This window comes from Saccopteryx leptura, chromosome 12 (genome assembly GCF_036850995.1).
Source record: "Saccopteryx leptura isolate mSacLep1 chromosome 12, mSacLep1_pri_phased_curated, whole genome shotgun sequence".
NCBI classification, from domain to species: domain Eukaryota; kingdom Metazoa; phylum Chordata; class Mammalia; order Chiroptera; family Emballonuridae; genus Saccopteryx; species Saccopteryx leptura.
Genome location: NC_089514.1, coordinates 635,639 through 747,971, shown reverse-complemented (window position 1 = coordinate 747,971; position 112,333 = coordinate 635,639). Strand labels below are relative to the sequence as shown.

General features: G+C 59.9%; 4 protein-coding genes and 1 non-coding gene across 5 annotated transcripts; 3 read left to right on the top strand and 2 right to left on the bottom strand.

Annotated features, from left to right (window-relative positions):
* The first annotated feature begins 12,094 nt into the window (after positions 1-12,094).
* TRNAV-GAC (transfer RNA valine (anticodon GAC)) lies at positions 12,095-12,170 on the top strand. Its single transcript has one exon. It is a non-coding gene; the product is annotated as a tRNA-Val (tRNA).
* Positions 12,171-15,055: 2,885 nt separating this feature from the next.
* Positions 15,056-22,804, top strand: IGFBP3 (insulin like growth factor binding protein 3). The gene is made up of 5 exons (XM_066354156.1): positions 15,056-15,592; positions 18,673-18,899; positions 19,358-19,477; positions 20,535-20,669; positions 21,924-22,804. Exons 1-4 carry the CDS (start codon positions 15,196-15,198, stop codon positions 20,658-20,660), a joined length of 870 nt encoding a protein of 289 aa, XP_066210253.1. The 5' UTR covers positions 15,056-15,195; the 3' UTR covers positions 20,661-20,669; positions 21,924-22,804.
* Positions 22,805-24,162: 1,358 nt separating this feature from the next.
* Positions 24,163-28,749, bottom strand: IGFBP1 (insulin like growth factor binding protein 1). The gene is made up of 4 exons (XM_066354113.1): positions 28,254-28,749; positions 26,852-27,006; positions 25,581-25,709; positions 24,163-24,829 (listed from the first exon to the last, which is right to left on the bottom strand). The coding sequence occupies exons 1-4, from the start codon at positions 28,609-28,611 to the stop codon at positions 24,707-24,709; spliced, it is 765 nt and encodes a 254-aa protein (XP_066210210.1). The 5' UTR covers positions 28,612-28,749; the 3' UTR covers positions 24,163-24,706.
* Positions 28,750-39,358: 10,609 nt separating this feature from the next.
* On the top strand, positions 39,359-43,029 carry CCDC201 (coiled-coil domain containing 201). Its single transcript, XM_066354257.1, has 4 exons — positions 39,359-39,691; positions 39,863-40,029; positions 41,268-41,754; positions 42,930-43,029. Exons 1-4 carry the CDS (start codon positions 39,359-39,361, stop codon positions 43,014-43,016), a joined length of 1,074 nt encoding a protein of 357 aa, XP_066210354.1. The 3' UTR covers positions 43,017-43,029.
* A 1,124-nt stretch (positions 43,030-44,153) lies between these two features.
* Positions 44,154-87,652, bottom strand: ADCY1 (adenylate cyclase 1). Its single transcript, XM_066353766.1, has 20 exons — positions 86,981-87,652; positions 82,175-82,324; positions 76,744-76,862; positions 74,991-75,102; positions 66,823-66,950; positions 65,165-65,323; positions 63,976-64,117; positions 62,622-62,774; positions 60,254-60,448; positions 60,073-60,170; positions 59,053-59,137; positions 58,101-58,190; positions 57,297-57,553; positions 56,889-57,015; positions 56,135-56,251; positions 55,426-55,572; positions 54,698-54,796; positions 51,134-51,248; positions 49,548-49,672; positions 44,154-48,760 (listed from the first exon to the last, which is right to left on the bottom strand). The coding sequence occupies exons 1-20, from the start codon at positions 87,650-87,652 to the stop codon at positions 48,422-48,424; spliced, it is 3,429 nt and encodes a 1,142-aa protein (XP_066209863.1). The 3' UTR covers positions 44,154-48,421.
* Between the last annotated feature and the right edge of the window lie 24,681 nt (positions 87,653-112,333).

Below are 112,333 nucleotides of genomic sequence, written 5' to 3'. Positions count from 1 at the left end.
AAAGGCCACACATTTAAGAAAAGCTGACCAATTACTGGTGGACCACTAAATCATATTGACCCTGCTGTGACTCTTAGGAATTTCATTGTAAAAAAAATTAAATAAAATAAAATCAGAAATTTCAAAAGAAAAATAATAGATAGCATAAAATTTAGTAGACCCACACTGCAGGGATTCACGCTATAGAATTGGTCCCAGAAAGTCTCTAAACAAACAAGCAGCAAAAGGAAATAAAACAACACAAAATATTGAAAGCCACAACATCAACAAATAACGAGGCAGAGAAATCTGATACCCCACTTGCTATAATATATTACCTAAATATTCAGTTTAGAAAAATGTATGAGATCTGCAAAGAGGCTGGAAGGGATTCCACATATGCAAGAGAAGTCAAAAGCGCATGCTCCCCCGATTTTAGATTTCGTACACAAAGGCTTGAGAGAAACGATGATAGATGTGTCCAAGGAGCTGAAGGAAGCTACTGTAAAGTACTGAAGGAAAGCATGACAACATCTCATCAAGAGACATCACACAGAGACGACGGAGACAGAAATTATTTTTAAAAGGAGCTGAAATTCACAACATCCGAAATGAGACGTTGGCTAGAAGGGCTCAACCGCAGAGCTGTGCAGACCAAAGACATGACCAGCAGACCTGAAGACAGGCCTGCACAGACTCTCCCGTCTGAGGAGCAGAAAGAGAAGAAGAGAAAGGAATAGCTCCTTGGAGACTCTGAAACTCCATCCGGAAAATCAATGTACCAATAATGGGAGCCCCAGAGGATCTAGGACACCAATATACCAATAATGGGAGTCCCAGAGGATCCAGGACACCAATATATCAATAATGGGAGCCCCAGAGGATCCAGGACACCAATATACCAATAATGGGAGCCCCAGAGGATCCAGGACACCAATGATATCAATAATGGGAGCCCCAGAGTATCCAGGACACCAATGATATCAATAATGGGAGCCCCAGAGGAGAGAGGACACCAATGATACCAATAATGGGAGCCCCAGAGGACCCAGGAAACCAATGATATCAATAATGGGAGCCCCAGAGGATCCCAGAAACCAATATACCAATAATGGGGGCCCCAGAGGATCCAGGACACCAATATATCAATAATGGGAGCCCCAGAGGACCCAGGACACCAATGATATCAATAATGGGATCCCCAGAGGATCCAGGAAACCAATGTACCAATAATGGGAATCCCAGAGGACCCAGGACACCAATGATACCAATAATGGGAATCCCAGAGGATCCAGGACACCAATATATCAATAATGGGAGCCCCAGAGGATCCAGGAAACCAATGATACCAATAATGGGAGCCCCAGAGGATCCAGGAAACCAATATACCAATAATGGGGACCCCAGAGGATCCAGGACACCAATGATACCAATAATGGGAGCCCCAGAGGATCCAGGACACCAATATACCAATAATGGGATCCCCAGAGGATCCAGGAAATCAATGTATCAATAATGGGAGCCTCAGAGGAGAGAGGACACCAATGTACCAATAATGGGAGCCCCAGAGGATCCAGGACACCAATATACCAATAATGGGAATCCCAGAGGATCCAGGACACCAATGTACCAATAATGGGAGCCCCAGAGGATCCAGGACACCAATGATATCAATAATGGGAGCCCCAGAGGATCCAGGAAACCAATGATATCAATAATGGGAGCCCCAGAGGATCCAGGACACCAATGATATCAATAATGGGAGCCCCAGAGGATCCAGGACACCAATATACCAATAATGGGAATCCCAGAGGATCCAGGACACCAATGTACCAATAATGGGAGCCCCAGAGGATCCAGGACACCAATGATACCAATAATGGGATCCCCAGAGGATCCAGGACACCAATGTATCAATAATGGGAGCCCCAGAGGACCCAGGACACCAATGATATCAATAATGGGAGCCCCAGAGGAAAGAGGGGACACAGCAGTGCTCACACTGATCCTCACCAAGCACTTCCCTTGCCCAGGTTTTGGTGTTGAGTTTGCAAAATCAGTGGGTTCATGGTGATGACCCCTATCACGTCACCCCTGGACACACCCTGTGGGGTAAGGTGTGTGGACGATGACGCTGGCTCATTTCTTGGTTCTTTCTGTCTGAACCAGTTCGATCCATGAGCCTAAAAGCTGCGCGCCTGCGATTTCCCTGGTGCTGGTGACCCCGTGCTTCTCCGCGGCGACCGTGGCCCCCAGGCCCTCTGGCCCTGCCTTTGTTCCTGGCTGTCACGTCAATCAAGCTCGTTCTAAAGTTGCCATGTGGGCCTCACGACACAGTTTCCGAAGTCTTTGAAGCCCTCAGCTCATTCATTTACAATTTCAGCTCCAATTAAACTTGTAAGGGGCTCTTCTGAGAAAGCATCCGTGCATAATTGGGACGGAGCGTTACTAGAAGGAGATTTCCAAGAAAGCCGGCTCAAGGCGTCCAGCGGAGCCAGTTCTCATGCTCCACACGCACACGGGCTCCCAGGAAAGGGCGGATCTCATTTCTGTTTTGTTTTTTTTGTTGTTTTTTTTCTCAAATCAATGGAAACCACATTGCGTCTTCAGGGATACATTCCGCATGCTTATTTGGTTAGATCACTCCCAACCGTCGCGAAGGGAGAAGGGAGTTTCTGTTATAGAGACTCCGGTGGTATCTGTACCCTGGGACATTAATTCAGAAGTAAAACGATTTCGATGTCAAATCGTATCTAAGGAGAACACCCCCGTTGTTTAAAATCCCGACGTGGTGGAAGGAACAGGCTCTGTGGTCCCAGGAGCCCCGGTGACATGTGGGGCTCGTAAGGGAAGGTTGGGGTATTACCCCTACGCTCCGCCAGGCCCGCTGCCCGCTGCCCGCAGGACGAGAACAGACGGGGGCTTTCCCGGATGTGTTGCAAGGACCACTTGTATCGTGACGAGGGACATGCCTCCTAGTTTTCCTGTAGAAGGAACGAGAAACCCAGGATTCATTCCTTGAACAGACCCCACCCTGACAGTCGGTCTAACGTTGAAAAGCCTGTGATGCCTCGCTCGGTACCAGTTTCCAAACCTGGGAAGGAGGACCCTGGACTCAACCATCCTCCCGGGCTCTTCCCACGGTGAGGCCTGGGATTATTAAGTGCCATCCAACACTAAATGTTGTGTGTCAACTTCCCTGGGCTGAGGGTGGCCAGACAGCTGCTGACACATGATTCTGGGGTGTCTGGGAAGGGGGGGACTCTCTGGAAGAGGTTAGTATTTGAACGGGTGTGCTGTGTGAAGCAGACAGCCCTCCCCAGAGTGGGCGTCAATCAACGCAGCGAGGGCCCCAAGAGCCGGAAAGGCCGGGGAAGGTTGAACTCACTTTCCAGCAAACTGTTTGCGCTGGGAAATCGATCTCTCACTCTCAGCGCCCGGGGATGGCAGCCTTCAGCCCTGGCAGGAGTCCGCACACTGGCCCTTGGGCTCTCAAGCTTCAAACTACACCAGCACCAGCAGCCCTCCCGGGTGTCCGGCGCACGGGGCAGGTCGCGAGGCTGCTCCTCTTGCTTCCTTCTGCTTCACACCGTGCGAGGGCCAATCGCGAGGCTACTCGGCTTGCTTCCTTCTGCCTCACACCGTGCGAGGGCCAATCGCGAGGCTGCTCCGCTTGTTTCCTTCTGCTTCACACCGTGCGAGGGCCGATCGCGAGGCTACTCGGCTTGCTTCCTTCTGCTTCACACCGTGCGAGGGCCGATCGTGAGGCTACTCCGCTTGCTTCCTTCTGCCTCACACCGTGCGAGGGCCGTTTCGCGAGGCGCCCACGTGGCTGGCCCCGACCTGGCGTGGAGACGCCCAGGGGGCTGCACAGATGCCTCGGAACCTTCTTAGGCTTCGCTCACGTCGTGATGTTGAACTTCAGCCCGTTTTTCCATTTTCTAATGTTCTTCTTCATCCCCCGCTTTTTGAACCACCACGTTTTTTTTTTCTCTCTGAACTTGAAGAGCGTTGACTCTTTTCAGAAAACGTGTCTCGGTTGAAGTCGACCTGAGAGAGACCCGCGGGGAGAAGGTGCCGTCACTCTGGGCACTGGGCACGCGGTGGTGCCAGCGTGACGTGTGTGCAGGGCGACGCGGGTCGCCCGCGCTCACCCTCGTTCCGCTGCGGTGGGTGGAAATCGGAGCCTGGACGATGGCCTTTCGTCCGTCCCACCCGCAAGCGTCCCAAATTCAGAACAGCAGGGTCTGCGGGGCCTGAGCGCTCTCTTCCGTGTGTGTGACAGTCTTTCTGGAACCAAACCACAGCGTGTCTTTTTTTCATCTTCTACAACAGAGGACAAATCCTCAGGAAATATATATATATATCATAAATAGCGCTGCCAGCAGGGACCGAAACGCCATGTGGCGTGTTTATCTGACTGCGGCTCGTCCTGTCTTACAAAAGGAAAGCCGTGCGTTCAAATCTTTGTTCATGGTATTAGGGTCTGATTGTCCTGAGCTGATTTAGAGACTCTGGGAAGTCATACAAAGTACACAGGGGAAATCTGAACACGTAATGAGCTGAGAAAATTAAGTTTGCCTACGTGTGTGGTCTGGCCAAGAAGAGAAGAGAGAAGACACAATTGACCGGGGTGGGGACTCTGCTCTGAGGCCCGCTGAGCCACAGGACGCCGCCCTAGACTCAGAGAAACCACGTGAGGAGGTCACCTCCTGAGGGCACCACCCACCACGGGGCAGCAGGTGGCCCTGCTCACCGCCCTGGCCTCAGACTCCAGCCACGCTCGGCCGCTCAGCGTCGAGTCAGGGGGTCAGACTGAGATCGGCCCCGCCCGCTTGGAACCTCTCGCCCCCGTGGCCTCCCTGCCTGTCATGACCGTGGTGGTGGCTGTCGAAGTGTCCCTGAGGGTGGGTGACACTTTGGAGAGCTCACGCTGTGGCCCAGGCAGACGCGGCGCGGTTCTGTTTACAGAGCTGAGAACTGAGAGGAGGCCTCCGGCCGCCCGCCGCACAGGGCTCCTCGCCTGCGTCCTCCCTCCGTCAGGTCTGCGGCTGCGCCCTGGCCCCACCCCCGGGCCCCACAGCCAGGCACGCACAGCCTGGTGACAGCAGGTGCTGTGGCATTTCCACTCCTCCCCCCTCCCCCGCCCCAGGTCAGCAGCGACCACCAGCACCACAGACCACTCTCCTGCGGGCAGGTCGTCTGTGTCCGAGAAGAACAGGAGACTCGTCCTCAGAGGTGGGACTGCATTTCAACCTGCTGTGACTCAGAGACCTCTGGGACATCATCGAGCACCCCAAAAATATATTTTGTGAGGATAATTACAAGAAAAACCCCGATAGAAAAGATTGAGAGCCTGACCTGTGGCGGCGCAGTGGATAAAGCGTCGACCTGGAAATGCTGAGGTCGCCGGTTCGAAACCCTGGGCTTGCCTGGTCAAGGCACAAATGGGAGTTGATGCTTCCAGCTCCTCCCCCCCCTTCTCTCTCTGTCTCTCTCTCCTCTCTCTCTCTCTCTTCATTTCTCTCTCTTCCTTTCTCTCTCCTCTCTAAAATGAATAAATAAAATTAAATTAAATTAAAAATTAAAAAAAGAAAAGATTGAGACACAGAATCCTTGGACATCTTTCTGCCCCGTTCCCAACCTGACCTTTTCCCGAGGTTCTTGCCTTTAGAAAAGCATACACTCTAGACCAGGGGTCCCCAAACCTTTTACACAGGGGGCCAGTTCACTGTCCCTCAGACTGTTGGAAGGCCGGACTATAAGAAAAAACTACGAACAAATCCCTATGCACACTGCACATATCTTATTTTAAAGTAAAAAAACAAAACAGGAACAAATACAATATTTAAAATGAAGAACAAGTAAACTTAAATCAACAAACTAACCAGTATTTCGATGGGAACTATGGGCCTGCTTTTGGCTAATGAGATGGTCAATGTGCTCCTCTCACTGACTACCAATGAAAGAGGTGCCCCTTCCGGGAGTGCGGCGGGGGCCGGATAAATGGCCTCAGGGGGCCGCATGTTGTCCGCGGGCCGTAGTTTGGGGACCCCTGCTCTAGACCAGGGTTTCTGGATTACAGCCACCTATTCAGCTGGTCAAAAATACAGATCTGTGGGCCACGCTCTTAACTGATCTATTGCTTATATCTACGAATACGTGTTTATATATGATCCGTGAATTAGACGTAGTGGAAGAAACTGGCTCTCGTGATTGTGGCCGTTATTTCTTTAAACCCTCCTCTGCCCCTTTGCTCCGTGCACCTGCCGAGACACTCGATGGTGACCTGCGGGTCTCTCCAGACCCGTTCACGGCCCTTTGTTCTCCTTCCTTCCTGCTCCGCAGACTGGACACTCGACAGTGAGCCGTTTCCCGGTTTGTTTGTTCTTTCTTCTTCCTGCTCAGGTCTGATGCTGGATTCCTCTTAACAAACGCCTCGTGTCCAATACGGTGCCTTCCGGCCCCAGAACGTCTGCCTGGTCCCGTCCGGTATTTTCTATCTGGTCATCTCTGTTTACGTGTCGCCTTCCTGGTGCAGTTTCCGCTCTTGGTTTATGGTTTCCCTGTGGCTCCTTGAGCCCATTCCAGATGGAGCGTTTCTCATTCTCTTCACTGCGAGTCCCAGCGTCAGAGCCTTCTCAGGAGCCGTTTCTGTCCGTTTCTTTCTTCCCCGCGAGTGGACCCTGCTTTCTGGTCTCTTGGCACGTGTTGTGATTTCCTGTTGGAAACAGACATTTTGAATGCTATAATGTGGTGACTCTGGAAATCACGATCCTCCCCTCCACCACCTCCACCACCACCGAGGACTGCACGTGTGTGTGTTCTAAACTCTTTCTCGCCGTGGCTGTTTTTTGCCATGTGGTCACCGAAGTCTCAGTTCTGTTAGCTTACTGGTCATCCAGTCGTTGAGCAGCTGTTTCCTCAGATGCCTGAAGCCGACAGAATAAAGCATTCTCCGGTCTGTGCTGACCGGCCGTGGCTGGACACGCTCTCGTGCTCAGTGAGACCCTTCCTAGCTCTGCCTTAGCGCTTGCTTCTCGCTCGGACAGAGCCCAGAGGTCAGCTGGAGGACGGAGCCCAGAGGTCAGAGCCCAGAGGTCAGCCGGAGGACAGAGCCCAGGGGTCAGCCGGAGGACAGAGCCCAGAGGTCAGAGCCCAGAGGTCAGCCGGAGGACAGAGTCCAGGGGTCAGCTGGAGGACAGAGCCCAGAGGTCAGCCGGAGGACAGAGCACAGAGGTCAGATGGAGGACAGAGCACAGAGGTCAGCCGGAGGCCAGAGCCCAGAGGTCAGCCGGAGGCCAGAGCCCAGGGGTCAGCCGGAGGCCAGAGCCCAGGGGTCAGCCGGAGGACAGAGCCCGGAGGTCAGCCAGAGGACAGAGCCCAGGGGTCAGCCGGAGGCCAGAGCCCAGGGGTCAGCTGGAGGCCAGAGCCCAGAGGTCAGCCGGAGGACAGAGCCCAGAGGCCAGCCGGAGGACAGAGCCCAGAGGTCAGCCGGAGGCGAGACTGCAGGGTCTCCCCCCGTCTCTGCTGAGCGGGCCCCTCCCCTGGGCATGCGTGTGGCACCCCTAGGTCCCTGGTACGTGGAGAAGCTTTCTGAGGTTCCATGCCCTCCTCCTACACCTGCTGGTCTGTCTGCGGCTGCCTGTCGTCCCCTCTGTCCCGCCTTCTCTCCGGCAGATGCCGCCGGGGCGTTTGCTTTTAAACGCTCGTGACAAGTACCCCTCAGGAGCCTGCTGCAGCCCTGAGAGGTTTCCAGAATGAGTGGAGGAAACCCCACCACCCTCACTCCCTGCAGGAGCCACCAAGCCGACATCGACCCTAATGATTGAAGAGCCCGGTTTGGTGTCTGTCCCCTTCAGCACCAACAGGTCACACTGGGAACGCTGGCCGCCATCCCGGCAGTGACCGCAGAGCTGGGAAGTGGAGGACCTCGGGCGGGTAAGTGAAAACACCACGTGCCCCCTCACACCAGAGTGTAGAGCAGGCGTCCCCAAACTACGGCCCGCGGGCTGCATGTGGCCCCCTGAGGCCATTTATCCGGCCCCTGCGGCACTTCCGGAAGGGGCACCTCTTTCACTGGTGGTCAGTGAGAGGAGCACTGTATGTGGTGGCCCTCCAACGGTCTGAGGGACAGTGAACTGGCCCCCTGTGTAAAAAGTTTGGGGACCTCTGGTGTAGGGGATCCTGCTTTCGTAAATCACGCTCCCCTCGCCCTCCTCGCTGTAGTGATTTGGAGAGGTTTCTTCTGACATTTTTTGCCAGCTTCCTTGTGGCTTTAGTGTGTGTGGGGGGGGGGGGGGGGACAGAGCCTGGGATTCCCAGCACTGCCATTTTCAATGACAGAAGGCCCCCCTCCCCCAACTCACCTTTCAAAATGCACAGCGGTGGCTGCACCCAGAGGCAGCCGTCAGCAGGACGGAGGACGCACGCCAGGTGCCGTGATGAGATCGGGCGCAAGCTGCCTTGGGCCAGGAGCGGGGAAAGGGGCGACAAGCAGTCTGACTCTGGGCTCAGTGAGAAGGCACAGACGAGAGGACCTGCAGGTGGGCTGCAGCGTGGCCGTGTGAGCCAGGGCTGACCAGGAGTGGATCTACACGCTGGTCGGGACTCCCGACTGGCCTCCCTGCTCCCACGCTTGAGACCTGATATCCGGACCCGGTCTCAGCGGAGCAGCCAGAGCGAGGCTCAAAGCCGGGTCAGGGGTCCCTGCTCGCATGCTGGCAGCGGCTGCAGCTGACCCAGGGCGGAAGGAAAGAGCGCCAAAGGCTTCTCCTCTCTGACGCGTGAGGCTCGCCAGGCCCAGGTGAAGGCAGCAGGGAGCTCAGGGAGCTCAGGGAGTCCGGAGCTTGGGGCGTGCTTTGGTCAGAGACCGGACTAGACTGAGCCGGCTTCTTCTCCTCTCTGACGCGTGAGGCTCACCCGGGCCCAGGTGAAGGCAGCAGGGAGCTCGGGGAGTCCGGAGCTTGGGGCGTGCTTTGGTCAGAGACCGGACTAGAATGAGCCAGCTTCTTCTCCTCTCTGACTGACGCGTGAGGCTCGCCGGGCCCAGGTGAAGGCAGCAGGGAGCTCGGGGAGTCCGGAGCTTGGGGCGTGCTTTGGTCAGAGACCGGACTAGAATGAGCCAGCTTCTTCTCCTCTCTGACTGACGCGTGAGGCTCGCCGGGCCCAGGTGAAGGCAGCAGGGAGCTCGGGGAGTCCGGAGCTTGGGGCGTGCTTTGGTCAGAGACCGGGCTAGACTGAGCCAACTCACGGAGCCCTTTCTGCCCGTGTCTCCTAACCCACTCCCTCCGTGCCAGCTGTTCCGCGTTGGCCGATTGCTGTTCCCCTCACTGCCCATGCAAGCATCAGCCGCAGGGCCTCGGCACCGGTGTTCCCTGATGTGCCCGGCTCCCGCCTCACTTCCTGTGGTCTGTGTGGACGCCCCTCACGAGAGATGTGCCCTGAGTCCTGTGGAGACAGCTGCCCCGGCCCGTCCTGTACTCTGCAGCCGCGCCTTCTCCGCAGCGGCTTCGTGACCTGGTGCTGCTCCTCTGCACACCCCTGCTCCACGGGACCTTAGCTCCACCAGCCCGAGGCGGCCGTTAGCCTCAGCCACTGTGTCCAGCACCTGCCCAGCACCGGGCAGGTAGGAGAGCGAGGCTCACCTCTCCAAGACGCAATCGTTCTGCTCAGAGATGCCAGGGCTGAGAAGGAAAGAGAAAGAAGCGGACCAGGGCTGGTACCCGGAGGGTAGGCCCCACCCGGACGGGTGCAGGGGAGGGACGTCGATGGGACGTCCCAAGGACTCGCTGAACTGATTGGGTGCTCCTGCACAGAGCAGCCAGACAGACCCCGCCCATCGGGGTGACTCCCACCTGCCCCACCCTACTGTCGGTCCACCTGAGACTCCATTCAATAACACCCCTGATAATGTGGGAAACAACCGGTCTACCCCACGGACTCAGTTAGTACATAAACCCCGCTGCTTTGCACAAACGCACCACGGCCCCTGGTCTGGGGGAGCCTTGCCTCTCACTGGCCGGAGGTCCCTGGGTGTCACCACCCACCTCTCCACGTGGCCGTGGGGTCCTCCAGCCCCACCGGACTGTCCCTGCGCTCGTGAGAACGTGGCCGGAGAGAGACAGAGAGCATCCTCACGACTGGAAACGGTTAAAACCAAGACTGTATCCACTGCTTGACTTCTCCGGAGAGACCTTCCAACATTTCTTTGCTGTTGTCTCGTTCCCTGAACTCGAGTCTACACGGAGTTGTTTGCTCCGGGGTGAGGAAGACTCTTATTTTTCTGTTTTGTTTACAACAGGTGCAGGAGAAGCAGAACCAGGGAGGGAAAGCCGTTATTATCCTTGATCTCCACGCCGCCCTCACCAGTTCCTCAAGGAGACGAGAGAACATGGGGAAGCCATGTGACCAGCACAGAGACGCAGAAGGGCCGCCCTCCCTTATCCGACACAAACACCCCAGTGCGTTTTGAGTAAATCCTGTCTGTGCAAAAGTGCGGTTCACTCCCAAAGAACCAAGGGACACGGGGTTCCCACTCACGAGAGGACACACCCACAGACGGGCGGCCGCAGTAGAAACAGGACGCAGAAGACCACAGGAGGGAACGGGGGTGTCTGCCCGTGGATCCAGGGTCCTGTTCCTTTTGTTTTTGTTTGTTTGTTTAGGGGGGAAGTGATGAAAATGTTCTCAAATTAGATGATGAGGATGATGAGGATGGTTGCCCAACTCTACGAATACACCAAAAACCCTTGAGCTGCCTTATTTGAACGGCAAACGACCTGGCACGTTGGTACATGAGCGACGCCTCGAGAGAAGTGCTGTGCTTGGGGTCTGCACGGAGCCTGGGGGAGGGGGCACTGAAGCTGCAAGGCAGAGGGCACAGGTAAGGGACCCCGACGTCAGATGCAACACCACGGCTCAATGCGGCAGAGCGGCCTTCAAGGGCCGGCTCGCTGGGACGTTCTGTCCATTCCTAAGGACGCACCTTGTCTCCTTGATCGGACTTGTTCTCCAGGGAAACACCAACCCCTCCGCCTCCCCTCGGACAGCCCCCAGCCCGGGCCCCACGGGTGGGCACCCGCGCCATCCTGTGATCTTTCCCCGGAGTGGCTGGACGTGCCAGAACTGTACCAGAGCGCAGATCCCACTCAAACTGGCAAAAAAAAAAAAAAAAAAAAAAGGCAAAATGACAAATTAAAGTTGTGCTTCATGCTCAGGCGTGGACTTCAGGAGCGAGCAGCTAGTTTTAACTGTTATCTGTTTATTTATTTATTTTTTTTTTCTGAAAGCAGAAAGCCCTCTGGGCCGTGGCCTGCTGGCTCAGTTGGTTAGGGCGTCGTCCCAACACGCGGAGGGAGGTTGCTTGCGGGTTCCATCCCCAGTCAGGGCACAGACAAGAACCGACCAATGACGGCATGAGTAAGTGGAACAACAAGTCAGTGTTTCTCTCTCTCTCTCTCCCTTCCTTTCGCTCTAAAAAATCCATAATTTTTTTAAAAAATATTTTTTTAAAAAAGGTCTTTGAAGAGAACGAATAATCAAATCATCACCTAATGGAGAAGGCAGATTTTTGTTTGTTCAATAACAACAGGTTTTCATTTGGGCTGTTTAATATCCCAACTAAAGTCCATTCCTTAAGAAGCTAAGAAAAAAAAATATATTTCTTACTGGATTAGGATGTTCTCGGCACATTGGATTTTCAAAGTTCCTTGTGTTTCACCCGGTTTTATTTTATGGGATGCAAAGCTTTTCGTCAAGTGTCCTGAAGAAGAGAAGGCTTCTTGCAGGGGGAAGGTTTGGGAAGTTATTCGCATCCGTTTTAGAAAAAGCTGGGGTTTTCCGCAGAAGAGACAGGGTCAGCTTTCTCCAATATCCATTTAGGATCACAGAGTCGGGTGAGAGACATCAGGAACCGGAGTTCCAGAAAGGATGCCAGCGTCAGCACCCACACTTGGTGAACAGCTGTCACTCTGATGTGTGTCACTTTATAATCACTAAGCTTTTAAGGCAAAGTACCTGCAATGGAGGGGGGGGTGGAGATCACCATTCCCACCACCCACTCTAGTTTACACTAATAACCACAAATGCCAGACTGATCAAAAGTCTGATACAGGCCCTGGCCGGTTGGCTCAGTGGTAGAGCGTCGGCCTGACGTGCAGAAGTCCCGGGTTCGATTCCCGGCCAGGGCACACAGGAGAAGCGCCCATCTGCTTCTCTACCCCTCCCCCTCTCCTTCCTCTCTGTCTCTCTCTTCCCCTCCCACAGCCAAGGCTCCATTGGAGCAAAGGTGGCCCAGGCGCTGAGGATGGCTCCATGGCCTCTGCCTCAGGCGCTAGAATGGCTCTGGTCACAACAGATGGGCATGCCCCCTGGTGGGCATGCCGGGTGGATCCCGGTGGGGCGCATGTGGAAGTCTGTCTGCCTCCCCGTTTCCAGCTTCAGAAAAATACAAAAAAAAAAAAAAGTCTGATACAGTTAACCAGCGTGTCACACAATTAAGTTTCGTTACATTGTGGGGTTATTTAGTCATTTACATTCTTTTAAAGGACTAAATATTGAAACACAAGTCTCCCCACATCACTGCCCCCAAGTCACTGCACTGTTGCAAGATTTCACCCACAAGGGCGCTGACAGTCGCTATAAAATGTGGCTATGGAACATGCGTGCTACAATGTAACCGTCAGTTTCCCAGGTCTCCCTTGGGCGAGGTCCCAGCGCGTGGCCGCCTCCTAGGGACTGGAGCGTAACACGAGCCTTTTCTCCCACCGCAGGCCAGGCAGGGCCAGGGGCTGCAAAGCAGGGCCAGGGAGTAGGACTTAGACATTGTCCGTGGTTCCCCGATCCACTACCCAGATGACCACTCTGGGAAAAGGGGCCACTCTGACCAGTGACCAGCCCAGCCTGTACATAACCCTGTGCTGAACAGAGGCAGACCTGCAACCTCTTTCGAGACCAACCTGGCTCTGATTTCAGGGTCAAGTCTCCACGGTTATGTCAAGAATAAATGTGACCCTGGGGGATTTCTTGTTTCCTTTAATTTCCCAGTGAAATCAGAGACGCTGTTCTTGGCTGTGAAAGCAGATAACACCAAGCTACAGGGAGGGCAAGGACAGAGGGGGGCAACCGGGACCGCTCTAGCACAGTCCCCGGTGACTGGGGCGTCTGGCCCAGCGTGCACAAAGGGGGGGGGGCGGCCCCCATTGTCTTGGCTCGCTGCTTCTTGTGGAACCTCGAGTATCACTATTGTTTATACATTGTTTATTTGTTTGCTATGAGAACCCTGGTGTTCCCATTCTCAAAGGGAGAGCAGGGCATGCGTACATACAATACACAGAGACAACAGTGACAAGGATGAATGTCGGCTCCACCCGTGTCTGTTAGTGGGGTGGGGGGGGGGCTAGGAAAATGGCTGAGAGATTAAACTGCAGCCTTGAGACAAGTCTTTGGTGTGGACTTCAGAACACCATGTCCTGCCCCCCAACAGGAAGTGATAAGATTGTTTATAGGAAGCAGCTGATCCCTGTAGCCACTTTCCTACCTGCCTGGGGGGCATCACTTGGCCATCTTTCTCTGCACCTGAATCCACTGTAGACTAATGTGACCCAGGCTCTGCTGATCTGCTTGATGAGCAAAGAGACCAATCAACACGGATGACGCTGCAGAGATCTGGGCTCTCAGTCCTGGAGGCTGGGAATCCCCTGGACCCATCTTTTCCTGTGTTGTGTCGTGTGTGTGTGTGTGTGTGTGTGTGTGTGTGTGTGTGTGTGTGTTTTTAAGTCCTGAGGTGCCTTCCTCTCGTGCACCCCCACAGCTGAGCTGGTCTCAGCAGAGGGGGGAGCACAAGGGGACCCCGATGTGCCGTTTCTACAGCAAATTGCGAAAGGCTCCCCAAGACACCTATGCACAGGCTAGGGCAAGGGTCCAAGTCCAAACAGCTTGCGAGGAAGTCCGTTCCCCTGCGGCCTTGCGGGTTCCCAGGGCTGAGCCACAAGGTCTTGGTTAATAGCCTTGGAAAGTGTACTTCCTGATTCGATGCTGGACCACTAGCGTCCTCTGTCGGTCACCTGGGGAAAGCGCGCTCAGACGACACGGAAAAGGCCGCGTGCAGCAAGCGAACACGATTCACCCCGACCTCAGGGGCGAGCGGCGCCTCCGGATTTGCACCCCAGCGCAGTGTTTAATTTGCACGGAACAGAAGAACCCTGAGGTCTCCGCTTTAATGCACCAGAGAGAACTGGGTGCAGGGATGCCAAGTGGCCGGGAAAATGAGAGTAAAAATCAGTCATTAATTACACTTCAGCGGGGCCCCTTCACTGTTTTTATTGTCCCTCTGTTGCGGATAGAAGTTGTTTGAAACCGTCACCGGGGAGAACACCCAAACATGTCAAATCTTTGAGCAGCCCTGCTCGGGACCATTCCACGCTGGCCCACTTTGCCCACTGGGGACTTGAGGGGACACAGGAAAAGGGAGCCTTCACCGCTTTGAGAAGAGACCCTGGAAGGGGCAAAGGCCACGCGCCCACCTGCAGACACGCATTCGTGGGGCCGGATGTGGGGGGTACGAGTGGCCCCGCCGGTGCAAATGAAACCCCGAGTCCTCGGCTTCCCAAGACCCGACACGAGTCGGCTGTTCTCGTTCAGAAATGTCCCACGAATTCCCCGAGCCCAGGTCTTGAATTTTAGAAAGCTTTGCAAGGCACACACGGGTCAGGAGCGGCACACGACAGTTTCCCCCTGCAGGTTCGCCGCGCGCGACCTCATCCGGGGACGCAGACCGGGAAGGGCGGCGGGGACTCCAGGTTGGCCGGGGCGGGGCACTGGGGTGGCCCGAGGCACCGGGGCCGGTGGGTGATGGGAGCGCCGGGTTCCTGGGGACCTCGTGGTGGCGAGGCGGCGGGCGTGAGCGCGAGGAACAGGTGCTCGGGAGGCCGCGCGCTGTGCACCCCCAGGCGAGACACCAGACCCTGGAGCTTCTCCTCCGCCTGCCCGCCCCCGTCTCCCCCCACCCCCGGCGCGCCGTTCCGGGGCGTGTCCTCGGCCACTTCAGCTTCTATATAGCGGCCGGCGCGCCCGTGCCGCCCAGATGCGAGCCTGGCGGCGTGGCGCTCCAGATTGACCGCTGCCTGCTCCGCTCCCGCAGCCTCGCGCCGCGCGCTGTCACCCGGTCCCCGTGCGTTCCGGTCTGCTGAGCAGCGGACTCTCACCGTGGACGACATGCAGCCGACGCACTCCACGCTCTTGGCCGCGGCGCTGATAGCGCTGGCGACGCTCGGAGGGCGGGCCAGTGCGAGCGCGGCGGGCTGGGGTCCCGTGGTGCGCTGCGAGCCGTGCGATGCGCAGGCGCTGGCCCAGTGCGCGCCGCCGCCCGCCGGGCCCGAGTGCGTGGAGCTGGTGCGCGAGCCCGGCTGCGGCTGCTGCCTGACGTGCGCGCTGCGCGAGGGCCAGGCGTGCGGCGTCTACACCGAGCGCTGCGGCGCGGGCCTGCGCTGCCAGCCGCAGCCGGGTGAGCCGCGCCCGCTGCGCGCGCTGCTGAAAGGCCTCGGGCTCTGCACCAACGGCACCGCCGCGGAGCTTCTGCGCGCCCCCCTGCGCCCCTCGCTGCCCGCACCAGGTGAGCTGCCCGCGCCAGGTGCGCCCCGGCTCCAGTTGAGTCGCGGGCACCAAGTGCGCCGCCGCAGCGCCTCCGGCCAACGACCGGGGGTGGGCGGCGCCCCTGCGGTGACTTCGCTGCTCTCCCCGCCCCCAAGGTTGTAGCTGGGGAGGCTGAGGCCCCTCGAGGCGAGGGCGCCGGCGGGAGGAACTCTCCACGGCCAGCCTCTCCGTTTTCTGAGTGCTGAGTGCTTGCAAACTGCAAAGCGCTTCCGACGAAAATGGGTCGCAGATTTCGTGGGGAGGGAGCGGATAATGAGGTTGGTAGTCAATGGGAAGACCCTGGACCTGGGAGACTCCCAGCCCCCTTGAACCCGCGCAGCGCAGGGGGACGTGGCGTGGCCTGTGCTGCCGGCTCTACAGTGTGGCCACGGTTCCCGCCAACTAGGAGCGAGCGTGTCCACGCGGAGAATGCGGGGGGGGGGGGGGGGGGCGGAATTAGACGTGAAAGGTGAGCAGGCAGGTGTTTTATCATGGTAACGTTTGCACATCAGTGACCCCTCTCGGGGTGACCCAAAACGAGCCTAGTGGGAATCAGGTATGTGACTTTTGCGGCCGGACAACCTGAACTTCTGATAGAAGCGCCTCTCTGAGGGCCCCCAGGGAGGCAGGGAGGAGGTCGGGGGCTGAAAGCCGGTAGCCACCATCTGCCCCTGCCACGGTGGGGCGCTCACACGAATGTCAGGAGCTGGGGCTGCGGGCAGGGTGGGTCCACGGACTTCCGCAACAGGAAGGGGGGCAGAGGAAGCCCCTGGGCTGTTTGCTGCGACCCTGTGAAGTGGAAGGAATGCGTCCAGGGACCCAGAGGAAGATCCCCGCCCGCTGGGTGAAGCACTCGGCATTGGCCCCTTAGATTAGAAGTTAAATGAAGTTGGCATCCGGTCCCCCTGACGTGGAGCAGGCTCAGCCAGCCTTCCTTGGCGCGAGGAGTGGAGTCCCCACACCCACGCGGAAGGCTAGGAGAACTCTGCCCACGCCTCCAGCCACCAGCTGGAGGTGGAGGGGAGAGTCCCTTTATCATCCATCCCGCGTCTGCAGATCCTCACAGAGGTGAGGCGTGTTCTTACTAGGCAGTGCAGGCCCTGTTGCTCCCAGAGAAAGTGCCAGTTGCCGGATTGGTGGAAAGACAAAATCCCAGTGGCCTGAGGCGTCTGGGTTTCATACCAGGAAGACTTCAAGTCGCGAGGAGTGTTTGTCATTTGCTGTGCCTGCACCTCCTTGCTCCTGTGCAGTTTGCGAAGTTCAGGAGGAGATCTGAGACGTCTTCGTAGATAACTGTCTTTCTTAGTTACTTTATGGGGCATATTAATGACCACTAGGAATGGGTGTGGTTTGTTACAAAGTTCCAAAGAGCTGTAAGTGACTTTGAAACTCCATATGGGGTAGGGGGTGGGAGTAAGTTTAAATGACAGTCAAAAGTTAAAATTCTCTGTTGCTTGCAAGGAACAGTTTCCTCTTCACACCTGAGTCATCAGGCATGTTACAGAGAAACCAAGGAAGTTTAAGCAATTACTCAGAGTTCTTGGAAAAGAACTGCAGAGATGCTTATTTGCATATTCTTAGCATCTCCTTTGCTCCAGCACTTGAAAGAAAAAAAGAAATAGAGAAAGAGAGAGAGAGAGAGAGAAAGAAAGATGAAAGGAAATTGAAACCAAGTCCTAACCTGGCCTGTGGTGACGCAGTGGAGAAAGGACTGACCTGGAACGCTGAGGTCGCTGGTTCAAAACCCTGGGCTCGCGCCCGGTCAAGGCACATACAACAGGCAATCAGCGAACAGCTAAAGTGAAGCAGCTATGAGTTGATACTTCTCTTTTCCCCATCCCTTCTTTCTCTCTCTCTCTCTCTCTCTCTCTCTCTCTCTCTGTAAAATCAATAAATAATATCTTATTTAAAAATTGTTCTAAAAGAAACCAAATCATACCTATTAAAAGCCTATACACCATGGGCACTGGACCGGACTACTGTGCCTCCAGCACCAAGTCTGCTGGGGTCTCTGCAACTCCTCCCCTCATGGGTCGCTTTGGGGGGGGGGGGAACGACATGGAGACCCAGAAAGAAGGGACTTCCTGCCCCCACCCCGTGTCCCCCTTGAGTGCAGCCTGTGCCCCGTGCGTCCAGAGGACAGCGGAGCACGTGCAGGTGGAGCCCGCTGTCTCCCTGCCCCGCTCAGCCCCAGAGGAGCGTTCCCCGCCTGCAGGGCTGCCCCCTTGTGGGATCCCAGCGCCCGAGGCCTTGGCAGGCTTCCCAGCACCAGCTGGCCACCACCGTGAAGGGAGGTTCAGCAGGAGCCAGGGCGTGGGGTTGCCCAGGCGGAACCGATTCAGGGCCAGAGGACCCGGGAGGCCTGGAAGCACTGCTTGTCGGACTGAAGTGACCGTATGGCCACTGCCTGGCTGTGCAGACCCGGAGAAAGAGGGGACCCCCGGCCACCGGTCCCTGCCCCATAGCTGCCCCCAGTTCATCCTGGGGGAGGAACAGCGAGGGTCCTGGCCCCACACCAGCTTCACATGTGCTCACATGCCCACAGGGAGGAAAGACTCACCTGGAAAAATGTCCCCCAAGATTCAGGGACAGTGGGGCGGGGGCGGGGGTGGGGGGCTTGAGCACCCACAGACACGCCTCCTGAGTTCACAGGTGCAGCGGAGCGCTTTGTGGGGAGGAGAGAATTCAAGTGCAGCCTTTGCTTGGTGGCAGTCCGGCCAGCAGCCACCCCTCCCCCAGTCAGAATTCCTGCTGGGCTGCCTCACCCAGCACTTCTGACTCAGGGGGGGGGGGGCGCTTGTCCAGCCTCAGCTCTGCCCCCTCCTAGGGGAGGAGGGGACACCTGCAAGCTGCCTGGGCACCTACTTTTTCATTCTAAAAGATGCTCCTCAAGGCAAAACCACTACCATTATTACCAGTGTGACGGGTGATGCTTGACCAAAGTGTTTTCTGGAGCATACTTGGGATTGTGGAATGATGTTTCCACGGAGCTGTGGCTTGGCTCAGTCGTTAGATTTTGAGGGTTTTGCTGCTAACCGTCTCATCCCTGTGTCTTTCCAGCAAACGGCAGTGAGTCAGAGGAAGACCCCGGTGCGGGGACTACGGACAGCCCAGCGCTCCCTGACACACACCGGGTCCCCGACTCTGTGCTCCACCCCGGCCCCATCAAGATGGACACCATCAAGAAAGGGCAGAACAGAGACAGCCAGCGCTACAAGGTCGACTACGAGGCCCAGACCACGGACACCCAGAACTTCTCCACCGAGTCCAAACTGGAGACGGAATATGTGAGACCCAGTTTCTACGTTCCTGGTGAAGGGCGGGCCCTGGGGACCCCATCCAGTGTGCAAGGGGCGGCTGCTAGCCCCTCCTAATGTACGGGACAGTGACCAGTCAGGGACCCTTCCCTAGGGGATCTCAGGAGGGTCCAGGTTTTAAATACTGGTGTGTTTACAAGCCTGTACACTAAAGAGAAACGTTCACATGAACTGGCTTTATCCCGTTCACCTGGTCTCTCTCTCTGAGTGTCCTGGCCTTGGGTGACTGTCCCCACTTCCAGGCCTTGTCTGGGGACGTGCAAGAGATGGGGCCCCGGTTGGCATCCTCGTGGGAGCCGTGACAACTGAGCCAGACAGCAGATAGTCAGGGGTGCCCTGCAGGTCCCGCTGGGCGGGCTCCGTGGCGGCCGGGGCTTGATCTGACGAGGCAGCTGAGCTCGGGAGTGACCACGCTGCCTCCCCCTCAGGGGCCCTGCCGTCGGGAGATGGAGGAGACTCTAAGCCTCCTCAAGTTCCAGAACTCGCTGAGCCCTGGGGGCGTCCACATCCCCAACTGCGACAAGAAGGGCTTCTACAAGAGGAAGCAGGTGAGCGTGTCCGCGCGAGTCCCGTCCCTCTCAGCCCTCAGGCCGAGGAGAAGCCGCCCCGCGTCCCGGCTGCAGCCCGGGCACCGCCCGCCTGTGTCCGAGCAACGCCCTGTCCCCCTGCGTTAGCTGTGAAGGGACACGGACAGGCTGGCGCCTTCCGGTGCACGGCGTCGCGGGGTGACGCTCACTGTGGCAGGGAAGTTCCGAGTGGCCTGAGGGCATGTGACAGCAAGCTGCCCTGAGACCTCCCACCCAAGCCCTCTGACCGTGACCAGCTGTGACAGGTCAACATGCGTAGGACACGGAGGTCTTTGAAGCCACAGGGACTGCACCTCCACAGGTCCCGGTGACAACCGTCTGGCTTTCTAATCAGACAGTTCCGTCACGGTATCCACAGAATTAGCCACGGAATATGTTGTCACAGTGGCCTCCCTCAGAGCCCCATTTTCTCCAGTGACCATCAGTCCCTGGGCCTCCTTATCGCACCTGTTTTCCACCCGTCACTGTTCAGCAAAGTCACACTGAGAACTCAGCATGTCTGCAGCACGAGGCGTGCTCTGAAAGGCAGACCTGACGAGCACGGGGCACAGGGGACATTGTCGTCCCCTCCCCAGCACACAGGCCTACAGGGCCGACAGGTCCAGTGTGTTTATCCCAGACCCTGAGGGACACAAAACCACCCTGCCCCCGCACCAGTGCCTGCCACCTGCCAGGCACACCTGGCTGCCTCTCCAGGCGCCTTCCTGGGGTGGCGCAGGGAGACACCTGGGCTTCTCACAGCCTGCTCTGCGTGTGGCTGGGGCCCCCGTCCCTGCCTCAGGACCCCCCACTCCCCAGTGGGAGCCCCCAGGGGCTCACGCCCACCCTCTCTTCTCCGCGCAGTGCCGCCCGTCCAAAGGCAGGAAACGGGGCACCTTCCTGGGGTGGCGCAGGGAGACACCTGGGCTCCTCACGGCCTGCTCTGCGTGCGGCTGGGGCCCCCGTCCCTGCCTCAGGACCCCCCACTCCCCAGTGGGAGCCCCCAGGGGCTCACGCCCACCCTCTCTTCTCTGCGCAGTGCCGCCCGTCCAAAGGCAGGAAACGGGGCACCTGCTGGTGCGTGGATCGCTACGGGCAGCCCCTCCCCGGCTACAACACCAGCAACAAAGGGGACCTGCAGTGCGACAACGCGGAGAGCCAGTGACGCGGCCACGTAAGCTCGGGGCCGGGAGGTTCGGGGTCAGCGGCTTCTGTCCTGGCTGTCCCTCTCGGAAGGGATGGGGCTGGAGGGTGGGTCAGCAGATGGAGGACGGACACAGGACAGACCTGACTTCCGAGGAAGGGGAGGGAGGCCCCAGCCCCAGAACCGGAGAGCAGGAACGGGGTGTTCTTGTCTCAGACGCTGCCCGTCATCACAAAGACCCGGCAGTGTGTGCGCCTTCGCGCACGCACAGCGCATGGTCCTCAGGGACGCGCTCCTCCCGGCGAGCCCGCCGGCGCCTCCACCTGCAGAGACGAACCCCTTCAGCCCAGAAGACCCTGTTACAGAACGCGGTTTCTGAATTAAAGATGTGTCTTTTTTTTTCTTTTTCTTTTTACACACACACACACACACACACACACCCTGCCCCCGTAAAATACATTACGGATCCTCTGATCATCTGTGATTCCTTGGATTTCAATCAAGTTGATTGAAATCTAAGACACACTTGAAACCGCCGTTTTTGAAGAGCGCTATCGTCTTCGGTATTGTCTTTGAATACGTGGGAGAGTTATCGATGTGAGGGGAAAGAAAAGAGTAAATATAGTTCCTTTCTTTCTCCTCGGGACACATGTAAAGCAAACAGAAGAAAATCTCCTGTTTTAGTTAGGTTTTTCTTTCCTTGCACGTTGGAAAAAGTAGTTCTCATTGTAGGGCGGCTGTGGTGAGAATGTCGCAGGCGCCTGACAAGCTTTTTTTTTTTTTTTTTTTTTGTATTTTTCTGAAGCTGGAAACGGGGAGAGACAGTCAGACAGACTCCGGCATGCGCCCAACCGGGATCCACCCGGCATGCCCACCAGGGGCGACGCTCTGCCCCTCCGGGGGCGTCGCTCTGCCGCAACCAGAGCCACTCTAGCGCCTGAGGCAGAGGCCAAGGAGCCATCCCCAGCGCCCGGGCCATCTTTGCTCCAATGGAGCCCTGGCTGCGGGAGGGGAAGAGAGAGACAGAGAGGAAGCAGAGGGGGAGGGGTGGAGAAGCAGATGGGCACTTCTCCTGTGTGCCCTGGCCGGGAATCGAACCCGGGTCCCCCGCACGCCAGGCCGACGCTCTACCGCTGAGCCAACCGGCCAGGGCCTGACAAGCTCTTTGCTTGGTGAACCGGGGGGCCCTGGGCGTCCCCGTGGGATGGTCCCAGGGCCGGACTGGGGCCTTCTGTTGCCAAGGAGGGGATTGTTTCAATCTCTCTCTTTTTCTGCTTGTTTTAGTCCGTGCGGAGCTGCAATGCACCTGTTTTGCACAAAAGACGGCCAAGGACCCGACCAGCGTCTGGCTACCGCCTCGATCCCTATTTCTTTCCTGTGGTGAATTGATTTTTTTTTTTTTTAATCGAAGTTTAAAACGTGATGTTGGCAATCCCTGGGGTTTTTCTAAGGGGTGACCCTGAGTGGCCTTCTGCTTCCCAGTAGCCAGTGAGACTGCGTGATTTTTCTTGTCGCTTCCTTTGAAACTGCTTATAAACTCGAGCCCAGTGCCGCTGAGCACCCCTCCCCCCACCGTCCTGGACCCCGCGCTGGCCGACACGGCCGCTACTCAGCTTCACGCCTTAGCACCCCTGCCGCTGAAGCAGACACACGCCGTCCCCCCCGTGACCCGAGCCTGAGCGAACGGCAGCCCCTGCACGCAGGTGTTCGCGCGTCCAGACGCCCCAGCCACCAGCAGAGAGCTGCATCCCCTCCACCCAGAAGAGAGTCCCTATCTTCGGGGGGGGGGGGGCCTGTCCTGCTTGGGGACACGTGAAGACAGTGAGGTGGAGGCTTTGCTGACTCAAACAAAGACCAAGGACGTTCTCTGGAAGCCTGGGCCCCTGTAGCGGAGGGTTCGTGAGGCAGCTTCCTGAGGACGCAGCTTGCTGCCGGCCCCTGCAGGGCAGGGGGACCGAGGGGCGGAGGAGCTGGGGGGGCGAGCACCAGGCCACCATTTCCAGAGGCGTGCCTCCTCCGGACGGAGGGATCTCCAGACATTATGCCTACCCTATTATTAGCTTTTCTTTATTTTTTTAATCAAGTTTTCAGGAAAAAAAAAAACAAACACATATTTTTGAAAAATTGGTCTCACTGTGTATTTATGATGGGTTAATAAAGTTTTTACCGTAAAAAAAAAAAAAAAAAAAAGCACTGCCCCCGTGTCAGTGACCGGCTCGGGGTCTGGAGGGCTGATGTCCTCCTACTCGGAGCTTCCCTGTAAACTGAGGCCCACGGCTCCGCCGGTGACGTCCCAGGAGGTCGGGTGTCGGCCGCGGTCCGTCACGGGGGGGGGGGGGGGGGCAGTCAGGCTGCCGCTGATCAGAAGGGGCGTCTCTGAGACTCTCGCTGCACTTGGGTTTTGTCCCCATTGTCCAGCACGGAGGGACACACCAGCGTGAGGCGGCCTTGCCCCTTGGTCTCTGCTTGGAGAAGGGACGCAGCAGGAGGAGACCCCCGGACACGTTGGGCGGGATTCTGACTCTGTCCCTTTAGGGCATCGAAGGACAGACTTCATTTCAAGAACTCGGGTGTGGAGTCACTCCCGAGCTCTCAACCAAGCCTCTGAGTCAGGTCCTTATCGCAGCAGTGTGTGCTGAGCAGTGAGCACCACGTGTCGTGTTCAGAAGCCTGGCACTGGGACTTCTGAAGGGCAGGGGGACCTGGGAGGTGACGTGGGAACCAGGAAGGACAGCCTGGGGCCTGGGGGGCAGGGTGGGGGGGCGCCTGCAACGTCACGAGGCCCACCCAGCAGGGAGGGCCGGAGCCAGGGGCCTTCTCGCTCAGGGAGGGGAGCTATTACTTTCACGTGTTGCTGGAGTCTGTTTGCTAGTTGTATTTGTGGAGGATTTTGTGTCCGTACGCTGGACGTGGACTTCTCAGGTCATTCCTGGGGGGTTGGCAGAGGGAGGCTGGCAGGCGTGGGGTCAGAGGTGGGAGGGAGACCGCAGAAGAAGCTGGGAGCTATGCGGTTGGAGGGAGGTGACCTGGGGTGATGAGAGGCTTTGGCCACCCCCCCCCTCCGGCCAAGAGTAGGGACAGAGAGTCGGGCAAAGCAAGCCGGTTAGCGTCGGAGGAAGAAGGGACCCAGGGAGCAGAGGGGACCATGTGCTCAGGTCAGGGCTCAGCTGTGCAGGCGGGCCGGCAGGGCGTCCACCTACAGAGGCCGCTCCAGCCCTGCAGAGAACGGAGGTGACAACCGACAGAAGAGGAGAGAGTGCGGGAGCTAATTAAGGAGTGTCCGTTCTGTGTATCAGACGGGAGAAACCCCAGCCTCTCTACCCGTGGAGGGGACAGGGCCGACGGAGAATTAAGGCAACAGAAGGCATGAGGGAGGACCCAGCCCTGGGGTGACAGACTCCGCTGGGCAGTGGGAGATGCTGGTCTGGGGCCAGCCTCGATGAAGCAGACCCTCCCGGCGGCAGGACCGGAGAGCTGCCTGCAGAAGGGGCGGGTACACAAACTGTCCACAGCAGTAACAATGTGCCAAGTAGGGTGTTTATTTTTTTGCACCGTGCAAGCGTGTTTGACAAGGTATCCAAAGCATGTCTTCACATGTAGCAACATCGCCACATCTGGCTGTGATGACACAATCAACCCTCAACTTTCCCTGCAAATTTATACCAACCACACGGCTCATGGATCCTTTTGGTGTAAAGTCATCGAGTCGCTTGAAAAAAATTTAAAAAAATCACGGCGACACATTTGATTTTGCATTTCCTAGGGCAGGGCTTTCCCAAGCTCTTTACAAACAGAAGCACAGACCTTTGAAGAACTAAAACACAAGTATTTAGATACAACGTGGCGAGAAGTGTCTCATGATATATGTTATTATAGCACAAGTTACTGTATAGAAAACAAGTGAATAAATAAACAACGGCTTCAGGTAGCAAGTAGGACACATGGAGTATAAAGTGGTTCCTCTATATAAATACATATACATATAGATAAGTGAGTGTGTTCTGGGATATAAATACACTATGTACTTAAATATTTCATTGAAGGAATCAGTCGTGCTGCTTCTGTTCTCACAGAAAACTCCGATGGCAGTTGAGGTCCCCTCGGGCCTCCGGGGACCCCGAGATCTTCAGCCCGGTCAAGGGGTTCACGCACCAGCAGAGCCCCAGCTCTCCGTCCAGGGATGTCTCGCACTGCAAAGACCAGAGGCAGGGTCAGAGCGGCTTGCCCAGCACCACGCAGAGAGCACGCGGCCGGCTGGCCAGGAGCTCAGACCACGGGTCCCCGTCACTAGCTGTGACCGCGGGCGACGGCAAACCCGCCCCCTGCCTGGGTCTCCTCATAAGTTGAGACTAAGGTCAAGTGTCCAGTGAGCTAAGGATTCTACGCGTGTGCAGCGCGGCACGCTGTGTGCACGGCTGTCTGCGTCAGGGCCTCACTGCTTCCGCCACGAAGTCCCACCTTGGCAGGAACAGCCCCTGTCCTCTGTTTCCTCCCTAATATCCACAGAGCCCGGGATCCACGGAGCCCTCACCCGCTCCTGAGACTGAGTCTGGTTTGTTTCTATCTCCTTTATCACCAGAAAATGCTACTGTGTCTAATTACAGCGAGTCCAGAAAGTGCTACTGTGTCTAATGACAGAGCTCCTGCCCCCTCTGTGGGGAGAACAGCAGTGAGGGATGTTCACACGGACACTAAACCTCCTTGGCAGGCCTGTTTTGTCCGGTCCTGTCGTGAGACCCGACTTGTCTCTAGAGAGGGAGGGGCTGTGAGGACGCTCAGCCCAGGGCCCCCTCCTGAGCGTGGTGTCTGTCCCGGGCTGTCCGCTCCTAGAGCCAGGAGGCCAGACCTTCCTTCACAGGCCGGGCGGTGGGGCTTTCACTTCATGTTGGAGGGAAGCAGAAGCCGTCTGGGGGGGCAGGGGGGAGCAGGGGGGACAGGTACCTGTTTGTGGTGATAGAACCCATTCTTGTGGCAGTTGGGCAGGTAGAACTTGTAAGGGCCGTCCCCCGCTGTCTCCTGCTCCCTGGCTAGTCTCTCCAGCACCTCGTACAGTTCCCGCTGGCAAGGACCCTGAAACAGCCATTGGATGTTGGGATGAATAATGAGCAAAACTGAATTCCCAGCCCTGGTGACAGACGGAAGAGGTGATGTGCGGCCTCGGGGGAGGCCCGGACAGGACTTTCTCTGGGCCTCCACCTCTTGCCCGTGGGCAGGAGGGCCACGTGGCTCTGTCCCGTGGTGTTAGAGATGCAGGTCAGGGCCTATGACCTTTGCACCAAACACCCCCGGGGAGGGGGGCCGAGAGCGTCCCTTCACCCTCGCGCCCTCCTCCTCCCGACCCCGTGGGCCAGAGTGGTCCAGACAGACACCCGGTGGACGAGAGGACGGCTCCCTCTCTGAAGGGTTGGATTTAGCCACCGAGATTTCTACAGCCATGAAAGACTTGGCTGTCCCCTCGACAAGGTGTGAGCCCTGTCGGGGGAGGACGAAGGCGTTCGTCCGGGTGATCTGAGCAAGAACGAGCGTGTCGGGTGAAATTCCGAGGCGTCTAGAGCACAGCTGGGTCCCCGCCTGGTCCCGGGTGTGCAGATGGGGAAACCAGTGCTCTGTGTCCCCTCCCTACACCGCGGCCCCAGCTGCCCCAACTTCGGTTCTTTGTCGCCCTCAAGTGGTAGAATTAAAAATGGACGGCGCCGGAGAGGCTGGGGGGGGGGTCACGGATTGGGGCGGGGGGGGGGGGGGGGCCGATTCGGGTTCGAGGAAGATCAAGTTCTGCAGATGGACGGTGGTGATGGCTGCAGAACACAGGCCTCGCTGCCACAGCACTTTGTGCTTTAAAACGGTGCAAACGCTAAATTTCACGTTACACGTCTGAAACGACGACGATTTTTAAAGGTGCGGGAGACGCCGCGGGGGAGGGCTCTGTGAAGTCCCTCAGGATAGTCAACTCGGTGCCCTTCAGACAGGGTCCTCTCTGCTGCTCTTAGTTAGGGATGAGCCCAGAGAGGTGAAGTAACATATCTAAGCTGCACAGCAGGAACTGCCCTCTCTTTTTATCCACAGGAAATCCTGCTGAAAGTTTACGTCCTTGTCTCAAAAGCTTGGCAGAACTCCGCTGAGGCATATCGGCTGGGCTTTGGGGGCGTGTCTGTGCCCAGGGCTCAGCGCCAGGGGGGGAACCCCACGCGCCCGCGGGGCCCAGCGGGTCTCACCTTCCTGTTCTTGATGTCGGAGAGGTCCAGTGCCTTGATGCTCTCGTAGTTGCTGATGGCGTTCCAGAGGAGGGGCAGGTCCTCGCCGGACTGCCCCTGGGTCACCTCCTCGCTCTTGGGGGACATGTTCCCTGATGTCATGGGTTCCTGGGCATCTGAAAATGGAACGCCAGGGCCGGGTGAGCCTCCTGATGCACCTGCACCTGCACCTTCCCTTCCCCCGACGGCTTCTGGGAAGGTCCGAGCTGGGGGTCTGGAGAGGGTGCCCAGCGACTCCACTTCCCCAGCAGTGGGAGAGGGAGACCCTGCACCTTTGCCAGGCTGGGGAGAGCCCCGGAGAAGCCACCGGTTATGGTGGTCCAGTCCCTGAGCCCCCAGCCTCAGCTTCCCCTGCCCACACACACACACACACACACACACAGGGAGCGTTCTAGCGACTCCATGGGAGCTGGTGCTGGGGTCACTCAGGAGTGGGTCTACGTCACAGTCGTCCCCTTCCCCCTCAGGGGCTCAGCCTTCCCACAGACAGGGCGGCCTTCTCCGCCACCCCCAGCCGTGGTGGGAGGACCAGCAGAAATCTTGCCGATCGCCCACAGGTTTGGAAAGGGTGCCTGACAGAACCTCCCTCTTCCTCCTGAGGGATCCCTGGGGGACCCTCGCCTTTAAGGACCAGGGAGACCGTATTTCATTAACTCTGGGGACAGAGAACCAGCGGTGAAGCCCCTTGTCCCCTTCGAGGAGGGCCGGGCCCTCCCACAGACTCCAGTGGGAGAGCTGGGAGGTAGGGAGTGGGTGGAAAGAGGGGGCAGGTCCTCCTTTTCCCACTACAAATAATTCCTCGCTGAATCCAGGGAAGAGCCGGGCTGTCAGGTGCTAGGAAGGCACGGGCACATCAAACACTGTTGTCTGTGGCTTGCACGAGGCTAAGTTTTCAGCCTAAACTCTCACATTATGTTCTGTAAACAACTGGGAAGCACAGACTGTCTCCACAGGAGACACTCCAAACACTGCAGGGAGAGGGGGCGCAGGGAGAGGGGGCGCAGAAAGAGGGGGCGCAGGGAGGGTTCCCACCCCAGGCTCCAGGCCTCCGGCTTCCCAGGCCCCCCAGAGAGGACAGCCAGGGGCCCGTGAGTGACACTCCCGCCCACCCTCCACCCTCACCGGTGGGTGTGTACCTATCTCGTGGGCTGCAGCTGTTCTGGGCTCTCTCCTCATTTCTCCTCCCTGCCTTGGGGCACCCCCCACAGGGCCATGCAGTGCTCAGGCTCTTGCAGGCTTTGGCCCCAAGCTCTGGGACTGGGCAGGTGTGCCCCGCACTGGCTCTAGGCTTTGGTGGACCCTGTCCGCCACAGGCTTGCTCATCCATCCCAGGGGAGGGGACCAGGTGGAGGGATGGCCGTACCTGTGGCCTCGTCGCTGAGCGCGACGTCTGACTCAGGCCTGCAGGTGCCCTGGCCGCGGAGGAGGGCTTGCAGGGGCCGGGACTCCCCAGGAAGCGCTTGACAGGTGAGTCCGCGGGCGCAGCGCGCAGTGGACATTCCGCAGGCAGCGCCCAGCTGCAGGGCGCACATCGGGCAGCAGCCGCAGCGGGCAGAGGTGGAGATCTCCGGGCAGGAGGCGGGCACAGGCGGGCAGAGCGCGACCGTCTCCGCGGAGCAGGGCGCGCATTGCCACAGCTGGGGAGCGCCGGCGGCTGCGCCGAGCTGGACGGCCAGCAGGAGGAGGAGCGGCCAGGTGGGGGCAGTGGAAACCGCCAGCATCGTCGGCAGGAGTAGCAGACAGGAGCCGGCGCTCGGGGCTCGTTGGGTGGTGGCGCGCAAGGACCGGTGCTCGCTGCTGGTGGCTCGCTGGGCGGTGGCGGCTGCCGGTGCTCGCTGAGCTGTGGCTGCTGGCTGGGCGCTGCGCGCCTTATGAAGGGCTCGGGGGGCCGGGTCACCGGTCGCCGGAGGTTAATGATTGGCAGACGTGTGCGCTCACCGGCAGTGTTCAAAATAAGTTTGTTTTGCTCGTGTGCTCAAGGCCCTGCGCAAAGCGTGGGTGGAAGGAGGGTAAAGTGTTTTGTCCTGTTGTGATGGGGTTCCCACTTGGAGCCAAAGTGCAGTGGTAACCAGGAGGGCAGGGCCAGGTGGAGGAGGGCTTGCTGGCTCTGTTCTGAAGGAACCCTGCTCAGCTGGGGAGAGCCCTAGAGGTCAGCCAGGGGAGGTCAGCGTGCGCACACACACAGCTGTTTCAAGTGGGGAAACCAAGGCCCAGAGAGAGGAGGGAGGACCACTTAGGACCAAGGAGTCCGCTGGCCTGGCTGCGTCCCAGGGGGCAAGCCCAGCAGCACCTTCCTTCTGCAGGAAGGAGGTCCCTGTTAGGGACCGAACGCGAGTTAACTACTGATCAGAGCCCAAATTGATTATAAATTTTAAAAGCCTTTATTAGCCGGCTGGCAACTGCTAGCTGAGAAACAGCTAACAGCCCCGAGCCTAGGGAGAGAGCAGTATTTAAGGCAGGGGTCCCCAAACTACGGCCCGCGGGCTGCATGTGGCCCCCTGAGGCCATTTATCCGGCCCCCGCCGCACTTCTGGAAGGGGCACCTCTTTCATTGGTGGTCAGTGAGAGGAGCATAGTTCCCATTAAAATATTGGTCAGTTTGTTGATTTAAATTTACTTGTTCTTTATTTTAAATATTGTATTTGTTCCCGTTTTGTTTTTTTACTTTAAAATAAGATATGTGCAGTGTGCATAGGGATTTGTTCCTAGTTGTTTTTTTTTATAGTCCGGCCCTCCAACGGTCTGAGGGACAGTGAACTGGCCCCCTGTGTAAAAAGTTTGGGGACCCTTGATTTAAGGGAATAAACCACGAAGTCATAGCTGTTACAATGTGTACGCACCAACATTCTCAACATTTCGGTAGAAAGCATTTTTGTTCTAAAGCTGACTACAGTTCTTCCTGTAAGTGCTGCAAGGCTAAAAGCATAAAACTACATCCTGATTCTGTAGGCAAGATTTAAGTCAAGATATCTAACTCATTGGGCTTGTAAAAAATTTCTACTCCAAGCTACGGCCACAGGCAAGCTCCGGTCAACGCTTAACTTCCTTGTACAGACTATTGGGGATTTTCTACTCTAAGCAGCTACTCAAAGCAAGTTTAAAGTTCCTCTTTATGTCTTAACTCTCTATACACAATACTGACGTCCCTATCACAGTCCCCAGCCCAGGGAACTCCAGTCTCACAGCCGTTCCCAGGAGGGAGGGAGGGAGGGAGGAACAGACAGACAGTCCATCCCAGAGCGAGGCCTCCCCAGGCCCACCCAGGCCACCGACTGATTTGTTAATTGCACCTCCAAACTGAAGAGAGTTTGGGGGCCCAGGGACGGAGAGGGCCAAGGTGCAGGGCGACTCCCAGACCCCAGGCCGCCTCTGACTTTCTGACTCGGGCCAAATGTTTATTAGGCATCGGACACCGAGGCCTTCTCTTTAGTGAGAATTCTTGTTTCTCGGATAGTCTCTTCCCTTGCAAGAACGGATGGCCCCACCGTCCCCGGGAGCTGCAGGTGCTTTCGCTGGCACCTGGTCCCTGAAACGAGGCTGCTGTGTATTTACTGAGGGAGAAGAGGCTCCGGAATTGGGGAAAGTAATGCAAGTTCAGTGAAATTTCCAAGTGAAGTAAAAATGAGAAGGTACAGAATGTGCCGTCGTCTGTGTATATATATTTATCATACATGCTAGGAATAGACTGGTCACCGTCAATCTCAGTGGATCGAACCTCTGGTATCAGTACCTTAGAGGGAGGGGGTGCAAAATTAGGAGACTGGGAGAGAGATGGGGCTTCCTGGGTTTAATCCTCCTGGGTTTATATTATCCGGTAAAACTGCATTCTGTATCGTCAGGCACTTACTCAAGAATAATCCAATTAAAATTAACGTGCTAACTAACTCCTTTTCCGGCCACGGCGCCCCGGGTCTTGGACGCATCCATGGAAGGTCACGGCGTCTCCTCAACAGCGATCAAAATCAGTGGTAAAACGGATGACAGCTGCAAGTTTCGGGTCATGTTCGTCATTATTTTTCGAGAGCAAAGTTCAGTGTCAGTTTAGGAGTGGACCAATGCTTCTGACCGGGTCGGCACCGATGCCGATGTTGGCTGCCACCCGACTTCACTTCCGGAAGAGCGTGTGCTCCACGCAGAATCAGGGTGTCCCCAGAAATGTTTTCTTCATGTCAATGAAAGAGGGTCACCTGCTCGTGCCCAGCCACGGTCACCCACTTGTGCTCCTGCCCGGGAGGCTGCACCCTCCCTCCCCGAGGTCTGGCTCGTCTGACACGTAGTGGAAACTCCCGTGGTGGTGGTGGGGGGGGGGGGTGTCGATTTCCCAATGTCTCCACTGCTTGCCTCATCCAGCAGCAAAACAAACGGCCACCAAACCCAACCCCGCTGCCCCCTTCCCTGACCCCACATGCCAAGAGAGGACCTTCCCTGGGGGCCTGGGGGCCACCTGTCTGTCCTGCAAGGTGCGTGGCCCTCCCTGTAGCAGGCTGAGTCACAGTGAGGTGGCTGTGCTCGTGGTCATTTCTGGGATCGTCCTGAGCCCGGCCCAACTCACCCCAGGGTCTGAGCAGGGGGAGGGGCGCTCTCTGTGGGACCCCACAGTGCAGGGCGGCACACCCTGGAGCAGGGGTCCCCAGACTTTTTTACACAGGGGGCCAGTTCACTGTCCCTCAGACCGTTGGAGGGCCGGACTATAAAAAAAACACACAACTATAAACAAATTCCTATGCACACTGCACACATCTTATTTTAAAGTAAAAAAATAAACGGGAACAAATATAATATTTAAAATAAAGAAGAAGTAAATTTAAATCAACAAACTGACCAGTATTTCCATGGGAACTATGGGCCTGCCTTTGTCTAATGAGATGGTCAATGTCTGGTTCCATACTTGTCACTGTAGCCGTCACCAGGGACATGACGCTCTTCCGGAGCCGTGACGCGTGCATCCCGCGTCACTGGAAGTGGTGCCGTGCGTGAGCGATGCTGCGCTTTGCGGCAGAGCCACAGACAGTCCTCCAGGAGCTCAGGATGCATCTGCATCCTGTGCTGCTCTCACTGACCACCCGTGAAAGAGGTGCCCCTTCCGGAAGCGCGGCGAGGGCCGGATAGATGGCCTCAGGGGGCCGCATGCGGCCTGCGGGCCGTAGTTTGGGGACCCCTGCCCTGAAGCTCCAGCTTCCCTCTCCCCCAATCCTCGCCCTGTGGACTCCTTCATGTCCTCTCCCCGTCTCAGAAAAAGAGTCGCTCCTCCGAGACTTCCTCCTCCTTGTTCCTCACGCTCGAATTCCCACCACCCTGTCTGTCAGTCACCCACGTCTGCCGTCCCCTCCGGCCCCCTGGGCCCTGTCTGCGCCCTTCCTTCACATCCCAGGGAGCAAGCTGTCCCCTCAGCGTGGCAAGTAGAAAGCTAGGCGTGAGGGAAGGGCGGTCCAGCCATGCCCGGGCTGGTCACAGCACAGTGTCACAGGAATATGCTCTGCTCGGGGCTAAGTATAAGCTGGCCCTGGGGTTAGGTTTCCGTGGACAGCCCAGGGCATGGCAGGGACCAGCAGGAACCAGGCACCCAGCCATGCCTGGCGCTGCCCAGAGAAGGTACGGCCGAGGCAGGTCTCTGATGGGGTGCAGCCTGGGTGGGCAGGCGGCCACAGGGAAAGCTGGGCAGAGGGTGGTGGGTTCAGGGATTGACCAGAGGAAAAGGGTCCATTGCGTGTAGGCAGCCAGTCAGTACTGGAAGGGCACAGGCTGGGCTGAGCATCAGTGGTCAGGAGGGAGGCCTGGACAAATGTCCAGGCAACAGGCCAGAGACCAGTTAGGAGACCCTGCGTTCCGGTGACCGTCGGGCCAGGCACTGACCGCCATCCAGACACGGCACAGAGCCAAGGGTCAGCGGCACACAAGAGTTCACCCTGCCCGCCAAGATCTGGAGGAAGAAAAACAATCAACAAATAGTTCAACACGTGAAGACAGTTTGCGGTCAATGCCATGAGGAAGGGACGGAGGGTGGGGATGCAGATGGGGTGGGCCCCCTGCGGCCAGGACCAGCGGGAGTCGGGACGCAGCTGCACTGGGGCAGAGGGACAGATGGAGCATCTCAGAGGAGCCAGGACCACGGAGCCGCCCGCACAGCCGTGGCCCCTCGAGTGCCTTTCTGAGACTTGGCCACGTCCTCACGCCTTCGGGGGCCCCCAGCGCTCCCCTCTGCCCCTCGCCCCTCAGGACCCACCCGATGTCCTCTCCTCTGAGAAGCCTTCCTGGTGGCTCTCGGGTAGACTGAGGGGTCCCCGCTGCGCTCCGGGAGCCTGTGACAGGCTGGGTTGCGGTCACACTGAAGGGCAACGTGAACCTGTGTCTCCCACTAGGCTGGGCGGGCTCACAGTGGCCCCTGCCCAGCAGCATGCCCGGGACACTGGTGGGCACCCGACCACTGGACACCGAGAGCCAGGCCCCCTGGACACAGGGGCAGAGAGCAGGGTGGTGGGAGCACGGGGCCACGTGTGGACAGCAAGCTGCCGCACCACCATTGCCAGGGGACCCTGCCCAGGGCCCCGCTCAGGAGACAGGGCTGCACACACCAGCTGTTCCTGACTCCACGCCTGCAGGCAGCTGAGGTGGGTGGGGGCCAGAGTGCCTGGGAGCTCAGGGGCAGCCGGGGCGCACAGAGGGCAGGGCTGCGAGGTGGCTGGAGGCACACGGGGGAGTTTTCAGTGACTGCCACTTACGGACTGATATCGGCTGCACTACCCGGGAGCTGCAGAGGTGAGTACATGCCCCCCATGAAGTCTCTGCCTGCAGAGGAAGGAAACCCCGTTCATCTCAGAAAAGCAGAGCGGGGTGCATCACTCGGGTGGGGGTGGGGGGTGCACAACATGAACGGGCCTCATTCAGTGTTTGCCAATCACTTTACAACATGCCTTTCCCGGTGGTGGGGCCCGTGGGGTCCGTGGGGCCGGGGGCCTCCCGCTGCGGCTGAGGGGCCAGTCTCAGAAGTCACGCCCTCCCAGTAGCACCGGAACCGGCACCACGGCCCTTAGCGAGACCACCCATGCTGGCACCCCGACGCCCAGGTCCCGGGCTTTGGTGTCCCTGCCTGTGAGATGGGTTAGTGACGCCCAGGTCCCGGGCCTCGGGGTCCCTGCCTGTGAGATGGGTTAGTGACGCCCAGGTCCCGGGCCTCGGTGTCCCTGCCTGTGAGATGGGTTAGTGACGCCCAGGTCCCGGGCCTCAGTGTCCCTGCCTGTGAGATGGGTTAGTGATGCCCAGGTCCCGGGCCTCGGTGTCCCTGCCTGTGAGATGGGTTAGTGACGCCCAGGTCCGGGGCCTCGGGGTCCCTGCCTGTGAAATGGGTTAGTGACACCCAGGTCCGGGGCCTCGGGGTCCCTGCCTGTGAGATGGGTTAGTGACGCCCAGGTCCGGGGCCTCAGGGTCCCTGCCTGTGAGATGGGTTAGTGACGCCCAGGTCCCGGGCTTTGGTGTCCCTGCCTGTGAGATGGGTTAGTGACACCCAGGTCCGGGGCCTCGGGGTCCCTGCCTGTGAGATGGGTTAGTGACGCCCAGGTCCCGGGCCTCGGTGTCCCTGCCTGTGAGATGGGTTAGTGACGCCCAGGTCCGGGGCCTCGGGGTCCCTGCCTGTGAGATGGGTTAGTGACGCCCAGGTCCCGGGCCTCGGTGTCCCTGCCTGTGAGATGGGTTAGTGACGCCCAGGTCCCGGGCTTTGGTGTCCCTGCCTGTGAGATAGGTTAGTGACGCCCAGGTCCGGGGCCTCGGGGTCCCTGCCTGTGAGATGGGTTAGTGACGCCCAGGTCCGGGGCCTCAGGGTCCCTGCCTGTGAGATAGGTTAGTGACACCCAGGTCCGGGGCCTCGGGGTCCCTGCCTGTCAGATGGGTGAGTGCTGTCCCGGCACGGTCAGCCCTGACGCATGCGCGCTGCCCCCACAAGTCTCCGCCGAGGCCGGGGGGGGAGGCGGGGGTGCTCTCTGGGTGATGAAACCGCGCGGAACCTTCCGTCACTCACTGTTTCCAGCTCTGCCTCCGCACCGCCTGCGCTTACTCACCAGCGGCGGCTGGTTGGGCAATCCGGGCTCTGCAAAAACAATGCAGGGGTCAAGGGCAAAGCCAAGCTTTCAAAGGGAGCTCACGCCGCCACCCAGGGGACCCTCCAAGGGAAGTTGTTTTTAATCTGGGGGGAAAAAAACAACAACATGTTTGTCTGTGCTCCTGGACTGACGGGGAACGATGTTTATTAGTGCCAAGGCCGGCCTGCGGCCTGGTGCCCGAGCTCTCCAAACCGAAGGCACGCCTACCCCCGCGGCGAACCAAAGTGTCCTGTCAGCACAGCCCAGATCCTCCGTGTGTCCACAGGCCCCATCAGTGCCCCCAGACACCAGGTCCCCTCTCCGAGCCCCACCAGACGTGCCCTGGGGCAGCGGGACCCCTGCCCACCCCCATTCATTCTGCAGGTGTATTCAGCTGTAGCGTCCACTATTCCCTGACCTGGGCAAAGGGCAAGGACCCGGCCCAGAAAGTGGGGGGAACAGCCTCCTGCACTGAAGTCTCCAGTCCTTCAGGGGGTGTCTCCCCCACCTCACAGAGCGCCTCTCAGGGGGCGCAGCCACCACGATGCCCGAGAGTCCCCTTGGCTTCCCCCAGCTGCAGAGTCAGCGACAGGGGTCGGGGCTGGGCTGGGCCACCTCTAGGCTTGTTCACCCGTCTCTGTTTTCACTCGCCCTGCCCCGACGGCACATGACATGAGAGACAGCTTCTCAGGTGCGTCTTTGCCATCTGTCTCTCTCCTTTGGGGGTGTTTCTGTGAAGGCCTCTGGCCATCAATCAGTCCTCTTGCGTGGTTTTTGTTTTGTTTTTTGTTTTAAGAGTTTTGTTGTTGTTGTTTTTAACACTTTAGGTAACAGTCAGATGTGTGTCTGTGGTATCCTGCAACGTGGCTACAATAACTTAGTTCCAGTAGGGCTTTCTTTGTTTGGTTTTTGTTTTTTGATTTTTTAATCTTCCAAACTTTTTACGTAGACTGTCGGGTCATCTGCAAATAAATGGGTTTCATTCTTTCTTCCCGATAGATTGTCGTACTGTTTTGTTTTTTTTAATTTTATTTATTCATTTTTAGAGAGGAGAGAGACAGAGAGGGAGAGAGAGGAGAGAGAGACAGAGAGAGGGGGGGGAGGAGCTGGAAGCATCAACTCCCATATGTGCCTTGACCAGGCAAGCCCAGGGTTTCGAACAGGCAACCTCAGCATTTCCAGGTCGACGCTTTATCCACTGCGCCACCACAGGTCAGGCCTTTTTTTTTTTTAATTTTTCACACTGCTTTTGTTTGGACTTGCAGTGCAATGTTGAAAAGTGATTGTGACAGGGCTCATCCTCGCCTTGTTCCTGATCTTAGTGGGAAAACAACACTCACAGACTACATACTTAACCCTCACCATGAAGTACGATTTTGCTGCAGGGTTCCTGTAGATGTTCTCTATCAAGTTCCTGAGGAGCGTCAGCTAGATTTCTAGTTTTTTCCCTGAGGGTTTTGATCATGAATGGATGCTAAGATCTTTCCAATGCTTTTTCTGCATCTATCACAATACTTATGTGGTATTTCTTTAGCCTGTTGATATAATTGATTACATGGATTGACTTTTGACTGTTGAACCACCCTTGTACACCTGGGGTAAATCCCACTTGACTGTGGCATATAGTTCTGTTCATGCATTGCTGGTAGGTTTGATTGACTAATACTTTGTGGAGGGTTTTTGCATCTATGTCCATAAGAGATGTGAGTCTGGTTTTTCATTCCTGTAATGTCTTCATTTGGTTTTGGTATTAGGGTGATGCTGGCCTCATAGAACGGGGTTAGGGATTATTTTCCCCCACTTCTATGTCCTGGAAGATTAAGAGAATCAGTATAATTCTTCCCTAAATGCTCAGTGGAGTGGGGGTCCCCGTTCCTGCCACAGGAGGAGCCTGGAGCCCCCACCACAGGGTCCTGCACCCCAGCCCCTGCCTTCTCCCCAGTGGGCTGCCTGGTGCGGTGGGGAGGGGCACTGGGGACAAGTGACACCATGCCAAACGAATGTGACTGTAGACACACACTGTGGGTTTCACAATGTTTCCATTCACAAACACAAACCAAAGAGCCTTCACTGTCCTCAAAGCACTGAGCCTACAGGCCGGGAGGTCAGGGGACCCTGGGGGGGGAGGTGGCCCGGGACAGTGAGAAAACAGGACACTGGGATGCTGTCCAGACAGTCCCACCTGCCAGGCTCTGGGAGTCTGGACAAACTGTCCCTCCATGGTCCAGGGTTTCCCCATCTGGAAAAGATGGACGGTACTGGGTGAGCTTAATCACTTTATTATTATTCCTTACTAATGACACATTCTTTTTAGAAAATGTTTTCTTTTCAGATGAATCAAGTTTGCCCATCACCTTGCCATCTAGATAGTGCCAACACTGCCATCTTCCTCCTGGTCTCTTTCTGGATGTGTGTGCACCTGGGATGTGTGTGTATGTGTGCATCTGGGACATGTGTACATCAGGGACGTGTGTGCACCTGGGATGTGTGTGTATGTGTGCATCTGGGACGTGTGTACATCTGGGATGTGTGCGCACCTGGGATGTGTGTGCACCTGGGATGTGTGTGTACATCTGGGATGTGTGTGTTCCTGGGATGTGTGTGTTCCTGGGACGTGTGTACATCTGGGATGTGTGTGTTCCTGGGATGTGTGTGTTCCTGGGACGTGTGTACATCTGGGATGTGTGTGTTCCTGGGACATGTGTACATCAGGGATGTGTGTGCACCTGGGATGTGTGTGTATGTGTGCATCTGGGACGTGTGTGCACCTGGGATGTGTGTGTATGTGTGCATCTGGGACGTGTGTGCACCTGGGATGTGTGTGTATGTGTGCATCTGGGACGTGTGTGCACCTGGGACGTGTGTGCATCTGAGATGTGTGTGCACCTGCCTTCTGAACCCTGGGGCCCCAGGATCCAGGGGACTCAAAGGGTTGGGATAGCACCTCAGATCTCTCTTCAATGTACAGAGAAAGGAGAGAGCGGGTGACAAAATCCTTCCGCCCCAAGTAGCAGATGTGTGTGCATCTGGGATGTGTGTGCACCTGGGACGTGTGTGCACCTGGGACGTGTGTACATCTGGGACGTGTGTGCACCTGGATGTGTGTGTTCCTGGGACATGTGTGCACCTGGGATGTGTGTGTTCCTGGGACGTGTGTGCACCTGGGACGTGTGTGCACCTGGGACGTGTGTACATCTGGGACGTGTGTACATCTGGGACGTGTGTACATCTGGGATGTGTGTGTTCCTGGGACGTGTGTGCACCTGGGATGTGTGTACATCTGGGACGTGCGCGCACCTGGGATGTGTGTACATCTGGGACGTGTGTGTTCCTGGGATGTGTGTGCACCTGGGATGTGTGTACATCTGGGACGTGCGTGCACCTGGGATGTGTGTGTACCTGGGATATGTATATGTCTCTGTAGTGTATGTGCAGTTATTGAAATGACATCACACTAGACCATCAGTTGTGCAGCCTTTTTCTGTTCCACATATTACGGACATCTTGTCTATAGGTGTGCATCTACAGGCACGTGCACACATGGGTGTGCACACGTGCACATGTGCATACATGTGGGCACACACACAGACTACTGGCTGCAGAGTATTCCTGCTCTGGGACGAGCCCTAACTTGTGGAATCAGCATGCCTCTCCTGGCTCTGCTCACTGTTACTAATGGGCTCTTAGAGATGACGCCCCGTCCCGGGACAGCAGAGGCCGGGATGGTCACCGCCTGAGCTTCCTGAAATGGGGCCCCTCTTTCAAAGGCCTCCTGTGCCCTCGCCCTTCGGCCTCCGATGACTTGTAGTCAGAGGGCCTTGTCCTGGGGAACCCCGGCAGCGCGTAAGGAGGCCCCTTGCCGCTGGGACTGGGCACAGTGGGGCTGAGCGGCCCATACTGACTGGACAGGGCCATGATGGAGGTCCCTGCCTTCTGAACCCTGGGGCCCCAGGATCCAGGGGACTCAAAGGGTTGGGATAGCACCTCAGATCTCTCTTCAATGTACAGAGAAAGGAGAGAGCGGGTGACAAAATCCTTCCGCCCCAAGTAGCAGAGAGACCCAGCAGCCAGGGTCCAGTGTTAAGGTGCTTTTTCTAACGAGAGTAGCCAGAGCAGGGACTCTGGGATCAGGCGGGCCGGGTGCTCAGCCAGTGGCCAGGCACCACTGAGTGACCCTGAGCAGTCCCCCTACCCCGCCCGGTTCCCCTCCCTGAGATGGGGGTTATTGGGAGTAACAGCCCCCGGGGGGGGGGGCTGTGTAAGAACCGCACTCACAGCGGCCTCTGCATAGCTTCCTCTTCAGTGCCCTCCCCCGATGGTCAGGGGTCAGCGCTCTGCGCAGTGTGGACGCTGAGCCCCCACAGTCCGAGGCCCTCCGCTGCCCTCGGGACACGACATGGAACGCCTTGGCCTCGTTGCCTTGGGGACTGAACTGGGATGGCGACCCCAGGCCTCGGGTGCTGGCCGCACACGGACCGAGCGGTGGGGGAAGGTCACTGAGAGGCCACGGGCACCCCAATTCCTAGAAGGGGAGACGGGAACCCACCAGGTGCCGCCCCGCTGGGCGTGGCCCGCCCTGCGCCTTCTGCGCCTGCGCAGCACGGGGTCGTCAGGTGGAAACTCTCTACAGGTGAGCTCCCGCACACCTGGCCGGGCCTGCGCTGGGGAGGCCGCCGGTATTTCAGGGCGCCTGCCAGCCGTGGGGAGCGGGATGGAGCCGGGGGCGCAGGTGGGCCCAGTGCGGGGGGGGGGGGGGGGGGGGCACAGGTGGGGGGGGGCGCGCCGGTAGGGGGGAGGGGCGGCGCTGGGGACACCGGTCCACCAAGTCGTGGCTCCACACTGACACGGGGGTCTGGGTCCGGGCCCCGCCCCGAGTCGCCCCCAGCCCCTCTGTCCCAAGACCCCTGCCCACCTCCCTGGGCCCGGCCCAAATCCCGAGGGCGAGCCCAGCAGCCGAGGGGACCCGGAGGAGCCAGGGACCGCCCCCCTGCCGCTGCCGCGTGTCCGCTGGGCCTTGGGGGGGGGGGCGGAAGAGCTGGGACCAGGGACAGCGGCGCTCAGGGTCCGGTGAGCGGTGGTGCAGTGCAGGTAACGTCCCCAGGTGAGTGCGACCCGACCTCGGACCCTGCGCTGCAGCCCGGAGGCCACCCCCACCGGGTCGGGGACTTCTGTCCCCTCGTCAGACCAAAGGACATTCCGTCTCCCCCTTTATTCACACGTGGGTGAGACCCGGTCACCCGGTGACCTCTGCCCTCTGCCCAGCCTCCGGTAGGAAAACACCGTTTTTTAGCTGCTTCTAGAATGTCTTCAGATTTTTATTTGTCCTCCGTTTAAAAAAAAAAAAAAAACTCTACCCAAAACGTGCAGCTCTTATCAGCGTGTTAAAAAACAAAAGCTCAGAGATAAGAAGTTGTTGAAGCCCCTGCTGTGCTCCACAGAGGTTTTCTCAAATGATACTTATTTTCCTTTAGTTTTATTTTCCCTTTTCCTGGCTTCTGGGTTGTGAGTTATCGGGAGGCCGACCTCTGACCAGTGCACAGAGGAGTGGCCAGTGTTTCCTTCCAAGACTTTTATGCCTTTGTTTTTTTTACACTTAAATTTTATGTCCGAGTGGAATTTTCTTGGTAAAGGATGTGATGGAAGTCGTTTTAAATTCTTCTTTTTCTGAGTAAGCGATGAGTGTTTAAAGACTACAAATACACAACGCCTTGTCACTTATTTTATGATAAGACACGAGCTAGGTCCGTGGGTCTGCTGCTGTTCCGGGTTTTTTTCCAAATGACCAACCGGTCCCAACAACATGAAACAAGGGAGGAAAAACAAAAACAAAAACACTTCCCTCCTGGTGTGGCATCTGTCTTCTGTCCGGAGGCTGTGTTTGTAGGACAACACTGAATTGACCCGGGAGCTCCCCGTTACATTCAATGTGGTTCTGTGCAAGAATAGGCCAGCTCACCAGCACAGTTATCGGTCCTGTTCAGCTCGTTAGGTTAGTTCAGAACGGCTCCTGTTAGGAGCAAATGGGCCTGTGCCATTCCCATGCGTGCCGTGTGTGTGTGTGTGTGTGTGTGTGTGTGAGAGAGAGAGAGAGAGAGGCCTGGCGGCCCCCAGTGCTGAACAGGGACACTTGCCTGGAGGACACAGCCCCTGCCTTGCGTGACTGCATGTCAGCGTACACACCTGCCGTGTTTGTCCACGATCTTGCTTTTCTATGTCGAGTTTACACTTGAAGCTGATTTCATTGACGCTTTGTACATTTTTCCCCCACACACAAAAATATTTGTACCTCCAAATGGGGTTCAGTGACTGTCCATCAGCTCAGATCCCTGCCACCTCTGTGCTCCGTTTCCACAGGCTTCTGAATGGAGTTCCTCCGAGGACGAGGAGGTCCTCGTCCCAAAGCACAGCACCCCCGAAGAAGGCTCCCGTCACTGGCGTGGGAGCTCACTGGGCCGCATCTCCTACCGCTGGGGGAGGGGCCCTGGGGAGGGGTCCCCACTGCCTGCACACTCTTCGCAGCATTTGCCATCCCCCGACCAAAAGAGGCGGCTCTCTACCATCTGGGCCTCCGAGGAGTCCAGCGGGCAGCCAGGACCCAACACAGACCCCTGGGCTCCTGAGGAAGAGCCACCAGGGCCAGCCGAGGCCAGCCAGCGGCAGCGGCGGGGACGGCGACAGCAAAAGGGGCCTCAGGAAGAGTCCCCAGGAGGCTGGACGGGAAACGTGGGCTTGCCGGGGATCCCAAACCCCGCCGGGCGGAGGCAGCGGGGCCGGAGGAGGCTGGCGGCTGTGGTAGGCCCTGACCCCAGCCCTGGCCCTGTCCCTGTCCCTGTCCCCGGGAGGTCTGGGTCTTCTGGGAGGTAGCTTGTGACACTTGGGAGCAAGAGCCCTTCTCTCACACTGAAGGACTTTGGTGTGGGCATGGTGTGGTCACAGACACCAGGTGACTGACCTTTCTAATGTCTGGACCCCTCTCTGGGGTTCCTGTGCCACCGAGGAAGGACCCATCGCTTGTGCCATTAAAATATGTGCCCCACCACCCCCTCCCTCCCCAACCTCCTCAGCACACTGCTATAGACCTTCCTGGGCCCTGGGGACAAGACAGGGTGACATAGGAGCCCCAGACAGTCGCTCACTGCCCTATGTCCCTGCACACTCCTGCAGCCACCCCCCGTGTCACCAGGGGTCCCATGTCATGGTCAGTGGGAGGGTCCCGGGTCCCTGTCCTGCTCTGAGCTCTGCTTCCAGCCCCCAGTGTCCCACCAACATCTTGTCCCAGAAGTTTTCTGAGAGGGTCTGCCCCTGGGGAGACCACTTGCCCCGCCCGCCCGCCCAGCCCTGGAGGGGCTGCCTTCGCTGAGGGGTGGGCCACCTTCTTTCCCGCATCCTCCAAGCCTGTCCTCTGAGGTCCAGCTCTGACACACACCCCGTGTGGTCTGCCTCCACCCCCAGGCTCCGTTTGAGCCCCCATCTTGTCCAGCAGAAGAGGTCACCCTGCCCCGTCGTCCCCCGCACTGTCCTGGGCCCCCCCCTCCCCTGCAGCCGTGGGAAGAGGGGCCTCTGGAAAACAGTGAGACGTGGGCTGTCCACTGCCAGCCAGACACTGTGTCTGCAGGAGCAGCCGGCCCTCGAGCCCCCGCCCCCCGCACGAGTCCCCCCCCCCCCACACCCCCAGCTGACCCTCTCGGTCCTGTTCCCTCCCCTCCCTGGCCACCTCTCTGTGCCCAGGTCAGACTCAGCTCCTCGGGTCCTGACCCTGCCTGTCCTCACAGCTGTCCTGGGCCTGCTGGCTCCATCACGGGGTCACAGCGCCCTGCTTGGGCGTGGGGTCCGCACGGGCTGTTCCAGCTCAGACGGTGCCTGAGCGCTGGCCGGTGGGGTCTGCGGTGTGGGCTTTCCCCGCAGCTGGCCACCAGCTAGAGCCAGCGCCCTGCAGTCGTCCCTCTGAGAGCCCGCCCCTCCCGCAGACAGAGCGCGTGAGGCAGTGGGAGGCCCGCCAGCTGCTGAGCATCGAGAAGGCCACCCATCACGAGCTCACCATGCAGGACGAGTGACCGCAGAGCCTGCTTCAGCTGCCCGCCCCTCCGTCCACCCGTCCCTCCGCCCACCCGCCCCTCCGCCCACCCGCCCCTCCGTCCACCCGCCCCTCCACCCACCCGTCCCTCCGTCCACCCGCCCCTCCACCCACCCTTCTGCCTGCAAACCCACACCGTCCTCAGGATGTGACCCCCCACACACACACAGTGTGCACTCGGGTAGGGTGGGAGCTGTTTGTTGATAAAGATCTTGTTCTTGTTGCTCAGATCCCAGTGTGGTCCTGAGAGGCGCCATCATGGGGGGGGGGCAGGCAGGTGGCCAGACAGGGTATAGCCCCGCCCACCGGCATAGCCCCGCCCACCGCCTGCTCCTCCAAGTGTCCAGGACTCCCTGACGTCTTCACAGGTCAAGGCCAAGGAACTCAGGCTGGGCAAAGGCGGTAGCAGCCCACATCGTGGCCTCAGGATGTCACCCCAGAAAAAGCCCAGAGCCAGGGGTCCTAACCCGAGGGTCTCTGGGACCTGCAGGTGCTGGTGCTGTTCAGTGGGGGCCGTCCCTCCCCAGCACGGAGTCCACGGACCCCCGAAGGGTCAGAGGCATTTCTGACCCTCACACTCTGGAAAAGGAGAAACAGGCATCCCCTCCGCTCCAGTGACGCAGAAAGCACCCCAAGACCCGTCTTTCTGGGACGCACTGTGGCCCTAAGTTCAGAGCTGGGTCTTAGGTCTTCTTATAGATGTTCTCATCCACCCCCCACTTGGTGTGACACCGTCTGTCTTTCTCCTGCTAAAAACCTGTTGATGTCTCCTGTCCCCTGGTCCAGGCCTGTCGGGCAGTCCAGCTGCTCTCAGGAACGCCGGCCGAGCTCGCTGCTGGGGCAGACCAAGTGGGCGCCCAAACCCTCTCGGGCTGGGTGGACACCGGACACGTAGGTGGCACAGGCGGACAAGGTCAGGGTTTCTGGGCTATGGGATGTGGACAGCAAACCCTGTCTCCCTGGAAACACCACATCCCTTCCAGGGTCCCCAGCAGAGAAGGAGCGTATGGGGGGAGGGGACTCCCTAACTGACCACAGAGTGCCCTGCGGGTCAGCGACACAGGTAGGAGTGTCCTTCCAGCATCTGCTTGTCGATTAAAATGCCCACGAGTTTAGTCAAGCAATTTTTTTCCTTTACTTTTTGTTAAATAAGATTCCAGAAAGGCTAGTGCACTCAGTAGAAAAGTTGCGATTAAGAAACGTACATTCACATTTAACATTTCAGTCCATTCGCTTGTTTTTTAAAATAAAAATAGGACGAGTTATTCAATGACTTGTCTCAAGGTTTAACAATCTTGGAAAAGACGGGAGGGTGTTCTACAGTGTTCAGTTGACATAAAAATAGACCCGTATTGATCATACAAATCTACCAGGGGGGAGGTGACACCGGGTTGTCATTCCGTCATCCGTGTTCACGTGTAACAAAGCATGCTCACTGAGCTGTCCTGGGGGGAGGCCACGCCCCGTGCCACCATTCCGTGTCCCCGTGGAGGGACGACCCTACCAGGCCTCCACACTCGGCTCCCACAGAGGACAGACACCCCACGGCAGGCGTGGTCCTCACCTAGAGGAGAAGGGTTCTACCGCTAAGAGGTGGTTACATTCCGTATCTTCGCTTGTGCAAGGCGGTGTGCGATTGGTGTGAACGGGGCGGGCGGCGTGCGCAGGAGCTCGGCTCCGGGACCCGCCCTGCCGGGGACACCCTGTGGGGGGCGCTCTGCGGCCAGCCAGCAGACGGCCCACGGGCGCTGCCCCTGGCTGTGCATGCTGGGTGATTCCAGACGGGAGCTGAAGTCACACACTCGGGAAGGCAGGGCACGCGGCCCGCATGCGCATGGCTTGGGTGTCCACGGTGTTTCCAGGGCTTGAAGGCAAACTGCCCCCTCCCCCGCAGGACAGTGCTGGGAGGGGCTCCCACTGTGGGAGGGGGCAGCAGGCTCCCTCGGGGTTCCCGGGACGAGGGGACGGTCCCCTGAGACATGTGCTTCGTGCCCGGGGTTGGGGGGGTGTTGCTGGTGGGAGGCAGAGACGAGGGCTGGCTGGCTGGCGTGCCCTGGGCGTGTCGGGCCCAGACGCAGCGTCTGGTGGCTGTTCCCACGGACCGCCCAGCCCGGTGAGACCCGAGAGGCCGGACAGGGCTCCTGGCGGTTGGTCTAGGTTACCCCTCCATCTAAACGTCGATTTTCAGTAAGTGCCTGTTTTGGAAACAAACTCCTGAAGTCTAAGCTGCCAGTACCATGAGACTCAGGGTTTGGGGGACGGCCAGACACCTCTCTTCGGGTCCCCAACTCCTCCCCACCATCGTGATCCCCGTGAACCTGCTCCTGGGTGCCTTCTCATCCCAAAGAAGATGCACTGAGCTCCTACAGCAGGCCAGCAGGTGACGAGGACCCCGGGCAGCTCTGACCAGGAGTCGGGAGCTTGACCTGCGCCCAGGTGTGTGACGTGTGGGGCACCCGTTCGGTTGCATCTGACGCCAGCAGCACGGGGCGCGGTTCCCCCACTGAGCTCTGTCCTCGCACACAGCCCGGCGTGTGACCTAGACCCACCCTCGGCCTGAGGTCCTGAGAAAGTGACTGCGCCCAATACCCCTTGAGGAAACGTCACGTCATCGTCCACTCTTTGGGGAGCCTGGAGCCGTGATGACCGAGAGGGACGGACCGCTGGCTCAGGCTTCCAGCTGCACAGCCTGCTCCTCGAGACCAAACCAGCACTTTGAAACAGCTGCCTCTAGAAAGGCTGGGTTTGGGGTGGTGTTTTTTTTTACGTTTGTTGTTTTTGTTAACGGAAACCATGACAAGACGGGCAAGTCGGGTACCGGGTGTCACCACACACAGAGCCCACGGGCTGCATGTTTCCAGAATCAGAAGTGCCCAAGCCCAGAGCCCACAGCAGCCTGTTGCCCCGGGTGGCCCCTGACTGTCCGGCTGTGCACACACGTCTCGGACAGGGCCCACCACACAAAACAGGCCAGCAGGATCCTGTGACTCAGGGGGTCACAGGGACACCCAGCACAGAAGGGGGCACACGCCAGAACCAAGACGGGTCCCAAGAACACGACACTCGGGCTGACCCGTCCCGTCCCTCTGAGTGCCAGAGGGGGCAGGGCTGGACGCTACTTGGAGGTGGTTGTCGGGACGACGCACAGCATTCCTATCCGGGGACACAGGCCTGGAGGCTGGAGGCTGGCAGGTCCCGCCCAAGGCCAGAGCCCACGGCAGCCTGTCAGCCACGGAGACGGGTGTCCTGGACGATGGGACAGCCCCAAAGATGACCGGACGGGCTCACACTGGCCCCTACTCCCCAGGCCTGAGGTGCAGAGAGCTAACCCCACAAGAAGAGCCAGCCGAGCTGGGTCTGCAGGAAGGTGGGAGGTGGGGGTGCCCACAGCACCCTCAGTGTGGGCACCTGCCTCTCTGAGTCAGCAGTCTGCACAGGACCAGACCCGTCTCTGCATTTAGAGTTAGTTATTGCTTCTGGGGACACCAGGCGTCTGAAAGCCCTGGTGGCTTTGGAGTCTGGAGGACACAGCAGGTCTGGGTGGCCGGGTCTGCACACGGACACCGCGGAGGGCACCGGCCCAGGTCGGCGGTCTGTGGAAGCGTCTGGAAGCTCAGGCTACGTTCTGCTCTACTGAGGCTGGGCATGCAAGTGTCATGCAGGGACGCGCGGGGTCACACGGGGACGCCGGGGGTCATGCCACAGGGGCGAGGACGGCGAGCAGGAGTGCAATGCGTTAGAAGCATCACGCGTCGGGGCGGCTGCCCCTCGTCTGGTGGGAGTGACGAGGGCACCGGCACCGGCGAGCTATTTACAGAGCTTCCGAGTCGGCCCGGGTGCCCACTGGCGGCCCTCGCACCTGCGCGTGGACGTTGTACAAGGTCAAAAGTAAATAAGGCAACACGACAGTCGTATCACAAACGAGAGGAGGTGCTTCTCCTCAACCCCTGGGGCGCATGGCTGTGCATCCTGCCTTGCAGGGGCAGGCGGGCTCGGGGCTGCTGATGGCGGGCGCGTGGCTCCTGGGGACCTCGCCGGGCAGAACCGTCGCCGCCTGTCACGGCCTTGTGCACGTGGTTCAGTGGACCCAGGTCCCACCCAGAGTCTCACGGGACATCTGGCCAAACTCAGCACCTGGGGCTGTAGGATGACGACCACTACCTCCGCGGTGGCAGCGGCAGCTCCCTCGCCCCAGCGCCACCGCGCCCAGCTCTGTGTTGTCCTGACCACTCTGACGCCCTCCCCCACTTCCCAGGTCACGCGAGCCCCTGGATAGCGCGGTCCTCTCCCCAGCTGCGCCCCACCTGCACACCCTTCTGCAAAGCGCCCTTTGCTGTATGGCAACATCGTCACAGCTCGGGGGGCGGGGGGGCCGCGTCCTGTCCACCCACCTGCTTCTGAACAGAGCGACGGCTTTCGCTGGCCAACACAGAGGTCCTCAGGAGGGCGGTCCCATCCCGCCCACTGCCCACCCACGTGACCTGGTGCCATCCCCGCTGGGTGGGGGTCACAGCTTCCCCAAACAGGAGGCCACGTCTCACACCACAGACCCAGGTGCAGTCACTGTCCTTGCTGACCGCACGGGAACCTGGAGATTGACCACCGCAAACTCCGAAGCACACTGCCCGCCAAGAAAACGTCCAGTGAGCATCACTTGTTTCCAAAGTCAACGAAGCCTGGCACTGCCATTCAACATACAGGGACCCAGAGGCCCCTCGGAAAGCACTGACCCCCCCCCCCCCGGCACAGTGACCGGACAGAGCAGGGCGCCCGGGCTTCCGGGCAGGGCCGGGGGGCCCACACAGAACAGGACACGCTGGTCACAACAAACATGTGGTGCAGGCCCAGCATCCAAGAGGCCTGCCTCTGGCTCTCAGCACAGCCGACTCTTGAGAAACGGGCAGCCACACCTCCCTCCGCACAGCGGGACGGGGAACCCTCAGTTCTCCCCAGGCCACACGTCCAGGGCCCCGCGGGCCTGGTCCCAGCCCTCCCTCACAGCCAGAAGCAAGGCCTGACCGCCGCCCCGGGCTCGTGCGGCCTGCTCACAACCAACCAGCCACACGTGGCTCCATCAGCCTGCAGCCCCGGCGGATACACTGGAGGTCCCCAGAGCCTGTGCTGACCTGGCCACCCTGGGCTGCGGCCTCCCTCTGCACCAAGGACAAGATGGGGCCGTCACAGCTGCCACAAAGCCTCGTGTCCGTGCAGGCGGGGTCGCCCTCCCCGAGTCACTGCCCAGCTGCTTTGGGTCCTGCCTGGACAGCGCCCCTGCCCCAGCCTGACCACTGGCCCGGCCCTGCTCTGCTGGCCGGGCTGGTCCTCCTGGAGCGACCGAGGCCCAAGCATTCCGCCCTGTGCTCCCAGCGGCCAGCATGGGCTCCACTAAGCCTCCTTCCCAGCGGCTCCTGGGGGCGGGGGCGGGTCGGGGGGCCGGGGGGCGAGCCCCGAGCCCTGCAGAGCCCCAAGCCCGGCTACAACCGGGAGGCTGGCCATGGGGGTCATGGGAGGGCGGCCCACAGCCAGTCTGGTCTGGAGGCCAGCTCTCCCGTAAGGACACATCTTCCGCTCCGAGCTCAGGGACCTGGTTTGCGAGCCGTTTCCGTCAACCCTGCCTTCCAGGAAGTAGGTCAGCATCTCGCCCTTGCCCTTGACGCTGACCTTGCCACGGCACAGGAAGTGGTACGCGCCCTGCTGCAGCAGCCGGTGCACCTCCTCGGTCACCTGTGGGCAGGAAAGTGGCCGTCACCGGCAGGCAACATCCGGGCCTCTGCTCCTCCTGCAGCCGCGCTGGCCCCTCCGCAGGAAGGACGTGACGCTGGCCCCTCCCCTGGGAAGGACGTGACGCTGGCCCCTCCCCTGGGAAGGACGTGACGCTGGCCCCTCCCCAGGAAGGACGTGACTCTGGCCCCTCCCCTGGGAAGGACGTGACGCTGGCCCCTCCCCTGGGAAGGACGTGACGCTGCCCCCTCCCCTGGGAAGGACGTGACGCTGCCCCCTCCCCTGGGAAGGACGTGACGCTGGCCCCTCCCGGGAAGGACGACAGCACAGGGGACTCCGAAGGTCCCTGATGGGACAAGCCCAGCAGCCCCTTCCTGCCAGCCCTGGACTCCATGGGAAGTGTCCACAGCACGTTGGAGGAGACACCCCCCCCCCTGTGGCCTATTTCTGGTGTCTTTATCCACCCAGGACCCGGCTCCTGCATCCTCGGGGCGGTCATCCCAGCCAGCCAGCCCACACGCCACCCTGCCCCTCACTGGACAGTAGTGCCTCCCCACAAAGGACTTGGCCTGTCCCACCAGCTCCTGTCCTGGCCCCTGAAACATGCAGCAGGTCCTCAGTGAGCGTCCCTCCAACTGAAGAACCCAGAAGTGCGTGCGGACACGCGTGGCCGGCCTGACCGGGACCCTGCGGACCCGAGCGTGCCATGGCCGCTGGTCATTGAATCCCCGGCCTGGGTCTCGGCCTGCGGGACGGCGCTGCTGCCTGGTGGACTTGGGACTGAACTGACCTGGATTCTGCCGGGGACCCCGGTGCTGTCCATCCGACTGGCCACGTTGACCGTGTTTCCCCAGATGTCATACTGCGGCCGACGAGCCCCGATCACTCCAGCCACCACGGGGCCAACGTTTATGCCTGGAGGACACCACCACGTGAGGTTCGGGGGATGCTTCCAGGGCATGGCGCCACCCCTTCTGGACCACGGACTCCTGGGGTCACCCGGCGCAATGCCCCCCGAGCAGGAGCCCCTGCCTCACGGGTGCAGCTCCGTCCTGACCCGAGGACAGCACCCGTGCCGAGTCCTGCCCAGAGGCTGACCGCTCCCTCGGTGGGACCACCTGTGCCCCTGGAGAGCCCTCCCCGGGAAGATCAGGGCTCCTGCCCGCTACCTGGGTGGGGCCTCACAGCTGTTTGGGGTGAGAGGCCCAGAACTGATTACAGCACCTAGGGATGCTTTGGGGGGATGGAGCCCCTTCTCTTTATGGGACTCAGGGCCCGGCTGCCCGGGAGGAACGTGAAGTGCCCGTCACCGTAGAGCCGTCTTTCCGACCTGTTCTCCGTGTTGCTCTTTCTAGCTTAGCCAACGGCACCAGTAATGATAGGGACACGGGTCTAGTCAGCCCCCCAGAGCCTGGGCAGTGGCGCCGGGGAAGGAGGGGCAGAACTCTGCGGTGTGAGCTCCACCACGGCCAGGTAAACGTGGGACCCCGAGAGGAGCCCCGGGGCGACCACTACCTCCATGGCTGGGGGTCAGAGGGAACCCCACCACCGACAGGATGCCCCGGTCCACGTGGACGAGACTGAGCCAGCGTCCAGCCTGCCTTGTGACCTGCCATCGTCACAGTGTCCGGGCTTGTCTGGGGGAATCCCTGAGGAACCCTCAGACGGGTCTGCTGCCACGGCCGAGGGAGGAGACCTGGCCACTGCGGGAGGCACCAGCGTCCGCCCGTCTGTCTCAGGCCCACAGGGGGGGGGAAGCAGAGCTGGTTCAAGTTCACCCGAACTCCACCCGCTGAGGGTCACCTGCTCCCGCCCCCACACGCTGACCCAGCCCTCTGGTCTGTTTTTAAGGCAAACTAGACGCTTAAATTCTGAAACAACCATCAATCTCCTGTTTGACTCTATCCTGAACTAGTAGGAACTTTTCCGGTACCGTCTTCATCTCAGAAAAAAACTGAATTTAAAACTAAAACAGACCCCACCATTTTGTAAAAGTCAAGAAGGTGGTCAGATTCCCAGAGCTTCCCCCTTGCTCACAGGCGAGGGGGGGGCCCAGAGGACGAGGACCCCTCCCCCAGCCCTTCCCCCACACAGGACTGGGCGGCCTTAGGGCCGGTGTTTGGGGTCAGCCACAGGACACAGAGCGCCTCCCCCAGCCAGGTGTGGACTCAGAGGGGCGTCTCGGTGAAAACCAAGAATTCCGTGTGTTCCGTGAGCTGGTCACGAACACCCAGCTTTCAGGGACAGCTGTCCCTGCGTGCCCACGCTGTCCCTCTGGCGATGTCCCCCTCCTCTGTCGAGACCCCTGCTCCCCGGGGGGGGGGGGAACCCAGCCGCCAGCCCCCGGCGTGGGTGCAGGAAGACAGCGCCACGTACCCACACGGAGCACGAAGTCGTTGTAGGACTGATAGTTGATCTCGTCCAGGACGTCGAACATCTCGATGGCGAAGTCCGCCAGCGTGCTGAGGTAGGAGGAGATGCACTTCTTAGCCTGGATGTGAGCAGACGCGGGCTCTACGTTAGCAGAGCGAGGGGCCGCGGAGCGGGTGGGGGGCCAACCTGTAGCCCTGGTGGGCTCAGGACCCCACATAAACACGGCAGCCCCCGGCGGCAACCCGTCCTGTGCCCCCGGGGCGGGCTGGTCTGCACCCTAACCCAAACCCTCCAGCTGCCTCGGGGCGCTCTGCACACCCCATTCGACGGGCGGGAGATGGAGACAGAGGCCGGCTGAGCCCAGGCCCAGCCCAGGCTGCGAGGGGGCAGCCCTGTGAGCGGGAGACCAGGTGCCCCCGGTCCTGCTAGGCCCCCATCATGGCCACGTCATAAACGAGTAAGACAGGTCCGCAGACCTCTCCCCCCCCCAGGAAGCAGCCCCCCCCCTCCGCTCCATCCCTGCCCGGGCACCTGCCATCACTTGGTGCTGTTAAAAGATCCTTTCTTCTGCAAAACAATGACAACTATACATTTAAAATTTAAAAAAAAAAACACGAGATTTCTCACTTTTCTTTTTTAAGGGTTATTTTACTAGTCCTCAAACTTGGCAAACAAAAGCTTTTTTTAAAGGAGTCACTGAGCCTGACCAGGCGGTGGCGCAGTGGACAGAGCATTGGGCTGCAACGCAGAGGACCCAGGTTCAAAACCTCGAGGTCACCAGCTTGAGCCTGGGCTCATCTGGTTTGAGCAAGGCTCACCAGCTTGAGCCCAAGGTTGCTGGCTTGAGCAAGGGGTCACTCACTCTGCTGTAGCCTCCTTCCCCCTCCATCAAGGCACATATGAGAAAGCAATCAATGAGCAACTAAGATGCCACAATGAAGAATTAATACTTCTCGCCCTGGCCGGTTGGCTCAGCGGTAGAGCGTCGGCCTGGCGTGCGGGGGACCCGGGTTCGATTCCCGGCCAGGGCACATAGGAGAAGCGCCCATCTGCTTCTCCACCCCCCGCCCCCTCCTTCCTCTCTGTCTCTCTCTTCCCCTCCCACAGCCAAGGCTCCATTGGAGCAAAGATGGCCCGGGCGCTGGGGATGGCTCCTTGGCCTCTGCCTCAGGCGCTAGAGTGGCTCTGGTTGTGGCAGAGCGACGCCCCGGAGGGGCAGAGCATTGCCCCCTAGTGGGCAGAGCGTCGCCCCTGGTGGGCGTGCCAGGTGGATCCCGGTCGGGCGCATGCGGGAGTCTGTCTGTCTCTCCCCGTTTCCAGCTTCAGAAAAATACAAAAAAAAAAAAAAAAGAATTGATACTTCTCTCTCCCTTCCTGTCCCTCTCTCTGTCTCTCTGTCACAAAAAAAAAAAAAAAAAAAAAAAAAAAACACAACATTAAAAGAGTCACTGAGGCCCTGGTCGGTTGGCTCAGTGGTAGAGCATTGGCCTGGTGTGTGGATGTCCCAGGTTCAATTCCCGGTCAAGGCACACAGGAGAAGCGCCCATCTGCTCCATCCTTCCCCCTCCTGCTTCTCTCTCTCCCTCTCCCCTCCTGTAGCCATGGCTCTATTGGAGCAAGTTGGCCCCAAACACTGAGGACGGCTCCATGGCCACCTGAGGTGCTGAGAAGAGCTTGTTGCTGAGCAACAGAGCAACGCCCCAAACAGGCAGAGCATCCTCCCCTGATGGGCATGCCAGGTGGATCCTGGTTGGGGCACATGCGGGAGTCTGTCTCTCTGCCTCCCCTCCTCTCACTAAAATAAAATAAATAAAAATAAAAATAAATAAAAGAGTCACTGACATTTTTCAGAGCAGTCTCAGGTTTGCAGACACTGAGCCCGGGGTAGGAAAGGTTCCCACTGACTAACCACAGACACACACAGCCCTGAAGTCGGGCGACAGCCGACCTCCACTTTGTTACTGGTCAGCGTTGTCCTGGGTCCCTGGACTCCACATAAACTCAGGCTCGGTCAGCTGATATCACAAAACATCCCGCTGGACTTCCGACGGGGATCGCACTAAGTCCACAGGTCAGCCGGGGATAACCGGCACTTTAACGGCCCTGGGCGTGTCCACGCAGGCACGAGGACCCCTCCACCCAGACAGCCCGCGTCCGAGACCTGTGGTTCTCACAGAGACCCTGTGCGCCGTTAGGTTCACGGCGGCTGTTTAACTGGGGGGCGGGGGGGGGGGGCATGGAAATATTGAGCCATGCGTTTTTAGCTTCATCTCCAGGTCCTGGCTCCTGGTGGGCAGGGCAGCCGCCATCTTGAGTAGACGACTCTCACATCCCGTGGCTCTGCTGTAAGTGCTGGTTGGCTCCACGATCTTCATTGATTTCCACCCCGTGGGGTCCACCCAGCACTGAGCGTCAACTCGAGCAGTGGGTTCGTCTCCTTCTTCTCACTTTTCTTCTCCTGAAAATCCTACCAGCTGTTCCTCCCATGTCCCGAGTCCCTGCTCAGAGCAGACACGTGAGAGATTGTTATTTCTTGGAAGGTGACTCTGACAACGTTATGAGATGACCCTTGTCTCCGTCTGGCGACTCTCCTTGACCTGAAGTCTGCTCCGTCCGAAACTACGATGCTGCATGAATTGTGTACTGTTGCCAACACGGTTCCCAACACCCTTTTATTGTTAATGCATCTCTGTGTGTCTTTACGTTTAAAACGTGTTTCTTGTAGAAAACCCAGCTGGGTCTGTTTTTGTTTTGTTTTGTTTTTGGGGGAGTTGTATTTTTCTGAAGTTAGAAGCGGGGAGGCAGAGAAAGACAGACTCCCACATGCGCCCAACCGGGATCCACCCGGCATGCCCACCAGGGGGCGATGCTCTGCCCATCTGGGGCGTCGCTCTGTTGCAACCAGAGCCATTCTAGTGTCTGAGGCAGAGTCCATAGAGCCATCCTCGCACCCGGGCCAACTTTTTGCTCCAATGGAGCCATGGCTGCGGAAGAGGAAGAGAGAGACAGAGAGGAAGGAGAGGGGGAGGAGTGGAGAAGCAGATGAGCGCTTCTCCTGTGTGCCCTGGCTAGGAATCAAACCTGGGACTTCCACACACCAGGCCGATGCTCTACCACTGTGCAAACCGGCCAGGGCCAGTGGGTCTGTGTTTTAAGCCACTCTGTCAGCCTGTCTTCTGACTGGTGTGGTTACCACCCCCACTTAAAGGAACCGCTGGACCCGTACCTCCCACAGTCATGTATGTTCTCCGTTCACTGCGTTCTTTGTTCACATCTTCCTCTGTTTTCCTGCCCTTTTTTCTGGGGGTGTGGGGGGACATGAGGACCCTATTCTCAGCTGTGCCCTGGGAAAAGGTGGGACCCCTGGATGAGCCCTCTGTGCTGACCTGCAGTAAGGAGGCTGTGCCTGGAGAGAGCTGGTCCCCGGCAAGGTGGCGTGCAGGCTGCAGCCCTCGCCACATGCCCTGGGCAAGCCAAGGTGCCGAGTGGGGAGCCCGCCAGAGCCCCAGGGCGCTTGGGGGCAGAGCTGGGATGGTCCCCGGGGCAGGTCCGCCCGTCAGCACTCACCTTGGCCCCGGCTGTGGGCGCCAACCCCACGGCCGCCATGTAGGTGCTGCCGATGGTCTTGATCTTCTCCAGGTCCTTGTAGAAGTCCTTCTCCATGAGCTTGATTGGAAACAGAACCGTTCAACGTCAGGTCACATTTTAGACAAATCGCCGTGACAAGCAGACGTCCGGAATGCCGGGTGTCGTCTCTGCCGGGACCGCCAGGCGCGGTCTGGGGGCCTGAGGAAGCGGAGCCAGGCGAACACGCAGAACGTGCCCCCGTGCTCCAGCTCACGGCACCCCCCCCCCGGACGGGAGCAGGGTCCCCAGGGGGAGGGACGCAGGCCTGGCTGACACAAGGAGCCTGCCGCTCAGCCCACAGGTGAGACCACAACCGTGCCCAGTGCTTACACCGGGGCAGACGCAGCCCGGGCTCCCGGCCCAGCGCCCGCGCGGCCCCGCCCCCTGACCCAGCTGGCCCCGCCCCCTGACCCAGCTGGACCCGCCCCCTGGCCCAGGTGGACCCGCCCCCTGACCCAGCTGGACCCGCCCCCTGACCCAGCTGGACCCGCCCCCTGACCCAGCTGGACCCGCCCCCTGGCCCAGGTGGACCCGCCCCCTGACCCAGCTGGACCCGCCCCCTGACCCAGGTGGACCCGCCCCCTGACCCAGCTGGACCCGGGGTGACAGCAGCACAGACGCAGGCGCCCACCCTATCCGGCCCGGCCCCTCCGTGGGCACGCCCTCACCTCGTCGAAGTCCGCGATGATCTCGTTGAGCAGCCGCAGACACTCCACGCCCATGTTGTTGCCGTCCAGCTCGATGTAGAAGTCGTTGAAGTTGGGGATGGACGCGAACATGACGCCCACCTGGGCGTACGACTGGTAGTAGAGGTCCTGGGGGTCAGGGGTCAGAGGTCAGAGGTCAGGTCAGCCACGGGGCTGCTGCAGGGCCGGACCACAGATGTGGGGGGCTCAGACGGCGCTGGTTCCCGGCGTCACGCAGCCCGCGGCGGGCGTGGGGGGGCCGGGGAGGCGCCAGGAAGAGGCTCTGCGGCCGCGGCCAGGACGGAAATGAGCACTGGGAGCTAGTTCAGGCCCGGCTGGTCAACGTGACCCTCAATGCTTGTGGGTCCTGCTCTGCGGGCCGGTGGGCCAGGGCTTTACTGGGCAGCTGGGTCCACGGGGAGTTCTGACCGGCCCAGTGGCGCTGCCCAGGGTCCTCCCGCTGCCCTTCAGCACGGGGACGGTGGCGCTGGGCTCTCTCCCGGGATTAACGGGAGGACGCTCCTCTGGGACCTTCATTCCTCCCAGGAGCCTGCCGGCCCTCGGGGGTGGCCGAGTGGCCCCCGATCGCGGTGAGACTCTGAGCGGACAGGTAACGAACGGGACCCAGGACCCCCATACCCACCCTGCCTCTCAGCGCCCGGCCGAGCCCCGCGGCGGGCGGCGTGCTCACCATGTTGCGGGGGTTGGACATGAGGAAGTGTTGGGCGACGTGGGCGGGCAGCAGGTTGAAGAGGATCCGCCTGTTGTCCAGCTTCACGCGCTCCATGTCATCCCTCTCCTCCTCCGCCTGGGGTGCAGGGGGCATCAGGGTCTCACCCAGCAGCCCGCGTGGCCACACCCCGAGCCCCTGCCCACCCGGGCCCTGACACAGGGTGTCCCTGCCCCACCAGAGCCCAGCACCAGATGTGGCGGTCTCCCCACAAGGCTAGGCTCAGAGCTCCTGGCCACAGAGGTGGGCAAGCTGAGGACCGGCACTGACTGAGCACACAGGCTGAAGGACAGAGAAAACAGGCCGGCCCTCAGGGACAGAGAGACCAGTGGGTGCTGCAGTGTGCCTCTGGGATGAGGAACTCACTACTCACACACCACTGAGCTGTCCCTCTAGCCTTCCTGTGTTGCCTGCCCTCCTTACGCCGGAGAGCGCCCACCCTCACAGCCAGCTGATGCCCACTCCCTGCAGGCGTCCCCAAACTACGGCCCACGGGCCGCATGCGGCCCCCTCAGGCCATTTATCCGGCCCCCCACCGCACTTCCGGAAGGGCCAACTCTTTCATTGGTGGTCAGTGAGAGGAGCACTGTATGTGGCGGCCCTCCAACGGTCTGAGGGACAGTGAATTGGCCCTCTGTGTAAAAACTTTGGGGACCCCTGCCCTAGGGGCTCCTTTGTGAGCCACCCCAAGGAAGCCAAAAAGGGCTCTTCTTGCCTGCGCAGCCCAGAGGTAGTCCAGCCGCAGCTTAATGTCCACCTGTCGGGCGTGCAGGGCCAGCGTGCACGAGAACAGCAGGATGGCCACGATCGGCTCGAAGCTGCGCCCAGAGATGGCGCCGCCCCTTAGGGAAGATGAGGAAGAAACGCGGTCAGTACCGAGGCTCTCACTGAACACAAGGCACGTCCGAAGCGAGCCCCCCCGCAGACGCGACCCCATAGTGGCACCTGGGCTGACCAGGATGAGCCACGTATCCCCGGAACCCGGGGTCCTCCCACACCTGGGGCTGAAACAGAGAAGCCGCCACACCAAACACTTCCCCAACCAGCAACCAGAACACGCGGCCACAGGCACGGACACCCCGACACCCGCGCTGGTCGGCTCCGGCGGGAGAGGCGCACCTACCCCCCGGCCTGCGTGTACCCGCTGAGCTCCAGGACCAGGATGTAGGACGCGCTGAGCACAGACAGCAGGATCATTTTGGGCAAGGAGGACACCCGCAGGAAGATGGCGAGCGGGAGGGTGCCCACGAGGCCGCAGAGCAGGGCGTGGGGCGCCGACTCGCAGGGCGGTGCGGACAGCACTGTGTTCTGGCCTCCGGATGACACCACCACCAGGGACCCATTGGGACTGGAGCTCCAGACCCAGGGCAGGCAGCCCACCTGGAGGGGACCGAGGGCAAGAAGCAGGGGAGGGGACCCACTCAAGACCAGAGCTACCTCTCCTCCTCCCCGTCCGGCCACCTCGTGGCTCTCCACAGGCGCCCCTCCTCCCGCACCTCGCCGCTGGCCACGCCCCACCCCGCGCAGTGTCCGCTCGCCACGCCCCACCCCGCGCACTGTCCGCTCGCCACGCCCAGCCCCACGCACTGTCCACTCGCCACGCAGTGTCCGCTCGCCACGCCCAGCCCCACGCACTGTCCACTCGCCACGCACTGTCCGTTCGCCACGCCCAGCCCCGCACAGCGTCCGCTCTCCACGCCCAGCCCCACGCAGTGTCCGCTCGCCACGCCCAGCTCCACGCACTGTCCACTCGCCACGCCCAGCCCCACGCACTGTCCACTCGCCACGCAGTGTCCGCTCGCCACGCCCAGCCCCACGCACTGTCCGCTCGCCACGCCCCACCCCGCGCAGTGTCCGCTGGCCACGCCCAGCCCCACACAGTGTCCGCTCGCCACGCCCCACCCCGTGGAGTGTCTGAGGTGCTCACCACGCATCCTTGGGCCACGGAGTAGATCAAGACGACGATGAAAATGCACAGGACGGTGCGGATCTGGATGGTCAGGCACCCTGGGAAACACTGCGCAGAGCGAGACCATTTTAAACTAAACAGCCTCTCGCTCCAGGGGGCCTCGTGTCCAGCGCGGATCATTCACAGCACGGAGGAGCAGGGACTCCGTGCGGGGAGTCTCGCCGCGCTCGTCCCGCTCGCTCGGGTCTTGGCCAGGTTCTCCCAGTTGGGAAACTTGCCGGAAAACCTGGTATCTTTAAGTTAAAAAGAGCGATGCCTCCCCCGTCCCCCGCACGGTGACGCCGACACTAAAACCAACCGAATGGATTAACCTGACATTTTCATAACGTTGAGTCCTGTGGTGACTGACTCGTAAGTGGTGAGGATTTCCATTTACCTGGTATTTTCGTGCTTAAGCGTTATCATTTTTTTTCAGGCAGGTTTTGTATAATTTTTGTTATGCTCTCAGACATTTTAAGTCTGTTTGTTTCAAAGACCTTTTTCACTATTCAACAATTTCATGGATAAAAGTCAGAGTTCTTTTTTAGACTCACGCTCTTGAGATCAGGAATAAGAGTGACAACAAGGGCCCTCCGCAGGGTGACACCCTGTGCCTGAGCCACGCGGCGGCTCGGTTTAACCCTTTCGGCCAATGGGAGAAGAAACAGCCGCCGCCTGTCCACTCAGCGCCCCCCGGCGGGCTTACTTCCCCCGCTGTGGCTTTAGCGCCCGAGAAGCATCGCGCACAGCCAGCTGCGTGCAAGACAGGCTCACGTCGGCTTAGGGAGCTCCTGCTCTTCGCGCAGCACTTTCCCCTAGCCAGGAGGGCGGGCGAGCGGACCAAGGCCTCTCTGCTACCCAGAGGGCAAGTGGAGCCCGCACAGGTGCCTGCCGGGGTGAGGCACAGCACAGGACACACGCACGCACACACCTGGACCCGGGTGATATGCAGGTACAGAACACAGGCCACCAGGAAGCAGATGCAGAACACCAGCAGGAGCAGGACGGCCACACTCCTAGGACAGAAGACGTGTGGTCACTGCGGCCGGGCCTGGCGAGGCGTGCGCAACAGGCGCCGGGGAAGGTGCCCCCTCGCCAGCCCGACCCGGCCCCCCAGCCCCCAGGGAGAAGCACGGCTCTCTGAGGACTTGGGCAGGCTGGTTCCATTCCAGGCCAGGGTCGCCAGGACCCCCAGCCTCTCCCCCTGCGTCGCTCCCCCCAGCGTGGCTCTCGGTCCTCACGGGGAAGGGTGGGGGGCTGTGCAGACGGGGCTGCGGCCACCGTCTGGGCTCCGACAGGGACCAGCTTCTCTAGAAAAGCTGGAGCCGCAGGAGGAGCCGTGCAGGGGGCGCAGGGGCGCGCAGTGTGGGCGGGGCAGCGTGGGCGTGCAGTGTGGGCCCGCAGCGTGGGCGTGCAGTGTGGGCCCGCAGCGTGGGCGTGCAGCGTGGGTGGGGCAGCGGGGGCGCGCAGCGTGGGCGTCTTTTCTAGAAACGCAGAGAAGTCCTCCACTGGGGGGGGCGGGGGGGTTCAATTAGGAAACGTGAGTGAGGAAAAGTAGAGATTTTCTTGGGTCTTCCTCGCTTTCACTCGTGACAAGTACATGTTATTAAAATCGCTATTTTTTTCTTCCTTTTCAGAGGTTACGTTTTTCTCCTTTTGATGTTTCCAAAAACGTCCCACACCTAGAAACCAGGGTGCCCACCGCTGTCCTGGGCGGACTCTCCCTGAGGCAGCGGCCACAGTGGGCGCGTGTGGACGGGGACATTGTGCGCGGCGTGGACAGGGGAAACTGGAGCGAGCAGCCCCACAGCGCGCGGTCACACCAGGTGGACCAGCCCCTCAGGTCGGAGGCGAGCCGGTGTGCGGCTGGTGATGTCCCCAGACGCCAGGGCACGAAGCATCCCCAGCGGCCTCCCTGCCCGCCCCGCGACCACACGGGGGTCACACTCACTGCGGGATTATCAGCAGGTAGACGAGGCCAAACAAGGCAGCCAGGACGAGGGCGAGCACCACGGCGCTGGTGAAGTGCTCGTCCTGGAGCTGGTGGTACTGCAGACAGAGCCCCCGGGTCAGCGCCCGCGGCCCCCAGGGGACCCCAGGACGCCCTGCCCCCGCGGGGCTCCAGGACGCACCTTGCGCTCCCGCTCGGCCTGCTTGTACTTGAGGGTGAAGAAGTTCAGGTCCGCCATCTCCAGGTCTGTCTGGCGGGCTTCCAGGAGGCGGCCGATGTATCTGTTCACGCGGGTGCCGGGGGTGGCCTGGACGGCGTTGGTCGAGAAGGATGAGCGGTTCCGGAGCTTTTCCGAGGCCGTTCTCAACGCCCTGCGCTGCGGGCACCGGGGAGACAAAGGCGGTTGCCGGGTCACCAGGCGCTGAGGAAGGGGGACTCTAACACACACACACACACACACACACACACCGGCCCCACGCACAGCCTCTGGGGCTGGGCTGGGTTTGACCAGCTGCTGGCGGTGATGCCCAGGTGAGTTATTTTGTCATCGGTGACGGAGTTTCTGCATCTACAGCTGGGATTACACAGCAACTACGTGGCACACCATGGGGAGGGTTACAGGACTTCCTACCAGTGCAGCAGGGGACAGCGGGGGCCAGCGGGGGGGGCAGCGGGGGACAGCAGGGGACAGCGGGGGGGGGCAGCGGGGGGGACAGCGGGGGGGGGGCCGGCGGGGGGCAGCGGGGGCCAGCAGAGGACAGCGGGGGAGGGGGGGGGCAGCGGGGGCAGCACCCAGCACAGAGGCATAAATCAACAAGCTGGCTCTTTGAAAATATCACCGAAATCAACAAATCTGTGGCAAGTGTGACAAAAAGACAGGAACAAATTCAGGAGGGAAACGTCACCTCAGACCACAGACATCACGAGGACAAGAATGAAACACCTGGTCACGGCCGGATGCATACATTTAACAGCTTCCACCCACGAGCTATGTACGCCTTGAAACACACACACACACCAGCACAAGTCACCCAACACGGGCAGGATCCGAACAGCCCTGCGGTGACCGAAGAAACTGAGTTCATGATTCTAAGTTCCTGAGAAAGTAACCTCCCAGGCCCCAGGTGGGTTCCCGGGAGAATCCCACCAAACACTTGAAGGAGAATTCACTCCCGTTCTACATGGTTTCTTCCAAAAACAGGAGAGGAGGGAACTCTCCCCAATTCCCTGTGTGATGTCCACGTTAACCAGAGACGGCACAGAGGAAGGACAGCTTGATGAAGAACACCCACAGCTGACACCACAGTCGGTGGTACCAGGCCCTTGGCGAGGCCGGCGGTCTGCTCCCCCCTCCCCTGCCCCGCTCACCTGCTCCGAGAACCCCTGGACACCCCCAGCCAACACAACAGACAACACCACAGTCTCCACAGGAAGCGCCAAGAAGCAAACAAAACAAAACAGAACTCCGAGAACAAGCACGTGGCTCCCCTAGGCCACAGGACACAAGGTGAACGCAAGAAGGAAACTGGTGTTTCTGCATATATACTAGCTAGGAACACGTGGGGACCACGCTCTCAAAGTCGTGGTGGCTGGACCTCACTCCAACTGCCGGGACACGGCTCTCCTGCCCCCAGAGGATGGGCTTCCCTGGAGGGGACAGGGCATCTGGCCAGGGTCACAGACACGAGCACATGTGGTCGGAGGAGACACTCAAGACCAGGGGTCCCCAAACTTTTTACACAGGGGGCCAGTTCACTGTCCCTCAGACCGTTGGAGGGCCGAACTATAAAAAAAACTATGAACAAATTCCTATGCACACTGCACATATCTTATTTTAAAGTAAAAAAACAAAACGGGAACAAATACAATATTTAAAATAAAGAACAAGTAAATTTAAATCAACAAACTGACCAGTATTTCAATGGGAACAATGGGTTTGCTTTTGGCTAATGAGATGGTCAATGTGCTCCTCTCAATGACCACCAATGAAAGAGATGCCTCTTCCAGAAGTGCAGCGGGGGCCGGAAAAATGGCCTCAGGGGGCCGCATGCGGCCCGTGGGCTGTAGTTTGGGGACCCCTGCTCAAGACGCTGCCCCGTCCCCAGCAGAGACCAAAAGAGGATCTGAAAGCCACCCTGGTCACCCCAAGAACCACAAATCCTGTTCCCAGGACTCCGTGCAGGCCGCCCGCAGGAGACGCCCGGTCAGGTCAGTGCAGGAGGCCAATGCACCAACCAGAGGGGCTCAACGCAGGAGGGGCCCGTGGGACCCCAGACAGCAGCTGGCACAGGAGGGAGGGCCAGATGTCCCCAGGGTGGAAGGGCAGCCCCAGTGACTCTGCAGAGGCTCCGGGCCGAGGGACAGACACTTGCCGCGTGCACTTCACGGCCAGAGTCAGCGGCGGGGTCACAGGTGAATTCACCGATAAATGCGCAGAATGCCAGGCTGAAAAACCACGCCGGCAAAGACCAGGATTTCCGCAGCGAAGCAGAAGCGGCCGGCTCTGAGTGGCATCTCCGCGACGGCGAGGGGGCGGGCACGGCGCCTACCTTGTCGTCCTCGCAGGTCATGACGTTGGAGAAGGGGATCTCCGCCTTGAACATCTTGCGGCACTGCATGAGCTGCACCAGCAGGTAGCACACGGTCTTGAACTTCATCCTCTTCGCCGGCTTTATGTCCGACAGGATCAGCCCTGGAAATATCTGGGCGGACACGCAGCAGAGGCACGCGTGAGCAGACGCAGCCGCCACTTGGCCTCAGCGCGGCCACCTCGGGATGGTGGCGTCTGCACACCAGGCTTTGGGAACCAGCCGGCGTCGGCCAACAATGTGGTCCCAGACCGCTCCCGACTACACCCACCGCCTCTGAAAACCAGAGTGACAGCCGGGATCCGGGGCCGAGAGCAGGGCAGGAGGGGGCCCCCGGCCTGGGTCAGCACGTGCTGGTGAATGTCACCCATGGTCCCCCCCACTGACCTTGGAAGACTCCTACAAAGGCACTCAGTTCTCAACTTACACCCCAAGACTCCTCCTACCTATCACCTTTTCTTTCTGTTCCTTTTTCTCTCTTTTTCTTTTTGTATTTTTCTGAAGTTGGAAACAGGGAGGCAGAGAGACAGACTCCTGCATGCACCTGACTGGGATCCACCCGGCATGCCCACCAGGGGGTGATGCTCTGCCCATCTGGGCCATGGCTCCATTGCAACTGGAGCCATTCTAGCACCTGAGGCGGAGGCCATGGAGCCATCCTCAGCGCCCGGGCCAACTTTGCTGCAATGGAGCCTGGGCTGCGGGAGGGGAAGAGACAGAGAGGAAGGAGAGGGGGAGGGGTGGAGAAGCAGATGGGCGCTTCTCCTGTGTGCCCTGACTGGGAATCAAACCCAGGACTTCCACATGCTGGACCAATGCTCTACCACTGAGCCAACCAGCTGGGGCCTTCTATTTCTCACCCCAGACTTCTTGTACCAACCTCCCTGCCTGAACTCAGACCGCCACCCCACCCGACGCTGCTGCTGGACTCTGCTGAGGGCTGGGCAGCACCCAGGCAGGGCACTGGGGCTCACTCACCCACCCAGCACTTCCTCACGGACCTCCCTCCTCAGCTCCACACTGCTCACCTGAGCCCTGGAAGTGGCCTGGTCACCCTCCCTCCTGTCCACACCACTGACCACTGTCCCTGGGCACACAAGATGGTCACAACCCTGCTGTGTGCAGAGTGGCTCCCACCCCGAGCCCCACGGACAGGGAAGGCCCAGCGGGGACGCAGGATGACCCTGCCACGGAGGACCCAGGGCTCGGAGGTGACTCAGCGTGCGGGCCCCTCCCCCACACGCACACACTGGCAGAGGACAGCCCAGGACAGGACGTGCGGGGACGCCGAGGGACGCGGCCGGCTCTGGCGCACCTTGCGCCGGTGCGAGGGCACGATGAAGAAGGTCTCGATGCCGTGCGCCTTCAGGAAGCTGTTTCTCTCGTGCCCACAGCCCGGCTCCACCTCGTAGTCCCCGTTCAGGCACGCCAGCGTCGTCTTGGTGATGTGAACTTTCCTGCAGGGAGGAGCCAGAGTTGAGACCAGCGTGAGGCCAAGCTCAGAGTCCGCTGGCCCGCAGCTCAGCTGGTCCGTGTGGGAGGCCGAGGTCCTGCGGGGGAGAGAAGGGTGGGCGGCCGGGCCGGTGGGAACGGAGTGGTCGTGAGGGGACAGAGACAGGAGTCTGTCCCCGAGGCCCGAGGCAGAAGCCCCAGCCCAGTGCCCAGCTGTGGGCAGGCAGTGGGGGCAAGCAGAGGTCCCCCCACGTCCCCAGGGTGTGTGAGCAGGCGTGGGAATGAGCAGGTGTGGGTGTGCAAGTGGGTGTGCAAGCAGATGTGGGTGTGAGCAGGTGTGGGTGTGCAAGTGGGTGTGTGAGCAGGCCTGGGTGTGAGCAGGTGTGGGTGTGAGCAGGCCTGGGTGTGCTAGCAGGCGTGGGTGTGAGCAGGTGTGGGTGTGCGAGCAGGCGTGGGTGTGCAAGCAGGCCTGGTGTGAGGTGTGGGTGTGCGAGTGGGTGTGCAAGCAGGTGTGGGTGTGAGCAAGCATGGGTGTGAGCAGGCCTGGGTGTGCGAGCAGGCGTGGGTGTGAGCAGGCATGTGTGTGTGAGCAGGCCTGGGTGTGAGCAGGCGTGGGTGTGAGCAGGTGTCACTGTTGCTGTCACCTGGACACCACACTGGTCCCTGCAGCTGCCTTGGGCACGTCCCGGCCCCCCTCCAGCGGGGGACATGGTGGGGCACCACGTCACTCCCTGCAGCCCGCCGCAGTGTCAGGAAAAGGGACCCTCCCACTCCGTTCTCGGGGTGCCTGTTGCGGACTACCGAGCCTCAGCTCGTGGATGGTGAGAAGACCATGAGGCCAAAGCAGGTGCTTGTCACTGGAGAGCGTGTGACGTGCAGGGACCAGGAGACCCACCTGTAACCCTGGGACCCACCTGTAACCCCGGGCCCTCACCCGACCCTGTCCACAGGGAAGGAACTGAGACCAGAGTCAGGGCGGAGCCCCAGAGCCCCCGCCGGTGACTGGGGGACGGCTCCCCAGGCCCCTGGCCCCCCCCAGGCGTCTCACATACCCAGGCAGGCCCGCGGCCTCCATGACATTGGCCAGGGTCACGTCATTGGACCACACGTCGTACTGCCACTTGCGCAGGCCCAGGACGCCGCAGAGGACCCTGCCGGTGTGCAGCCCCACACGCATGTTCAGGTCTACCTCAGTGGCCTCGGCCACGGACCTGCAACACGGACCACGGCGTGGGCTGCGGCCCCGAGGCGTGGAGCGCGGGGTCTCCTGACCTAGTCGGCCCAACCCCCCGGCTGGGGCCCCCGCTGGTCCCTGCCCCCGGCCAGCAGCCACGTCCTGCAGCATCACGCCTCCCCGCCCAGGGCGGCCCCAGAACGAGATGACCCTGCTCTGTGTCCTACGACCAGGTCTGGGCCCTCCTGCCTGCTGGGTGGCCGGGGACAGCACGACTTCCACGGGGAATGTCTGACAAGATCCACGGCGCAGGAGCCTGGGGAACTCAGGGTCTGACCCCCAGCTCCGGGACTCGGGCGCAGGCTGCAGAGTGACCGGTGGGGCGGCCCGAGCCAGGCTCGTGGGCCCTGAACTACAGGAGGACTTTGTGGGATGCAGGCTGTGACTCTGCCCCCTGGTGGTGAAAACGAGGCGGCGGCACGTGTGGGCACTGAGCTGGGACCAGGGACCCAGGGGCCCGCGCCCCTCCCAGCCCAGCTGAGAGAGCACAGTGTGAGCCCCCCAGCCCCAGGGGGGGATCGTGGAGGATGCGGGGACACTGTGGGAGGGACGCCCCTGCCCCAGAACCGTGCTCCACAGAACTCGGATCACCAAGATGGAAACGGGAGGGAGGGACCAGGCAGCACCCCGAAGGCCCAGGCCCTGTGCAAGCAGCCAGGCGTCAGGGACCGGGGAGGAGAGACGGGCCCCCCACCCCCAGGCCTCCCTAACCAGACGGAGGCCCGGAAGTGTTTGTCCTCATCCCTGACAAGGACCAGGGCCGGATAAGGCTGGGCAAAGGAATGGCAGGCCAGGGCCACGTGACCCAGGATGTCTCTCTGCAGAGATCACCTGAGCCTGCGATCCACCTGGACCGACCCACCTGGACTGACCCTCCTGGACCCGCCCTCCTGGACCGACCCTCCTGGACCCGCCCTCCTGGACCGACCCACCTGGACCGACCCTCCTGGACCGACCCACCTGGACCGACCCTCCTGGACCCGCCCTCCTGGACCGACCCTCCTGGACCCACCCTCCTGGACCGACCCACCTGGACCGACCCTCCTGGACCGACCCACCTGGACCCACCCACCTGGACCAACCCTCCTGGACCGACCCTCCTGGACCGACCCACCTGGACCGACCCCCCTGGACCGACCCACCTGGACCGACCCCCCTGGACCCACCCCCCTGGACCGACCCACCTGGACCGACCCACCTGGACCGACCCTCCTGGACCGACCCACCTGGACCAACCCTCCTGGACCGACCCACCTGGACCGACCCACCTGGACCCACCCTCCTGGACCGACCCACCTGGACCCACCCTCCTGGACCGACCCTCCTGGACCGACCCACCTGGACCGACCCACCTGGACCGACCCTCCTGGACCGGCCGGCAGGGGGAGCACAGGCCTGCCGGGGGGGGGGGGGGGGGCCGGGGCGGTGCAGGGCCCAGCGTGCTGGCGGGTGCGACCAGGCCCCCGGGACACTCACGTGATGGTGTCGATCATGTCCAGGCCCATCTCCACGCAGCAGTGGGCGTGGTCGGTCTTGGGCTGGGTGAGGCCGGACACGCAGTAGTAGCAGTCCCCCAAGATCTTGATGCGACGACAGTGGTTCTCCTTGGAACAGACGGGAGTCAGTGGTGCGTGCGCTGCAGCCGCTCGCGCCGCCCGCCAGCTCGATGCTGGTGACCACTGACCACAGGACCCGGGGCTCACCAGGCCCGGGACGCCCCCTGGGGCTCCCCACAGGCAGGGCGGCCTCAGGAGGGCAGGTGGCCCCCACAGCGGTGATCAGGGTCGCCCTGGGGCACCGTTTCCCTCACGTCTCCGCCAGACCGGGTCCATCTGCCTGCCGCTCAGCGCCCGGGCCAACCCCACAGACCCTGCCCAGGCCCGGAGCCAGCTCCTCTCCCGAGGTGGGCTCTCTGCCCTCTCGGCCACAACGAGGTCGCCACGTGATGCCTCCGGAACAAGCTAGACTCCCCCACCCACCCCGGGAAGGGCAGGCCGCAGGCGTCTGCCTGTCCTGGCGGCTTTAGCCCCAGGTCCACGTCCACAGATGTGCGAGCAGCTCTCCCCGAGGACTGCCCTGCTGAGCCACAGCCCTGACCTCGCCACGCAGGAGCTCCACGCTCACGTTCGTGCAGTGACTCTCGGGACACACCTGGCCGTCCGGCTGGGGGTGGAGGGAGAACGGTTAAGGCTCACCACCACCTGTGCGCTGCCAGCCCAGGGTCTCAGCCACAATCACGGCTGTGACAGCAGCTCTGTTCCCAGGAAAGCACCAAGGCGGCTGATCTGGGATGTGTCGGTCCACCCTCTGCCGACCCTGAGGACCGCACAGCCCCCCTGCCGGGGTCCTCGCTGTGGGATCCCGCCCGAGGAGCCACAGCCGAGAAATCCTCCCAAACGCCGCCACGCCTCCCGAGACAACAGCCACTCCACCGCACGTGAACCAGAGTAACACCTTTGATGAAGAGTTACGACATCTCTCAGAACAAAGACACCTGGTGAGACGCGTGGCTCTGTGTCCACGTTCCTCTAACGCCCGTCTGCCATCCACCGTGTCCGCTCCTGCGCCGGGCGCCCGTCGTGGAGCCCGAGACGGTGTCGTGGAGCCTAGCTCCGGACCCAGCTCAGAGGACACGCCCACAGCGTCTGCTTAACCCTGCCGTCCCCGTTCACGCCAGCGAGCCGACTGCGCAGTCCTTGCGGGGTGGCCCCACAGGGAAGGGAGGCTGCTGTGCGGCTGGTAGAGGGGGTGCTCCAAGTGCAAGCCCACAGGAAGGACCCACAGGCGGAAGGGGATGCAGGCCGAGGGCTGGGGTGCAGGCAGGATGTGCCACTACCCCCCAGCCTCAAGCACGCCCATTGCTCCCTGGTGAGGCCAATCTACAAGTAAGAACATCTAGCAGGTGACGCTGGCGGCTGCCCATGCGGCTGGAGTCGCGGGCCGGCAAGCCCACCGCTTTCTTGGTGGGGCTTTGGGACAGCAGCGTCCTCAGTGGGATGGTCAGCACAGACGACGGGCACCTGGTCAGGGCACACCAGCATCGGGTTGTCCTGGACAGAGAGCTGCCTCCCTCCCTGCCCCCCCACCACCACCACCAGAGAGACCGACACGGCCCAGAACAGATCGGGCCGGTGAAATGCATCATCTAGTTTTATTAATCTCAAGTGTCCTGGCATCTGGTAGCAAACTTAAGAGACCAAAACACACGTTTCTCACAGGTCTCGATGTTTTAGTTTAAAATCTTCCCTGTAAATATTGGAGTCGGCGTCTGGAGTGCCCCGTGGGGAGCGGTCCTGCTGCTTGGACAGCTGCTCCCTGGACAAAGCCAAGGAAGGCGGGAGGAGGGAGGAGGGGGGAGGGGGAGGGAGGAGGGGGAGGGAGGAGGGGGAGGGGGAGGGGGGAGGAGGGGGAGGGGGAGGGGGGAGGAGAGGGGAGGGGGGGGAGGAGAAGGAGGGAGGAGGGGGGAGGGGAAGAGGGGGGAGGGGAGGAGAGGGGAGAGGGGAGGGGAGGGGGAGGGGGGAGGGGGGAGGAGGGGGGAGGGGGGAGGGGGGAGGAGGGGAGGGGGAGGGAGGAGGGGAGGGGAGGGAGGAGGGAGGAGGGGGAGGGGAGGGAGGAGGGGGGACGGGGAGAGGGGAGGGGGGAGGAGGAGGGGAGGGAGGAGGGGGAGGGGAGGGAGGAGGGGGAGGGGAGAGAGGAGGGGGGGTGGGGAGGGGGGAGGAGGGGAGGGGGGAGGAGGGGGAGGGGGAGGGGGAGGGGAGGAGCGAGAGGGAGGAGCGCACGCGGAAGGAACAGAGGAGTCCCCCTGCTCCGCCCCTCAGGTGTGGTTAGCCGCCCCCAGGTGAACTCAGGGCCCTGGCCGGGCCCGGCCTGAGTGGCAGCCACAGGGGCCAGGAAGCAGAGCGCCCAGCCAGCCTTGACCTGCCCACGGCCCCAGGTGCAGGATTCCACAGCAAGAGGAGGCCGCACAGCTGGTCTGGAGCCCGAAGGTGCCCAGCCCCCGAGACCACCCCTGAAACAGGGTGGAGGTGTCCAGCAGGACCAGAGGCCGACACCTGGACAGGGTTCTGGGAGGTAGGCCTGCTCTAGGACCTGGGGGCACCTGAGGGGTGGGCAGGTGCAGGGGCAGCTGGCATTGACCCTCTCCAGGCCCAGGGGCTGAAGAAGCACCTTCCTGGTGGCCAGGGAAGACATCTACAGGTGACCCCGGTACAACCCACAGGCACTTACACTTCCCAAGAGTCACCCGCTTTTCAGCAAGCTGTTTCCTACTAAAGCGAGAAATCAGGTCCGTTATAAAGAATGCAGAACAGAGTTGATCATGTTGTGATAACTGAATGACGCCAGGTGGGCACTGGCCTTCTCGGGCGGTCACTACATAAAGGTATATACACGTCTAACCACTGTGCGGTACACCTGAAATACATTAGTGATCTATCAACAAGGGCCCTCCGCTCCTGCCCACCCTGACTGCCCTGTGACACAGTGCCCCAGGCCCCCGTGTGTGTACCCCCTGCACCGTCCTGAGTCTCCCGTCCCCTGGCACCGCAGGTTCTCACTAGAAACAGCCCCTGAAGGATGAGGTCATGCCCAGAGCTAAGGACAGGTTCTCACTGCCTGTCACCCTGAGGAGCAGGGCCGGGACTGGTCCAGGGGGCCCGCTAACAGAAGCCACAACGGGGCGTGGGCTCGTCCCCATGACCAGCACACAGCTCTCCACGCCGCTTCACGGCCTCCGGACCATCCCGTCCGTTCAGTTTCCCACTGAGAAGACTGACACCCAGCCAGGCCCATCCCCCAGCCCCCAGGTCGGGGGGGGAGCAAGGCTGAGGCCCCGTCGGCTGTCGCTCCACCCATTCAAAAGGACGTGACCAGCTTCCCTGATAGATGTGGCCGTAGGAGCAAACGCAGGTCTGAATGGGAGCGGATAAGTGGGGGAAAGGTCAGGAATCTGTGCACACCTGCAGCCGCTGACCGTGGACGAGGGACAAACACGCCGCCCGCCACTCTGCAGACCAAGGCAAACACGGCCGTGTTTGTCTAAGCGCCACGGGGCCTCCGTGAGGAGCGCTGCGTTCGCCCCGCCGCCGTGTGTGCTGTTCCAGGCCGCGGGCACAGCGGGCCGTCCTGCACCCCAGGCACGAGGACGAGACGGCACAACGCGGAAAACACGTCCCACGTGCTCCTCACACAGGACTCCAGACGAGATGCACGTTGAATACATACAGCACCCCCCCGTGCGCGGGGGAGCAAAGGGGGAAGGGGTAGACAAGGAAAGGGGGCGTCCTGGCTTGGGGCTCCCTTGCCGTCACCTCCACTGGGGGAAAGGGCAGAGCTGAACTGCTGGGGGAGAGACGGCAGTTCTGCGTGGAAGCCGCACGGACAGGCGGACGGCAGGACAGAGGACAGGGAAGCTCGGGACAGCCGCAGCGACGGCCCAAAATGAAACAGTAACAAAGAGAATCCAAGACGTAAAAGGCTCGCCTGAGCCGTGGGACACTTGGTGTCCCTAAAGGACCAGGAAGGGACATAAAAACATTTGAAATGGTGGCGTCTAGTTTTCTCCCAAATACAAGCAAACTCTCAGCCTGCAGGGCCGGGAGCTGAGGGCATGGGGAGCGCAGGAACGTGAGGAGCACCGGGCGCGTCACGGGCACCCAGCTCAGACACGCGAGGAAGGGCCCACCACGGCAGCCGGGAAAGGACGTCTTTTGTGCAGAGGGACAGACTCCTCCTTGGAAACCACACAAGAGATGACGGCATAGCAACATCTTTAAAGTCCCAGGGAAGAACCTGTCCGCCTAGAATTCTATGCCCAGGGAAGAAAATTCCAAAACATAAGGACCAAATAAGGAGCGTCGCAGAACACGGAGCCTGCAGCAGCAGCGGGGCCACACCCCAGAAAGAGGGGAGGCCATTTCAGAAGGACACGTGGAAACAGGCCACGTGCCTGCTCCTAAGGGAAGGAGAAGCCAGGAAGTGGGGACCACACAGGAAGCCTGAGATACTTTGTTACTCGTAGCTCTTGACACAGAACTGGTTGTAGACACCAGAAAGTAACATAGAACAGCGCAGGTAACACAAGAAAAAGTAAATTGTAACAGTTGCATGAAGGCGGAGGAGAGAGTAATGGAGGCGTGTCACCTCAGTCAGCCAAGACTGTGAGTCACATGCACAGAAGATGAACCCTGAGACGGACCCTGTCACACGTGCGATGGCGACCGCAGACCCCAGAGCAACCACTGAAATAACAGTCACAACTGGTATGCCAACTCAGGCGGCAGGAGGGAGTGGTGACACCCCCTCAGAGGCCCAAGCGAAGGCGGAGGGAAGGGGGAAGGAACAGAGACGCGGTGGACGGAGCAGAGCGGACAGCAGACGGACTGAGCCCAACCACGTGGATGACGCAGGCCGTGGGGGCACCACCCTTACAGCGGAGGGTGTCCGATTAGATCAAAGAGCAAAACAGACACTCTAAACAAACAGTCTCCATTAAAAGACGCCAACAGATCAAAGACAAGAGGATGGGGCTTTGGCTGGTCGGCTCAGTGGTAGAGCATTGGCCCAGCATGTGGAAGTCCCGGGTTCAATTCCCGGTCAGGGCACACAGGAGAGGCACCCATCTGCTTCTCTACCCCTCCCCCTCCTGCTTCTCTCCCTCTCTCTCTCTCTCTCTCTCTCTCTCTCCTTCCCCTCCTGCAGCTAGGGCTCAATTAGAGCGAGTTGTCACCAGGAGCTGAGGATGGCTCCATGGCCTCCACCTCAGGCACTAGAATGGCTCTGGTTGCAGCAAAGCCACACCCCAGATGGGCAGAGCATCGCCCCCTGGTGGGCATGCGGGGTGGATCCCCGTCCAGTGAATGTGGGAGTCTGTCGCTGCCTCCCCGCTTCTCACTAAAGATTAATTAATTAATAAAAGAGGATGGGAAAGCCGTGCCTTCTGGCAGAAACCCCAGGAACGCGGGAATGACTACTGAGAAGAGACGAATGAGATTACAGGGTGGAGACTATGACCAGGATGGGGGGAGGAGGGGGCAGTCTCCTCATGAGGAAAGAGTTAGTTCACCCAGAGCAGCTGGCCGTCCGAAATGTTTCCAACTCTAGTAACAGAGCTTGAGAACGTGTGAAGCAAAAATCAGCAGAACCGAAGGAAGGGGGACTCCGGCCACGCTGGGCAGAGGGCGAGCCGCCGGGACGCCGTAGGGATGTGGGAGATGTACGTGACCCCACGGACATGGGACACCCCAGAACACACGTTCGGGGAATGCAGTACACTCTCATCTTCAAGCGTACATGGGTCACTCGCCAGAGTAGGCTATTTATTTCTGGGCGTAAATTTAAGAGGATTCAAATCTAAAAATATGTTTTCTTACCAACAATAGAACTAAATTTGAAGTTAAAGAACAGAGAGACCTTTGAAAAGTCCCCCCCAAAATGGTGACCTCTAAATAATCCATAGACCTAAAAAAATATGGAGAGGTAAAGTGGTGAGTGTTTTGAACTGAACAAATATAAACCACAGCCCTGGCCGGTTGGCTCAGTGGTAGAGCGTCAGTCCAGCATGTGGAAGTCCCGGGTTCGATTCCCAGCCAGGGCACACAGGAGAAGCACTCATCTGCTTCTCCACCCCTCCCCCTCTCCTTCCTCTCTGTCTCTCTCTTCCCCTCCCGCAGCCAAGGCTCTATTGGAACAAAGATGGCCCGGGTGCTGGGTATGGCTCCTTGGCCTCTGCCTCAGGCGCTAGAATGGCTCTGGTCGCAACAGAGCAACGCCCCAGATGGGCAGAGCATCACCCCCTGGTGGGCATGCCGGGTGGATCCCGGTCGGGCACATGCGGGAGTCTGTCTGACTGCCTCCCCGTTTCCAGCTTCAGAAAAATACAAAAAATAAAAATTTAAAATAAATAAATAAAACAGCACAGAAACCTGGGGATACCGCTAACTCCACAAAGCGCGAGGGGGAGAGAGACAAATCTCAACACCTGAATTTCTACCTTAAGGAACCACAAAAAGAAGAACTTAAAACCAAAATAAGCAAAGGAAACAAAATAACGCAAATAGACAAGAATTGGTTAATAGAGAAACGAATGAAACCCAAAGCAACATCTTTCGGAAAAATTGATAAAAGGGACCAAGCTGGACCCAGAATGATCAGTAAAAAAATGGGCCCTGGCCGGTTGGCTCAGTGGTAGAGCGTCGGCCTAGCGTGCGGAGGACCCGGGTTCGATTCCCGGCCAGGGCACATAGGAGAAGCGCCCATTTGCTTCTCCACCCCTCCGCCGCGCTTTCCTCTCTGTCTCTCTCTTCCCCTCCCGCAGCCAAGGCTCCATTGGAGCAAAGATGGCCCGGGTGCTGGGGATGGCTCTGTGGCCTCTGCCTCAGGCGCTAGAGTGGCTCTGGTCGCAATATGGCGACGCCCAGGATGGGCAGAGCATCGCCCCCTGGTGGGCAGAGCGTCGCCCCATGGTGGGCGTGCTGGGTGGATCCCGGTCGGGCGCATGCGGGAGTCTGTCTGACTGTCTCTCCCTGTTTCCAGCTTCAGAAAAATGAAAAAAAAAAAAAAAAATGGACGACACAAATGACCTAAAACAGGAAGGGGAGGGATAACGTCACCACAGACTATACAAATCTGAGGCTAACAGGAAACATTGTGAACAACTTTATCCTAATAATTTTGACAACTTAGATTAAATGGACAGATTCCTTAGAAAATAAAGAGAAGTACCAAAAACTCATACAAGAAAGGAAAATTAAAAAAAAAAAACCTCGGTGGCCCTATGTAAAGAAACCGGATTTGTGATTAAAAACCTCCACAAATAAGACTCCTTGCCCAGATGGACTCTGCACTGAACCTCGTCACACGTCAAGATGCAATGACACCAATGCTGCACAAACTCTCCCAGAAAACTGTCCAGGGGGAAACGCCCCCGAGCTCTCCCGTGAGGTCAGCATGAACCACCCTGACATCACGTAGACAGCACAGGAAGACCACAGAGTAACATCCTGCAGGAAGCCAAGTGGAAAAAGTCTAAATAAAACTTCAGCAACCCCCAGCCAGCAGCACATCACGACGACGACACAGGGCGCCCAAGCCGGGCTCGTCTCGGCAAGGCGGCCGCTCGGCCCTCGCCGCAGCCGGCGTCACCGTCACAGTGGCAGACCAGACGTGACATGAATGCTGCACGATCATCCTGACAGACGCAGCCACACGCTGGACAGAAGCCAACCTCTGGGTCGGACAGAAAGGCTACAAAATGAGAATAAAAAGCATCCCAGACACAGCAGCGCTAACGTCACTCTTCTGGAGGACGGACGCTTCCCCGCTGAGATCGGAACAAGAGAGGAGGACCGGCTCCGGCCCAGCCACAGCCCTCCGCCAGGGCCCGTGCGGCCAGGGGCTGTGATGACCAGCAGTATCTGCCGCAGGCGGCCCAGAGCGGGTCGGTCCCTGCGGCCTCCCTGCCCGGGCGGGACACCTGCACATGCTTCCTCCTCTGCGGACCCAGCACACGACCCCGGGAACGAGTCAGTGGGCAGTGACCCGGCTCGGGGGTGGCCACAGGGGCTAGTCCACTCCCGTCGTCTAGACCACAGCCCTCGCAGGACCCCAGACCCGGCTCCGGTGGCGGGGGACGCAGCTGTACTTACCGTGGCCAGCTCATCAAACTTGCCAAAGAGCTCGTTGAGCAGCTTGACCAGCTCCTGGGCCGTGCACTGCGACGCCAGACCCGTGAAGCCCACGATGTCCGCGAAGAGGATGCTGCAAGACACAGGGCGCGAGCCTGTCCACCCAGCGCGCCCGCCTCAGGCGAGGGCCGCTCCCGCCGCCGCGCAGTGTCCTTCCAGCAAATGTCCCCGCTCCTGCCTCAACCCAGGCTGGAGACAAGGCTCCCCTCTGCCCGTTTGACAGGTGAGGAGACTGAGGTCGGGGGTGGACTGCTGGCAGTCACTCGGCGCCCCTGCTGACCCTGGTCCAGCCTCAGCCCCCTCACTCGGGCTGGGCTCCTGCACACCCGCCTGACTAGCTGAACCTCCGTTTCCCCGTCTGCAGAGCCAAGGTGGTGACGCTGGTGGGTCACAAGGACACAATGACACTAAATGGAACCAAGTGTCCCAGGAGAGGTTCATGCCACCCAGACTGGACTGTGGACCCCGCACCATGGGCCCTCACCCTCCTGGTCCCCCGGGCCCCTCTCTAGTATGACAACACCAGTGCCCGGGGCGAGCTCACTTGAGGGCACTCCTCACCTCTAAGACAGGGCAACAGCCCCACCCCACATCTGTCCTGAGATGGACAGACGGACGAAGAAGACCCCTGCCCCAGACCTGGCACCTATGGCAAGAGTGCTCAGCTAGGAGCCTGACACAGGACATTCCCAGCCCAGAGGCCACGCCCAAGCCCAGCTCAGGGACAGAGTCCAGCCTCTCTGAGCAACACAGGAAGGGGAGGCACTGAGCAGTGGAAGAAGCAGCTGTGGCCAGCATCACCTGAGACCCACCGTCCACCCCGGGGGCCTGCTTCCCTGCCAGGCAGGTGCTCACTGGGCCTGCTGACCCACACCTGCCTCCCCCTGCCCTCAAACTGGGTCCTCTGCCCACCTCCTCCAAACCTCCACCTCCATCACCTCCACCTCCATCACCTCCATCATCACCTCCTCCAACACCTCCACCTCCATCACCTCCTCCATCATCACCTCCTTCATCACCACCTCCAACACCTCCACCTCCATCACCACCTCCATCACCTCCTCCATCACCTCCACCTCCATCATCACCTCCTCCATCACCTCCACCTCCATCACCACCTCCATCACCTCCTTCATCACCACCTCCATCATCTCCGCCTCCATCACCACCTCCATCACCTCCTCCATCACCTCCACCTCCATCATCACCTCCTCCATCACCTCCACCTCCATCACCTCCTCCATCATCACCACCTCCATCACCTCCTCCATCACCTCCACCTCCATCATCTCCGCCTCCATCACCACCTCCATCACCTCCACCTCCATCACCTCCTCCTCCATCACCACCTCCATCACCTCCACCTCCATCACCACCTCCATCACCACCTCCATCACCTCCACCTCCACCACCACCTCCATCACCTCCACCTCCATCATCACCTCCTCCATCACCTCCACCTCCATCACCACCTCCATCACCTCCACCTCCATCACCTCCTCCATCACCACCTCCATCACCTCCACCTCCATCACCACCTCCATCATCACCACCTCCATCACCACCTCCATCACCACCTCCATCATCACCACCTCCATCACCTCCTCCATCATCACCACCTCCATCACCTCCACCTCCATCACCACCTCCATCACCACCTCCATCACCTCCACCTCAGCGCCCAGGCCCACAGCCTCTGACCAGCGCACCTTACCTCACGTTGTCGTGCCGCTGGATGTAAATCTTGTGGAAAATCCTCTCGGGAGGCTTCAGGAAGTCCTCCTTCATCTCCATGGCAACATTCCGGGGCAAAAGGCTCATGAGCAGCCGCTCCTGGGTGAGAGAAACGGATGGGTGCTACACGGGGCCCTCCCTGCGAGCCTGAGGGCATCCGCCCAAAGCAAGGGGCTGCGGACCCTACTGATCTGCGGCCGCATGTGGACCAGTACTGCAGCCGCTGCCCAGCCTCTGAGTCCTGGTGGGTGGTGCCCAGGCCTGGACGGTCACCGTGCAGGTCACTTGATCCCACAACACTGGGCAGGTGCCTCCAGAACACCCAGCCGCTTGTGACGTCCCCACCTGTCCGCTGTGAGGCCCCCCGTGTACCCCAGCTTCTCCAGGCAGGTCACAGTCAGGGAACCCAGGCTGCCAGCCCTGTCCCTTACCTGACTGCCCACCCTGAGAGAGAGGTAAGGGACAGGCTTACTGCCCACCCTGAGAGAGAGCTACCGAGCTGGGCTCAGAGGGGCTCTGTCCCAGGACAGCCAGGGGCCCCTGTCCCTGCAGAGGAAGCAGATTTGGAGGCGACCGGCATCTTCTCCCGGTCTTGGCTCCTGCTGTCGCCCTGGTCTCCAAGGACTGGACACTCTTTCCTCGGGAGGACGGGATGAGCATCGGGCTTCCCCACAGGAGCCTGCCCTGGGGCCTCCTCCGCCCTCCGGGGCCTCAGCCTCCTCATCCGGACGGACGCTGCCGCCTCTTCCCTCCCAGGGCCCTCCCCTGACCTCACCCTGCTGGCCTCGGCGGTCCAGCCGCACGAGCTCTGAGGCCCACTCCCCCTCAGTCCCTCTCACACCCCCTCCCACCTGCTTTGGGAAGAAAATCAAAGAATGGAGTTTAACCTGACCAGGCGGTGGCGCAGTGGATAGAGCGTTGGACTAGGATGTGAAGGACCCAGGTTTGAGACCCCGAGGTCTCCAGCTTGAGCACAGGCTCATCTGGTTTGAGCAAAGCTCACCAGCTTGGACCCAAGGTCGCTGGCTTGAGCAAGGGGTTACTCAGTCTGCTGAAGGCCCACGGTCAAGGCACATATGAGGAAGCAATCAATGAACAACTAAGGTGTCACAACGAAAAACTTGATGGTTGATGCTTCTCATCTCTCTCCATTCCTGTCTGTCCCTATCTATCCCTCTCTCTGACTCTCTCTCTCTGTCCCTGTAAAATAAAAAGAAGATGAATGGAGTTTAAATCCCTCAAGGAATTAATGAGGCCATCCTACGGAGGGGGGTGGACCCAGAGTGGGCGAAGGGCAGAAGCACCCCTGCCTCGTCTGCCCCTCCGGCAGCCCCTCAACAAAACTTACAAACCTCTAGCAAAACCAGCAGCGAGGGAGACACAGATGCACGAGATCGGGAGTGAAGCAACACGTCACTCCTGACCCCGAAGACACCACAAGGCTGAAAGGAACACAACGGCTCCTCACGCACAAGCCCGGCAATTTAGAAAAACTACACCAGTTTCTCGAAAAGCACACACTGCAACAACTCAGCAAATATGAAATAAATCCTCTGAATAAAATACATGAATATGCATATTTATTGAAGAAACAGAATTCGTCCTACAATAGCTCATAAGAAAGAAGCCCCCGGAGCCAGGAGACTCTAGCACTGGACTTACACGCCAAGCACTTCCGGAAGAATTCACACTAATTCTGCAGTAAATCTCCCTCAGGAGACGCGGGAGACATCCCAGTTCATTCTATAAAGTCAGTGTTACCTGGCCCTGGCCGGTTGGCTCAGTGGTAGAGCATCGGCCTGGAGTGCGGGGGACCCGGGTTCGATTCCCAGCCAGGGCACATAGGAGAAGCGCCCATCTGCTTCTCCACCCCTCCCCCTCCTTCTTCTCTGTCTCTCTCTTCCCCTCCCGCAGCCGAGGCTCCATTGGAGCAAAGATGGCCCGGGCGCTGGGGATGGCTCCTTGGCCTCTGCCCCAGGCGCTACAGTGGCTCTGGTCGCAGCAGAGCGACACCCCGGAGGGGCAGAGCGTTGCCCCCTGGTGGGCGTGCCGGGTGGATCCCGGTCGGGCACATGCGAGAGTCTGTCTGACTGTCTCTCCCCGTTTCCAGCTTCAGAAAAATACAAAAAAAAAAGTCAGTGTTACCTGACCCCAAAATCACATGAGGACAAAACCAGAAAACGCCGGACCAGTGCCCCTGAAGAACACAGACGTAAAAACGTTTAGCACGATTATCAGCAACACGGGACAACCTGCCTCGGGGCACCTGGTCCAGGATGCAACACTAGTTCAGAATCAAAACGTCCGTCGATGTCATATGACATGTCAACAGCACAAAAACAAAAAGTCACATAGCTCTTGTTACAAAAAAAGAAAAAGAAAAAATTGGGCACACTGCAACATCCGCTCATGATGAAGAGTCTCAGGAAGTTAGGAAGAGAAGGGTACCTCCTTGTCCAGCTAACGTCACACCCACGGTGTAGCACTGACCACTTCCTCGTTCAGTCCACACGGCCCTAGAGGGGGTCCGGTCAGTGCAGGGAAGGAATGGACATTAAACCGTGGGACATGGGACACCGTGACATGTCCCAACACACCTGCCAGGACTGTTACAACAAAGGACAGTGACGCGGCCGCCTGCCGGCAAGGGTGCGGATGGACCCACAGGACCCGTCGGGAAGGAGACACGTTAGTCACTCTGGAAAATGGCTTCACAACTTCTCCACAAACGAAACGTGCCACCACTGTGCTCCCGAGCAACTGCGGCCCCGGACGTCCCCGCCAGGAAGGGAGCCGTGTGCCCCCACAAATGCCGCACCCGAATGTTCACGGCGACCTCGCACCCGAATGTTCACGGCGACCTCGTTCGTCACGGCCCCCCACGCACCCGTCAGGACGTGACGGGGAAAGGGGTCACTCCGCCAAGGGCGGTCCAGCCCGACCACCCCTTGGACTGTGACCAAGGCCGATCCCGCTAGCCTGCGTCCTGTGTGATTCCGCCACTCGGGCGTCCCTGAAGTGGCGCCACATTCCCCGGGAGTCCTGTGTGCCCCCCGCCCCCGCAGAGCCAGCGGGCCTGGGGCTTCCTTTCCCACCAGCTCTCCGTTCCTGAGTCAGCGTAACGGTCGTCGGCTGTTCCGGGCCCTCCTCTCCTGCCGGAATCAGCTGCGGAAACCGACACCATTCTGGGAATCTATCCATTTTGTCTAAGCTTTCAAATATCCTGGCTTCTGATCACTCCCAGTATCTCGCGGCTGTCTATTTTTAACCCGCCTTTATCCCGGCCCAGGACTCTTCTTTCCGCTCTTTCTTCTTGATCCGGGGTCCCAGGCTTTTCCATCTCAAAGAGCTGATTCTGACGTTCTGTTCCGGGTGGCTGCCAGACCGCCACAGCCTCTGGGACACTTCCCAGGGGTGTCCATCGACCCAGAACCCCTGCGTGAGCCTGTTCATGGTGCGGAGGCTGGAGACTGTGGGGTCTGCGCCCCAGCCTCCCCGTCCCCCTCTGCCACTGGCCACTTTGTCATTCATTTCACATTCTCCTCCCCAAGTCAGTAAAATTCCCCAAGCCGGCCCCCATTCTCAGAACCAAGCCCCTTTAGCTCAGCTGCGAAGCAGAGGTCCCAGTCACCTCACAGAACACCTTCTCTGTCCTGCCAGGACCCTGTCCTGTGGCTGGGCTGCCTGCAGGAGCGGCCACTCCTCCTTTCCCAAGGCCGGTCACAGGGCCAGCCTCAGGGACACTGACGACGTGGGCAGCTTTCTCACAGTAGAGCAGAAAACCTTCCAGAAGTCAATGCCCCATGAACAGAAAAGCCCGGCCCTCCAGTCCTGTGGGCACCGAGAAGCTCGGGGTGTCACACTGACACGTCCCCTGGGAAATGCTGCAGGAGGCATGCCCATCCACGTCCATGGGGGACAGGGCAGAAGACCGATCAGAACTCAGATCCGTCAGCCAAAGAGGTCGCACTTTCTTTTAAAACCGCCTCCCTCAGCAGCAGAGCTCTTAGTCCTAAACCACGAAGGGAGGTACTCCTAGCACGGCAGCAGGTAGGACCCCCCTCCTGGGGTTGCCCGGAGTCAGCCAAGGCAGGCCCCAGAGGTGCTGGGAAGAACCCAGCCGGGGACGCAGAATCCTGTCCCCAAGCAGAACGGCTCGGCAGCTGGGGCGGATGCGGGGTCTAATGTCGGACGTCTGCATTTCAGAGGGTCCCTCATTCCCCCCCCCCCACAAACCCCGCCCCGGCCTGCTTTGCAAAACACCTGCTTTGCGCCCTGAAGCACAGTCACCTCCCCCCACCCCTCAAAGCCTCTGTGCCTCTGGGTAGGTCCTCCCTCGACCTCTGCCCACCTGCCTGCAAGTTCTCCCCGCTGTGCCGACCCCTACACCTGCCTCTGACACCCCCCACTTGTGCAAGGTCCTGACTCCCTCCCCAGCGGCCACAACAAATCAAAGGCCTCCCCTCAACCGGAAGCACATGTTCCCCAGACATCCCTGTCCCTGCCCATCCCCAGCTGGACTGAGCAGGAGCCCCACTCCCAGCCCCTGCGCCCCAGCTCAGCAACCCCTGCTGCCTACAGAAGCCCGCGGGGCTCCCATCCGCACCGGGACCAGTCCATAGCTGGGCCCCCAGGACCCCTCCCAGAGCTGGGTGCCTCCCACAGGACCCCAGACAGAAACGGTGCGTCTGTCATGATTCCTCCCAGAACTGGGGTGTGTTCTGGCAGCCTCTTCCCATTCCCCAGAACTGGGGTGCACCTCACTGGGTCAGGCCCGGAGAAGACTCCGGCAGCGGCAGCTGAGTTGATTTGCTCTGTTAATGAGTTGAGACATAAAAACAGAGATGGTGACAACACTGTATGGTTGGAGTGTCCCTCACCTGTAACTCGGGGACGACTGTTTTCACACTGACACAGTGCAGGGACCCCTCCAGGCTGCTCTGGGCCTGCGAGGCGGTCCTCAGGGAGCCTTGACCTGTGCTCGCTGGTGCTAAAAAGCCCCGAAGGTGGCTCAGCCCCGTCCGAGCCGGAATGCTCCCCCCGCCGTCCCAGAGAGAAAGAGGTTCCTGGGCTGGAATCGGCCAGGAGTGGCCCCAAGAGCCGAGGAGAAGTGACAGCGCCGTCCCGGGAGATAGCTGCCCTGTGCCTGACCCCGCAGGCTGCACCTCTGTCCACAGAGACGGTCCATCAGGTCAGGACACTGACTAGCCCACTCTCAGGACCGGCCAGTGAACTCGTAGGAAATGACCAGCCTTCGCTCACCGTCTCACACTGAAATGGTTCTACAGTGAGACCGCCGGTGAGACCACTGAGAATGACCCATCCGTGTGCGAACGGGAAAGATTGAGCCTCTCCACGGAGACGGGCCAAGCCAGGGGGACGGAGGGGACCCGGGGCCCGGCCACACCCACCTGCTTCTCGTTCTCGTCCTCCAGCCTGAGCCGGTCCTCGATGCAGGTCCGCGCCTGCAGGAAGGCCCTCCTCTGGGAGCGCTCGGCCAGGACCCTCACAAACACCCCGTACATGTTGACGCCCATGAAGAGCAGGGCGTTGGCGCCGAGCTGGAAGGGAGAGGACAGAGCCGGTGGGCGGGGGCCCGGCCCGGCCGACACGCCCGCGCCCCCTTCGACAAGCAGCCTGGGAAGGGAAGGGGCCCCTGCTCCTGCGGGTTCAGGAGAGCTGTCCCGACGTCCGTCCGTCCGTCCATCCTGTCCCTGCAGACCTGGAGGGCTCCTGTGACCAGTTAAACTCGGGCTCCTCCGGCCGGTTCCGGGGCCGCCGCTCCCCCCGGGTTAACCAGAATAATCCCCACTCCGACAGCCCGCCGCTCACGATTGGTTACACGGGAGAATATGAGCACAGTGGCCACCGGCCACAGGCCATGGCGTGGAGGGCAGGACAGCCTGACAGGGGTAAGCTACAGGACAAGGACAGGGGAGACAGAGGACCATGGGGGGGGGGCAGCGGGAGGAGATGGGGGGAGTATGGAGGTCTGCCGCTCTCAGGTGACTGACAGGCTCAAACACAAGCCCCTTGGGGGATGGTCATGCAGGGCTGCAGTCGGCAGTGACTTCTATCTAGAGGCCGAAGAGCTGTCCACAGGAGGAAGCAGGAGACAGACCGGGGGACATGAGTCTACAAACCTCAGCACTCAACTGACGTCCTCAGAAAACAAGAGTGAACTCGTGCAAACACTGTGAACCGAGCCACTTGGAAACGGAGCCCGAGCGGCCCCTCCCAGAGAACCGCTTGGCCTGTCTTATTTCTCAATGTGGATGTTAATAAACAGGGCAAAGTAACCTTTGCATGGGGCCTAGAGAGCAACATTGTTTTCCAAAGAACTGTTAGCAAGGATAAGGAGAAAGAGATAGGATGACTACAGGACTGAAAATTAGAAACGCTGTTTAGAAATTGTATCACTGTGTTATGCCATCTGCACCATAGCAACGCCCTCCTGCTGTGCGTGTAACTGTCCGCCTCTCTCACAAACTCCTCTCACCTTTGCCTCCTATTCCAGTTACTTGGGCTTCTGCCTAAATCAGGGCTTCCCAACTCGCTCTTGTTACTGATCTCAAACAAGGGCTTGTTGCCTCTCACTTCGACAGGCCTGTTATTTGGGGGGGTAAACTGTCAGCAGCAAGCTGGGCAGAGCCGACCGCGTCTCACACACACCTCCACAGACACGAGGGGAGACAGCTGCACGGATGCCCTCTGCCCGCCGGAGAGGGGGACAGCTATCCCCTGTGGTGGGCGCACAGGAGTGGCCAGAAGCCCTCTAAACACAGTGCCCACGTTGACCCTGAATACCCCACACGACCTGATCATTCCCATGTGACCCTGGTCACGTCTATCTGACCCCGATCACTCTCGTTGTCACCTTAGACATCTCTAGTCACTCTAAGCCCAGGTACAGCCTCTTAGCTGGTCACCCCACATGTGACGCCTGCACCAGCCTCTCCCTGCGCTGGGCGGCCGGGCCCGAGGGCCTGCGCTGGGTCCCAGTGATGATCAGGGAGCGCTCTGTCTGCTAAGAGACCATCTGCCGCGTTGGGGCATATGCTCATTCATGCCAGTCTGTTTGTGAGGACACTGGTGGCAGCTGGAGGACCAGAGCGGCTGAAACAATAACGTGCGTTCTGCAGTCAATATTTGAACTGTGTGGAGCGTGCGAAACACGCCCACAGGCCTGGTGGGTGCACACTCACTGCACGGAGCACGTCGCCCCAGCAGACACGTAACCACTGTGCTCCGGGCCTCCGTTTAATGGCTTGAACACTCAAAACATACGACACATGGGACATCCTCCCTCCCAGGGGGCAGCAGCGACCCCTCCCAAGGCACCGCCCCCGCCCAGCACCCCGTCTCCGTCTCCGAAGGCTCCCACACTGGAGTTCCCAGCTGTCGTCTCCGCAGGATGTGCGTGGTCGGGGGGAGGACAAGAGGCCCGGCCGCAGGGCCGAGGCGTCCAGGTCAGCCCAGCACAGGGCTTCAGGACACCAGAGGTCTGCTCGTGGGCCAGGCAGACGTGGCTTCTCCAGAGAGCGAGACCCCCGCTGGCTGGGTAGCAGGGAAGAGGAAGGCAGGCATCCCCACTGTGGTCAGGGCGGGACAGGGGGGCTAAGGGACAAAGCAGGAAGGGGCACAGGGCGCGTGGGGCGGCGGGATAGTTTGGTGAAGGAGGAAGTCGTTAGAAGAGTGGGGGGTGGGCCACCTGGGAGCCCCACCTTGTCACAGCTCCACACGCACCTTCATTGCACCTTCCCTCCACGCCAGCCGGGATGATCTCCCGGGGACACGAGGCCCAGCCAGGTGACCACTGAGAACCCGGCTGCCCAGTCAACACTGTTTGAGCTGTTCAGCTGGAGAAGGAGCCCCACTATCTGCCCCAGGGTCAGCAGCCAGTGGGCAAGGGTGTGGTCTCTTCCTCTTTGGTGCCTGCGCTCACATCACACAGCAGGGGGCTTCCCTGCACCCCGCCTGCCTGCCTACAGCCAGGCAGACACTGTCTGCGCACCTGTTTCCCTGGCCTTGGCGCACACGTCCCCATGATCAGGGGCCTAGGCGGGGATGAGGGTGACAACACAGAGCAGCATGCCTGGACAGAGGTCCCCTGCCAGCAGCTGTGGCTGAGACGGGGGTGTTGGGTCACTGACAGCATACAGGCTGCGAAGGACCCCAGCTCTGGGAAGGGTGGTGTCAGGAGGTGACCGCAGTGCCGGACAGCAGGTGGGGGGGGGGGGCAGGAAGGAGCGGCAGACCTGCTTCCTAAACGTGGGTGCCATCTTCTCCACTCGCTCAGGATGGGCACAGGCTCCCAGGACTTTCTGGACATCGTCCATCCCCCTCACCACATGCCCCTCTGCACCCGTCCCCGCCCTGTCCCTGTCACCACCACCTGCATCCACGATGAACCAGAATGCGTTTCAAAGAAGTGGAAGGAGATTGCAAAAGTGAGCTTTCCCAGCATGAGTGTCTCACCTTCGCCACAAGCCCTCAGAGCAGCCTGATGCCCTTTAAACAGGTGGGGAAGCCAGGACTCAGCGAGGGAAGGGCCTGCGTTGGCCAGGAGGGCACACCCAGGAGCAGCCACTCCCAGATGGCTCCTCCCTCAAGACCCGCTCCCAGGGTGGGTCCTGCCCCTAGAACAGGGGCTCCCCTGCTCCTGGGAACAGGGCAGAGCTCTGTGCCTGAGGCTCCTTGACAGACGGTCCCCTCGCTCCTTTAATCTTTTAATTCTCTAAAAGAGACGAGTGGAGGCTGCAGGGAACAGCCTGGACTGAAAAGGGGCGGCCGACAGCGAGCCCTGAATGCAACCAGCACGGTGGCCCCTCCTGCCCGCCGCTGACCTCCCTTCTGGCCTCGCTGCCTCCCTTCTGGTCTTCTGGGGAGGTTGTCCTGGGGGGAGGGGGTCGCCGCTGGCTGTGGGCGCCAAACACACAGCCCATAGGAGGGTTGTGGGGGGGGGGGGGCTGCAGGAGTGACCCAGCCAAAGGTCAAGCAGGGCCAGGTGCCCCCACCGGAAGCGGCACCAGAACAGGGCCTCTGAACCTGACCCAACCCTGCCCTCTCCTTCCTCATCCCCGAGGCTTGCAGCCCTCCACCCTATTCCCTGCTCTCTCCCTCCGCCCACCTCCACCCAGACCGGCTGCCAGGTACTCCGGCCGCCCCTGTCTGTCTGGACCCTGAGATGCAGGTCCGGAACTGGGGCTCGTCCGTGCGCCCAGGGCATCGCGGGCTGGGGGAGCCTCCCCCTCTCGGTCCCCACCTCCCTCGCGGTCTGACTCCCACCCTCCCCCGGTCGTCTTGTCGTCTAGCTTCCCCTCCGCACCCCTCCCCCCATCTCCTCCATCTGCTGCGTTCTCTCCCCCGCGCCTCGGGTCTCACCACCCTCTGACAAAAACGCAGCCCCAAGCGGAAGCGGAGCCCAGGGGAGATGGGCTGCACCCCGCAAAAAAAGGGGGGCTGGAGAAGCTCTGAAAGCCCCACACGGCAAAGAGCGCCGGCGGGAAGGGCAGCGGGCCGGGTCCCCGCCACCGTTCCACCCGCCCTACCCAGCGGACAGTGTCAAAGTTCGGGCACTACAAGCGAGACTAGAGCCCCCGCGGAACCGGGGCGGCAGGGACCAGAGCCCCGTGCGACCTCAGCAAACCCAGTTCTTCTGGACCCGAGAGGGGTCCGCCACAGGGCGCCATGGCGACTGGGAAGATCCAAAACCGTTCTCCCCTCCCCACGTCCCCGGGGGCTTCCGGGCTGGGAGGGGACCCTGCGAGCCCCGCACCCGCCCCCGATGCGCACAGGAGAGGAGCCCGGGGCTGCGCGCACCGCGGGCGAGAACCCTGCGCGCCTGGACCCGCTCTCCGCCCCTTCCCCGTCCCTCCTGCGGGAACGGGTGCGTCCAGAGCAGCGGACCCCGACCCCAGTCCGCCTGGCCGCTCACCAGCTGCCTGACCTTGGGGCAACCCTTGCCCCTCCGCGCCCGTCGCCCGTCTCCACACTCCACACCCAGAGGCGCCGTGTGGACCGTAACTCGAAAAAGAGCCCAGCCCCAGGGTGCCGGCTCCACTGTGTCCCCAATTCGCTGAGTGACCTTGAACGCTCGCCCCAAAACAGAGGCCTCAGTTTCCCCAGCTGCCCAACAGGTAGACGCGTGCGCGGTTCCCGGTCCCTCCCGGGCAGGTGTGTCCCGGACTCAAGGAGGGACGCGCGGCAGCACTTACAGTCCTCCAGAGACGTGGGCGCTTGGCGGGGACCAAGGTGGCCGTGACCAGCAAGTGCGAGGCGGCCACCACGAGCCCGAAGCCGATGGCCAGCAGGCTGCGCACCGGCAGCAGGGCGTAGGACACGAAGGTGACCAGGAGGAGCTGCCAGACGCCCTGGTCCGCGGCCGCCGACCCCGCGGCCGCCCCGGCGTGGAGCCCGGCGGGGCCGCCGAGCGCGAAGGGGCAGCAGAGCAGCGCGAAGGTGAGGCTGAAGAACAGCGCCAGCTGGCCGACCTGCTGCAGCTGCGGCACCTGCAGCGAGCGGACGTTGGTGACCACGAGCAGCGCCAGGAAGAGCACGCAGTGCACGGGGTGCGAGCCCTTGGCCAGGCCCGGCGCGGGCCCCGGCGCGCCCAGCAGCTCCGCCAGCGCCAGCGCGCCCGCCAGCCCGCTGAGCACCGCCAGCGCCTTGAGCGTGGCCGCCTGCTCCAGCCGCAGCGTGTAGCCGCGGAACAGCGCCTCCAGCTCGGGGCACGCGAACTCCTCGTCGCACGCCCGCAGCCCGCGCCGGCCGCCCGGCCGGGCCGCCCGCTCGGCGCCCCCGGGCTCGCCCGCGCCGCCGCCGCCGCCTGCGCCTCCGCCTGCGCCTCCGCCTCCGCCGCCGCCTCGGCCGCGCGGCGCCCCCGCCATCCCAGCGCCATGCAGCGGGCGCGCCCCTCACCGGCCGGGGCGCCGGGGCGGGCGGGCGGGCGGCGAGGCGCCGGGGCGGGCGGGCCGAGTTGGGGCGCCGGCTACCCCGCGCGCGCGCGCGCCCCGAGCGCGTCCCCTCCCGCCCGCGCGCCTGCGCACTGGCGCTGCCCGCGCCCCCGCCGCGGTCCTCGGGCGACCGCGCTGCGACAGACGAGCCCGGAGCCGCCTGGCTGGGCGCGCACAGCCCACGCGCGTCCCCACCCCGTCCTCCGCGCCCCCCGCCGCAGGGCGGGCCGCGTGACCTTGGGCGCTCGCCTGGCCTCTCCGTGCCTCAGTTTCCCCACCCGTGAGCAGGCCGACCCACTGTGTCGCCTTTGGAGCCGTCTTCCGAGGCGTTAAAAATGCTGAAATCCTGCGCTATTCCCCGTGGGGGGGTAATCCTGCCAAATGTATGTCTCCCTTCTCCCAAAATAACTACGCCCCTCAATTCTGGAGAAGCTCGAACCGCGGTCCGCGCCCGAGGGCGGGAGAAGGCGGCGGCCCGCGGTGTCCTCCTGCTCCGTGCCCCACGGAGCCCCCGCACGCGGAACCCTCCCCGCGGCGGGCTGTGGACATGCCCGACCCTGGCTCCACCAAACCCCGGGAGCGAGTATGGAGCTCAGGCGCTGGAGCGAGGAGCTGAGGTCCCAAGAAGCCAGTCCAGGGAGGCAGGGGTCCCGGGCGGTGCCTCCCGGGTGCCCAGGGAGCCGGTGCTGAAGCGTTTGGGAACAGATGTGAGGCTGGTGCAGGGGTGGGGGACAGGAAGGGAGAGGGGCGCTGCAGTCTGCCCCGAGGCTGAGCTAGGAACCCAAGTGCTGGTGAGCTGACTCCTTCCAGGCGGACCCGTGCAGGGCGGGGTGCTCACCCTGCGTGGGCGGCTGTGGGATAGGGCCTTGTACCCGAGTTTCGTCTGTTCCCTCCTTTGCTGCTCACAATAGCTCTCAGATGCGTGCCTCCGTCCCACCCCCCACACAGGAGGCCCCCCGTGTCAGTGTTCCGCCAGGAGAGGTGCAGAGGGTGAGAACTCTCCACAGAGGCCCTGATTCCTCCATGTAGATGGACCAGGAACTGGGGTCCCGTGAAACCAGAAACCAAGAAGCTAGCCCCCCTGGGGGAGCTCCTTCCCTCCCACTTCCAGACACCCGGGTTTAATGGGGTGCCCCAGGCATCAGTCTGCTTCCACGGTGCCCCAAGGATCCCCATGAGGCCACCGTGCCACCTGTTATGTGGGCCTGAGGGTTAGAACTTAAGATGTGTTTGAAGTTTCCTCTGGAATTGGTATCAGTTAAGCTGAGGCTGCCATTTCTGTGACAGGTCCAGTGTGCTCGGTCACATCTCAGCTCAGACGGTTCTAGAGGGGGCAGCTCAGTCTGTGCTCGGGCCAGGACTTCTGTCCACTGCCCCTGCCCAGCAGTTCACATCAGCAAATTCGTGGTGGTCACCGGGTTCCTCCTCCCCTCCCCTCGCCACCCCCAGGCCCTATTCCCCCTAATGCCCTCCACTCTATTTGGTCACCTGGTCATTTGTCTTCATCCTCTCTTGGAACTGGTGCCCCTGGAAGGGACTGACTGACCAGAACACCTGCCCCCACCTCTTTTTCTGGCCGATGTGGCAAAGTGCCATCTTCTGTCATCTCGTCTCCCGGCTTTCCCCACGTGGTAGCAATGTCTGCAGGATTCTTCTCTTCAAGTATTAAGTCATCAGTCCCACTGGGGCCTGTCAGACTGGGAAAATGGACTTTCGGTCACCTGCCCGTCACCACACATGCACCACATACGTGTGTGACCGTGCTGCCGTGGTTCCCACATCCCTCTGTCTTCTCGTCACTGACTATCTTGTGTGTCTCAGTATTTGAGCCTCACCATTGTCAGGGGCCCTGGCCTTCGGAGAAGTCAAAACAATTTCTCTGGATCGCGGGCAAGCCACCACGGGGGACGTGTGGCGTCATGGCTGAGTGTGGACCCTGCGTCACATGTCCGCACTGGTGTTCCAGCACCCCCTCCTAGCTGTGTGACTTTAGGCAGGTTACCCAGCTTCTCTGCGCCTCATTCCCCTCTCAGACTGGGATTGGCTCACAGGGTTCTCATGGGAGGAGAGCCCCCGTGCACACAGAAAAGGTGGTTTTGCCCCTAACGCGACGGCACTCTGCACACAGGGATGGGCAGGCGAAGCTCGCTGAGCCGACTGAATTTCAGGCACCTGGCAGAGACCCTCACTGCCCAGGAGGTCGCCCCACAGGGCCTCGGTGCGGGAGAGCACCCAGACTCCCTCCTCTTCGGGCGGAGACCTGGCTTCCGGAAGAGCTCTCCCCACGGCCGCCCTGCACTTTCGGCACAGAGCTCCCCGGTGCAGGGACTGAGCCGCTGTGGAGACGAAAGGCTGGTTGAGAAAAGAAGCGTTTGGTATTCAACGGGAACTACGTTCAGTAAAGGTAACTTTGCCAAAGCTCTCCCGGCATCGAATCACCCACACAGCAGGCTTGGTTTGCCCCTGAAACGGGGAAACCGTGAAGCCGGTTGACACACGGACTCAGCTGGCTCCTGTCCCCTGGCGGCCAGACACGCTGCTCCACACAGGCTGCAGGCCCCCTGCCCCAGCGTCCTCTGGCTCTTCCCTGGTGGACCTGTGGTGGGGCGTGCAGGGCCACAAACACAAATTTGTGGACGACGATTACAAACGGGCAGTAGACCTGCCCGGTCAAGAGGGACAGAGAGTGCCCTCTTGGCTGCCTCAGCCTGGACCCGGGAGCTGTGGCCCCTCCCCTGACTGAGAGCCTGGACGGCTGACACAGGCCCACACTCAGCAGCACAGGTGGCTGCAGCCTCCGCCCAGGCTCGGAGGCCTAGGGAGGCCACTTGGTGGAAAATGCTCTGCTCCTGGCATGGGGGGGGGGGGGCGCTGCCCAGACGGCTGAAATGCAGGGCACGGGGCACCTCAAGCCAAAATCTGGCCTCAGTTGGAGGCAGCTGGCTGGTGGCCGAGGCCCCGTGGCCACAGCAGGAAGACCAGGTGCCTAAGCTCTCAAGGCTCAGAACCACTGTGCTGCCACGGATACAGCTGCAACTACATGGAGCCACCACCTCTCCTGCACAGAGCCAGGGTCCCTGGGAAGTTTGTGTCATCGGTGGAATAAGTGGCCCCGTGAGGAGTCGATGCCAGCCATGGGCCAGGTGGAAGGGTCCAGATGACCCAGGAGGGAGGCCATGGTGGACGCTGCTGTGTGGGCGCCCACTCAAGAGCCGCCTCCCCGAGGTGGCCACATGCCCGACAACCCATGAGCCTGAGCATGTCTCTCCCTTCCCGTTTTCTCTAAGTTGCAACTTCTTTCTACTAAATTCAAAAGGAATTAGATTCTGGGCAGGTGTGCTCTGGGTATTTCCAAGAGGGGCAGTCCGTGCCCTGTTCAGAAGCAGCTCTGTCCCGGGCTGGGCACAGGGACATCGCTCACATGGGACTTTGCCAGTTCCCATCTGTGCCACGCTGCGGAGGGCACAGCTCTCACCCGGGGAAGTCGCCAGTGAGCAGTCTCACTTGTCCCTGGTTATCTCGGGTGACAACTTCACCAGCGGCACGGTGGCCACTGTCCTCGCCTGGGTGTCCTCGTCAGCCGTGGCTGGGTGCGGGAAGTGCAGGGCAAGGAGTGGGCCGGGGCAGGCTGGTGCCAGGCCCTGAGCCTGGCTGAGCGCTGCCCAAGAGCCCATGGGGACAGACCGTGACCCTGACGCTCCCCAAGCACCTCGCTCCTGGTTAGAGCCACTCCCACGTGGCTGTCTCTGGAAGGACCCTGTGTGGTCACTCTGGAATCAGTCGGACTGGGGAGTTGGGCCTGAAAGGGACCAGACAGGTGGAGGTCAGGAATGACCCTATCAACACTCACAGCCAGGGAGGGTGGGCATGGGCTGACCACCCTCCCGTCCAGGGCGGCCTGCTGGGCAGAGATGCTGAGCCCGGAGCCTGGTGAGCGGGGGTGGGTGGCAGCCGGGTGCTTTGCGCCCACTCCCCATGGACTTCTCTCTCCCTCAGTTTGTAAGGACACAGGGTTGAGCTTTCCTGGCCTTGAGTGAGTCCCCAGGATGACCCGCTTGAGTCCCCAGGATGGACTCCAGGGACACGCACATTGACCCCCAGTACTGGTGGGTGACCTTCCCTGGTGTGAGCAACCTCCTGACTCCTCAAGACAGAAACACCCGTGCTTCCTTCAGGGCCACCCAGGGCCACCCAGGAGAGGTGCAATGACGAGGCCCCTCCCTGCCTGCCAGAAGCTCACAGTCCAGTGGGGAGAAGGGCAGAGACAGTCTGCCATGAGGAAGCCAGGGAGAGGCGGTCAGCGCGGACAAGGGCCTCACACTGTGCAGGCCGTGGGGTCCCCTGGCCAAACGAGGTCAAGGGCGGGATTCTCCGTGAACCCCCCAGGGATGCGTGGGGTCCTTACAGTTCATGAAACAACACACTCAGTGCTCACTCCCCCTGGGGGACCGTCCGCAATGGGGACAGAGCCGCAGCCTCAAAGCTGCCGTGGGCTCAGTTATTTATAGTGACACAGGGCCCTAAGCTGGCCAGCATTAAGTGGATTTGTGCAAACCACCCTGGGGGGTCGAGGCCGAGGGGCTCACCCGGCACGTACCAGGTGAGCCGAAAATAAGGTCTGCGGGGAGCGGGGCAGTGGGCTCTGACGGCTGCGCCCCAGAGGCGGGAGCCGCAGCCCAGGATTTGTGCTAAAAATAGAATCTCTGGCTTGTGGCTAGAGAATTTGACCCAATTAGAGATTACCAGTTTCAGGAATTACTGGAAAAGAAATCTCATTAAACTGGTTAAATATAGGCGTGAGGCTGGGAAGGCCGTGTGGGATTAGGAGGAAAACCAAACCCCGGCGCACCGGCCAGGCATCCGGCACCCGTGACCGGAGGGACTGCGCGCTCAGGGCGCACCTGGGACGGCGCTCCGGCCGAGGGCGGCGGCGCGGCAGGTGCGGCCGCGGGTCCCGCTGCGCCGGCTCCTCCTCCCGCGGAAGAGCCTCCGCGCTGGGGGCCGGCGCCGGTCGTCGCCGCGGAAGGAACGTGAGCCGGAACCCAGCCCACCCGCTCCGCCGCTCCCCGGCTCCGCAGGCGCCGCCTCGCCCGCCCGCAGGAACCCGGCAGCCTCCCCGCCCGCCTCCCTTCCTTCCCCACGTCCCATCTGTCCCCAAGTGCTGGGATCCACTCGAAATAGCTCCCTGCTGCGCGTGGCGCACAGCCCACTGCAGTGGCCTCCTGCCAGGACCCGTGGGGCACCCCCCACACACACCCGCCCAGCGCGCGTGCCCTAAAATGGACAGGGCCCGACCCGTTCCTTGCTCTAAAAACGGACGCCTCCCCCTGCCTCCCTCCTCCCCGCCCACAGCATGTCTTCCCAGCACCCCGCACCCCGGGGAACCCCGGGAGGAGGAGGAGCAGCGCTGTGTGGAGGCGCTGAGAGCTGCAGGCGGGAGCCCTCTCGTTGGTTTCAGGCAGCCGTTCAGCCAGCGGAAGGAGCTTGCCCGCCCCGCCCTGCTGGTTGTCGCATTCCCGCCATCCGGTCCTGGTCCCCGCGTGGCTGGACCTCTCAGCCTCCCTTCTGAGGCAGCAGGGAACCTTCCAGCTGCAGCCCAAGAAGTGGAAGCCCAGACGGTGGGCTTGGGTGGGGGAGTGGGGGGGGGCTGGTTCTTGTGCATCTTTGAATGGTCCCTGAGGCCCCAACCGTGTTTTCCAGACACCAGCGAGAGTCCCCATACACATGTCCCCCTGGGACCCCAGAATGTGACTATGTTTGGGAATCGGGTCTTTGCAGAAGCCCGAGATTCAGTGACTGCTGTCTTTTTTTTTTTTTTTTAGAGAGAGAGAGAGAGAGGCAGGGAGAGAGACTGGAACACCAGGCAGCTCCTGTGTGTGCACATGCCATTTCTTATGTGTTCCCAGGCCCCTCTGTCCTGAGCCCAGGGTGCAGCTCCCGCAGGCAGGTGCCCGAGGGTGGGGTCCGCGGGGTCTCGGTGCCAGGGGCCCAGAGTTTCAGAGCAGCAAGCAGCGGCCAGGGTCAGGGTGGGCTGCTCGGTCACCCGTGGTCCCTGGGCTCTGCAGACTTGTGCAGGGCCAGCATCCACGTCCAGTGGGGGCAACACCAGTGTGTTCCTCCTCTTATCTACACGTTGCTGCAGGTTACACAATGTTTATGACAGATTTTTATCATCAGAGGGACATAATTCAATATGATGAGGTTTGGCAGAAACCCGCCTCAGTCCAGGTTTGCCCAGCGGACAGGGATCTGGCCGCTGTGACACACAGAGTCTGCATTATTGCTGTGAGGTTTCTTTTCCGGGTTGGGAAGATGGTCACCGATCAGGGAAAAGCAAGCCCTTCACACCTCCGTTCGCTCCACACTCACTAAGCCCCTGCCTCCAGGGCCACAGGAGTCACAGCCGACCAGAGCCCTGGGCTGCCCGGGAAGTCTGGTCCACAGACACTTGCCCCATCTGTTGTCCTCCGGAGAGAGCTGAGAGGTGCAACAAGCCTTCCTCCTGGGACCGTCCTCTGGACAGGCGGCTCCTGCTGCATCAGCAAGCGGAGACCGATGTGCACGTATCGCACATTAATTACAGCTCCCAGGAAGAGGTGCCTGCACCCCAGGGCCCCGGCTGACCGAAGACCTGTGTGGTTCACAGCTGTGGGGCACGAGGGGTGTGGGCCCGGTCCCCAAGGGTGGTAGTGAGCAGCCCCTGCAACACCAGCTCACACACTTAAGCACACTTACTCACACCTGAGCACACCTGTGCACACCAGTGAGCAGAGTATAGGAAACAGTATATACATCTAAAAAACAAAAAGCTTAAACATTAGAAAGTCATAAGGAGCTGCTGAACTGTTTCTGCTTGAATATTATGAAGTTTCTAACCTAGAAAATTCAACAAACTCTATACTTATTAGAAATGACACACATTTAACTCTGTGCCTGGATATAAGACCAATATCAAAAACTAACAACAGGCCCTGGCCGGTTGGCTCAGTGGTAGAGCATTGGCCCAACCTGTGGAAGTCCCAGGTTCGATTCTCGGCCAGGGCACACAGGAGAAGCGCCCATCTGCTTCTTCACCCCTCCCCCTCTCCTCTCTCTCTCTCTCTCTTTCTTCCCCTCCCGCAGCCAAGGCTCCATTGGAGCAAAGTTGCTCCAGGCGCTGAGGATGGCTCCATGGCCTCCACCTCAGGCACTAGAATGGCTCCAGTTACAATGGAGCAACGGCCCAGATGGGCAGAGCATCACCCCCTGGTGGGCATGCCGGGTGGATCCCAGCTAGGTGCATGCGGAAGTCTGTCTGTCCATCTCCCTGCTTCTCACTTCAGAAAAAAACAAACAAACAAACACATGTATACCTCTGAAACACACAGAGACAGAACTTTCCATAGGACCCCATTTACAGTAACAACAAAAATTACGGGTGCCTAGGACCCTCTAATGACACATAGGGACGAGACTAGGAAACTGCGGAGTTGCCCCAGAAACCCGAATGAGTGGACGGAACACTACATTCCGGAGTAAGAAAACACCTCCCCCGTGAGCACTCTCTGCCAGGTGACCTGCCAAGCGAGGGTGACACCATCCAGTCCCCAAACACACTGACCAGCTGATTCTAAAACTCTGTAAAAGGGCGGAGAGCCGGGGACAGCGAACTGCTGAGGAATGAGGTGGGGTGACCAGTCGGCCAGGGAAGAGCCTGACCTGGGAACAGACCCGCCTGTAGGAGGGAAATGGACGTGTGACAAAGGTCGCGTGATCGATCACAGGGGAAGTGACAGGAATCCGATGACTGATGCTGGGGAACCGGAAGGTGGCTCTCCCTTCATGGTGCCCGTGGTCGCCCGTCTTCCTGGGACAGAGGCAAACAGGAAAGCCACTGTTTCAACCCTTTGTAGAGAAAACAGAGGAGGGGCAGGGAAGGATTGTGTCCACAAGATGCCCAAAAGCAAGATGTTCACTGCATAAATTTTTGGGCGACATCGCACCTAAAGATGTCTGCTCACCGAGGAAACTGTGAAAAGTCAAAGACCGGTCACAGACTGGGAAGGTCATGGACCACCTGGAGCTGAACGAGGGTGGGTCAGCAACCCAGTTATATGCGACATTCTCGCAAACCGATAAGGAAAGACCAACAACCTCTGCCCTGCAAACGCGGAAAAGATGGGACAAGCACTTTCAGGGAGAGAGACAGTGATTGGAAGTAAAGCTAAGTCTGATGGAGACCATCATGAAAAGGAACCTCCCCCCACTGGCCCAGTCTTTTCTGGGAAAGAACTGAATATCCTCTTGTACAATTTAAATGTCTGCGTACCTGGTGACCCAGACGGGCTCTCCTGGGTTTCAAAAGCCCCAGCGGGTCTCACACACACACCTGACACAACACCGACAGTGCGGGCGGTGACGTCTGCAGTCAAGAGAGACAGCAGTCAACTTAACAGCCAGTCCCGGGAGAAGGGATATTCCTACGATGCTTCAGTATAGTGGAATATTATAATAAAAATAAACATGGGCCCTGGAGAGGTTAGCTCAGCGGGTTAGAGCGTCATCCCGACACACCAAGGTTGCAAGTTCAATCCACGGTTGTCAGAGCACACACAGGAAGTGACCGATGACTACACAACAACTAAGAGGAACAACTAATAAATACTTCTCTCTGTGTGTGTGTCTCTCTCTCCTCTTCTTTTCTTTGAAATAAATAAGTAAACAAGCAAATGCAGCCAAGGTGCGTGCAACAATGTAACAATGCGGAGGACTCAGAAAAAGGTGATGCTGTTTCCATAAAGCTTGAAATCAAGCAAATTGAAACTATTTATTAAGTAGAGAGGCACACACATTTTTTTTTTGAAAACCTTATTTTACAAAATCGGGGGAGAAACTTGAGCTGTGGAGACGGTCACGCTGTCCGTCACAGACAGCACCTGTTTTTTCTGTGAAGGTCACAGCGACAGCCTTACACTATTTGTGAGTGTGTGGTCCAGGAGGTGGGGACAGGTGGGGACACGGAGCTCGGGGCTGCAGGTGGCGGGCCCACTATCCACGGGCTTCGTGGGCAGCGCAGCTCCAGCATCCTGGCTCCCACTCCAGCCCGGGGACAGGAAAGCAGTGAGGAGTGAGAGCTCGCCCAGTGCGGGCGGGGATGTGGCCGCGCACACGTGTGCACAGCTGCCCCGCTCTGAACCAGGGCCATTCTCTGGGGCAGACAGCAGAGCCAGCCGGGGGCCCCTAGGTAAATAAGGGTCTTTCGCAGGGAACAGCCCTGTCGGGGAGGCCCAGCCCGGAGGCCCACACCAGTCATTTCAGGGTGGCCGTTCTTAGAGGACAGCGAAGGGCCAGTCACCCCATACCCGCTGTGCTCTCCCAGAGACGCGCTGGCGAACGTACCCGGAAGACCCACGGCTCACGACACACTACCCTCCCCTCATCAGAGAAGTAGCATCCGTTTCCTTCACTGACTCGGGGATGCCTGGTTTGCTTTGAGAAGGGAAGGGGAATATTTGATCCGTGGGGGGAGGTGCTCAGTGTGAAGGGCGAATTAAACAGCGGCCACACAGCGTGTCCACTGCTCCTTGTCCCTCGCCCCCCGCTGACACCACATTTCCCCCTCCCTGTCGCCAGAGGTGAACTCAGCATGGAAAGAAAAATGCCACTTACAACTCTAAGTGGCTGACACAGCGGCTCTCAACCTTTTAAAACGTGTTGCATTTTGCAAACATTACAGTGCATTGAATTCAGAGTCTCTGGAAACCCCACAGCCCCTCCCCCTCCCTCAGCATTCTGCCGAAATATTCTGCCGATACGCCATTGCCATCCGGACACGGTCCTGAGGCTCGAGCACCTGCAGGAGCAACCGAGTGATGCTTAATATCCCCACGCTGCAGGAGCACTGGCTTCCCGGCCTCTGGTCCCCGACCCCCTGCGGTCTGAGGCTGCCTCTCCCCCCACATCCTCACCGCCCCCTCCCCCGCCAACTCAGCACACAGAGGAAGCTGCTTTCTTTGTAGCCAGCCTGCTGCAGGGGACAGGATGGCCCTCGGTCCTCGCCTCCCCTCAATGTCACCTGCCTTCCTTCAGAACAGCAAGCTCGTATCTGCCGGCTCCTGCTCTCCTAAAGGCAGCTTTCTTGTCTCTCATAAGCTGTGTTCTCCGCTGTCCTTTATTCGAAAATTCTCTTTCAATAGAGACTCCAGGCTGTCTTTTTGATGGCGGGGCAGCCGCGTCTTCCACCAACAGTGGCTCAGCAGCGGGGCCCCGGGCGGTGTTTGGCACGGGGCTCTCTTCTCCACCTCGGGGGGCTGCTAAGGTTTTCCCCCCTCAGGGTTCGGGCCCCGGGGGGTTCTCACGTCCACTCTTGGAGAGCAGCACACTCCTCGCGGGCACGCCCTTGCCTTCCCGTTTTTTGATGCTGGAGGGCAGAAAATAGTTTGGGTGATAGGAGGTTGAGTCCCTGGGTCGTAACCAGCAGCCACCTGGGTCCTGGAATCTGGTCCCATGGGTCTTGTCCAAATTTCATGAGCCTGGACATTTGTGATTCAATGAGCCCCAGAAATTCGGACTTTGCTTTAAATTCTGCCTGACCAAGATTTCTAAATGTGCAAAATTAGCATTAAAATCTTCAGAGAGCCAAGTTTCCTTGTAAAATCAGCAATTCCTTTAGCTTTGCTAATAAAGAACCCCAAAATATCTATCCTCCTCAAACCTCCCTCTTTAGCACACGGGGCACACAGGGCCTGAGAGCAGCAGAAACATACATGGAAGACTCTGTCCAGCTGTCCAGCCAGCCCAGAGTGGAGGCCCGGGACACCCGTTCCTCTGGTCCCTTCTGCAAGCTGAGGTCCCCTGCGGGACGAGGAGCGCGGACCGAGCCTCTGCCCACGACACCACTGCCTACTGTGAAAACAAAAACAAAAACCTCCCCCAACCCAGAAGAGCTCTTCACAAAGGTGGTTAAGAAAACCATTTATTATCGAAGAAGCGATGAAACCGAGCGGGACGCGCACCCCAGGAACCCGCTGACAGGCCCCACAGACGGAAGCCGTGCAGACACAGCCCGTGCCACACGTGTTCCCGGGACAGACGGCCCCTTGTCCTGAGCAAGAGCCTGGGCGGCACCATTTCCCACAACAGTCCCCCCCAGACGCGCCTGGACGTGGGGTTGGCCACCGGGGCCAGCCAGCTGGTTCTACACAGGAGAAGAATCAACGTCCCCTCTCTTGACAACAGGGCGGGGTGGGGGGGGCTTTGTACCTTGGAGCCAGGTGCCCAGCGAGGTCTCCCTCCCACGGACACCTTGGGAAGATGGGCCCTGAGTCCACAAGCCAAAGCGGAGCTCCGGGCCCTTGGGAGAGACACGCCTGGGTGGTCACGCTGGCGAGAGGCTCATTTTGCTTTTATTTATTTATTTTTAGATTTTATTTATTCATTTTAGAGAGAGGAGACAGAGAGAGAGAGAAGGGAGGGAGGAGCAGAAAGCATCAACTCCCATATGTGCCTTGACCAAGAAAGCCCAGGGTTTTGAACCGGCGACCTCAGTGTTCCAGGTCAATGCTTTTACTTACTGCACCACCGCAGGTCACATTTTGCTTTTAAACAGTTGTCCACGCATTGCCGGAGCCGACAAAGAACTTCCAACTTGCTAAAGCGGATGCTCTGAAGACAAGGAGGATGCAGCCTCATCTCTCAAGTCACACCCGCCCTGGGTGCCCACCAGACAGCATCCTCCAGGGTCGGGGTAACACAGCACGGCCTGTCCTGGGGGTGCTGTGGTCACTGAGTCAGGCCACCAACACCGTGCTTGGCGTCTGAGGGTTGCTGTGTAGGGGCAGAGGCCGTGGGAAGAGCCCCAGTGTCCTGCAGGGTCTGAGTGAGTCTCCCCGGCATGTACCCCACCACCACTGACACGCAGATCATTTCAATCTCAAAACAAACTCAGGAAGCCTCCCTACCTCCCCCTCGCCTGCCTACAGGGAATCAGGCGCGACACCTGCTTCAGGAGGTCATTTCTGGTGGCCGTCCTCAGTCCCGAATGCCACTCACACTGCATTCTGCCTCACTGCCCGTGGAGTGTTCACGCTTCCGTGAATTCCCTGGGCACGTGTCCTAGAATGTAAACTCCTCTGTTCATCTGCTGTGGGTCGTCCGCCTTCCTCGACCAGGCGGAAGAAGCGAAGGGTAAGGGGCCTGTCTCCCATCCCCCGCAACGGCCCGCACATATGTTTTCCTCTTATCTGCAGGGTTTTCCTGGAATGTTCCGGTCGCTCCCAAATCCTTTTACGAGTTGGATTAGCGTTCAGCGCACAGATGAATCCGGGGAGCAATCACATTTGCAGAATTCCGCCTGCTGATGCGTGAACCTGTCACTGACCCTGCCTGTGGGTTCCCCCCCGACCCCAGGACGGGCCAGAGGCCCCCGGAGCTGGATGGCGCTCATCAACATCATTCTCACATCTGTGTTTCTGTTTAATTCCACCAAGCCGACAGGTATTCCCGGGGAGGGGAGTGCTTTTTATTAAGAATATTTGTGGGGAAGCTCTTCTTTTTACTAAACTCCTGAGCAGCCTCTCTGTCTCGTAGAAACTGTGCAGAGACACCTGCTCCTCACCACCTGCCACCAAGCGCCTCCGACAGGCCCTGCGCTCCCTGGGCACAGCCAGGACTCCAGCGTGGCCAGGTGACCGTGACCGCAGCAGCCAGGGAGTGTGGCTGACCCCTGGGGGTGCAGCTGGCGAAAGGAGACCCTAATCGGGGTTTGCCCACCTCCAGCAGGTTCCACAAACACCGTCCACTTGAGGACACAGAGCCCCCCCCCCATAGTGTCTGACGTGAGGCCCCGTAGGGTCTGAAACAGAGCCCGTCTCTCTGTGACACCTCACGTTTGTCTTAAAACAGTGCGAGAGGAGAAAGCTCTGAGCCACCTTCACCCCAGAGACTAAACGCGGGTAACGGACGTCGCCCACCACTGCTCCCTACGTGTTCTGTATTCAGCTTTTCTCAACAAACGCACAGTTCGGCAGTTAGAGCTCATTTGTCAGCACCGTGAGTGAGGCCCGAGCCCCTGGCCCGAGCAGAAGGGATGAAGGCCCTCAGGGCGTCTCCTACCCAATCCCGGCCAGGATTGGGTAGGCGGTGGCCACCACAACTGGACCGACTTCTGCCCAGCCCGTGCTCCTGGGCACCCCGGGCCGCAGTCCCAGGCTGGGGAGACACATCGGTGAGGCCAGGTCTGAGACGGAGCCGAGAACAGACCCCTGCGTGAGAAGCAGCTTTCCCCGTGGCGACAGCCTGGCCTGGGCCCGTCCGGGCACCGGGCTTCTCACTGCCGCAGGCCCCAGAACCTGCGGTCCAATCAGCCGGCTCCGGCGGGCGAGCCTGGGCCCAGAGGCGCAGCTGTCTGCTGGCAGAGGGGAGCGTTTTCAAAGCCCTGGGAGCGTGCTGGCGGGGGAGCAGAAGGAAGGCCTCCACGTGTGGAACTCGGGGAAAGGCTGCCAAACTCCTAATTAATTTCCCCTAAGTCGGAGACGTTAAGAGTCAATCCCGCTCACACTTTAGGAAGTTCAGGTAGAATTCATTCTGTGGCCAGTCGGCCTCCGGGAGCGGTTTGAGCGACCGTTGTTCCCTCGACGTCAAAGCCCTCGGTCCTCAGTCTGTGTCTCGGGTGGAGGGCGGGGGGGGCAGCAGACAGACCCCCGCGCCAGGGCCCCAGCAGAATCCCCACCTCACTGGAACCTGGGGGACAGGCCCAGGCTGGTCCCCAGGAGCTGGCTGTGCAGCCCCCCTCCCTAACTCCACAGCCTGTGGACGCCCACGCTCCTCCCGGTCCCCGTCACTCAGGGGCACGGCGACAACCTCACCCCTGTTCTCTCAGGAAACAGCAGGTGCCGCTTGCTGGTCCCGTCTGCCACGGTCCCCTGTCCCGGCCCCGGCCACTCTGGGAGGGCCCTTCATCACGCTCCTCTTCCGAGCGTCCCCCCAGGGTGGGTGTCCACAGACGCCCCACACAGGACGCCGTAAGGGGGTCCCTGCTGGTCAGTCAATCAGGAATGTGGCGCGGAGGCCCCGGGGCCCTGTGGCTGGCAGCCAGGGGGCCTGGAGCCAGGCATTCTCCGCTTTAGCCGCTCAGGGCCCCATCGGTCCTATGTGCGACCCGCGGACACCTGGACGCCTCACGGGAGACTGTGGTGGTCAGCGTCTGTAACCTGCAGTTCAAGTCCAGAGACTTGAATTTTGTCCCAATGAATTATTTTGTCCCATTGAATTATTTCTCTCAACATCTCCCATAGCAACAGCGATGATCAGGAGTCTGAATGTTCAAAACCTGTGTTTTCTGCATCCTACGAGGACAGAGGTGGGGTATTGACTGCCGATAACGCGTCACAGTAAAACCCAGGCCTGTCACCAGGTGATTGTCAGCAGATGGCTGAGGCATTCTCCCCGCTCCTGCGGTGAAATCTTTGTTGTTCAGAATTACAACACAGAAGTGGGATGTTTACTTTAAATGAGATGCAACTTTTCCCTCCAGAATTTATTTAGAATGTTTCACGATGCATTTTAAACCGTCATCAGGAAAAGTAATTTCTGTGCCAGCAGCCACCCGCAGAGGTGCCCAGACTGGCTATTGGCATAAAAAGAAAAGTCAGATATAGCTTCCTCAGTTAGGAAGAAAAAAAAAGAATGTGAATGATAAAATTACCATTCTTTTTCAGAAAGCAGCACACGTAAAAATTTTAAAAATAAAAGTAGTCATGCGTATGGGATGAATCGTGAGATGGGAAAAGATAAAGGAAAACAAGGTACTTCTAATGCTCCCAGCAGAGAGAACCGGTCTCTCTCCATGAAATAAACCAGCACAGACAGGCACGCGTGGAGCAGGAACGAGGGGCCAGGTGCAGAGGGTGACCAGAGCAGAGAGCCCCAGGGCCAAGCAACGGGCAGAACTACAAGCCCTGCACGACCGTGCCCGTGGGCACTGAGCCCTGGAGACGACATCTAGACCTCACTTGTGTTTCAACCGTTCTGAGGAAATTGGGCGTAGAGTCACCCTATTTACACACGCTCGCACGGTTGTTTTGGAGATGTGGTCGGTTAATGTGTGCTCGTGTCTCACGCTCCAGCCCCGTCCCACCCAGAGCGGGGAGGGCTCACCCTGCTCCTCCCCTTCCAGGGTTCAAGCCTCCAACCACCACCACCCCCTGTCCTGAGCCCCCAGGCCACAGACAGCACTATGCGGACAGTAGGTTTGGCCCGTCTGTGGGCAGTGTCGAGTTCACACGGCCGGTCTGTGGTTCCGAGGTGCCAGGCCGCGTGCTCGCTCCCACCTGTCAAGACAGATGGTGCCACGGACTCCCCCTGCTCGGTGACTGTGTTCACCGCTGTTCGTAATAGGCCACCAGGGCTTGTCATTTGCCATTAGTGCTGGCAGGGAGGGGTGGCCCATGTCTGTGGACCACACAGCACACACATGTGCACGCTGAGCGGACACGTGCCCGGGCAGCTGGGTCACCTTGCCCAGCGGGAACTCCATCTCCGAGAGGCTCGGAAGTAGACTTCCATCTTTCATGGGGACGTAAATACTTCATGAGCTGGTTGTGTGAGCCGGTGGAGCGCGGAGCGCGGGTCCCTTCCCAGTTCCTGTTAACATTCACGTGCAGGTCAGGGGGCGTCTCAGCTCGTCCTGTCAGCGAGCAGCGAAGCGGCGTTTCACAAGCGCGGCGAGGGGCAGCGCGGCATACAGCGGGCCCTGGCACGGTCACACGCTCGCTCTGCTTCTGAGGGGTGGTCGTTCACTCGCTTGTTGTTCACAGACAAGCTCAGCGGAGCCGACGTGAGCGGTCAGCGGTGTGTCTGCGGGAGGGTCGGGCTGGCGTTCGGAGGGGGCGCATCCTGACCGCAAGTGTCCTGGGGGTGGCTGCCCTGACTGCCCAGTGTCCTGGGGGTGGCTGCCCTGACCGCCCAGTGTCCTGGGGGTGGCTGCCCTGACCGCCCAGTGTCCTGGGGGTGGCTGCCCTGACCGCCCAGTGTCCTGGGGGTGGCTGCCCTGACCGCCCAGTGTCCTGGGGGTGGCTGCCCTGACCGCCCAGTGTCCTGGGGGTGGCTGCCCTGACCGCCCAGTGTCCTGGGGGTGGCTGCCCTGACCGCCCAGTGTCCTGGGGGTGGCTGTCCTGACCGCCCAGTGTCCTGGGGGTGGCTGCCCTGACCGCCCAGTGTCCTGGGGGTGGCTGCCCTGACCGCCCAGTGTCCTGGGGGTGGCTGCCCTGACCGCCCAGTGTCCTGGGGGTGGCTGCCCTGACCGCCCAGTGTCCTGGGGGTGGCTGCCCTGACGTGGCTTCAGGAACCCCCGGCCTCCCCACAGACGCTGCCCTGTTGGGACAGAAACCTCAGAGCGACCCTTCCCGGTTTCCGGGGCAACTACTCAACCCCGGCTCAACTGGACGAGCATTACGGAGTGTTCACTGGGACCGGCCTCGGGCAGGAGCTGAGGGCCCACGTGGGTCGGGCGGGGTCCTGGCCCTGAAGAGACTCACGGTCCTGTCGGAGCCGAGGACGGAGAGCAGTTCCAGCCCAGGGCGTGTGCGAGCAGGGCGTGGGGACGGGGTGGGCTGCTGGAGCCGGAAGCTTCTAGAGAATGGCCTGGCTGGACCACCGGTGGAAGGATGACGGGCGGGTGCTGCAGGGATGACGGGCGGCTGCTGCAGGGATGACGGGCGGGTGCTGTAGGGATGACGGGCGGCTGCTGCAGGGATGACGGGCGGCTGCTGCAGGGATGATGGACGGGTGCTGCAGGGATGACGGGCGGCTGCTGCAGGGATGACGGGCAGGTGCTGCAGGGAGTGAGCACTCAGCGGGTGCTGCAGGGAGTGAGCACTCAGCGGGTGCTGCAGGGATGACGGGCGGGTGCTGCAGGGAGTGAGCACACAGCCATCTCCACCTCCCTGTGGCCGAGGTGGCCCCGGACGAGCACAGGCGGGGACAAGGTCGCAGAGCACGGGCCGGTCGCCGAAGCCTGAGGCGTGGGATGTACAAAGCCCGGGCACCAGCGTTGCCGTGAGAGCCCATCAGCCACAGAGTTTGGAGGTCGTTGTTTTAATTACCCACACTGCGTCTGTCGGTCTGAAACCAGTGACATTTGCCACCATAGTGGTCCCACAGGGGACACCAAGGCTGCTAGACCTGAGGTCCCATCTAGGTCCAGGCCGTGTGGCCGAGCAGACCCGCTCCTGTCCCGGTCCCACCCCCAGGCCAGGCTCTGTCCCCCTTCAGGAAAGGGGGTCTGCACTTAGTCTGTGCCAGTGTCACCACAAGCACCGCTCACCCACGTGGCTGCCCCCAAATCTCACTGCCGATGGAACACTAATTCCTGTAGGGCGGACACTGGGACTCCGGTCAAGGACACAGGCCTCGGTCCTGGCGTGACAGCCGTGGACACGCACTCGTGGTGGGTGACTGTGAGCTCAGGTCTTGTTCAGAGGCAGCTCGTCTGCTGTCACCTGTTATCTGTGTGAATCCAGAGGGGAAACCAAGTCGCTGGATGGACCTTCTCCCGTCCCTCCTCCCACCAGAGTCTCCAGCGTGAGTGGGGACAAACAGCTCACGGCCCCACCGCCCGTGCCCACGGAAGCCTGAGGGAGCTGAGTCGCTGCCCAGGTGAGGTGAGGAGGGGCACGGGCCGGTCCCCCACGTGTTGTCAGCGAGAGAGCACGGGTGATTCACAGCCGACCTTGGTACGAGTCCTGAGCCTCTTTATGGGAAAATTATAAACCACAATGACACTGGTATAACAATACGCCACTCGGCGCTGTGAGGTTAACCAGACAGATTTAAGGGAAGTGTACTAATGACCACAAAGCACCCCCCTCCAGCCGCTCACAGGTCCCCCCTCCCTGACCCCCCCACCCCCGCGCACACTCAGCAGGGCGTTGCATTAGCAGACTGCCAGGAAGTGGCCGCTAAGAGAAATACAAGTTTGTAGGATTGCATGTGATTTTTTTTTTCTATAAAACCAAAGAAAGGTCCTAAGAGTAAGGATTAAAGAGGAAATTGAGTTTTGATTCCAGTGGATTAAGTACCTAATGGCCTTTCCGACTGAATCAACTAAAATGCTGGATAAAATATAAAAATGAAAAATAAAAAATGACAAACATTGGGAGGGGCTGAAGTCCTGACGTCCTGGAATTTCCGGGTGAGGCACGGGCACCGCTGCCCGCATCGCCGGCTTCGTAGAGACACGGCAAAAATCGGAGGGCACCCACATGGTCCTCAGGAACCAGGGATGGGAAGAAACCAGACGATGCCGACCAGAAGCAAGCTGATGTTGCTATTTAAATATCAAATTACCTTTAGATGAAAGAAAGTTTCCAGTTACCAAGACAATGTAACCTCTCGAAGCTTGTGAGTGCCGGCAGAGGAGCCTCAAACTGTCCCAGGGACAGGCGATCGGAGCATGCGGAACACTTGACAGACGCACTGTCTTTGAGGGAACACTTCCTTCCTGAACAGGCGGGTCAAGCGGACCAGAGAAGTCGGGGGACGTGGAAGATGTGGACAGACGGCAGAACCAACACCGGATCTAATGCGCGTTTGCCGAGCACGGCGCCCACCAACTCGACAAGACGCGTTCTTGTGAAGCGCTTGCTAGTTAGTGTCCACGCATTTCGAGTGGCAAACCGCACTCTCTGACCACCGTCCCATTCAGCTAGACATCAACAGCAAAAAAGAAAATGAAAAGAGCAGCACACGTCCAGAAATAAAACCTCGGGCCCTTCTCGAGACCATGTGCACCAGAGTAGAAACCACAGTGGTGACGAGCAAACTCTCAAGACAAACTCTTAGAAGGGAAGAATGCCAAGGATACCGTGTATCATAAAGGGTGGGGTGGTTACAATGTTACCAAGGTAGAAGCTGCAGCCCCCCCCCCCCCATGCAGAATTGAAAGCCACTCTGTGCTGGATAGGGACCTCAGAGAGCCGCATGCAGGCTGCACAGAAATTACCCATAAGAAGGTGCGGGGTCACCTGACCTGTGGTGGCGCAGTGGATAAAGCGTCGACCTGGAAATGCTGAGGTCGCCGGTTCAAAACCCTGGGCCTGCCTGGTCAAGGCACATATAGGAGTTGATGCTTCCAGCTCCTCCCCCCTTCTCTCTCTCTGTCTCTCCTCTCTTTCTCTCTCTCTCTCTCTCTCTCTCTCTCTCCCTCTCCTCTCTAAAATGAATAAATTTAAAAAAAAATTTTTAAAAAAAAAAGAAGGTGCGGGATCAGGTTTTCCACAGCAAAGCCCGTGCCCGGTCAGGGTGGAACATATGATTGGGGCAGGCAGATGATTTCACAACTAGCAGAGTACAATGACTTATACATAAATAGAAAGCAAAGTCCCAGCCCTGGCCAGTGCTCCGTAGTTAGAGCATCGTCCTGATACACCAAGATTGCAGGTTTGATCCCTGGTCGGGGCACATGCAAGCATTAAGAAATGAACGCGGGCCCTGGCCAGTTGGCTCAGTGGTAGACCGTCGGCCTGGCGTGCGGAAGTCCTGGGTTCGATTCCCAGCCAGGGCACACAGGAGAAGCGCCCATCTGCCTCTCCACCCCTCCCCCTCTCCTTCCTCTCTGTCTCTCTCTTCCCCTCCCGCAGCCAAGGCTCCATTGGAGCAAAAGATGGTCCGGGCTCTGTGGCCTCTGCCTCAGGCACTAGAATGGCTCTGGTTGCAACAAAGCAACGCCCCAGATGAGCAGAGCATCACCCCCTGGTGGGCATGCCGGGTGGATCCTGGTCGGGTGCATGCAGGAGTCTGTCTGACTGCCTCCCCATTTCCAGCTTCAGAAAAATACAAAAAAAAAAAGAAAAGAAATGAACGCGCCTGACCAGGCAGTGGCACAGTGGATAGAGCGTTGGACTGGGATGCGGAGGACCCAGGTTCGAGACCCCGAGGTCGCCAGCTTGAGCGCGGGCTCATCTGGTTTAAGCAAGAGCCCACCAGCTTGAATCCAGGGTTGCTGGCTCCAGCAGGGGGTTACTCGGTCTGCTGAAGGCCCACGGTCAAGGCACATGTGAGGGGGCAATTAATGAACAACTAAGGTCTTGCAACGCGCAATGAAAAGCTAGTGATTGATGTTTCTCATCTCTCTCCGTTCCTGTCTGTCTGTCCCTGTCTATCCCTCTCTCTGACTCACTCTCTGTCTCTGTAAAAAATAAATAAGTAAATAAATTTTTTTAAAAAAGGAATGAACAAGTAAATAAGTAGAACAACAAATCAGTGTTTCCCTCTCTGTGTCTCCTCTCTCCTCTTCATAGAAATCAATTTAAAAATTTTTTAAATTAAAGCCCCTCTTGTTCTTTAGCCGAAACACCATCACGTCACGTAGGCGCCTTCCCCGCGCTGTGGAGCGCGGCTTGTTCACTCTCTCTCATAATTTCCAACCTAAATAGTGTTTTCACTGTGGTAAAATCCACATACACGCCGCCAGTCTGATCGTTCCCCGCGCACAGTTCGGGGGTATTGAGCGCGTGGACGTTGTTGTACGGCTGTCACCACATCCGTCCGCCGAGCCGGTCATCCTGCAAAGCGGCACCTCTGTCTCCATCACCCCCCGCCTCCCCCCGCCCCTGGCCCCACCGTCTGCTTTCTGTCTGTCTGAAATCTGACGACCCCAGGGACCTCGGATTAGTAAAATCGTACAATATCAGTTCTTCTGTGTCTGGCTTGTTTCCCTCCACGTAACGTCCTCAAGGTCGGAATCCCCTTCCTCCCGAAGACTGAATGATAATCGCTGAACGTACACACCACGTTCTATGTATCTGTCACCCAGCGGCGGGCACCTGGGCTGCTCCCTCCTTTTGGAGACTGGGAACGGTGCTCTGTGAGCGCGGGTGTACAGCGACACACACCCCCCCCCCGAGGCCCTGCTGTGTTGTCTGGATGCCCCCCGGGCGAGGGAGGTGCATCTGATGGTCACTCTGTGTGTGGTGCTCGGGGACTGTGTCCCCTGCTGCTGCGCTGTTTCCTGTTCCCGAAAACACAGCCCTGTTTTCTTGTGTGAGGTGGTATTTCGTTGTGGTTTCTAACTTGGAAAGAAATGACTTGTTCACTATTGTGTTGGATGTAGCTCTTACGATGGCGCGACGATGTGACTCAGGAACCGTTACCCAAATTGACCAGTTTTCCCTCCTACTTGATGGTCATCTGGGGGCTTAGAGGCACAGACAGGAGATGGTCGCTCCTGAGATCATAGAGTTGTTCGTGTGCCGACCCACTTCCGTTGCAGAACGACCCCCTTTAAAATGTTCCGATCCTTATAAAACTGTCCTATTCCCGTAGCTTTTACCAGCTCAGTCTCATGTACTGTTATTGAGCTGCCATGTTTAATTAGCTTATTGTTGCTAGTTTTTATTAACTTTCAAACTCCAGATTTTGACAAACATCATTTAGGCAAGTATTGGAATTCGTTAAATGTAAATGTCATAATATTTATTAATGGTTTTCTTTTTTTTTTTTTTTTCCATCCAACAAAACACTGCCCTTTCCTCTAACTTCTTAGGTAATGCCAACTGTTCTCTTTTTTTTTTTTTTTTGTATTTTTCTGAAGCTGGAAATGGGGAGAGACAGTCAGACAGACTCCCGCATGTGCCGGACCAGGATCCACCCGGCACGCCCACCAGGGGCGGACGCTCTGCCCACCAGGGGGCGATGCTCTGCCCCTCCGGGGCGTCGCTCTGCCGCGACCAGAGCCACTCTAGCGCCTGGGGCAGAGGCCAAGGAGCCATCCCCAGCGCCCAGGCCATCTTTGCTCCAATGGAGCCTCGGCTGCGGGAGGGGAAGAGAGAGACAGAGAGGAAGGAGGGGGTGGGGGTGGAGAAGCAAATGGGCGCTTCTCCTGTGTGCCCTGGCCGGGAATCGAACCCGGGTCCCCCGCACGCCAGGTCGATGCTCTACCGCTGAGCCAACCGGCCAGGGCCTCCAACTGTTCTCTTGAACCGGGCACTTTCTGGTGTCATTCTGCGTGGAAGCGGTTCTGACCCGCAGCAAGGCACCCCGTGGTGTCCCCGCGGTTGGGTACAGCTGGCCCCGGGCCTCACCCACCCTGGGCCTAGCGGCCCGTCTCCAAGCAGAGACGACTGTCCTGGAGGGAAACCAGATGAGCAGCGGCCGCCAGCACCAGCCTGGGGGGTCCGAGAGGCACGAGGTGTGAGGAAGAAGCAGGTCACAAAACAACCAGCGCCGCACGAGTCCCCTCCCGGTTCAAAGCCGACACAGCTGCTCTGTGTGCTGCCCAGGGCCACCGACGCAGCGGTCAACCACAGGGTAGAGAGGAGCGGTCAGCAAGAAGCCAGGGTGCAGGGGACCCTTTGGGGAGAGGCTGAGGAGAACGGGGAAGCGCATGTCATGAAACGAGACATCGCCGAGGCCACCGGCCGTCAGAGGCCACGCCCCAACGCCCGCCGCCTCCCTGGTTCAGAGTCAGGCCCACGCGGGACTCATCTCACTGTCTGCCGAGAATATTCCCACTGCTCCTGACAACGGGCACGAGGGATGCATCGGGCGGTTCCTTCGGCCGCTGCCCGCAGCCCAGGCTTACTGAGGGTGTGCTGCAATAACGAACAATGAGAATGAGAGAAAACTCCCAAAGACTCGACACCGCCTCACCAATTACACTGGGCTGTGAGGTTTGATTTTTGGAGGCTTGTTTCTGTTGCCATAGAAATAAACAGTGACGCTGATGAGACCCAAGACTGGAGGCTTTGGAAGCAGGGAGTGCCCGGTGGCGGCTCTGAAGACTGTCCCTGTGGGTCTCCAGGGTGCTGGGGCTGTGGTCTGTCTCCACGCTCCTGGGTGGTGGCGGCTACATGGCACGGGGCTCCGGACGGCAGCCTGTGCCCAGCGGTGGGGGCGGGGGCCGGGGCTGTACTCACCTCCTCCTCTTCCTGTGTGGCCTGCCGGACCTCAGGGCCTAGCTCTGTGAGGTAGCGGGACACCCTTTCTCCCTGGGGCTGAGACCTGGGTGAAGGGCAGGCGTGAGTGGCCCTGTGCCCATTGTCCCTGTGCATCCAGCTCTCAGTGTGTCCCCAGTGGCAACAGGAGGAAGGTGTTGAGACACCCCAGGAGGCCACAGGCAATCAATCGGGCAGCGGCTACGGGAGCCCCAGACCCACCCTGTGAGTGCTGCTCACCCCATCACACCTCTGAGAGGAACAAGGAACAAATGCTAGACACCCTAGACACCCGCCCCGGTAGATCCTGCTGTGAAGTGTTACATTCGCAGAGGCAGGTGCCCCTGGGGCGGGGGTGGGGCGCGTGCCTTCCAGGCAGGTTGTGTGAGTGCAAGGCCCACCTGGCAGCTGGCACGCAGCTTCCTGTGACTCAGGGGACGTGAGTCCCACCAGGGGCAGAGGTAGGCCTACGAGGACCGCATCGGGGCTCCACCTCTCTGCATACACATGTGTGTGTGTGTGCACGTGCATGTATGTGCATATGTGAGCATGGCATGTGCACATGGGGACAGGTGCCCAGCTCTGGTTCACGGGCACAGGAGCCTGGCATGTGCACACGGGGACAGGTACCCAGCTCCGGGTCACGGGCACAGGAGCGTGACATGTGCACATGGGGACAGGTACCCAGCTCCGGTTCACGGGCACAGGAGCACGGCATGTGCACATGGGGACAGGTACCCAGCTCCAGTTCACGGGCACAGGGGCACGGCATGTGCACATGGGGACAGGTACCCAGCTCCGGTTCACGGGCACAGGAGTATGGCATGTGCACATGGGGACAGGTGCCCAGCTCCGGTTCACGGGCACAGGGGCACGGCATGTGCACATGGGGACAGGTACCCAGCTCCGGTTCACGGGCACAGGAGTATGGCATGTGCACATGGGGACAGGTGCCCAGCTCCGGTTCACGGGCACAGGGGCACGGCATGTGCACATGGGGACAGGTGCCCAGCTCTGGTTCACGGGCACAGGGGCACGGCATGTGCACATGGGGACAGGTGCCCAGCTCCGGTTCACGGGCACAGGAGCGTGACATGTGCACATGGGGACAGGTACCCAGCTCCGGTTCACGGGCACAGGGGCACGGCATGTGCACATGGGGACAGGTGCCCAGCTCCGGTTCACGGGCACAGGGGCACGGCATGTGCACATGGGTACAGGTAGGTACCCAGCTCCGGTTCACGGGCACAGGGGCACGGCATGTGCACATGGGGACAGGTGCCCAGCTCCGGTTCACGGGCACAGGGGCACGGCATGTGCACATGGGGACAGGTGCCCAGCTCCGGTTCACGGGCACAGGGGCACGGCATGTGCACATGGGGACAGGTACCCAGCTCCAGTTCACGGGCACAGGGGCACGGCATGTGCACATGGGGACAGGTACTCAGCTCCGGTTCACGGGCACAGGAGCACGGCATGTGCACATGGGGACAGGTGCCCAGCTCCGGTTCACGGGCACAGGAGCGTGACATGTGCACATGGGGACAGGTGCCCAGCTCCGGTTCACGGGCACAGGAGCACGGCATGTGCACATGGGGACAGGTACCCAGCTCCGGTTCACGGGCACAGGGGCACGGCATGTGCACATGGGGACAGGTGCCCAGCTCCGGTTCACGGGCACAGGGGCACGGCATGTGCACATGGG

What these genes read in the sequence shown, in the direction of transcription:
- IGFBP3 (XM_066354156.1), top strand. Translation starts at nt 15,196, where the DNA reads ATGCAGCCGACGCACTCCACGCTCTTGGCCGCGGCGCTGATAGCGCTG. An exon ending in CCAAACTGGAGACGGAATAT is followed by an intron (nt 18,900 to 19,357) that starts GTGAGACCCAGT and finishes CCTCCCCCTCAG; the next exon opens with GGGCCCTGCCGTCGGGAGAT. An exon ending in GCTTCTACAAGAGGAAGCAG is followed by an intron (nt 19,478 to 20,534) that starts GTGAGCGTGTCC and finishes TTCTCTGCGCAG; the next exon opens with TGCCGCCCGTCCAAAGGCAG.
- IGFBP1 (XM_066354113.1), bottom strand. Translation starts at nt 28,611, where the DNA reads ATGCTGGCGGTTTCCACTGCCCCCACCTGGCCGCTCCTCCTCCTGCTG. An exon ending in GCTCAGCGACGAGGCCACAG is followed by an intron (nt 27,007 to 28,253) that starts GTACGGCCATCC and finishes TTCCATTTTCAG; the next exon opens with ATGCCCAGGAACCCATGACA. An exon ending in CCGACATCAAGAACAGGAAG is followed by an intron (nt 25,710 to 26,851) that starts GTGAGACCCGCT and finishes TGGCTGTTTCAG; the next exon opens with GGTCCTTGCCAGCGGGAACT.
- CCDC201 (XM_066354257.1), top strand. Translation starts at nt 39,359, where the DNA reads ATGGAACGCCTTGGCCTCGTTGCCTTGGGGACTGAACTGGGATGGCGA. An exon ending in GGATGGAGCCGGGGGCGCAG is followed by an intron (nt 39,692 to 39,862) that starts GTGGGCCCAGTG and finishes CTCTGTCCCAAG; the next exon opens with ACCCCTGCCCACCTCCCTGG. An exon ending in ACAGCGGCGCTCAGGGTCCG is followed by an intron (nt 40,030 to 41,267) that starts GTGAGCGGTGGT and finishes TGGGGTTCAGTG; the next exon opens with ACTGTCCATCAGCTCAGATC.
- ADCY1 (XM_066353766.1), bottom strand. Translation starts at nt 87,652, where the DNA reads ATGGCGGGGGCGCCGCGCGGCCGAGGCGGCGGCGGAGGCGGAGGCGCA. An exon ending in TGCCCTCGCACCGGCGCAAG is followed by an intron (nt 62,775 to 63,975) that starts GTGCGCCAGAGC and finishes GTGTCCGCCCAG; the next exon opens with ATATTTCCAGGGCTGATCCT. An exon ending in TACCTGCTGATAATCCCGCA is followed by an intron (nt 59,138 to 60,072) that starts GTGAGTGTGACC and finishes CTTCTGTCCTAG; the next exon opens with GAGTGTGGCCGTCCTGCTCC.